The sequence below is a fragment of the Callithrix jacchus genome, chromosome X, assembly GCF_049354715.1.
Source record: "Callithrix jacchus isolate 240 chromosome X, calJac240_pri, whole genome shotgun sequence".
NCBI lineage: Eukaryota > Metazoa > Chordata > Mammalia > Primates > Cebidae > Callithrix > Callithrix jacchus.
In genome coordinates this window covers 132,627,201-132,749,096 of record NC_133524.1, presented here as the reverse complement: position 1 = coordinate 132,749,096, position 121,896 = coordinate 132,627,201, and the positions used below count along the sequence as shown (strand labels likewise).

At 42.2% G+C, this 121,896-nt stretch overlaps 5 protein-coding genes and 1 pseudogene across 10 annotated transcripts; 3 read left to right on the top strand and 3 right to left on the bottom strand.

Annotated features, from left to right (window-relative positions):
• Positions 1-12,567: 12,567 nt before the first annotated feature.
• LOC100391948 (cancer/testis antigen family 45 member A10-like) lies at positions 12,568-21,973 on the top strand. Of its 2 annotated transcripts, none has more exons than XM_054251345.2 (5): positions 12,568-12,758; positions 17,054-17,228; positions 19,441-19,686; positions 20,071-20,164; positions 21,366-21,973. In XM_054251345.2, the coding sequence occupies exons 1-5, from the start codon at positions 12,663-12,665 to the stop codon at positions 21,454-21,456; spliced, it is 702 nt and encodes a 233-aa protein (XP_054107320.2). In that variant the 5' UTR covers positions 12,568-12,662; the 3' UTR covers positions 21,457-21,973. The 2 variants fall into 2 exon arrangements, with proteins under 2 accessions (XP_054107320.2, XP_054107321.2); XM_054251346.2 differs by lacking the exon at positions 12,568-12,758 and adding an exon at positions 12,859-12,930 and having other exon boundaries at positions 21,366-21,927.
• A 6,371-nt stretch (positions 21,974-28,344) lies between these two features.
• On the bottom strand, positions 28,345-54,817 carry LOC100406238 (uncharacterized). The gene is made up of 33 exons (XM_078363055.1): positions 54,701-54,817; positions 52,378-52,464; positions 48,002-48,104; positions 45,220-45,312; positions 44,397-44,537; positions 43,312-43,371; positions 42,838-42,978; positions 42,465-42,605; positions 42,084-42,224; positions 41,715-41,855; positions 41,325-41,465; positions 40,934-41,074; positions 40,547-40,687; positions 40,159-40,299; positions 39,391-39,525; positions 38,995-39,135; positions 38,604-38,744; positions 38,217-38,357; positions 37,827-37,967; positions 37,058-37,192; positions 36,663-36,803; positions 36,272-36,412; positions 35,891-36,025; positions 33,994-34,086; positions 33,556-33,696; positions 33,165-33,305; positions 32,778-32,918; positions 31,611-31,751; positions 30,467-30,607; positions 30,081-30,221; positions 29,462-29,596; positions 29,008-29,101; positions 28,345-28,622 (listed from the first exon to the last, which is right to left on the bottom strand). The coding sequence occupies exons 2-33, from the start codon at positions 52,462-52,464 to the stop codon at positions 28,571-28,573; spliced, it is 4,083 nt and encodes a 1,360-aa protein (XP_078219181.1). The 5' UTR covers positions 54,701-54,817; the 3' UTR covers positions 28,345-28,570.
• Positions 54,818-54,933: 116 nt separating this feature from the next.
• On the top strand, positions 54,934-70,313 carry LOC144581118 (uncharacterized). Of its 3 annotated transcripts, none has more exons than XM_078363476.1 (17): positions 54,934-55,189; positions 60,430-60,532; positions 62,835-62,975; positions 63,222-63,314; positions 64,000-64,140; positions 65,512-65,664; positions 65,887-66,027; positions 66,270-66,410; positions 66,656-66,715; positions 67,045-67,155; positions 67,430-67,570; positions 67,822-67,962; positions 68,212-68,352; positions 68,987-69,121; positions 69,376-69,516; positions 69,767-69,907; positions 70,154-70,313. In XM_078363476.1, exons 2-17 carry the CDS (start codon positions 60,433-60,435, stop codon positions 70,309-70,311), a joined length of 2,079 nt encoding a protein of 692 aa, XP_078219602.1. In that variant the 5' UTR covers positions 54,934-55,189; positions 60,430-60,432; the 3' UTR covers positions 70,312-70,313. The 3 variants fall into 3 exon arrangements, with proteins under 3 accessions (XP_078219602.1, XP_078219601.1, XP_078219603.1); XM_078363475.1 differs by having other exon boundaries at positions 63,222-63,362; XM_078363477.1 differs by lacking the exon at positions 67,045-67,155 and having other exon boundaries at positions 63,222-63,362.
• Positions 70,314-70,556: 243 nt separating this feature from the next.
• On the top strand, positions 70,557-77,253 carry LOC144581120 (uncharacterized). The gene is made up of 14 exons (XM_078363479.1): positions 70,557-70,684; positions 70,935-71,075; positions 71,323-71,457; positions 72,132-72,266; positions 72,522-72,662; positions 72,913-73,053; positions 73,300-73,440; positions 73,694-73,834; positions 74,083-74,223; positions 74,467-74,607; positions 74,861-75,001; positions 75,250-75,390; positions 75,634-75,774; positions 76,795-77,253. Coding segments are annotated over exons 1-14 (1,788 nt in total). The 5' UTR covers positions 70,557-70,578; the 3' UTR covers positions 76,797-77,253.
• A 1,690-nt stretch (positions 77,254-78,943) lies between these two features.
• On the bottom strand, positions 78,944-86,446 carry LOC108590497 (cancer/testis antigen family 45 member A10-like). Of its 3 annotated transcripts, XM_078363486.1 has the most exons (4): positions 86,271-86,446; positions 83,199-83,373; positions 80,548-80,641; positions 78,944-79,362 (listed from the first exon to the last, which is right to left on the bottom strand). In XM_078363486.1, exons 1-4 carry the CDS (start codon positions 86,283-86,285, stop codon positions 79,263-79,265), a joined length of 384 nt encoding a protein of 127 aa, XP_078219612.1. In that variant the 5' UTR covers positions 86,286-86,446; the 3' UTR covers positions 78,944-79,262. The 3 variants fall into 3 exon arrangements, with proteins under 3 accessions (XP_078219612.1, XP_078219613.1, XP_078219611.1); XM_078363487.1 differs by lacking the exon at positions 86,271-86,446 and having other exon boundaries at positions 83,199-83,423; XM_078363485.1 differs by lacking the exons at positions 83,199-83,373; positions 86,271-86,446 and adding an exon at positions 81,029-82,708.
• Positions 86,447-112,037: 25,591 nt separating this feature from the next.
• Positions 112,038-115,091, bottom strand: LOC144581123 (putative SAGE1-like protein; annotated as a pseudogene).
• Positions 115,092-121,896: the final 6,805 nt, after the last annotated feature.

Here is a 121,896-nt window from a genome sequence, read left to right as displayed (position 1 = left end):
TATTCATTAAAAATAACAGCTTGCTAGGATTTTGGTTTTTAAATTTCCCTTATTATTAGTCCTGCTTTTGTAATTCCTTTAAACCACAGATTCACTAGAAGGAGGAGAATTCTGCTACAAGTTAGGCTTATTTTATTTTTATGATTTAAAAAGGGTACTGACCTTTTGCTCTGCCATAATTTATATGCCTTTCTTTTTGTAGTCAAATGTGTTAAATATACAGAGCATATATATAAGATGAAACTTAATAAAAGGGGAATGGATTAAGATACCATCAAATGTAAAAATGAGAGTATTATCAATACCATTGCAGTAACCTGTTATGTTTAGCAGTTTTTGTGCCCTCTTTATTATTTTTCTATTTTGAAATCTTAAGGAAATCTTCTATAATTTCTTCTAAAGTCTTAATTTTTTCCCACACAATACTTAATCCATTTGAAATTGCTTTAAAAAATATGGTGTAAGAAAGAAATCCAACGGCATTATTTTTCACATGGATCGCCAGTTGTCCCAGTGCTGTCCACTACTACACGATCTATTCTTTCCTCCAATAATCTTCAATGATACCTCTGAAATGTGTCAAATTTCCACATATGCATAGGATGCTTTCTGGGCTCTGCTCTTCTATTTCTTTGTTCAATCCATGTACCTCTGCATCCATATCATACTGTCATTATTATTAAAGTTTAATAATGTCTTAAAAACAGCAAGTCAGATCCCCCTAATTTGTTCTTCATGTTTATCTTGACTGGTCTTGAGAATCTACTTTTCCATATACATTTAATTAATTTATTTATCTGGACAGAGTTTTGCTTTGCCACCCAGGCTAGAGAGAAGTGGTGCAATCTCAGCTCCTGCACTGCAACCTCTGTCTCCCAGGTTCAAGCAATTCTCATGCCTCAGTCTCCTGAACAGCTGGGACTACAGGCAGCCTCCCTAGTAGCTGGGACTACAGCCATACCCTGCTAATTTTTGTATTTTTAGTAGAGACGGGGTTTCACCATGTTGGCCAGGCTGGTTTCAAATGCCTGGACCTCAGGTGATCCACCCATCTCGGCCTCCCAAAGTGCTGGGATTACAGGTGTGAGCCACCGCACCCAGCCCATATACATTTCAGAATCAGCTTGTCAAATTCCGTGAAAGAAACATGTTGGGATCTTCATTGTCATTTTATTGAATTTATACATTAAACTGAAGATGGACATTGAGTCCTCCTATCCACAGTGTAGCCCTTCTTTTACGTTTTCTCTGATGTCTTTCAGTAAAATTTTATAATTATCTGCATATTGGTTGGTATACCTGCTTATATTCATTATATATATATATATATTATATATATATATATATTATATATATATTATATATATATATACCTTCACATACTTCATATATGTTGTCCATATGTATTCCATATATGTGATATATATTTATACATATATATGTCTTTATATACTTATATAGTTTTGCTAATGTTATCTTAAAAGCTTACATTTCCTGAGTTTCTTGGTACTCTTATATAGAAGCACAGTTAATTTTTATATTCTGATTTTATAACTAGCCACCTTGTTCAACGCTTTGTCTATAGACTACTTTGAGATTTTAGTTTAGACAAATAATTTATCTCAGGATACGAGCTGGGAATTCTTATAATGCAGTGGTGAATAGAAGTGGCACTAATGAGCATCCTTGTCTTGGTTTTGATTTTACAAAGAATATTTAAAATTTTTAATCACTAGAAGTAATACACACTGTAGGTTTTTGGTAGATTCACTTCTTAACAATGCTTTTAATTTTGTCCCCATTAATAATTATTGCATTTCATTGCATGTTTTTTCTACATTTATTTTTCTCCAGCTTTATTAAGGTATAATTGACAAAACTTGTATATTTTTACTGTGTACATGAGGTTTTGATATATGTATACATTGTTAAATGACTAAATCAAGCAAATGAATGTGTCCATCATCTCATATATTTATTTTGTGTGGTAAGAACATTTAAAGTATACTCTCTTAGCAACTTTCAAGTATACAATCCAATGTTACTAACTGTAGTCAGCATATATAGAGCAGGTTTCCAGGTTTATTTGCTTTTGTTATCTGTGCTTGTGGGGTCCTATCCAAAAAAGTATTGCCTGGAACAATGGTAAGGAGCTTTTCCTTTATGTTTTCTTATAAGAGTTTTAAACTTTCTGGCCTTATGTATAAGTCTTTAATCCACATTGAGTTTATTTTTGTATATGTTGAGAGATCAGGGTCCAATTTCATTCTTCCAAACTCAAATTCAAATGCATACATGGCATCTTCACTTGCTTGTCCAAGAAACATTTAAAATTCAACCCATTCCATTCCACTCTTTTTTTCTTTTTGAGACAGAGTCTCGCTCTGTCACCCAGGCTGGAGTGCAATGGCACACTCTCGGCTCACCACAGCCTCCGCCTCCTGGGTTCAACCAATTCTCCTGCCTCAGCCCAAGTAGCTGGGATTACAGGTGTGTGCCACCACACCTGGCTAATTTTTATATTTTTAAGTAGAGACAGAGTTTCACCATGTTGGTCAAGCTGACCCTCCTCAGCCTCCCAAAGTGCTGGGATTACAGGCATGAGCCACTGTGGCCAGCTCATTCCATGTGTTTAAACTGAACTCCTGAACTGTCTCTCCCAACAAACCTTCTCTACCTACAGCACTTGCCAACTCAGTTAATGACATCATATAGTAATGTACTGGTAAAACTGTAACAATGCCCTGTCCACAGGTATGTGTAGGGTGGTAGGGTAGAGAAGCCCTGGTTTGCAGTCTTTGCAGATTACTATGTTGTGTAAATTAATCCTGACATGGCTGGCATTGAGCTCTCATGTGGTCACTGAACAGAGTCCAGAAGAGTTGGGCACACTCTGCTTTTGTAAGTTGTATGCTGGCTCCTAAACACTCCTGGCCCTACTATTTACCCAGTGGTTCAGGCCAAAAAAACACAAAAAACAAAAAAATGAAACCTTACAGTCACTGTGATTTCTCTTTTATTCTTCTCTTACATTCAATCTCTTAGCAACTCCAGGCAACTTTATGTCTAATATAATTCCCAAATATCACCATTTCTCTCCACGTCTCTAGTCAACTCTGCCATGATCAATCACTGAGTGACTAGGCTATCTCCATGTTTCCCATTCTTGTTCCCATCAACATATACTCTCTAACCTTGCAGCCAGGTCATCATGTTGGCATGTAAATCACATCACGCCATGCACCTCCTGAAAACCTATCCTCAACTCTCCTAAGTACTCAGAACAGATCCTGAACTCCTGGCTCTGGTTTGCATGTCCTGCCCTCTGTCACCATCTCCTAAAGTAGGTCTCATCCATCTTCTCCTGAATCTCTGCCTCTGTCCTTCACCTCGTAGTGCTCAGTTCATCCCCACTCCATCCCCTACCCTTGGCTTCACCGCAACCTGGAACTCTTCCTCTGCCTCTGCACAGGCAGCTCTGCTTTTTCTTCCAAGCCCTGCCCAAGGGCATCTCCTCAGCAGGCCCTGCCCAACCAGTGGCAGCTCCTGGGGCTCCCTCTGCTCCTGTCTCCCACAGGCCTGTGTACAGCTTCCCCAACACCAGCCTAAGGCTGTTAGTTTCATTTGCTCATTGTGCACACACTGTTTGACTGTCCCATGAAGATGTGAGCTCCACAAGGGCAGGAAACGTTGCTCTCTGGGCTGCTTGCTGCTGATTGCCAGCTCCCAGCATGCTGCCTGCCACAGATGATGAATAAATGAAAGAGGTGTCAGACCTGGAGTGAAAAAAAGTCACTTTTCTGAGACGGAAAAGAAGGATGAGGAAGATCATACACTAAAAGGGATTTTTGGTGATGGAGTGTGCATCGAACTTTCAGAACTAATGACCACCTCTGTTTTCTCAGAATATATTTGATGTAGAGAGGAGGCAGGTCAAGGTGTATCCAAGCTGTCTGTCTTCCACTTCAGAAAAGAAGCAAAATTATATGCAAATTTCAGAAATCGTGACATCACATGGACTTTCAGCTCATCAACTTGTAAAAGGCAAAAAGGCAACATTAAATGAGTATCTTGGCTGGGTGTGGTGATTCATGCCTGTAATCTCAGCACTTTGGAAGGTCAAGGTGGGAGGCTCACTTGAGCCCAGGAGTTTAAGACCAGCCTGAGCAACGTGGCAAAACCCCATCTCTACAAAAATAGAAAAATTAGCTGGGGGTGGTGGCACATGCCTGTAGTCCCAGCTACTAGGGAGGCTGAGGCAGGAGGATTGCTTGAGCACAGAAGGTTAAGGCTGCAGGGAGCCATGACTATGCTACTGCACTCCAGCCTCGGTGACAGAGCAAGACCCTGTCTCAAAAAAAACAAAACAAAACAAAAAAACAGTACTGGCCAGGCGGGGTGGCTCATGCCTGTAATCCCAGTAATTTGGGAGGCCAAGGCAGGTGGATCATGAGGTCAGGATTTCAAGACCAGCCTGGCCAACATGGTGAAACACTGTCTACTAAAAAAATACAAAAATTAGCCAGACGTGGTGGTGTGCGCCTGTAATCCCAGCTACCTGGGAGCCTGAGGCAGGAGAATTGCTTGAACCAGGGAGGCGGAGGTCAGAGTGAGCTGAGGTCACACCACTGCACTCCAGCCTGGGCAACAGAGCAAGACTCCATATCAGGGATTTGTGAATGCTTATTAGTTGTATAGTTTAACTTGATTTCTGTACGTATTGATAGTGCCAAGAAGTTAAAAGGGAGTTTTGTGTATTATCTTTTCTGAGCTCAGTTTTTCAGGTCTGAGATTTCCGTCTGGTTTATCATTTTACTTTATGAAATAGTAATTTTCTAGAAACTGCAGAGTATAGTGATATCCCTGTGGGGGTGATGAAATGCACCTGCCTTGCAGCTCTACCATTTAATTTGGTTTCCAGATGCTACTGTCATTTGCGATGTCCATGAAGAGAAGATGGAAGTGGTCAAACTACACCTGATGGCATCTTGTCAAAATCTGCTCCATCAGAGGTTATGAACATGGAAGGAGATGGTATTCTACCCAATTAATTGAATTATCTATTTAATGAGTTAACTAGTCTCAGCAAATATGGGCTGATTGCAAATTGAAAACTCTACCCATTAAAAAAACAAAAACAAAAACAAAAACAACAACAACAACAACAACAACAAAACATTTCCCCCTCCCCTAACCCCTAGCAACCACTGTTCTACTTTCTGTCTCTGGACAGAAATTTAGGCTGGGTGCAGTGGCTCATGCCTTTAAATCCCAGCACTTTGGGAGGCTGAAGTGGGCAGATTGCATGAGGTCAATAGTTCAAGACCAGCTTGACCAACATGGTAAAACCCTGTCTCTACCGAAAATGCAAAAAAAATTAACCAGCTGGTGGCGGGTGCCTGTGATCCCAGCTACTCAGGTGGCTGAGGTACAAGAATCGCTTGAACTCGGGAGGCAGAGGTTGCAATGAGCCAAGATTGCTCCACTGCACTCCAGCCTGGGCGACAGTGCGAGACTCTGTCTCACACACACAAAAAAGAATTTAACTAGTTTATATACCTCATTATATAAGTGGAATCATATAATATTCATCTTTTTGTGACTGACTCATTTCCCTTAGCAAAATGTCCTCAAAGTTCATCCATGTCATAGCTCGTGAAAGGATTTCCTTCCCTTTTAAGGATGAATAAGATTCTCTATGTGTATACTGCATTTTGTTTATCCATTTATCTCTTGATGGACCTTTTGGATGCTTCCACCTCTTGGCTGTTGTGAAGAATGCTGCTATGAACATGGGTATGCAAATATTTCTTTGAGATCCAGTTTCATTTCCTTTGGATATATATCTAAGTCGGATGTCTGGATCATATGGCAGTTTAGTTTCATTTCGTTTTTGAGGAGCTGTCATACTATTTTATATAGCCACTGCATCAATTCTATCCATGGTGCAGAACGGTTCTAATATTTCCACATTCTTACCAACACTTGTTGTAGCCATGCTAATGGGTGTGAGGTTTTCATTGTGGTTTTGCTTTGCATTTCTTTGATGATTATTCATGTTGAGTATCTTTTCATATACTCGTTAACCATTTATATATCATCTCTGGGGATATGCAGTTATGTTTATTCAAGTAATTTGTCCAATGTTTGTGCTACCCCAGAACATGCCAAAGTTTCCTCATTTTTAACTTATTTTATTTTATTATTATTGTTGAGTTGCAGTGGCGAGATCTTGGCTTGTTGCAACCTCTGCCTCCTGGGTTCAAGCGATTCTCCTGCCTGAGCCTCCTGAGTAGCTAGGATTACAGTTTTGCAACACTGCGCCTGGCTAAGGAGTTCTTTACATATTCAGGATATTAACCCCTTAACAGATAAACAATGTGCCAATATTTTTTCCCATTTCATAGGTTGTCTTTTCACTCTGTTGATTATGTTCTTTGATGCATAAAAGTTTTTTTATTACATTTTAGGTTTTGGGGTACATGTGAAGAACATGCAAGATAGTTGCATAGGTACACACGTGGCTGGATGCACAAAAGTTTATGTATTCCCATTTGTTTATTTTTGCTTTTGGTGTTATGTTCAAGAAATCATTGCCAAGTCCAATATCATGAAGTTATTTCTCTATGTTTCTTTTTTTTTTCTTTTTCCTTTTTTTAACTTGTACTTTAGGTTCTGGGGTACATGTGCAGATCATGCAGGATTGTTGCATAGGGACATACGTAGCAAGGTGGTTTACTGCCTTCATCCCCCCTATCACTTATATCTGGTATTTCTCCCCACGTTATCCCTTCCCACCCCTGCTGCTCCTCCCCTAGCCCCCCCCAACTGTCCACAGTGTGTGATGCTTCCTTCCCTGTGTCCACATTTTCTCATTGTTCAACACCCGTCTATGAGTGAGAACATGTGGTGTTTGGTTTTCTGTTCTTGTGTCCGTTTGCTGAGAATGATGGTTTCCAGATTCATCCATGTACCTATGAAGGACATGAACTCATAGCTTTTTATGGCTGCATAGTATTCCATGGTTTATATGTGCCACATTTTCTTTATCCAGTCTATCATTGACGGACATTTGGGTTGGTTCCAAGTCTTTGCTCTTGTAAGCAGTGCCGCAATGAGCATATGTGTGCATATGTCTTGATAATAGAACAATTTATAATTATTTAGGTATATACACAGCAATGGATTACTGGTCAAATAGTATTTCTATTTCTAGGTCCTTGAGGAATTGCCACACTGTCTTCCACAGTGGTTGCACTAATTTACACTTCCATCAACAGTGTAAAAATGTTCCTATTCTCTATGTTTTCTTCTGAAAGTTTTGTAGTTGTAGATCTTACAATTAGGTCTTTTATTTATTTTGAGTTGATTTTTGTATAATTTTTACATATGGTGTAAGGTCCAGCTTCATTCTTTCACATGTGAATATCCAGTTTCCCCAAGATAATTTGTTGAAGACAATGTCCTTTCCCCATTGAGTGGTCCTGGCACTCTTGTCAAAGATCATTTGACCACATATGCCGGTTTTTTTTTTTTCTGTGCTCTTATTCTGTTCCATTGGTCTATTTGTCTGTCTTTATGCTAGTGTCACAATGTTTTAATTACTACAGCTTTGTATTATATTTTGAAATAAGGAAATGTGAGTCTTCTAACTTTTTCTTTTTCTAAATTGTTTTGGCTGTATGGGTTGCTTAAGATTCCATATAAATTTTAGGATTTTTTTCCTATTTCTGAAAAAAAACTGACATTGGGATTTTGATATGCATTCCATTAAATCAGCAGATCTCTTTGGGTTGTATAATAGTATAATACCTTGACAATATTAAGTCTTTCAATCCATAAACAAACATGGAGGAGTCCTTCCATTTATGTGTGCCTTTTTACATTTCTTTCATTCATCAATGTTTTGTAATTTTCAGTGTACAAATCTCTCACCTTCTTGATTAGGTTTATTCCTAAGTATTTTATTCTTTTGTTGCTGTTATCAATGGAATCATGTTTTTAATTTGTCTTTTGGCTTGTTTAGTGCATAGAAACACAACTGATTTTTGTGTGTTGATTTTATATCCTGCAACTCTCCATGAGAATTTATTTCATAATCCCATGTACATAGTAAGCTTCTGTTTCTGACCCTTATAATGTCCTGCAGATCACATGTTCTCTAGGTATCTTTCTGTTAATAAAATGTCTCTTTATTTTCAAGTTTAAAAGAAGAGTCTTAATTTAGGACCTTTAGACAGTGTTAGAAGAAATAAATTTCCATTACCTTCACAACAAAGTTAACCAGGTCAAAACCATTTAATAATGTTTTCACAATTATCTGTGAGAAATGAGACAAGTTTGCTGGGCTGTAGAATGGATATGTATTTTGGTGAAGTTTCCTAGAATGGGGCAGTCAAGGGAATTGCCTTCCATAGGCCAAGAAAAAACAGTGAAATTTTTCATGTTATGATTCTCTATCAGTACAAGCTGAACGTTTGTCCTAAGAATTATCTTTGAAAATATAGCTTGTTTTCCCACTTGAGGAGGGGGTCTGTTATTAACTCATCAAGCTAAACACTATTACAGTCTGGCTTCTATAGCAGTCACATTGTCATAGCTGATATTTGTAACTGCCTTCTTCCATTGCCCTTGTCCTCAGGCAGCACTTCAACTGTTCCAGGTTCTTTGCCTGGGGTGGGAGGATGACTGAAATCTTCATTCCTGAATGAACTTTCCAGGATGTCTGCCTCAGTTGGATTATTGGAATTATCCATTAACTTGAATCACAAAACATGGGAGTACTAAGAAGCGCGCCACACATATCAGACATATTCCTCCTTAGCCCCTTTTGTGGTAGGCACTCAATTTGCCTTTGAGAGTCAAGTTCAATCACCCCAGCCAGTACAGTACAGCCATTATTTGCCTGCTGATTGAGAAGGATGGGGAGTCCAAAGCAGCTAGCTGGAAGTCTCAACTTCCCATTCAATGGAGTCATTGTTGTTTCCACTAATCAAAGCATTTCTCTTTTTGGAGCTAAGATTTCTAGTCCAGAAGAGCATAGCATTGTGGGGATGAGAAGCAACATTTTTCCTATTGTATCTCTAGGGATGAACAGTGAGGGGAGGCACTTTCGTTTCCACACCTTGATTGCAGGACCTGTGAATACAGTCTATGGGAGAAACAGCACCACATATCTATGCATATAAACACTTGGATAGAGTATTACCATCTCCTAACAGCTGTTGCCCCTCAAGTTATTGCCACCTAGCCAAAAACATAACTGAATCTTCCAAAGGTCATTATACTTCAGGATGAGAGGAAGCATAATAAGACCAGTGAATTCTGTGAGTATTGCTCCATCGCGACACTCATTTCCTGTGAGGTGAGTTCCTTGTTTAGAAGTGGTACTGTGTGGAATATCATGATGGTGGATAAGGCATTTTTCAAATCTGCAAATAATTGGTTTTCTCAAAAGCACTGCCAGTGGGAAGGCAAATCCACATCCAGACTAAATGTCTGTTCAGGTAAGAACAAAGCACTTCTCTTTTTATAATAGAAGTGATCAATTGTAATCCACCTACCACCTGGTGGCTGGCAGATCACTCTGGAATCTGGTGCCATATTGGGAGCTTAGTGTTGGTCTCCATTTCTGGAAGATTGTTCACTCAGCAATGACCATAGCCAGGTTTGCCATGGTGAGTGGAAGTCCATGCTACTGCGCGTAGCTCCATCCTTGCCAGTTTGACCACTTTGTTGGTTGAGCCTATAAGATTGTGACCAAAGTGTTAGGGAAAGAGGCTGATTAATAAATATCTAGCTAATAAGCACATTATCCGATTATTAAAATTCTGCTTTGCTGAGGATACCCTTTGCTGAGAACTCTCATGAGACCCAAATATCTTCACATTGCATGTCCGTTTGGACGGGTCTGTCCACATATTTTTTTCCTCAGACCTCCTTGTCACAAAGTTTTAATCATGAGTCCTCAAAGTCCCTAACAATTCAGCTAATAAATGAGACACAGCCTATGTGTGATACATACTTATACATCTGGGTATGTCTCCTCCAAGAAGGTGCACTGCTCAAAGTTATTCCCTTTGGGAGGATTTCCATTCACCACTGTCCTTCAGGCCTGTCCCGGTCAGGACTGTCGTAATGCAGCTGTCCACTTCTGGCTTGTGTGGTAGGCAGGATTCTAATTACGCCCCACCAAGATTCTAGTCACATGGTTATTCAATCCAGTACTCACATGAGTACTGCTGCGGTGGGATTTTTTTCTTTATTGTACTCTAGGTTCTGGCATACATGTGCAGATCATGCAGGATTGTTGCATAGGTACATACATAGCAATGTGATTTGTTGCCTCCATCCCCCCGTCACCTATATCTGGCATTTCTCCCCATGTTATCCCTTTCCAACTTCCCTACCCCCTGTTGTCCCTCCCCTGGTCCTCCCAACAGACCCCGGTGTATGATGCTCCCCTCCCTGTGTCCATGTGTTCTCATTGTTCAACACGTGATGGGATTTTTTTAATGCAAAAATGAGTATTTCATTTTGATAACACTAGAAGAAAAACAAACAAAACACCTGTGTTCCTACATTGAAGCAAAAACAATGTTTAAGCTTTCACGTCAATCAAATATATTCCACAAGAAAATGTGTTCTATGAAGATTCCAAACACAGGCAAATCTTAGCACGATAGCCTAGGAAGCTGTAATACTGAAAATGACTCTCTTCTGACAGGGTACTTAACAAACATACCTTTTAAATTGAAATGTATTTATTTTTTATTTTTTTAAATATATATTTTATTGCATTTTAGGTTTTGGGGTACATGTGAAGAACATGCAAGATTGTTCATACATGGCAGTGTGGTTTGCTGCTTTCCTCCCCATCACCTTTATCTGACAGTTCTCCCTATGTTATCCCTCCCCAACTTTGAGACAGAGTCTCCTTCTGTCGCCCAGTCTAGAGTACAGTGGTGCTATGTCAGCTCACTAAAGCTTGCTCCTCCCAGATCCAGGGGATTTTCCTGCCTCTGCCTCCGGAATAGCTGGGATTACAGGCACCCACCACTATGCCTGGCTATATATTTTTAATTTTAATTTTAATGTTTTTACAAACATAACTTTTGATTTACAAAACCAGTGAAATAATCCCTTCCAAATAATTGTGTCAAGAGTGAAGCTGCTTGTTCTATTAAAACTCTGAAAATTTTGCTGTAATAGTCTTTACCGCTATAAACATTTCAAGTAAGTTTTGCTGCACTTAAAATAAGTTTTGAAAGTGGAAAAATGAGCTGGGCGCGGTGGCTCACATCTGTAATCCCAGCACTTTGGGAAGCTGAGGCAGATCACTTGAGGTCAGGAGTTTGAGACCAGTCTGGCCAACATGGTGAAACCCTGTCTCTACTAAAAATACAAAAATTACCGGGGCGTGGTGGTGCACACCTGTAATCCCAGCTTCTCAGGAGGCTGAGGCAGGATAAACGCTTGAACCTGGGAGGCGGAGGTTGCAGTGAGCCGAGATCACACTGCTACACTCCAGCCTGGGCAACAGAGTGAGACTCTGTCTCAGAAAAACCCACAAAAAACTAAAGTGGAAAAATATACAAAGTTCCAGATAAAAACGGTTAATAGATGCAACATAATGAGGTTTCCCCTCCTTTCTTGTTCTTTTTGTTTTTAGACAGTCTCGGTCTGTCACCCAGGCTGAAGTGCAGTGGTTCGATCAAGGCTCAATGCAGCCTCAACCTCCTGGTCTCAAGCCTCCCAAGTAGCTGGGGCCACAGGTACACACTCAGCTAATTTTTGTATTTTGTGTAGAGACAGGGTTTCACCATGCTATCCAGGCTGCTCTTGAACTTCTGGGCTCAAGGAATCACCCACTTTGGCCTCCCAAAGTGCTGGGATTAGGGTTCTGAGCTAGCACTGAGCCCTCCTTTTTCTTATCAATTAACAATAACAATAACAACAATAATGTTAACAGATAGAGGTTGACCTTATTTATTTTTTAAATTAAAAAATTTTTTTTTAGACAAAGTCTAGCTTTTTCACCCAGGCTGGAGTGCAGTGGCACGATCTGGACTTATTGCAAACTCTGCCTCCCACGTTCAAGCGATTCTTCGGCCTCAGCCTCCTGAGTAGCTGAGATTACATGCCCGTTGCACCATGCCCGGCTTAATATTTGTGTCTCTCCCTCCCTCCCTTCTTTCCTCCCTCCCTTCCTTCCCTCCCTCCTCCCTCCCTTCCTTCCCTTCCTCCCTCCTTCCTTCCTCTTTCTTTCCCTCCCTCTCTCTCTTTTCTTTCTTTCTTTCTTTCTTTCTTTCTTTCTTTCTTTCTTTCTTTCTTTCTTTCTTTCTTTCTTTCGTCTCTCTCTCTCTCTCTCTCTCTCTCTCTCTCTCTCTCTCTCTCACTATTTCTTTCCTTTCTCTCTCCCTGTCTCTTTCTTTTCTTTTTTTTTCTTTTCTATTTCTTGGTTGCTTGGCTGCTATGGAGAGCCAGAGTCTCGCTGTGTCATCCGGGTGGTTTCATCTCTCTGTGTCAGAAGTTTCTGCGTTCCTCTGTTTATATTGCTGTGCACTTGTCACGGAAGGTCGCCTGGAGAGGGCGCCAGAGTCAGTGAGGCTAAGGCTGCGCTTCCTGGTTTGGTGGGCTGGCGCCCTTGGTCCTGCTTGTTTATGAGGCTTCTTCTCTGGACTCTGGCGACCCAACAGGTTCCCAGTGAGCTTCCCTTCCTTCCATCTCCCTTGGGCACTATGGGATCTGTGTTTCTGGTGAGATGCTTCCCATGCACATCACTCCCAGGTGCTCTAGGGGGCACATTTCCCACAATTCTCAGAAGGCGCTTTTCTAGAAAGTTCAACGGGGGGAGGCGCCACAACAGTTTCACTGCCATTTTGTGCTGTAACGCTTCTGCTTCTCCGGCAAGGTCAGGACTTCAGGACTGTGAGTGGAGCAGTTTTTCCCTGAATGCTTTCATTTCACCCCGGAAAGGCTCCTTTGTCCTAGGAAAGCCTCTTTTCTGGGGTGCTCTCCATCGGGTGTGTGGTACGGATCACTGGGCTATGTGTTGCCGCTCTAAGGACACCGCCGTGGGAGCCTGTGTTGGCCGTGGGGGAACATTTTCCTTGGGCACCCAGTCTCAGCTATGTTGTGGGACTGGGGGGTTTTCTCGGGGGCTCTCTCTAGGTGATACGAGGGACTTTTTCTGCTGAAATGACCTGAACCAGGACGTAGGGATCCTGCCTTGGTTGCCTGTGTCAGCCTCGGGTTTAGGGGTGTGTCTTCCCCGCTCAGTCGCAGCCCTGAGGGGAGACTCTGCCTTGTGGACTCTACCCGTGCTCATGGGCCAGGGTGGGGGTGTCTGTGCCCCAGATGCACTATCACCTCTCTGTGGGGTCACTGTCATGGGCTTTATCTCAGCCCGCGAGGGACTCTTTTCTTCGAGTGCTGATGTCCTCTGTGGGGCGCATTTGTCTTTGGATGTTGCTGATGCTCAGCTAAGATGTGTTGGCCTTTCTTGGGTTCTGCTTGTCCCGGATGGGGATGCTTACCAAATGCTTTCCCTTGGTGCTGGGTTTTTTTTTTTTTTTTTGAGACGGAGTCTTACTCTGTCACCAGGCTGGAGTGCAGTGGCGCAATCTCGGCTCACTGCAACCTCCGCCTGGGTTCAAGCAATTCTTCCGCCTCAGCCTCCCGAGTAGCTGGGACCACAGGCGCATGCCACCACGCCCGGCTAATTTTTGTATTTTTAGTAGAGACGGGGTTTCACCATGGCCAGGATGGTCTCGATCTCTTGACCTCATGAACCGCCCGCCTTGGCCTCCCAAAGTGCTGGGATTACAGGCGTTAGCCACTGCGCCCGGCCGGTGCTGGGTTTTTAAATTATCTGTGGGTGCTGTCTCCCGGTGCTGCAGGGGAGTGGGGTGCTGTTCCTTGGGTTCTCTAAGCCTACAGTGGGACACGGGGAGCTCTGTGTCGGCCATGAGGGAGGCCACCTGACCCTGGGAGCTCTGTCTCGCCCCAGATTGGGGTGCTTTTCCTCCATTGGTTGATCTCAGTTCTGAAGGAGCTCTTCCCCGGGGTACTATCTGACCTTTCAGCCACAGCCTGGGGTGTCTGTGTGGGAGTCGGTGTACAGAAATATTCGAAGATTCCAGCTGTGCCACATTCACACACTCGCTGTACAGTTAATCTTTCATTCCAGTTGCTCTGATGGGTGTGCAGTGATTTCTCCTTAATGTTTACACTTGCATTTCTCTGCTGATTAATGAAATTGAGCGCCTTCTTAAAAAAGTTTTTATTTATTAATTTTTGTTTGTTTTGAGATGCGGTATCTCCCTGTTCAGGCTGGAGTGCAGAGTCACCACGGCACCACGCCCAGCTATTTATTTATTTATTTTTGAGCACCTTTTTATGTGTTTATTGATCATTTAACTATGTCATTTATAAAGTTCCTTTTCAGGTCTTTTCCCCCAGCTTCTACTGAGATGTTTGCAATTTAAAAATGGATTTGTAGTTTACATATATTCTGGATTTCAGTTATGCACACATACACACAGGCATATATGTACATAGATAAAAATATATGTACAATTTTAGTATCTTCCATAAATCTGTTTTGTTTTTACACCATCTCAATAATGTGTTCTAGATGAACACAGCCTCCTAATTTTATTAATCCATGTATTATTTATGGCTAGTGCTTTTCATTCTTTTAAGAAACATCTTTGCCTCACCGAATGCCATGACAATAATGTTCTTTATTATGATTATTATACTTTAAGTTCTGGGATACATGTGTAGAACATGCAGGTTTGTTACATAGGTATACATGTGCCATGGTGGTTTGCTGCACCTATCAAACCATCATCTACCTTAGGTATTTCTTCTAATGCTATCCCTCCCCAAGTCCCCCCACCCCCCTACAGGCCCCAGTGTGTGATGTTCCCCTCCGTGTGTCCAAGTGTTCTCTTATTCAGCTCCTACTTATGAGTGGGAATGTGTGGTGTTTGGTTTTCTGTTCCTGTGTTAGCTTGCTGAGAATGATGGTTTACAGCTTCATCTATGTCCCTGCAAAGGGCATGAACTCATCCTTTATATATATCTGGCAACAAATGTATATATAAATATATATATATATACATAAATACATATGTATATGTATGTGTATAATTAATATATAATTTTATATATGACCTGTACTATATACTACATAATATATAATCTATAAACAAGCTTTGCTTTTTCACTCTCTTAGTAGTGTCTTTTGAGGAACAGAAATTTTCCATTTATGTCTAATTAAACAATTCATTCTTTTTAGTTAGGGCTTTCTTATCTTCATTAAAAACACCTTTTCCTATTCTGCAGTTGTTAAGACAATATCTTAAGTGTTTTCTAGATTGTCTATCCATCTTTAATAACGTTTTGTGGAGTGGGAAGAGGTAAGAATCAAGGTTTGTATTTTCCCTGCATTTATCAAGTGCATTTATTAGAAGCACTAGCCTTTCCACAATGATTTACGGCTCCTCTGTATTTTCCATTTCCAGATTCTTTCTGGCCTCTGTGTCCTCTTCCTTTGGTGTATTTGCCTGTCATTGCTCCAATACCTCACTGTTTTAATTACTCTACCCTTATAGTAAATCTCGTATTTAGTAGTACATATCTACCAACTTAGTTCTTTTTCTTAAAGGTTGTCATGGCTTTTCCAAATCTTTAATTTGCATATACTTAAAAATGTCAATTTTCAGAAAACATTTTGTTAACATGGTGGAGTTTAAAATATGATTCCTATGATCACTGTGAGAGAATTAACAATAATACCTCTTAATAATGTCTTCCAATGAATGGCAAGAATATTTTTCTCCATTTACTGCAGTCTTGAATTTCTCTCAGTGATGTTTTATAATTTTTGTATAGTACCCTAATGCATCTTGATTTGATTTATTCCTAAGTATTTGATGTTTTTGGTACTGTTTTTAGTGGGATTTGAAATCTCATATTCTGATTATTTGTTATTAATTATACAGAAATACCAGTGGTTTTTATTATATCTACTAACTTTACTAAGTTTGCTTATTAGTCACAATGATTTTATTCCTTTGCATTTTCTATGTACAGAACAATGTCATCCATGAATTATGACAGTTTTATTTCTTTCCAAATTTTAAACCTACTATAGTTTCCTGATGCTACTGCAATTGTTAGAACCTCCAGGAAATTGTTGAATGGATAGTGGACATCTTTGTCTTCTTTTCAAACTCAGGGAGAAAATCCTGACATTTCACTATGAAGTATGGCATTTACTATTTTTTCTGTACATATGCTGGCCAGAATAGGAAAGTAGCCCTTTTTCCTAAGTTGCTGATAGTTTCTAATCACGAATGGACTTTTAAACATTGACCCATGTATGAAAATGATCATGTAGTGTTTCCCTGGTTTTGTTGTTGTTGTTGTTGTTAATGTGGTGCATTACATTTGTTGATTTTCAAATATTAAATCAATGTTGCCTTTCTGCAGTATTCTCCACCATGGCTGATGTATGTCCTTTTTAAGTACTATGGCATTTTAGTTGCTCACCTTTAGTTTGGAATTTTTGTGTGTAAGTTCAGAGGTGATCTTGGCTTGTAGTTTGGCTTGATCTTGTAGTTTTTCTTTCTTCTAATGTCCTTGTCAGATTTTGTTATCAGGTTTGTATCAATCTCCTAAAATAAGGACAAAGAACAGGAACTATTTTTCCTAACAAGGGTTAATACAGATTGGTTTATACATCTTCAAATAGGTAATAATATTTTTATCTACTTTTGGTTGACAAGAGCTGCTTATTCCACAAGCATTCTAACTGATTTTGGTTGTACCATCTTTCTTTGTTTTTTACTTAGTGTACATTAATATAGATTCCTTTTTCCTGAGAACAGAGTGTTTATTGAAACTTGGTAAATCTTGGCTCATGATTAAAAGTGAAATCAATGATTCAAAGTCTTGGTTGTATACACATATGCAGAACTGTTTGCCATTTTTGATTGATAGATTTTTATTATTTTTGAGTATGTTCATTGATGTTTTTCAGGAAACAATGACCGATAAAACAGAGAGAGTGGCTGGTGATCCTGAAACCGTATTTAAACGTCCCAGGGAATGTGATAGTCCTTCTTATCAGAAAAGGCAGAAGATGGCCCTGTTGGCAAGGAAACAAGGAGCTGGAGATGGCCTTATTGGAGGCTCTGCCATGTCCAAAGAAAAGAGTAAGTCAGCCTGTCCTCACCTCCTCTTCATGCTGTGTCCAGTGCAGTTGGCCTCCTGCCTGTTCCCCTCCAGAGAAACTGCCCTTGTCAAGGTGAACAGTTTCACCTAACATGGCCATTAATTTCTCAGCAGCATTTCACAGTTGTTCACATGCTTCTTCATGGAAACTTTCTAGGATTTCCATTTTCTTCAATTTTTTTTTTTTTTTTTTTTGAGACAGAGTTTCGCTGTTGTTACCCAGACTGGAGTACAATGGCACAATCTCAGCTCAATGCAACCTCCGCCTCCTGGGTTCAAGCAATTCTCCTGCTTCAGCCTCCTGAGTAGCTGGGACTACAGGCATGCACCACCATGCCCAGCTAATTTTTGTAGTTTTAGTAGAGCCGGGGTTTCACCTTGTTGACCAGGATGGTCTTGATCTCTTGACCTCGTGATCCACCCACCTTGGCCTCTCAAAGTGCTGGGATTACAGGCTTGAGCCACCGCGCCCGGCCCCCAATCTTTTTTTTTTTTTTTTAATTTCTTGTCCTCATTGGTGAATCCCTATCATTTTTTTCTTTTGAGATGGAGTTTTGCTTGGCCAGGCTGGAGCGAAGTGGGGTGATCTCAGTTCACTGAAACCTCCGTCTCCTGGGTTCAAGTGATTCTCCTGCCTCAGCCTTTGAGTAGCTGGGATTACAGGTACCAGCCAGCATGCCCGGCTAATTTTTGTAATTTTAATAGGATGGGGTTTTGCCATATCAGCCAGGCTGGTCTTGAACTTCTCACGTCAGGTGATCCACTCACCTCAGCCTCCCAAAGTGCTTGGATTACAGGCATGAGCCACCGCGCCTGACTCCTATCATTCTTTTTTTCTAACTTTCTTTTTCTTCTCTTCTGTGAATACTTTAAAAAATTTCTGAACCCCAGCATGTCTCTCTCTCCTTCCATTCTAATCTGCCATGATGAATCACTGAGCCACTGTGATGTCTCCATGTCTCCCATTATTGCCCGTATCTAACACATACCCTCCAAACCTGCAGCCAGGTTTTCATGTTGACATGTAAATCACATCATGCCATATTGCTCTTGAAAATCATCCTTAATTCTCCTAATCACTCAGAACCGACCGTGAACTAGCTTTAGTCTGTGAGGTTTTGCGTGGCCTTACCTCTTTTGCCCTCTCCTAATACGGGGCCCATCCATCTCCTGGCTCTCTCTGCTTCTGTCCTTTACCCCATAGTGCCCAGTCCATCCCCACTCCAGCCCCTACCCGTGGCCTCACTGCAGCCTGGAAATCCCCTTCTGCCTCTGCACAGGCTGCCCCACTTCTTCCTCCAATCGCTGCCCAAGGGCACCTCCTCAGAAGGCCCTGCCCAACCAGTGGCAGCTCCTGGGGCTCCCTCTGCTCCTGACTCCCACAGGCCTGTGGACAGCTTCCCCAACACCAGCCCAAGGCTGTTTGTTTCATTTGCTCATTGTGCGCATACTGTCTGACTGTTCCATGAAGATGTGAGCTCCACAGGGGCAGGGAACATTGCTCTCTGGGCTGCTTGCTACTGATTCCCAGCTCCTGGATTGCTACTGTCACAATGAATAAATGAAAGAGATGCCAGACCCAGAGTGAAAAGAAAGTCACAGTTCTGACACAGAAAAGAAAGATGAGGAAGATCATACACTAACACAGATTTTTGGTGATGGAGTGCATATAGAACTTTCAGTACTAATGGTGGCTTCCATTTTCTCAGAATATATTTGATATAGAGAGGAGGCAGGTTGTCGTGTATCCAAGTTGTCTGGCTTCCAGCTGAGTAAAGCATGGCGGGTTGTATGTGAATTTGAGAAATCATGATATCAAGTGAGACTTGCTGCTTTCAACTTATAAAGTATAACAAGCTGACACTAACAGATGAGTACCAGGGACCTGTGAAGGTTTCCATATGTATTTATAGAGCCAGAAACTAAGAAATGGTTTTATTGTTTTATGTGTCCTGGCCTCAATTCGTCAGGTCTGGGATTTCCCCCTGGTATATCCTCCCATCTATGAAATAAATAATTCTCTAGAAACTGAGGAGCACATAGTTGTACCCAGAGGGGTGATGAAAGACACATTTCCCACAGCTCAACTTCTCAGTGTGGTTTTCAGATCTGTCATTCATGATGTCTATGTGGAGGGGAAAGAACATGGTGAAACTCCAACTGATGGCTTTTTGTCAAAATCTGTTTCACCAGAGCTTAAGGTAGGAGATGGTATTCCACTGAGCCAATGTTATTGGATTGATGAGTTCATCGGCTTCAGCAAAGATGGGCTGATGCAGAAACGTGATAGAAATGCAACTGTAGGAGGAATCATTACCAGCAATTTCTCTGCAGATGACCTAAAAGTCACAGAAATACTCCTCTTTCCAAAAAGCCAAGAAAAAATTAATTCTGATATAAAATGTCAGTTAATGAAGGAAATTCAACACTTTGGACAAAGTAAGTAGTGTAAGAATGTCTATTTTTAAAAAAAACTAAAGTTTCTCTTTCTATAATAAAAAAGCTATCCATGTTACCTGTTGAGGGTAATTCTTTGCCAGAGTTGAGTTTGCATGTAATTTACAGTGGTTCCTCTTTTCTTTGACTAAAATATAGGACACCTTTTCTTTTTCTTTTCTTACTTGGGTGTGGTTAAAAGAGTTTCATTTGTATGTTTGTACAGGTGCCTTTTTATTATTTAGATTTTGTATGTGCAGTTATCTTGATTTAAGCATTTAAAACATTTTAGCCTGTGAAGCATGATCAGTGAGGTATAGATTAACCGAGATTCACTCTGTTCTTTTTTATATTTGATAATACTGAAGTTTTTTTAAAAATCCTCAGTATATGAAAAAATCTTCAAGTTGCTTGATGGACTGCAAGGACCTATAGAAGTCAAGAAACAAGTTTTTGAATCCATCATCAAGGAAGCAGCAAGGTAGGTAGAGATAGGAACTGTCCAATTTCTTTAAGCACTTGGGCCCAACATATTACTGGCGGTGAGCGTGAGGGAATGGCCCCTGCCTTGAGTTTCTCACCCTGGCCCACACTCATAGTTATGGCTGTCTCCCCAGTTACTTAGGTTAATGTTATCTGAATCTAACTCATCCTTCCAGGCCTGTGGAGACTTCCATTCTCACTGTAGTCTGAGGACGACATTGTCCCTCAGTTGGCACTCTTCGTATTTGCTAGATTACCACTTTTAAAAAAATTTGTGTAGGTACATAGCAGATACATGTACTTCTGGGGTATATGAGACATTGTGATACAGACAACAATGTGTAATAAACACATCAAGGTAAATGGGGCATCTATCACCTCAAACATTTATCTTTTGTGTTACAGATAATCCAATTATACTCTTGTTGTTTTTAATGTACAATTATTACTGACTATAGTTACCCCATCATGCTTTCAAATACTATATCTTATGCCATTTTTGTACGTATTAATCATCTGCACTTCCCCTCACCCCCACTAACCTTCCCAGCCTCTGGTAACCGTCATTCTACTCTCTATCTCCGTTAGTTCAGTTGTTTAAAATTTTTGCTCCCACCAATAAGTGAGAACATGCGAAGTTTGTCTTTTTGTGCCTGGCTTATTCCACTTAACGTAATGACCTTCAGTTCCATCCATGTTGTTGCACAAGACTGAATCTCATTCTTTTCTATGGCTGAACAGCACTCCTTTGTGTATATGTACCGCGTTTTCCTTACCCATTCAGCTGTTGGTGGACACTTAGTTTGCTTCCAAAGTTTGGCTACTGTGGACGGTGCAGCAACCAACACGGGAGTGCAGATATCTCTGCGGTGTACTGACTTCCTTTCTCTTGGGACTATACCCAGCAGTGGGATTACTGGATCATATGATTGCTCCATTTTCAGGTTTTCGAGGAAACTCCAAACTGTTCTTCATAGTTGTCATAGTAAATTATATTCTCAACAAGAGTGTATGAAGCTTCCCTTTTCTTCACACCCTCGCCAGCATTTGTTATTGCCTGGCTAGACTACCCCTTACCATGCAGGTGCATTTCTGTCTCCATGCTGACTGTTACTTCATCCTTCTATCTCCCACAGTGCTTCCTACAGCATAGGTTCTTTGGCTCTCTTTTGGTTAATGACGCATCTCTTTCTTTTCAGGTATATAAGAGGAGACTTAATTGAGAACCTTGAGAAGAAACTGGAAGAAATGACTCTGGCTACTTGTCCAAGAAGGAACATCAGACCCTAAATGCATAATCTCTTTAATGATTGAGGAGAAAAGAGGATCAAATTGCTGTTTTCTACAATAGAGTAGGATATGGCTGAAGCCTCCTAGCATGTGTTAGTGAATAAAATGGCCTTCCAGAGGCTAAGAAATTTCTGTCAGTAAAAGTTGGTCTTTTTCCCTAAGCATTTCATTTGAAAGGATAACTTGTTTGCTGGTTGGTTAATTTTCCCACCTGTGCTGGCAGACATGATTAACCCATCAGGTAAATACTATTACAGTCGTGGTTTCTGCAGCAGCCCACATTGTTGTAGCTGGTATTTATAACTGCCTTCTTTCACTCCCCATTTCTGATTCCCTTTGCCTTGAGATGGCATGTCAGCTGCTCATGGTGCTTGGTCTGGCAGGATGACTCAAACCTTCATTACTGAACAGTCTGAACCATTAGATGTCCTGCCTAGATGGCGTTGCTGTAATTTTTCATTAACTCTGATCATAAAACACAGGAGTACTAAGAAGCTCTCTAGATATGTCAGGCATAGTGTTCCTTAGCCCCTGGTCTAGTAGGAACCCAATATCCGTGTTTTTTGTTTGTTTGTTTTTGTTTTTTACTTTCCATCAGCCGAGCCAGTAGTGGATCCCCTCAAGCCAGTTTCTTAGTTCAGATGAATGAAGAGTTCAAAGTGGTCAGCTTGTAGACACAACTTCCATTTGAATGGAATCATTTTTGGTTCCCCTGTTGAAAAAATTTCTCAATTCGTAACTAATACCTCTAGTCCAGCAGAGCCAAAAGTTTGCTTCTTGATATCAAAGTTTGGTTTTGGAGCACAAGAAGGAAAATTTTGCTACTAGATACCCAGGAGTAACAGTGAGAGAGGCCTGCGTATTGCATCCTTCATTCTTGAGGACATAGATGTAGCTATAGGAAAAATAGTTCCATCTGCTTGATGCTGCGATACAGCATTGCCACCTCCTAGACTGTCAGCCAAGCCCCCAAGGCACTGCCGGGAAGGCATTCCTACATCTCAGGTTTTAAAAGATCATTGCACTGTACTATTGAGCCAACCATTACAGCATGGGGAAGAACATCAGGAGACTCGTGTAATGCATTAGTATGATCTCATTGCCATATTCATTTCCTGTAAAGTGAGTTGCATGTTTTAAACTGGTGCAGTATGGGATACCACGATAGTTGATACAGCCTTTCGTTACAGCCTTTCCTAATACCACAGTGTTGGTTTTCTTGAAGCGCCGTGGGTAGGAATGAAAATCCTTATGCAGAAGAAGAGTCTATTTGAGGAAGATCAAAGTGATGCCCCTTTACCTGTGGAAGCAGACCAAAGTAATCAGCGTGCCACCTGGAAGCTGACTGACCAGTCTGGGACATGGTGCAATACTGGGGAATCAGCATTGGTCTCTGCAGCTAGCAGGTGGAATAGTCAGCAGTTACTGTAGTGACGTGGACCTGGTAAATGAAAGTTAGTGTTGCCAAGCCCATGAACAACCTCTGTCTCAGCCACCATAATCATGATGCACCATGACTGCTTAAAAGATAGCGGGGTGCACCTAAGGAGGTATGGATGTGGGTCAAGTAGCTTACTGTGGCCTCTGCGAAGACCACAAGTATATGGGTACCTCAGTTCTACAACTTTAAGAAGTTAGACCTGCCAGTAACCCAAATGAGCTTGAAAAGAGTTTCTCTCTGAGTCTTCAATTAGTCACCAGCCTGGTTGATACCTTAACTTTGATTTTGTGAGACCCTAAGCAGAGAATCATATCCAGACAGCCTGGATTTCTGATCTACAGAACTGCTTATATATTTGCATTGTTCTAAGCTGCTAAATGGGGGATGATTTCTTTTGCCGCAGTAACAAACTAATACATGTGGTGCCTGCATATTCGGAAGTAACAAATGAAAATCAGTTATGATGTTTTTTATTATCTAGTCTACTGGTCACAGGGAACTACACATGAGAACACCGGTGTAGGATGAGAGAATTTTCTCTTTTTTCTGGGCCCAATCCATGCTAACAGGGTTTCAGTCACTTGTCAATGGGTCACGGTACTGAACAACATTGAGGAATGTGCTAAAACAAGCACCTATTACAAAAAAAAACAAACCCAAAACTTAACCTTGTTGACTTTGCGTAACTACCAAAACTGGGGATATGCCAGACCTGGATCCTTAGAAGACTGGCCTGGCATCCCAGCACATCTCCAGGGGCAAACTCACTGGACCAAAGAATGGGGATGTCAGGCCCAACAGTCAATACCAAGGGATTTTGTTGCATCAAGTCATGGGTTCCTTAAGTTCCTCCTCTTAATTATCGACAGTAGTTCAAATGTCCCAAAAGGAAAAAGTGCTTTCCTACATACCTTTTATCCAGAGCAGTTCCCCTTCTGCCTTTACAGTAATCATGCCAGTGCTCCCACTTTCGTAGAACTCCAGGACAGACAGTGTAGCTGAAACTTTGTCACCAGGTCACCTATCTGAGTCAATGCATCTGCAGGAACTAAACTAATAAGTGGACACCTCACCCAGGAAACCAATTTTTTTGCTCTATGATGTCCCTGGAATGGCACCACCTCTATTTCCTGTCAACAAAGCTACAACCTCTAGGTTTTGCTGAGGCCATCCTTGCATGAAAAGCCCTTGTTCGCCCCATCTCAACGTATCCCCCAGGGACTGTCAACATAGCCTGTCTAAAGATAACTTTGCCTGTGGTCCAACCCTAAAAGGGGAAGTCCATTGAAAGATCTTACTAATACCGCCACTGAACTCTACCATTCATTAACGGGTCCAGTAACCACTGCCGACAGCGGCACAGAAACTTTCAATTATACGCCAGAAAACGGGAGACCCCTTTTATCGGCCCTCCACTGCTTTCACCACTTTAATGCAAAATACTTTTGCAGCAGAAATTTCAGCATCAAACAAATTTTGGGGGTTTGAGGATCTTCAGCATATCTACAATTACCCACTGTGGAAGGGGCGATGCTCTATCACTTACGTTTCCCTTATCTAACTTTCACATGGGCTAACACGTCTCTCCCTTTCCCCGTGTACCAGCGTAGCAAGATTCAGCTCCCAGCAAGACCCTGTATTCCCTTAAGTTTACTACTGCCCTCTCTATGGGGATTATCATGGTCAGCTACGGGAGGTAGAGCCTCGACATCCAGCATAACCGGTTTGAGGAGATGACGGTGGCCCTCCCACGAACGGCAGAGGGCCTCCCTACACTTCAACAGCAGCTGGACTCCCGAGCCATTATAGTCCGACAAAACCGAAAAGCCTTCAATCTTCTCACAGACGGTCAAAGACACACGTTGGTATGTGAGAGATGAATGCTCTTTTTACATCAATCAGTCTGGTTTAGCCCAAGAAAATATCAGAAATGTCATCACCCAGGCAAACGAAATGAATACTTTAGGAACTTCCATGGGAACTGGAAGCATTAGCTATTGTCTGCTCTGCTCCCTTTAACATTGCCAGTCGTTAACATACTTTTAGCTTTGACTTTTAGTCCCAGTGTGTTTAAAATGCTGATTTCTTACTCTCTTGCTTGCAGCTTCTCCAGGTCCATATGATGGTCTTGCAAGGCTTTCAACCTTGGGTTGCTAATGAGCTATCTCATGTCTTGCCCACCAGTCCAGTGAAACATGTGGTTCCCATCCCGTAGGATCAGGCAGGAAGAGACGTTAGGGCCCAGGCTAGGCAGGGAGAATGCCCCACTCAGCAGGAAACAGCATTAGAAGAACATTAAGCGGCCTAAAACAACACACGTGTATTATCCACAGTTCTGCAAGTCAAGACCAGGAAGGCTCAACCGGCCTCTCTGCTGAGTCTCTCCCAAGGCCAACTCTAAATGGGCCGGCTGGGTGCTAATGTGGAGACTGTGGAATAATCCACTTCCGAGCTTATTCAGGTTATTGCTCATTTGGATCTAGTTCCTTAAGGTAGTAGGAGTGTGGTTCCCATGTTTTGGTTGGCTGTCATCCAGGGACTGCTTTAAACGCTTAGAGCCACCCTATACTTTCTCGGGCGCACTGCTTTATCCTCAAAGAGGGCCTGCTGTGTCACATCCTTCTTGTGCTTTGACTCTCTTAGCTCTTCTTCTGCTCCTGTGTGATGAAAATGCTCTACTTTTCAAGGATTCCGCTGCCAGGTCTGGCCCAGCCACACCACACTCATGTCTCAAGGTTAACTGACTTGACACCTTAATTCTCCGGCAAAATCCCACCATAGCAGTATTAGGATTAGTGCTTGATTGAGTATCCGGGAGATGGGAATCTGGGGAATCAGACTACAGCTGTCTCAGTCAGCTCCAGCTGCTATCACAGAATACCACAGACTGGGTGGCTTCATCACCAGGCATTTCTTTCTCATCGTTCTGGAGGTTAGAAGTCCAAGATCAGGAATGCAGCGTGCTCAAATTCTGGTGGGGGTCCTCTTCCTGGCTTGTAGTCAGCCACTTTGCTATATCCTTACATTTTGAAGAGGCATGGAAGAACAAATTCTCTTTTCTCTAATTAGAAGGGCGTTAATCTCATCATAGGGACCCAACCATCATGACCACATCTAAACCTAATGACCTCCCAAACAGTCTACCTCCAAATATCATCCCATTGGGATTTAGGGTTTCATCGTATGAATTCTCAGAGGTCACACATATTCAGTCCGTTCATAATGCCTGCCAACCACGCAAGCCAGAAGTGGGCAGCAGCATTACGACAGGACCAACTGGGATAGCCCTGAAGGACAGTAGAGAAGGGAAATCCTCCCAGAGGAAAGAACTTTGAGCAGTGCTCCTGTGTGGAGGAGAGATGGCCAGACTTTTAAGTGTGTATCCTTGTACAGGCTGTGTCTCATTTATTGGCCGAATGATTAGGGACTTTGAGGACACATGATTGAAAATCTGTGACAAGGAGGTCTGGGGAAAAATATGTGGACAGACCTGTCCGAGTGGACATTCATTGTGAAGATATTTGAGTCTCATGAGAGTTCTCACCAAAGGGTAACCTCAGCAGAGCAGAAGTTTAATAATCTGAAGGATAAGGTACCTATTATCTAGATATTAATCAGCCTCTCTCCCCAACACTTGTGTCACAGCCTCATGAGCTCACAAAGTGGCCAAGGTGACAGGGATAGAGATTATGCTTCAGAGGCATGGACTTCCACTCACCAAGGCCAACCTGGCTACAGTCGATAGAGACATCAGACAGCCAAGGGTCCCTGGCTAAACTCCACTTTCAAGCCTAAAACGGCCTGAAGGTTGAAAAACCAGACTGCTGGTCCTGAATGAAACCCACAACCCAGAAAAAGGATTGTCACTGTTTGCTTGCCCTTTCCCAACTGAGTCTTTCTCATTAATGCTGCCGGGTACCCGGGGGAAGAGGGTAGAGCCATGGGAAAGTTGTGTCTCGTGCAGGAGTGGCAATGGGGAGCCTGGTCTCTTCGGTTTCTGTGTGATGGCACAGAAACAATCTGGGAGGTGGGGGCCTGTTAGCAGGATTCCCTCTCGCTTTGCTGAGAGTTCTTTCCTCCCTAATTTTCCTTTTCAACCGACACATTCCCCTCCTCACCCTGTAATGTGTGCGTGAACTTAATCTTTCCTGGTCATGTGACAAGAACTCAGTTTCAGCTGAACTAAGGAACAAAATTCTGTAACATAGTCATTGCTGAGTGTACAATCTGCCAGAAACAGAGAGCAACACTGAGTCTCTTATATGGCACCTGTCTCCAGGGTGATCAGCTAGCTACCAGATGGCAGGTGCTTACATTGGACCACTTTCAATATAGAAGGGACAGGGCTGTGTTCTTACTCAAATAGACACGTATACTGACTATGGATCTTCATTTCCACCCACAGTAATTTGAGAAAATCAACATTTGTGCAGTTAGAAAAAATGCCTTATTTACCACCAGGGTATTCCACACAAGGCACTCACAAATAATAAAGTGTAGCGATGGGCCCACCCTCATAGGAATTCACTGGTCTTAATATTTATATTCCCTTATCCTCCATCAGCCTTTTTTAAGGTGGTACTGTCTTACCCACATTGGCCTTGAACTCCAAATCAGGCTCCCGAGCTGTCCCACATTATCTTAAGATGACTGGATCAACAGAACTGTGCGATGGACTTGAGGAACTCAGTTATAGTGCAAGCTAGGTGGCAATGTCTTGCAGATCTGAGAAATCACTTAGGAAGCAGTGTTTGCTGTATATTTGCATCCAACACAGTTTGCTTTCTTTCCCATAGTCAGGATTCTTGGTCCTAGATTCAAGGGGTATAACTGGGGGTGTCTCTACTCATACTCTATACCCCAGTGACCCACTAGCAAAAACGTTTCCTATTCTCCTGATGTTAGGCTCTGCTGAACTAGAAGTCTTATTTCCAAAGGAAGAAATGCTTTCACCAAGGGACACAACAGTGATTCCATTGAAAAGACATTCATACTGCCAGCTGGCCATTTTGGTCTCTTCATCACTTTCCATCTAGAGGCAAAGGAGGGGGTCATCCACTGGCTTGGGATGATGAACCTGACGATCAAAGGGGGATTACTTGCACTACACCAGGAGCTAAAAAGGAGTATGTCTGCTGTGTCTAGAGAGCTTCTTAGTCCTCCCATGTTTTCTGATTACACTTAATGGAAAAGTACAGCAACCCAATCCAGGCAGGTATCTAATGGTCCTTCAGACTGTTCAGTGATGAAGGTTTGAGTCATCCTGCCAGGTCAAGCACCATGACCAGATGACATACTATCTCAGGGCAAAGGGAATGAAAAATGGGTAGTGAACGAAGGCAGTTATAAATACCGGCTACAACTATGCAGAAACCATGACCGTAATACTAAATACATTGGTGATTTCTCAACTCGTATCCCTCCTCAGGTGGAAGAATAAACCAACAAACAAACCACAAAAGTCTAGCTTTTACTAACAGAAATTTACTAAATTTCAAAAGCTCCATCTTTTCTTAGCTTCAGGAAGGGAATTTTCTTCACTTCAAAATTACAGGAAGCTTCAGCAATGACCTACTCCACTTTACAGCACATGTCCTTGTTTCTCCTTGGTATTTGCATTAACACAATTATTTTTTCTCATGTGCTTAACTTTGCTGAGATGGCAGTGGGAATCTACTTTTTTAGCACCTTCTCGAGTTTCTGAATTAAGGCAAAATTTTTAAGCCTGAAATGAAAGAGGTATTCCATTAACCAGAGGATACCCACGGCATCTGTGATATGTAAGAGGTAGTAGTGGATACAAAACAGACTTTACAATGTACATGCAGATAGAAAATGCATGCTCATGGAAAAATACAAACTAGAAAGAGACCAAGTGAGTCACCTGAGGGCCCACACCCACTCCCAGATTATGATAAATTTGGAAGGCTCCATGGCATTGGAAAAAGGGGTTAGAATAAGAAAATATCAACCTACATGCCTGTGGAAATAGCATGAACTATGACTGAGGGCCAGGGATTAGGAAGAAGAAGGCATGATTTCTTCCTGCTCCTGTCCCAAACTGGGCACAAGTGCTTAAAACAATAGAAGAGTTTCCTTTTGGCACCCACCTTGCTGCTTCCTTAATGGCAAATTTAATAAGTTGTTTCTTGACTTCCATAGATCCTTGTACTTCATCAAGCAAAATGAAAATTCTTTCATAATCTGAAGGTATAAAAAAATTAGTATTTCTAAAATTATGAAAATGAAATATACTTCAATCTCATTGCATCCACTACCGCAGTATACATTTTTTATGGGCTACAACGTTACACAGTGTTTGTGTTTTGAATGCTTAAATCACATCAGTATATTACTAAGGAAACTATTGTGAACACTAACAAAGAAAAACACCTAAGCAGATGTATTTGAAATTTTCAGTGAAATTAAATAGAAGCCCTGCTAAATTACAGACAGATCCAATTTAGCCAAACAATGAGCTCAAGGGGCAGCATAATTGAGTTCTAAATCATAGAATGGGAGGCTTCTCAGGCTTTCATTGATAGACATTCTTGCACTACTTACTTCGCCCACACCTTCGAACTTCTTTTATTAATTGATGTTTTATATCATCATTAATTTTCTTTGCCATAGCAGGAGATATTCGTGCTGTATTTGGCACAGTTTCCACCGGAGACCTTGCTGTGACTTGTGAATCACCTGCAGAGACACGGTAGTTTTGGGCTCCTACCACAAATTCGTTACTATCAGGTTTGTAAAGCAGCTTATCTTTGCTGAGACTAGTGCAGTTGTAAGACAAAGAATCTAATGTGTTGGGTTGCATACAATCTCCTGTCATATTTATAAGCTCTGGGGGAGCAGAATCTGACAGGAAGCCATCAGGTGGGGTCTGACCATTTTCTATCTCCTTCTGGATATCATGAATGACAGTAGCATCTGGAATCCAAATGGAAAAATTGAGCTGCGAGGTAAGTGCATTATGTCACTCCCACAGGTATATCCCTCAGAGGCTCAGTTTCGAGGAAGTTATGTCAGAAAGCAGGAGGATATACAAGGTGGCGATACCAGACCCCTCGGACTGAGCTCAAAAAAGACAATACAACAAAACCACCTGCTTCCCTGCTGGACACTATGCATGCATACAGAAATCAAGTAGGACAGTACAACCAATACACAAACATACACAGATCCCTGCTACTCCTGGATGAAGCACCAGCTCCTGACAGATTACTACACCCTGGTGGAACCGCTGATGAGGAGTTATCAGGTGCTTGTTGGCCATTATTCGTCTTCTTCTCATGGACATTGTGAGAGATGGTGGCATCTGGAAAAAACATGTAGAGGCCGAGCTGTGAGGTTAAGTGCATAATGAGAGCCCCACAGGTATATCCCGCTCATGCTCAGTTTCTAGAAAATTATCCCATAAAGCATGAGTATATACCAGGTGGCAACCAGAGAACCCTGAAATTGAGGCAAGAAAAGATAATACGACAAAACCACCTTCTTCCCTTGATGACACTATGCCCGCATATGGAAATCAAGTAGGACACAACTTATAAGGAAACATACACAGATCCCTGGTACTCATGGCTAGGATGCTAGCCCCTGTCATATTAGTAAGTCCTGATGGAAGAGTTGACAAGAAGTTTTGAGTTGCTGGTTGGCCGTTTTTTATCTTCTCTTCATGGACATTGTGAGTGATGGAAGCATCTGGAAATCAAGTGAGGAGGAGGAGGTGTGAGGTACGTGCATTATGTGAAGCCCCAGGTATATTCCACTGAGGCTAAGTTCCAAGGAAATTATGCCATAAAGCAGGAGATGATGTGCCAGGTGACGATCTGAAAACCCTCAAACTAAGCTAACAAAAGATAATACAACAAAACCACCTTCTTCTCTTTATGACACTATGCATTCATATGGAAACCAAGTAGGAAGTACAACTAGTAAACAGATCCCTCGTAGTCTTGGCTATGATACCAGCTCCTGCCAAATTATTAAGCCCTGGTGTAACAGTGGGCAGGAAGTTATCAGGTGCTAGTTGGCTGTTTTTTATCTTCTTTTCACCGACATTGTGAGTGATGGTAGCATGTGGAAACCAAATGAGTTGTGAGAAAAATACATGATGTCAACCCTACGGGTATATTCGCGATGCTCAGTTTCTAGGAAATCATTGCATAAAGCAGGAGGACAGGCCAGGTGGTGTTCTGAAAACCCTAAATTCAGGTCACAAAAGATAATACAACAAAATTGCCTCCTCCCTTTCATGACACCATGCATGCATGTGGAAACCAAGGAGGACAATCCAACTTATAAGCTAACATATACAGATCATTGTTACTCATGATTGGAATACCAGCTTTTGCCATGTTAATAAGCCCTGGTGGAACAGCTGACAAAATGTTATCAGGTGCTTGTTGGCCATTTTCCATCTTCTCTTCACGGACATTATGAGTGACAGTAGCAACTGGAAACCGAGAGAAGACGTCAAGCTGTGAGGTCAGTGCATTACAACAACCCTGCAGGTATATCCCTCTGATGCTCAGTTTTTAGAACATGATCTCATTAAGCAGAAGGATATACCAGGTGGCTATCTGAGACCTCCCAAAATGAGCTCACAAAAGATAATATAATAAAACGACCTTGTTTGATGTATGACCCTGCATGATTATGGAAACCAAGTAGGAAACCAAGCAGAAACAACCAGGAAACATACACTGAGCCCTGGTACTCATGGGTGGAGTACCAGCTACTGATACATTAATAAGCCCTGGTGTAATGGATGACAAGAAGTTCTCAGGTGCTCTTTGACCATTGTTCATCTTCTCTCCATGGACATTGTGAGTGACTGCAGCATCTGAAAACCAAATGAAGAGGTTGAGCTGTAAGGTAAGTGTATTATGGTAACCCTACAGGTATATCCTTCTGACACTCAGTTTCTAGGAAAATATTTCATGCAGCAGGAGAGGATATGCTGGGTGGCGATCTGAGAACACTCAAATTGAGCTCACGAAAGAAGGTACAACTGAACAACCTCCTTCCCTTGATGACACTATGCATACATATGAAAACCAAGTGAGACATTCCAACTTATAAACAAACATACACAGATCCTTGGTACTCATGGCTGGAATACCAGCTGCTGCCTTGTTAATACACCCTGGTGGAAAAGTTAACAAGATGTTACTGAATTGGAGTTGGGCATTTTCCATCCTCTCCTCACGGATGTTGTGAGGCGTGGTAGCATCTGGTAGCAAAATGACCAGGTCAAGCTGTGAAATAAATGCCTTATTTAAACACACAGGTATACTCTTATGATGCAGAGCTTCTAATAAATTATTGCATGGAGCAGGAGGACATGACGGCAGTGTTCTGAGACCCCTCAAATTGCACTTAAGGAAGAGAATACAACAAAACCACTTTCTCCCATTTATGACACTATGAGCAGATACGGAAATCAAATAGGAAAATCCAACTAATAAGAGAAGATACACAGTTGTATGGTACTCGTGGCCAGAAGAGCAGCTCCTGCCATACTAGTAAGCCCTGAAGGAACATTTGACTATATGTTATGCGGTTGTGGATTTGCCATTTTCCATCCTCTCCTCATGGACATTGAGATTGACTATAGCATCTGAAAATCAAATGAAGAGATTGAGCTGTGAGGTACGTGCATTATTTCAACCCCACAGGTACATCCCTCTGATGCTGACTTTCTAGGAAATTATCAAAGAGAGCAGGGGTGGATATGCCAAGTTGCCCTCTGATACCCTTCATATTGAGGCCAGGAAAGTATGTACAACAAAATTACCCTCTACCATCCATGAAATTATGCCTGCTTAGGGAAAGCGAGTAGGACAGCACAACTAAGAAGCAGACATACACAGATCTCTGGTCCTCCTGGATGAAATTCCAGCTGCTGCCATATTACCAAGACCTGTTGGAGCAGTTGACAAGATGTTATCAGTTGCCGGTTGGCCATTATTTATCTTCTCTTTACGGACATTGTGAGTGACTGCAGCATCTGGAAACCAAAGAAGGTGGTTTTGCTGTGAGGTAAGTGCATTATGTCAACTACATAGGTATACCACTCTGATGGGTAGTATCTAGGAAATTATCTCATACAGAAGAAAGATATACCAGCTAGTAATCTGAGAACCCTAAAATTGAGGCCAGGAAAGACAGGAAAACAACACTACATTCTTCCCTGCTTACACTATGCATGCATGTGGAAACCAAGTAGGACAGTACACCGAGTGAACAAACTTACACTGATCCCTGGTACTCATGGATGAAACACCAGCTGCTGCCATATTAATATGTGTAGGGGAAACAGTTGGAAAGACTTTATTGGGTGCTCCTTCAGCATTTTTAATCTTTCCCTCATGGACACTGTGAGTGACGGTAGCATCTGGAAACGAAATGAAAAGGTTTAGTTTTGAATTAAGTGCATTATGTCATCCCCACAGGTATATCCCCCTGATGCTCCGTTTCTAGAAAACTATTTCATAAAATAAGAGATGATATGCCAGAAGGCCATCTGAGAACACTCAAATGCAGCTCATGAAAGATAATACAACAAAATCACCTTCTCCCTTTCAGAGCACTAGGCATGCCTATGAAAACCAAGTAGGATAGTCCAAATGAATAAGCAAACATACACTGATCCCTGGTGCTCATGGCTGGGAGACCAGCTGTTGCCAAATAAGGAGGTCCTTGGAGAACAGTTGACAAGACGTTATTAGGTGTTAGTTGCTTGTTTTCCATGTTCTCTTTGTGGACATTTTGAGTGATGGTAGCATCTGAAAACCAAATGAAGAGGTTGAGCTGTGATGAAAGTGCATTATGTCAACCGCACAGGTATATCCCTCTGATCCTCAGTTTCTAGAAAACTATAAAAGAAATCAGGGTAGTATATGCCACGTGGCTATCTGATACCCCTCAAATTAATGCTAGGAAACTATATACAACAAAATTAACTTGTAGCATTCATCAAACTATGCCTCCTTAGGGAAATCAAGTAGGACAGTACAACTAAGAAGCAGATATACACAGACCTCCGGTCCTCCTGGATGAAATTCCAGCTGCTGCCCTATTACCAAGACCTGGTGGAGCAGCTGACAACACGTTGTCAGTTGCTAGTTGGATGTTATTTATCTTTACTTCACGGATATTGTGAGTGACTGCAGCATCTGGAAACCAACAGAAATGGCTGGGCTGTGAGGTAAGTGCATCCTGTGAACGTCACAGGCATATCCCTCTGATGCTCAGTATCTAGGACATTATCTCATAAAGAAGAAGGACATACCAAGTAGCAGTCTGAGAAGCTTAAGATTGAGGCCACGAGGCAAAACTATCCAGGACATAGGAGTAGGCAAGGACTTTATGAACAAAACACCAAAAGCATGGGCAACAAAAGCCAAAATAGACAAATGGGACCTAATGAAACTCCACAGCTTCTGCACGGCAAAAGAAACAGTCACTAGAGTGGATCGGCAACCAACAGAATGGGAAAAAATTTTTGCAGTTTACCCATCTGACAAAGGGCTGATATCCAGAATTTACAAAGAACTCAAACGGATTTACAGGAAAAAAACAAACAAGCCCATTCAAAAGTGGGCAAAGGATATGAACAGACACTTTACGAAAGAAGACATATATGAGGCCAACAACCATATGAAAAAATGCTCATCGTCACTGGTCATCAGAGAGATGCAAATCAAAACCACATTGAGATACCATCTCACGCCAGTTAGAATGGCGATCATTAAAAAATCTGGAGACAACAGATGCTGGAGAGGATGTGGAGAAAAAGGAACACTTTTACACTGTTGGTGGGAGTGTAAATTAGTTCAACCATTGTGGAAGACAGGGTGGCGATTCCTCAAGGCCTTAGAAATAGAAATTCTATTTGACCCAGCAATCCCATTACTGGGTATATATCCAAAAGACTATAAATCGTTCTACTATAAGGACACATGTACATGAATGTTCATTGCAGCACTGTTTACAATAGCAAAGACCTGGAATCAACCAAAATGCCCATTGATAATAGACTGGATTGGAAAAATGTGGCACATATACACCATGGAATATTATGCAGCAATCAGAAATGATGAGTTTGTATCGTTTGTAGGTACATGGATGAATCTGGGGAACGTCATCCTCAGCAAACTGACACAAGAACAGAAAATGAAACACCGCATATTCTCACTCATAGGCGGGTGATGAAAAATGAGAACACATGGACACAGAAAGGGGAGTACTAAACACTGGGGTCTATTGGGAGGAAAAGGGGAGGGCCAGTGGGAGGGGGAGATGGGGAGGGATAGCCTGGGGAGAAATGCCAAATGTGGGTGAAGGGGAGAAGGAAAGAAAAGCACACTGCCATGTGTGTTCCTATGCAACTGTCTTCCATGCTCTGCTCATGTACCCCAAAACCTAAAATCCAATAAAAAATTAAAAAAAAAAGAAAAGATAGTACAAAAAAACTACATTCTTCCCTCATGACACTATGCACGCACATGGAAACCTAGTAGAATTGTAAACCAATTGCACAAAGGTACACTGATCCCTGGTGCTCATGGATGACACAACAGCTGCTGCCATATTAATAAGTGCTGGGGGACTAGCTGGGAAGGTTTCATTGAGTGCTGCTTGGGCATTTTTAATCTTCCCTCACAAACATTGTGAGTGATCGCACCATATGGAAATGAAATGAAGGGGTTCAGTGTTGAGGTATGTGCATTATGTTAACCCCACAGGTATATCCTCCTGGTGTTCACGTTCTAGAAAACTATTTCATAAAGCCAGAGAGGATATGAAAACTATTTCATAAAGCCAGCAGGGGTTAATATGCTAAATGTGCATAAGATGCCCCTAAAATTGAGGCTTGGAAAGTATATACAACAAAATTAATTTGTAGTATTCATCAAACTATGCCTGTTTAGGGAAACCAAGTAGGACAGTAAAACTAAGAAACAGACATACACACACCTCTGGTCCTCGTGGATGAAATTCCAGCTGCTGCCCTATGACCAAGACCTGGTGGAGCAGTTGAAAAGATGTTGTAAAGTGCTCGTTGGCCGTTATATATCATCGCTTCACGGACGTTGTGAGTGACCGCAGCATCTGGAAACCAAATGGAGTGGTTGAGCTGTGCATTATGTGCATTAAGTCAACCACACAGGCATACCCCTCGGATGCTCAGAATCGAGGAAATTATCTCATAAAGAAGAAGGACATACGAAGTAGCAGCCTGAGAACCGTAAAGTTGAGGCCAGTAAAGATAGTACAACAACACTGTATTCTTCCCTCATGACACTACGCATGCATATAGAAATCAAGTAGGACAGTACGCCAAGTGAGCAAACTTACACTGATCCCTGGTACTCATGGATGAAACACCCGCTGCTGCCATATTAATATGTGCTGGTGGAATAGCTGAGAAAACATTCTTGGGTGCCGTTTGGGCATTTTTAATCTTCTCCTCATGGACATTGTGAGTGATGGTAGAATCTGGAAATGAAATCAGGAGGTTCAGTCTTGCGTTATGTGTACTATGTCAACTCTACAGGTATATCCTCCTGATACTCAGTTTCTAGAAAACGATTTCAAAAAGCTGAAGAGGATATGCCAGATGGCTATCTGAGAACACTCAAATGCAGCTCACAGAAGATAATACAATAAAATCACCTTCTCCCGTTCAGGACACTAGGCATGCCTATGAAAACCAAGTAGGATAGACCAAATGAATAAGCAAACATACACTGATCCCTGGTGCTCATGGCTGGGAGACCAGCTGTTGCCAAAGAAGGAAGTCCTTGGAGAACAGTTGACAAGACGTTATTAAGTGTTGGTTGGTTATTTTCCATCTTCTCTTTGCGGACATTTTGAGTGACGGTAGCATCTGAAAACCAAACGATGAGGTTGAGCTGTGAGGTAAGTACATTATGTCAACCACAGAGATATGTCCGTCTGATCCTCAGTTTCTAGGAAATTATCAAAACAGCAGGGTTGCATATGCCATGTGGCTATCTGATACCCCTCAAATTGACGCTAGGAACGTGTATATGACAAAATTAACCTGTAGCATACATCGATCTATGCCTCCTTAGGGAAATCAAGTCGGACAGTACAACTAAGAAGCAGATCTACACAGACCTGTGGTTCTCGTGGATGACATTCCAGCCGCTGCCACATTACCAAGACTTGGTGGAGCAGCTGACAAGACGTTGTCAGGTAGTAGTTGGCCGTTATTTATCTTCGCTTCACGGACATTGTGAGTGACTGCAGCATCTGAAAACCAACAGAAATGGCTGGGCTGTGAGGTAAGTGCATTATGTCAACCACAGCATACCCCTCTGATGCTCAGTATCCAGGAAACTATCTCATTAAGAAGAAGGACATACCAAGGAGCAGTCTGAGGACCTTAAGATTGAGGCAAGGAAAGATAGTACAACAAAATTACATTCTTCCCTCATGACACCATGCACGCATAAGGAAACCTAGTAGGATAGTAAACCAATTGCATACAGGTACACTGATCGTTGTTGCTCATGGATGACACAACAGCTGCTGGCATATTAATAAGTGCTGGGGGACTAGCTGGGAAGATTTTATCAGGTACTGCTTGGGCATTTTTAATCTTCTTCTCACAGACATTGTGAGTGATCGTAGCATTTGGAAATGAAAAGAAGGGGTTCAGTGTTGAGGTATGTGCATTATGTTAACCCCACAGGTATATCCTCCTAATGCTCACTTTCTAGAAAACTATTTCATACAGCCAGAGAGGATATGCCAGATGGCAATCTGAGAACACTCAAATGCAGCTCACGAAAGACAATACAACAAAATCACCTTCTCCCATTCAGGACACTAAGCATGCCTATGAAAACCAAGTAGGATAGTCCAAATGAATAAGCAAACATACACTGATCCCTGGTGCTCATGGCTGGGAGACCAGCCGTTGCCAAATAAGGAAGTCCTTGGAGAACAGATGACACGACTTTATTAAGTGTTGGTTGGTTATTTTCCATCTTCTCTTTGCGGACATTTTGAGTGATGGTAGCATCTGAAAACCAAATGAAGAGGTTGAGCTGTAAGGTAAGCACATTATGTCAACCCCAGAGTTATATCCCTCTGATCCTCAGTTTCTAGGAAATTATCAAAGAAACCAGGGTAGGATATGCCACGTGGCTCTCTGATAACCCTCAAATTGATGCTAGGAAACTATATCCAACAAAATTAACTTGTAGCATTCATCAAACAATGCCTCCTTAGGGAATCCAAGTAGGACGGTCCAACTAAGAAGCAGACATACATAGATCTCTGGTCTTCGTGGATGAAATTCCAGCTGCTGCCAAATTACCAAGCCCTGGTGGAGCAGTTGACAATATGCTATCAGGTGCTAGTTGGACATTATTTATCTTTGCTTCATAGACGTTGTGAGTGATCGCAGCATCTGGAAACCAAATGAAGTGGTTGAGCTGTGTGTTTCATGCATTATGTCAACCGCACAGGCATACCGCTCGGATGCTCAGTATCGAGGAAATTATCTCATAAAGAAGAAAGACATACCAAGTAGCAGTCTGAGAACCGTAAAGTTGAGGCCAGTAAAGATAGTACAACAACACTGTATTCTTCCCTCATGACACTACGCATGCATATAGAAACCAAGTAGGACAGTACGCCAAGTGAGCTAACTTACACTGATCCCTGGTACTCATCGAAGAAACACCCGCTGCTGCCATATTAATATGTGCTGGTGGAATTGCTGAGAAAACATTATTGGGTGCTGTTTGTGCATTTTTAATCTTCTCCTCATGGACATTGTGAGTGATGGTAGAATCTGGAAATGAAATCAGGAGTTTCAGTTTTGAGTTATGTGTACTAGGTCAACTCGACAGTCATATCCCCCTGATACTCAGTTTGTAGAAAACGATTTCATAAAGCTGAAGAGGATATGCCAGATGGCTATCTGAGAACATTCAAATGCAGCTCACAGAATATAATACAACAAAATCACCTTCTCCCGTTCAGGACACTAGGCATCCCTATGAAAACCAAGTAGGATAGTCCAAATGAATAAGCAAACATACACTGATCCCTGGTGCTCATGGCTGGGAGACCAGCTGTTGCCAAATAAGGAAGACCTTGGAGAACAGTTGACAAGACGTTATTAGGCGTTGGTTGGTTATTTTCCATCTTCTCTTTGCAGACATTTTGAGTGATGGTAGCATCTGAAAACCAAATGAAGAGGTTGAGCTGTAAGGTAAGTATATTATGTCAACCCCAGAGGTATATCCGTCTGATACTCAGTTTCTAGGAAATTATCAAAGACAGCAGGGTTGGATATGCCCTGTGACTATCTGATACCCCTCAAATTGATGCTAGGAACGTGTATACAATAAAATTAACTTGTAGCATTCATGGATCTATGTCTCCTTAGGGAAATCAAGTAGGATGGTAAGACAAAGCAGCAGACCTACACAGACCTGTGTTCCACGTGGATGAAATTCCAGCTGCTGCCATACTACCAAGACCTGGTGGAGCAGCTGACAAGACGTTGTCAGGTGGTAGTTGGCCGTTATTTATCTTTGCTTCACGGACATTGTGAGTGACTGCAGCATCTGGAAACCAACAAAAAAGGCTGGGCTGTGAGGTAAGTGCATTATGTCAACCACAGCATACCCCTCTGATGCTCAGTATCCAGGAAACTATCTCATAAAGAAGAAGGACATACCAAGTAGCACTCTGAGAAACTTAAGATTCAGGCCAGGAAAGATAGTACAACAAAACTACATTCTTCCCTCATGACACTATGCACGCATATGGAAACCTAGTAGGATAGTAAACCAATTGCACAAAGGTACACTGATCCCTGTTGCTCATGGATGACACAACAGCTCCTGCCATATTAATAAGTGATGGGGAACTAGCTGGGAAGCTTTTATCAGGTACTGCTTGGGCATTTTTAATCTTCTTCTCACAGACATTGTGAAAGATCATACAATCTGGAAATTAAATAAAGGGGTCAGTTTTGAGTTACATGCATTATGTTAACCCCACAGGTATATCCTCCTGATGCTCACTTTCTAGAAAACTATTTCAGGAAGCCAGAGAGGATATGCCAGGTGGCGATGTGAGAACACTCAAATGCAGCTCACGAAAGACAATACAACAAAATCACCTTCTCCCTTTCAGGACACTAGGCATGCCTATGAAAACCAGGTAGGATAGTCCAAATGAATAAGCACACATACACTGATCCCTGGCGCTCATGGCTGGGGGACCAGCTGTTGCCAAATAAGGAAGTCCTTGGAGAACAGTTGACAAGACCGTATTAGGTGTTGGTTGGTTATTTTCCATCTTCTCTTTGCAGACATTTTGAATGATGGTAGCATCTGAAAACCAAATACAGAGGCTGAGCTGTGACGGAAGTGCAGTGTGTTAACCCCAGAGGTATATCCCTCTGATCCTCACTTTCTAGGAAATTATCAAAGAATCCAGGGGATGATATGCCACATAGCTGTGATACCCCTCAAATTGATGCTAGGAAACTATATCCAAGAAAATTAACTTGTAGCATTCATCAAACAATGCCTCCTTAGGGAAACCAAGTAGGACAGTACAACTAAGAAGCAGACATACACAGATCTCTGGTCCTCGTAGATGAAAATCCAGCTGCTGCCATATTACCAAGACCTGGTGGAGCAGTTGACAAGAGGTTATCAGGTGCTGACTGGCCGTTATTTATCTTCTCTTCAAGGATTGCATGAGTGACTGCAGCATCTGGAAACCAAATGAAGTGGTTGAGCTGTGTGTTTCATGCTTTATGTCAACCGCACAGGCATACCGCTCGGATGCTCGGTATCGAGGAAATTATCTCATAAAGAAGAAAGACATACCAAGTAGCAGTCTGAGAACCGTAAAGTTGAGGCCAGTAAAGATAGTACAACAACACTGTATTCTTCCCTCATGACACTAAGCATGCATATAGAAATCAAGTAGGACAGTACGCCAAGTGAGCAAACTTACACTGATCCCTGGTACTCATGGAAGAAACACCAGCTGCTGCCATATTATTACGTGCTGGTGGAATACCTGAGAAGACATTATTGGCTGCCGTTTGGGCATTTTTAATCTTCTCCTCATGGACATTGTGAGTGATGGTAGAATCTGGAAATGAAATCAGGAGGTTCAGTTTTGAGTTATGTGTACTATGTCAACTCTACAGGCATATCCTCCTGATACTCAGTTTCTAGAAAACTATTTCATAAAGCTTAAGAGGATATGCTAGATGGTGATCTGAGAACATTCAAATGCAGCTCATGAATGTGAATACAACAAAACCACCTTCTCCCATTCAGGACACTAGGCATGCCTATGAAAACGAAGTAGGATAGTATAAATTAATGAGCAAACATACACTGACCCCTGGTGCTCATGGCTGGGAGACCAGCTGTTGCCAAATAAAGATGTTCTGGTAGAACAGTTGATAAGACGTTATTAGGTGTTGGTTGTGTATTTCTCATCTTCTCTTTGTGGACATTTTGAGTGACAGTAGCACCTGAAAACCAAATGAAGAGGTTGAGCTGTGAGGTATGTACATTATTCAACCCCAGAGGTATATCCCTCTGATCCTCACTTTCTAGGAAATTATCAAAGAATCCAGGGGTGAATATGCCAAGTGAAACATCTGATACCCCTCAAATTGAGGCTAGGAAAGTACATACAACAAAATTATCTTGTAGCATTCATCAAACTATGCCTCCTTAGGGAAACCAAGTAGGACAGTACAACTAAGAAGCAGACATACACAGACCTCTGGTCCTCGTGGATGAAATTCCAGCTGCCGCCATATTACCAAGACCTGCTGGAGCAGCTGACGAGACGTTGTGAGGTGCTAGTTGGCCATTATTTACCTTTGCTTCAGGGATATTGTGAGTGACTGCAGCATCTGGAAACCGAATGAAGTGGTTGAGCTGTGAGGTAAGTGCTTATGTCACTGCCACATGTATGTTTTTCTGACAATGAGATTTAAGTAATTGTTCCATCACACAAGAGGCTGTATCAGGTGGCGATTGAGGCCAAGAAAGACAATTCACAAAACAACCTTCTCCCCTTCATGGCACTATGCCTGCATATGGAAACCAAGGAGGACAGTACAAGTAAAAAATGAACATACACAGATCCCTGGTACTCATTGCTGGAATACCAGCTCCTGCCATATTATTAAACCATGCTAGAATATTTGGCCAGACGTTATCCTGTTGTGGTTGGTCATTTTCCATCCTCTGTTCATGGACATTGTGACTGACGGTGGCATCTGGAAAACAAATGAAGAGGTCAAGATAGGAGTAGGTGCATTATGCCGCCCCCACAGGTATATCCCTCTGATGTTCAGCTCCTGAGAAATTTTTGCACAAATCAAGATGACAAGAGCGGCATCTGGGACCCCTGAAACTGATCAAGAAAGATAATACAACAAGATCTCCATCTCCGATTCCTGACAATATACATGCATATGGAAACAAAGTAGGAAAATCCAACTAAAAAGTGAACATACACAGACCATCGGTACTCATGGCTGGAATAGCAGCTCCTGCCTCATTAGTAAGTCCTATTGGAGCAGTTGATGAGACGTTGCCATGTTGGCGTTCGCCCTTTTCCATCTTCTCCTTAAGGACATTATAAGTTTTGGTAGCATCTGGAAACCAAATGAAGAGATGTGAGTAAGTGTATTATGGTAACCCCACAGGTATCTGTGCTCAGTTTCTAGGAAATTATCTCATAAACCAGAGGATATACCAGGTTGCCATCTGAGACCCCTGAAATTGAGGCCTGGAAACATAGTATAACACAACCACCTCCTACCTTTTTTGACACTATACATGCATATGGAAACCAAGTAGGACAGTAATACTAACAAAAAAACTTACCCAGATCCCTGGTACTCATGGATGAAATACCAGCGCCTGCCATATTAATAAGTCCTGGCTGAAGTGTCAACAACACGTTGTCAGGTGCTGGTTGGACATATCCCATCTTCTGTTCATGGATGCTGTGAGTGATGGTAGCGTCTGGAAATCAAAGGAAGAGGTTGAGCTGTGAGGTAAGTGCATTAGGCAAACCATAAGTATATCCCTCTGATGCTCACTTTCCATGAAATTATTTCATAAAGCAGGAGGATATATAAGGTGGTGTATATATCTGGGACCACTCAGATTTAGTTCAGAAAACATAATACAAGAAAACAGCCTGCTTCCCTTCAGAAGGCACTATGCATGCATATGAAAAGCAAGTAGGACAGTACAACTTATAAGCGGACATATAGCGATCTCTGGGACTCATGGCCGGAATAGCAGTTGCTACCATATTACAAAGCCCTGTGGAATCAGTTGACAAGACGTTACCAGGTTGGGGCTGCCCATTTTTCATTCTCTCTTCATTGATATTGTGAGTGACGGTAGCATCTGGAAACCAAATGAAGAGTTCAAGCTCTGAGGAAAGTGCATTATGTCAACCCCACAGGTATATACCTCTGGTGGTCAGTTTCTATGAAATTAACCCATAAAGCAGGACATATCAGGTGGAAAATGAGACGCCAGAAATTCAGACCAGAAACAATAATAAAACAAAATCACCGTCTTCCCTGCAGGTCACTGCATGCATACGGAAACCCAGTAGGACAGTATAACTAGTAAACAAACATACGCTGATCCCCAGTACTCAGGGGTGGAATACCAGCCCCTGTGAAATTTATAAGCCCTTCTATAACGGTTGACAGGGATCTATGAGGTGCCATTTGTTCCTTTTTTATCTTCTCTTCATAGACATTCTGAGTAACAGTTGAATCTGGAAACCAAAGGAAAAGGTTGAGCTGTGATGTAAATGCATTATGTCAGTCCCACAGGTGTATCCCTCTGATGCTCAGTTTCTACGACATTATCTAAGAAACAGGGTACAATATGGCTGGGCACGGTGGCTCACGTCTGTAATCCCAGCACTTTGGAAGACTGAGGCGGGTGGATCTCGAGGTCAAGAGATCAAGACCATCCTGGCCGACACGGTGAAACCCTGTCTCTACCAAAAATGCAAATATTAGCTGGGCGTGGTGGTGCATGCCTGTTATCCCAGCTACTCAGGAGGCTGAGGCAGGAGAATCACTTGAACCCGGGAGGTGGAGATTGCAGCGACCGAGATAGCATCACTGCGCTCCAGCCTGGGCGAGAGAGTGAGAATCAGTTTTGAAAGAAAAAAGAAAAAAAAGAGAGAGAGAGAGAAAGAAAAAAAGAGAGATAAAGACAGGAAGGAAGGAAGGGAGGGATGGAGGGAGGCAGGGAGGGAGGAAGGACGGATGGAGGGATGATATGCGGCCATCTGAGACCCCTCAAATTGAGAGTAGGAAAGAAAATACAACAAAACCGACTTCTACCATTCATGAACATATGCATGTTAGGGAAACCAACTATTCAGTACTGCTAATTAAAAGACATACACAGATCCCTGATACTCATGGATGGAATACCAGCTGCAGTCATATGACCAAGGCATAGTGGAACAGTTGACAAGACTTTATCAGTTTGGGGTTGGCCATTTTCCATCTTCTGTTCATGGACACTTTGAGTGACAGTAGCATCTGAAAACCAAACAAAGAGGTTGAGCTGTGAGGTAAGTGCATTATGACAACCTCACTGGTATATCCCTCTGATCTTCACTTTCTAGGAAATTATCTGATAAAGCAGGAGCAGACATCATATAATGATTCGAGTTCCATCAAATTGAGGTCGGGAAAGATAATTCCCCAAAACCACCTTCTCTTCATGACATTACGCAGGCATATGGAATCCTAGTAGGATACTACATCTAATAAACAAACATGCACCCATCTCTGGTACTCATCACTAGAATACCAGCTCCTGGCATATAAATCAGCTGTGACCGAACATTTGACAAGACACTATCTGGTTGCAGTTGACCATTTTCCATCCTTTCTTCACGGATATTGTGATTGACGGTAGTATGTGGAAACCAAGTGAAGAGGTTGAGCTCTGAAGTAAGTGCTTTATGTCAACCCCACAGGAATATCCCTCTGATGCTCAGTTTCTAGAAAATTATCTAAAAAATCAGGAGAGAATATGCCAGGTGGCCATCTGATATTCCCCAAATGGAGGCTAGGAAAGAATATGAAACAAAACCACCTTCTACCGTTCATGAAAATATGCCTGCTTATGGAAATCAGGTAGGATAGCACAACTAAGAAGCAGACATACAGAGATCTCTCGTCCTTGTGGATGAAATTCTAGGGGCTGCCAAATTACCAAGACCTGGTGGAGCAGTTGAACAGACGGTATGAGGTGCTGGTTGGCCGTTATTCATCTTCTCTTCATGGATGTTGTGAGTCACCGCAGCATCTGGAAACCAAATGAAGTGGTTGAGCTGTGTGTTATGTGCATTATGTCAACCGCACAGGCATACCCCTCGGAAGCTCAGTATCTAGGAAATTATCTCATGAAGGAGGAGGACATACCAGTTAGCAATTTCAGAACCCTAAAATTGAGGCCAGAAAAGATAATACAACAAAATTACCATCATCTGTCATGACGCTATCTTTGCATACGGAAACCAAATAGGACAGTATAACAAGTGAACGAACTTACACTGATCGCCGAAACACAGGGATGAAATACCAGCTGCTGTAATATTAATAAGCGCTGATGGAACAGTTGGAAAGACATTATAGGGTGTTGGTTGGCCATTTTTAACCTTTTCTTCACAGACATTGTGAGTGACGCTAGCACCTGGAAACCAACTGAAGAGGCTCAGTTGCAAGATAGGTGTGTTTTGTCCCATCATCCCAGTGAGACAGCTATGTATGAATCAGTTTCTATGGAATTATTCATTTCACGAAACAGAAGGACTTACCACATGGAAACATATATCAGGTCAGATTACACAATAAATCTACGTATGTATCTCTTGGCATAACGATGGTATGTAGTAAGTACAACAGTAGAATAAACATTCACAGATTTCTCGCACTCATCATTTTGTATCATCTTGCTGCCCTTTACAATTCTCATTTGATTTCGCTTTTATAGTTCACCTATACATGCCATGCTGTGCGCAGCGGGAAAGCCAGACTAACTGAGGCCTTGTTAACTTGCCTTCTTTCTACGTCAAATATTCTGAGAAAATAGAGGTGGCTATTGGAGTTGAACACTCTTATCTCCACTCCATCGTCACACATCCCTGGTTTTTACGTGATTCTACAGATCCTCCCCTTTTGCCTGGAAAAGTAACATTTTTTTTACTCCAGGTCTGTCACCTCTTTCATTTATTCATTGTCTGAGGCAGGCGGCATGCCAGGAGCTGGGGATCAGCAGTAAAGAGGATGGAGAGCAACGGTCCCTGCCTTTGTGGGACTCATATCCCCATGGGGCAGTCAGACAGGACATACACAATGAGCAAATGAAACAAGCAGCATTGGGCTGGTGTTGGGGAAGTAGTCCACAGGCCTGAGGGAGACAGCAGCAGAGGGAGCCTCAGGGGCTCTGGCTCCTTGGGCAGAGCCATCTGAAGAAGTGCCATTGGACAGGGCTTAGAGGAAAAAGCAGAGCCTCCTGTACAGAGGCAGAGGGAGAGTTCCAGACTGCGGTGAGGCCAAGGGTAGGGGCTGGAGTGGGAATGGACCGGGCACTACAGGGTGTTAGACAGAGGCAAAGAGAGCCAGGAGGATATGGATGGGACCCTTGTTAGGAGAGGGAGAGTTGAGGATGGGGTTTTAGGAGGGAAATGGCATGCTGACATAATTTTCTAGCCACAGGGTTAGAGAGTATGCTACAGATGAGGGAAGATTAGAAAGACAGCCAAGAAGATGTTGTATTACCTTGGTCAGCGATCACGGCAGTGTGCACTGGAGTGATAGCGGGAAATGGTGGGATGCAGAGTTTATACTGGGCATTGACTGCTGAACTTGATAAGAGATTGGAAATGAGAGAATAATAAAAGAATCATAAGAGAAATCATAAGTGACTTTAAGTATTTTGGGGTGACCTACTAAGTAAAAGTATACCAGGCATGTGCAGGAGGGGTTAGGCAACCGACTACGGGAGCGGAATGCTGCCAACTCCTCCTGATTCTGGTTTAGTGACCTTATGTCGACAGCTTGAACTAGGCCATGGTGGGATTATTTGTACCGTGGACAGCTGAAAACTCTAAAACCAGGACTTCTGAATCCCCCATACCTGTGAACAGCTGCTTGTTACACCTTTGTGGATGTTTCACCTAATGGACAGTGTCTTTAACTGAAACAGTGAAGGCTGTGAGTAAAGTATTTTTGGAGAGAGGGAGGTCAGAAATTTGAACTTGCAGAGCTAGTTGAAATGTAGATGCCTATTAGACACCCTATAGAGATACAACACGTGTAGTTGTTTATGAGTTTGGATTTCAGGAGCAAGTCGTAGCCTAGAAGTTTAATGGTGACAGTTCTTGTAGTGTGAATCATTTAAAATTCTAAGACAGCATGACATCACCTATGGAGATAGGATATTGAAGAGAAGAGAGGCTAGGATCAAGTTTTGGTGCCCTGAAATATTTAGAGGTGGGAAGGAAGAGGAGAAAAACAAAAAAGGAGAAGGAAAATGAGCCCTTAGTAACAGAGTAAGAAATCCAGGTGTCTGGGGACCCAAGAAGTTTTCCGTGCAGGAGGGCGTAAACAACTGTGTCACATGCTGCTGAGGAATTGATGTCAAAGTGCAGCAAACATGGCGACCTCGATGGCACTATTTTCTTTGGAGTAGACTAAGAAGAAGCCATACTGCACTGGGTTAGAGAGGAGTATGTGGACAGGCGGAAAGTGAGCAGACCTGTCCTCTTGTTGTGCCCACCACCTCCTTCTGCCTCAGGAACCTGCTTTATTCATCTCACGCTTGCAGCAACTGCAAATTGTTGCACCTAATTAGAACCTTGCGCTTCCACTTGCAAATGTGCTCATATCTGTTCATCCTTCAAGGACAAGGCCACAAATGTCCTTTGACACGATTGAAGCCCAAAGATTGGATTCCCCCTCAGCTTCCTGTTGGTGTAACCACAGGGACGTACCCTGCCTTGTCGTAGAATAACAGCGTCTCTTGAATTTTCTGGAACGTCTCCTTTTCCTTTGATGCCTTCTTGCAGCCTGATTTACTTTGTCACTCCTCATTTGCTGAAAAACATCAGTGAACATATTCCATTAAAGACAAATACAACCATTGCAAAGTCACAGTCTTCATATGCATACACAGCCATGCATTTATATCATTAAGTTTTAGCCAAAGGTCCAAGATTCATCATCACACACGATGCTCGCAGAAAAGGCAAGCCAACTAAAATGTAGTTTCAGTGAAACAAGCGAAGGCAAAATACAAGGTGTTACGCAAAGTCAAACATGGTACAGTCATGATTAATCAGAGTGCTTGGGGAATGAGTGGCTTTCATCAACCAAGGCAAGAAACATGCTTATCTCTCTAATGTAGTACACATAATTGTCTCTCAGCCCTTGTTAGGGGACAAAAAAAAGCAAATACCGTTTTTATTTTTTAGTTGTTGAAAGTTACTTATTAACCAATACTGATTAACACTTTGTTAGATAATATATGTAGACAGTGAAAGGTAGCATCGATTGAAAAGGTAAATTTTCCCACCTCCAACCTTTTGGAGACTCATATATGTTCATTTTGGAGCCAGGCAGGGGCAGGAGGTGCTTTGAAATATTGGTGGTGAATAAAACATGAAATTGAAGGATATACTAGGTTAACTAAAAGGTCCTGCCATCAAAAGATAACCCGAGAATATGCTCCTGACTACTTAAAAAGTACTATTTGGCACTATTTCTACTGAAACTATATCAAAAAATTGAAAAGGAGGGACTCCTACTACGTTTTAGGAGACCAGCATCATCCGGATACCAAAATCTGGCAGCGATACAGCAACAACAAACACTTCAGGCTGGTGTTCCTGATGAGCAATGACACAAAAATCCTTAATAAAATACTGGCCAACTGAATCGAGCAGCACATCAAAAAACTTATCTACCATGATGAACTTGGCTTCATTGCCAGGACTCAAGGTCAGTTCAGAATAGGTAAATCAATCAATGTAATTCATCACATAAATAGAACTAAAGGCGAAAACCACATGATTATCTCAATGGATGCAGAAAAGTCCTTTGATAAAATTCAACATCCCATTATATTAAAAGCTCTCGGGCCGGGCACGGTGGCTCAAGCCTGTAATCCCAGCACTTTGGGAGGCCGAGGCGGTTGGATCACGAGGTTAAGGGATCGAGACCATCCTGGTCAACATGGTGAAACCCCGTCTCTACTAAAAATACAAAAAATTAGCTGGGCATGGTGGCGCGTGCCTGTAATCCCAGCTACTCGGGAGGCTGAGGCAGGAGAATTGCCTGAACCCAGGTGGCAAAGGTTGCGGTGAGCCGAGATTGTGCCATTGCACTCCAACCTGGGTAACAAGAGCGAAACTCCATCTCAAAAAAAAAAAAAAAAATAGCTCGCAAGAAACCAGGTATTGAATGAACACATCTCCAAACAGTAAGACGCATATATGACAAACTCACAGCCAATATCACATCGAATGGGAAACAGCTGGAAGCATTCCTCTTAAAACTTGCACAAGACAAGGATGCCCTCCTTCACCAGTCCTATCCAACATAGTAACAGAGGTTCTGGCCAGGGCAATCAGGCATGTCAAAGAAAGAAAGGTATTCAAATAGGGAAAGAGCACATGAAGTTATCTTTGTTTGCAGATGACATGGCCCCATATATAGAAAATACTATCATCTCCGTCCAAAAGTTTCTGAAGATGATAAGGAACTTCAGCAAACTCTCATGATATAAAATCCATGCGCAAAAATTGCTAGCATCCCTATATACCAAAAACAGGCAAGCAGAGAGCCAAATCATGAATGAACTCCCATTCACAATTGCTACAAAAAGAATAAAATACTTATGAATACAGCTAACAAGGGAAGTGAAGGACTTCCTCAGAGAGAACTTCAAACCACTGCTCAAAGAAATCGAAGAGGACACAAACAAATGGAAAAACACTCCATGCTCACGGATAGGAAGAATGAATATCGTGAAAATGGCCATACTGCCCAAAGTAATTGAGAGATTCAGTACTATTCCCATTAAACTACCATGGACATTCTCCACAGAAGTAGAAGAAACTCTTTTAAATTTCATATGGATCCCCCCCAAAAAAGCCACAATCGCCAAGACAATCCTAAGCAAAGGGGAGAAAGCTGGAGGCATCATGCTACCTAACTTCAAACTATACCATGGGGCAACAGTAACCAAGACGGCATGGTACTGGTAGAAAAACAGATACATGGACCAATGGACCAGAACAGAGAACTTGGAAGTAAGATCACACAATGATAAACATCTGATCTTGACAAACCTGACAAAAATAAGCAATGGAGACAGGATTCCCTATTTAATTAATGATACTGGGAGAATTGGCTAGCCATATACAAAAATTGAAACTGGGCCCCTTCCTTACAACTTATACAAAAATTAACGGAAGATGGATTAAATACTTAAATGTAACATCCAAAACTATAAAAACCCTATAAGAAAATCAAGGCAATATTATTCAGGACATAAGTTCGGCCAAAGATTTCATGACAGAAATGCCAAAAGCCATGGCAACAAAATAAAAATCTGACAAATGGGATCTAATGAAACTAAATCCTTCTACAGAGCAAAATGAACAATAATCAGAGTGAACAGACAACCTACAGAATGGGAGAAAACTTCTGCAATCTGTCTATCTGACAAAGGTCTAATATCCAGAGTCTACAAGAAACTTAAACACATTTACAAAAGAAAACTAAACAACCCCATTAAAAAGTAGGCAAAGGACGTGAACAGACACTTCTCAAAAGAAGATATTCATGCGGCCAACAAACATATGAAGAAAAGCTCAACATCACTGATCATTAGAGAAATGCAAATCAAAACCATAATAAGATACCATCGCACACTAGTCAGAATGGCGATTATTAAAACGTCAAAAAACTACAGATGCTGGCAAGGTTGCGGAGAAAAAGGAACACCTTTACACTGTTGGTGGGAATGTAAATTACTTCAACCATGTGGAAGACAGTGTGGTGATTCCCAAAACATCTAGAGGCAGAAATATAACTTGATTCACCAATCAAGTTATACTGGGTATACACCCAAGGAAATAGAAATCATTCCATTATAAAGATATATGCACACGTATATTCATTGCAGCACTATTTACAATAGCAAAGATGTGGAATCAACCCAAATGGCCATCAATGATAGACTGGATCAAGAAAATGTAGTACACATACACCAGGGAACACTATGCAGCCATAAAAAGGAATGAGATCATGTCCTTTGCGGAAACATTGACGGAGCTGGAAGCCATTATCCTCAACAAACTAATGCAGAGAAAGAAAACCAAACAGTGCGTGTTCTCACTTTTAAGTGGGAGCTGAATGATGAGAACACACAGACACATCAGGTAGGGCACCACACGCTGGGTCTTTCTGGGGGAGGGCTGGGGGGAGAGAGTACATCAGGAAGAATAGCTAATGGATGCTGGGCTTAATACCAAGGTGATTGATTGACAGGTGCAGCAAACCACCGTGCCACACATTTACCTATGTAAGAAACCTCCATATCCTGCACATGTACCCCAGAACTTAAAATAATAGGTGAAGTAATAACGAATATGCTCCCGCATTAAATAGGAAAGAGTATCAGCGTATATTTCAAGAAATACATATAATATATATATATACCATGTAATATATAGAACGTATATAATATATAATTTTGATTTTAAAATTTTCCAAAGCATTTTCCCATCCTATAAAAGAGGAGCTGAGAATGTGTGAAGACATTTTTACTGAACATTTACTACCCTCCAGGTACTGTTCTAAATGCTTTGCATGTATTAACTCAATCCTTGGCCAATCCCTATGAGTGAGGTGTGATTCTTATCTCTTTCCTTAAGAAAGCGAAGATAAAGGCACGGAAAATTAGGGAAGAGTCTAATTAATTGAGGAGTGGGAAAGAATATAGACTCTGGAGTCAGAAAGATATGTGTTCGAACCCTGGCTCTGTGTCCTACCATGTGTCATGTAGGGCAAGCCATTTGACCGCTGTCAGCCTTGATTTCTCATTAAAGGCGAGATAGTAATACACATCTGCAGAACAATTATGAGCATTAAATGTGATAATTAAAAACATCAGCTCCTAGTCCAATGAATCTACTCTTGGACCAAAAAGTTCCCATTTTATGTTCACATGAGAATTCCTGTGTCATATTCTTATCTTTTAAATCAAGAGAATTAACACATATAGTTTATATTCATCTTTCCACTGAGAAAATACTAATACTAAGAATGTCACAATTAGGGCAGAAATAGAAAGTTATCTTACCTGGCCATCATTTGTAAGCACAGAGCCAACAGTGTGACGTTTTCCAGGTGGAGTTGGCTGACTCGTTTGAAGTGGAGAAACCGGCATCTGCAGATATGTCTGATCATTATCTCTGTGTGTTACTAGAACACTTTCATTTATACCTGGAACATAACTGGCACATAAATTGGCACTATACAGCTGAAATATATGATCCTCCTGAGAGCACATGATCACAGACTGTTTTAGCAATGGGTGCCTTGGTAGCAAACAGAGTTTAGAATCTCATATCTAGAATCTATATCATGTTCTGTGATCTATAAATCTCACTTTATCTAAGTGATGACTCACGCTACCATCACGACTTCCTGTAGGTTCACACCACTAGGTTAAACAGATCCCTTATGCCTCCAGCTTAGTTTGAGAAAAGACTGACCTTCCTTATGCCACCATCCCGACTAAAAGATCTATAATTCTAAATATTAATAATTAAATATTTAGAATGCCAATTTTTGTAATTCCACAAGTTCATCTTTTCAGGCTTAAAGGAGAAGTATGTATTAATGAGCACATACACTTTCCTAGTTGTCCTACCTGCCCATCATTTGTAAAGCCATAGCCAACTGTATGAAGTTGTTCAGGTGGAGAAGGGTGTAGGCTACATGGCATTCTCTTACCTTCCAGGGAACGCTGAGTAGCGGGCCTAACCCTCTTTGGAAAATTTGATGAAATCTACAGATATTTTCCCCTGGAGAAGTACCCTTACACACAAACTTGGTGTGCAAATTCAGAAGTGTGACCAGCCTAAGATCCGATTAGATTAGTGGACAGGTGACCCCACACAAAATCACCAAATTAGGGGTAAAGAGGGTTTATAAACTGCTGCCAATTATCCTGGATATTATCAGTTTTGTGATTTCCATATAAACAAGGAATTCTCTGCCAAACTCACAGCAGTAAGCAGTGTGATATAGTATTTGTGTGTGCAATCTCTGGAATCTGACATACCTAGATTTTGTCACTTTTCCAACTGGTTAAACCTGAAAGAGCTACTTAAATGTGCACCCTAAGATTCTATTTCCGTAAAATGGGCATAAAACAGTACCTAACTCATGGTGCTCTTATAAGGATTATCAGAGATAAAGCACAAAGAGGATAGTGAATGTGCTGGTTGATACATACTTTGAAGCTTAAAAAAAATAAATTTGTGGGATTCAGTGAAAATGAGAAGTCTAAATATTAAAAAAACAAACTGCTCATGCAATAAACACCTTCTTACAAACTAGATTTATATTTTCAAAATTAATAAAACCTGGTACAAAAAACTTGTCTGGTTTCAGCATACCAAATTTCCTTCTGGTTAACTGGTCGAAAATGACTACTACTTGGCAATATCATAAGCATTTCTATATGTTTAAGGTTTCAAATCCTCCTTTATGAAACAAACCATTTGTTATTCCTGAAGTTTTAAACTGATGTATTTAATACTAGCAAGCAGAAAGAGGGGAATGATGAAAATTAAAGAAAATCAGTGAAATAAAAATCAATGAAATAAAAAAGTGGTTCACAGAATAGTTGAAAAAAAAAAAACTAACTTATCTTTCAGCTTGACTGACCAAGAATAAAAGAAAGGACTACACAGATTACCAAAATCAAGAATGAAAAGGGTGTTATGAATACTGACCTTACAGAAATTAAAAGGGGCCAGGCGCGGTGGCTCACTCCCGTAATCCCAGCACTTTGGGACGCCGAGACCAGCGGATCACCTGAGGTCAGGAGTTTGAGACCAGCCTGGCCAACATGGTGAAACCCCGACTCTACTAAAATACAAAAAATTAGTTGGGCGTGATGGTGCCACCTGTAACCCCAGCTACCCAGGAGACCGAGACAGAAGAAGTGCTTGAACCAGAAAGTCAGAAGAAGTAATGAGCCCAGATCGCGCCACCGCACTCCATCTTCAGCAAAAGATCGAGACACCGTCTCACGTGCACACACACGCAAAGAAAGCGAGAAATTTAAAGACATACATTATGAACACCTTTATGCCAACAAATTAAACAACGTAGGTGAAACAGAGAAATTCCTAGAGAACAAATTAGTGACTCAAAAGAAATAGAAATTTGCAATAGGACTATAGCATGGAAAGGTATTTAATTAGTAATTTAAAATCTCCCCACAAATGGAAGGCAAGCCGAGGTGGTTTCGCATGTAAATTCTATCAAACATTTAAGGAAGAAGTAATACCAATACTTAGCAAAGGATTTCAAACGAATAAAGGAGGAAGGAACACTACTTCATTCTATGAGGCCAATATTACCCTGATATCAAAGCCAGACAAACATACTATAAGATGTTTTTGCCCGTCAGCTCCAAATTCACCCTTTGATTCCGCTGTGTGAGGTTCCGCGTTCCTCTGCCTATGTCCGCCGTACTGCCGATACCGAAGGCTGCGCGTAAAGAGGGTTAGAGTTAGCGAAGGGCGGGGACGCCACGCTTCCCGGTTCTTCCGGTTGGCGCCGGCGGTCTCGCAGTGCACGAGGCTTCACTTCGGGACTCTGGCCCCCCCAACAGGCTCCCAGTGTTCGGCTGGGGCGGGGCCCGCGGTGGCCGGCAGCTTCCCTGCCTTCTGCCTCCCTTGAGCCTTACCAGATTGGTGCTTCTGGTGGGACGCCTCCCAATGAGCATCACTCACAGGCATCCGGGGCACACTTCCCATAACTCCCAGAGAGCAAGTTTCTAGAAAGTTCCAGCAGTGGGGAGGCGCCACAACTTCTCTGCCATTTTGGGAAGTGCGGCCGCAGCTCCTTCGGCAAGGTCAAGACTTCATGACTACGTAAGTGGGCAGTTTTTCCCTGGATGCTTTAATTTCTCCCCAGAAGGTGTCCTTTTTCCTAGGAAAGCTTCTTTTCTGGGGTGTTCTTTGTCCGGTGAGTGGTACGGCTTCGCTCTGTGGACACTACCATGGGCGCGTGTGTCAGCTGTCGGGGAGCCTTTTCCTTGGACACCCCGTCTCGGTTATGTTGTGGGGCTGGGGAGCTTTTCTTGGGGACTCCCTCTTAGTGATGCGACGAACTTTTCCTGCTGCAATGACTGAACCCAAGGGTGGGGACCCTACATTGGTCGCCTGTGTCACCTTCGGGTGCGGCGGTGTTTCTTCCCCGCTTGGCCACGACCCTGCGGGGAGACTCTGCCTTAGGGACTCTGTCTGTGTTCGGGGCTGGGGTGAGGGTGGCTGTCCTGCGGACACATGATCACTGCCCTGTGGGTTCACTCTCTGTCGCGGGGTTTATCTCAGCCCGCGAGATACTCTTCGCTGGGTGCTGATGTCAGCCGTGGGGCACATTTGGCCTTGGATGTTGCTCACTCTCAGCTAGGATGTGTTGGCTTTTCTTTGGATCTGTTTATCCCCGATTGGGACGCCTATCGGATGCTTTCTCTCGGTGCCGGGTTTTTAAATTATTATCTGTGGGTGCTGTCTCCCAGTGCTGCGAGGGAGTGGGGTGCTGTTTCTTGGATTCTCTAAGCCTATGGTGGGACTCTCAGAGCTCTGTGTCAGCCATGAGGGAGGCCACCTGACCTTGGGAGCTCTATCTGGACCCGGGTTGGGGTGCTTTTCCTCCGTTGGTTCTCAGTCGTGAAGGAGCTCTTTCCCCGGGAACTATCTCACCTTTCAGCCGTACCCATCGGGTGTCTGTGTAGGAAACATTTCTGTCCAGAAATGTTTGAAGGTTCCAGATGCACATCCTGGGTGTGCAATTAGTCTTTCATTTCAGCCACTCTGATGGGTGTGCAGTGATCTCTCCTTATGTCTGCATTTGCAGTTTTGGGCATGCCGCCAAGTCTGGCTAATCGTTGTATTTTTTGGTAGAGATGGCGTTTCGCCAAGTTGCCCAGGCTGGTCTCGAACCCTTGGGCTCAAGTGGCCTCTGCCTGCATCAGCCTCCCAAGGTGCTGGGATTACAGGTATGAGCCACTGTGCCCAGCTATTTATTATTTTTAGAGCACTTTTTAAATGTGTTTATTCGCCATTTAAATATGTCTTTTACGATGTCCCTTTTCAGCACTTTTCCTCCAAATTTTATTGAGATATTTGTATTTTAAAAATGGATTCGTGGTTTACATATAAGTTCTGGGTTTCAGTTAGACACATACACACAGGCATATATGTACATGTATTAAAATACACACACAATTTTAGTATCTTCTACAAATCTGTTTTGCTTTTACACTATCTCAATATTGTGTTTTAGATGAACAGATTCTCTTAATTTTATTAATCAGTTTCTTGTTTAGGGCTGGTGCTTCCTATTATTTTAAGAATAATCTTTGCCTCGCCCAATGCCATGATGATAATATTCTAAGCTGTCTTTTAGATCTCCCGTTCATCTCAAATAAATTTTCATGGATTGGAGTAAAGTCATAGTCTGGGTATATTTTATGTGATGATTAAAGTCATCTTTGAGTATGACTCTTATGAATGAGTACTCAGCTGTTTCCTGCACGTTTTATTGCAATGTTTATTTTTTAAAATTGATTTGTAGTTCTGGTTATATTCTGGATTCCACTCATTTTTTTGTCAGATATATACATATATATGATTAATGTATATTTTTATATATAACCTATACTATATATTATATAATATGTAATCTACAGATATGCTTTGCTTTTTCACTCCTAAGACTGTCTTTTGAGGAATACAAGTTTTACATTTAATTATGTCTAATTAAACAATGTATTCTTTATCGTTAGTGCCTTTTTATCCTAATCAAAAATACCTTGGCCTATTCTAAAGCTGTAACACTAATATCTTATGTTTTTACTGGATTTACTATCCATCTTTAGTAACTTTTTCTGGAGTGGGATGGGGTAAGAGTCCAAGTTTGTATTTTCCCTGCATTTATGAAGTGCATTTTTTAAAAACACTAGTCTTTCCACTCTTCTGTGGTAAATCTAGCTGTTTTCCATTTCTAGATCCTTTCTGGCCTCCATGTCCTCTACCTTTAGTGTATTTGTCTGTCATTGCTCCAATACCATACTGTTTCAATTACTCTACCGTTATGGTGAATCTCATGTTTAGTAGTGTATGTCTACAAACTTAGTTCTTTTTCTTAAATATTGTCTTAGCTTTTCCAAATATATATATGTTCCTTTTTCTCCGCAACCTTGCCAGCATCTGTAGTTTTTTGACGTTTTAATAATCGCCATTCTGACTAGTGTGCGATGGTATCTTATTATGGTTTTGATTTGCATTTCTCTAATGATCAGTGATGTTGAGCTTTTCTTCATATGTTTGTTGGCCGCATGAATATCTTCTTTTGAGAAGTGTCTGTTCACGTCCTTTGCCTACTTTTTAATGGGGTTGTTTAATTTTCTTTTGTAAATGTGTTTAAGTTTCTTGTAGACTCTGGATATTAGACCTTTGTCAGATAGACAGATTGCAGAAGTTTTCTCCCATTCTGTAGGTTGTCTGTTCACTCTGATTATTGTTCATTTTGCTCTGCAGAAGGCTTTTAGTTTCATTAGATACCATTTGTCAGATTTTTATTTTGTTGCCATGGCTTTTGGCATTTCTGTCATGAAATCTTTGGCCGAACTTATGCCCTGAATAATATTGCCTTGATTTTCTTATAGGGTTTTTATAGTTTTGGATGTTACATTTAAGTATTTAATCCATCTTCCGTTAATTTTTGTATAAGTTGTAAGGAAGGGGCCCAGTTTCAAATTTTGTATATGGCTAGCCAATTCTCCCAGTATCATTAATTAAATAGGGAATCCTGTCTCCATTGCTTATTTTTGTCAGGTTTGTCAAGATCAGATGTTTATCATTGTGTGATCTTACTTCCAAGTTCTCTGTTCTGGTCCATTGGTCCATGTATCTGTTTTTCTACCAGTACCATGCCGTCTTGGTTACTGTTGCCCCATGGTATAGTTTGAAGTTAGGTAGCATGATGCCTCCAGCTTTCTCCCTTTTGCTTAGGATTGTCTTGGCGATTGTGGCCTTTTTGGGGGGGATCCATATGAAAATTAAAAGGGTTTCTTCTACTTCTGTGAAGAATGTCCATGGTAGTTTAATGGGAATAGCATTGAATCTCTCAATTACTTTGGGCAGTATGGCCATTTTCACGATATTCATTCTTCCTATCCATGAGCACGGAGTGTTTTTCCATTTGTTTGTGTCCTCTTCGATTTCTTTGAGCAGTGGTTTGAAGTTCTCTCTGAGGAAGTCCTTCACTTCCCTTGTTAGCTGTATTCATAAGTATTTTATTCTTTTTGTAGCAATTGTGAATGGGAGTTCATTCATGATTTGGCTCTCTGCTTGCCTGTTTTTGGTATATAGGGATGCTAGCAATTTTTGCGCATGGATTTTATATCATGAGAGTTTGCTGAAGTTGCTTATCATCTTCAGAAACTTTTGGACTGAGATGATGGTATTTTCTATATATGGGGCCATGTCATCTGCAAAGAAAGATAACTTCATGTCCTCTTTCCCTATTTGAATACCCTTTCTTTCTTTGTCTTGCCTGATTGCCCTGGCCAGAATGTCTGATAGTATTTTGGATAGGACTGGTGAGGGAGGGCATCCTTGTCTTGTGCAAGTTTCAAGAGGAATGCTTCCAGCTTTTTCCCATTCGATATGATATTGGCTGTGAGTTTGTCATATATGACTCTTACTGTCTTGAGATGTATTCATTCAGTACCTGGTTTCTTTAGAGCTTTTTTTTTTTTTTTTTTTTTTTTTTTTTTTTTGAGACGGAGTTTCGCTCTTGTTACCCAGGTTGGAGTGCAATGGCGCAATCTCGGCTCACCGCAACCTCCGCCTCCTGGGTTCAGGCAATTCTCCTGCCTCAGCCTCCCGAGTAGCTGGGATTACAGGCATGCGCCACCATGCCCAGCTAATTTTTTGTATTTTTAGTAGAGACGGGGTTTCACCATGTTGAGCAGGATGGTCTCGATCTCTTAACCTCGTGATCCACCCACCTCGGCCTCCCAAAGCGCTGGGATTACAGGCTTGAGCCACCGCGCCCGGCCCAGGAGCTTTTAATATAATGGGATGTTGAATTTTATCAAAGGCCTTTTCTGCATCCATTGAGATAATCATGTGGTTTTTGCCTTTAGTTCTATTTATGTGATGAATTACATTTCTTGATTTACCTATTCTGAACTGACCTTGAGTCCTGGCAATGAAGCCAACTTGATCATGGTAGATAAGTTTTTTGATGTGCTGCTCGATTCAGTTGGCCAGTATTTTATTAAGGATTTTTGTGTCATTGCTCATCAGGAACACCAGCCTGAAGTGTTTGTTGTTGCTGTATCTCTGCCAGATTTTGGTATCCGGATGATGCTGGTCTCCTAAAATGTAGTAGGAGTCCCTCCTTTTCAATTTTTTGATATAGTTTCAGTAGAAATAGTGCCAAATTGTACTTTTTAAGTAGGCAGGAGCATATTCTCGGGTTATCTTTTGATGGCAGGACCTTTTAGTTAACCTAGTATATCCTTCAATTTCATGTTTTATTTACCACCAGTATTTCAAAGCACCTCCTGCCCCTGCCTGGCTCCAAAATGAACATATTTGAGTCTCCATAAGGTTGGAGGTGGGAAAATTTACCTTTTCAATCGATGCTACCTTTCACTGTCTACCTATATTATCTAATAATATATTAATCAGTATTAGTTAATAAGTAACTTTCAACAACTAAAAAATAAAAACGGTATTTGCTATTATTTGTCCCCTAACAAGGGCTGAGAGACAATTATGTGTACTACATTAGAGAGATAAGCATGTTTCTTGCCTTGGTTGATGAAAGCCACTCATTCCCCAAGCACTCCGATTAATCATGACTGTACCATGTTTGACTTTGGAAAACACCTTGTATTTTGCCTTCGCTTGTTTCATTGAAACTACATTATAGTTGGCTTGCCTTTTCTGGGAGCATCGTGTGTGATGATGAATCTTTGACCTTTGGCTAAAACTTAATGATATAAATGCATGGCTGTGTATGCATATGAAGACTGTGACTTTGCAATGGTTGTATTTGTCTTTAATGGAATATGTTCACTGATGTTTTTCAGCAAATGAGGAGTGACAAAGTAAATCAGGCTGCAAGAAGGCATCGAAGGAAAAGGAGACGTTCCAGAAAATCCAAGAGATGCTATTATTCTACGACAAGGCAGGGTACGTCCCTGTGGTTACACCAACAGGAAGCTGAGGGGGAATCCAATCTTTGGGCTTCAATCGTGTCAAAGGACATTTGTGGCCTTGTCCTTGAAGGATGAACAGATATGAGCACATTTGCAAGTGGAAGGGCAAGGTACTAATTAGGTGCAACAATTTGCAGTTGCTGCAAGCGTGAGATGAATAAAGCAGGTTCCTGAGGCAGAAGGAGGTGGTGGGCACAACAAGAGGACAGGTCTGCTCACTTTCCGCCTGTCCACACACTCCTCTCTAACCCAGTGCAGTATGGCTTCTTCTTAGTCTACTCCAATGAAAATAGTGCCATCGAGGTCGCCATGTTTGCTGCACTTTGACATCAATTCCTCAGCAGCATGTGACACAGTTGTTTACGCCCTCCTGCACGGAAAACTTCTTGGGTCCCCAGACACCTGGATTTCTTACTCTGTTACTAAGGGCTCATTTTCCTTCTCCTTTTTTGTTTTTCTCCTCTTCCTTCCCACTTCTAAATATTTCAGGGCACCAAAACTTGATCTTAACCTCTCTTCTCTTCAATATACTATCTCCATAGGTGATGTCATGCTGTCTTAGAATTTTAAATGATTGACACTACAAGAACTGTCACCATTAAACTTCTAGGCTACGACTTGCTCCTGAAATCCAAACTCATAAACAACTACACGTGTTGTATCTCTATAGGGTGTCTAATAGGCATCTACATTTCAACCAGCTCTGCAAGTTCAAATTTCTGACCTCCCTCTCTCCAAAAATACTTTACTCACAACCTTCACTGTTTCAGTTAAAGACACTGTCCATTAGGTGAAACATCCACAAAGGTGTAACAAGCAGCTGTTCACAGGTATGGGGGATTCAGAAGTCCTGGTTTTAGAGTTTTCAGCTCTCCACGGTACAAATAATCCCACCATGGCCTAGTTCAAGCTGTCGACATAAGGTCACTGAACCAGAATCAGGAAGAGTTGGCAGCATTCTGCTCCCGTAGTCGGTTGCCTAACCCCTCCTGCACATCCCTGGTATACTTTTACTTAGTAGGTCACCCCAAAATACTTAAAGTCACTTATGATTTCTCTTATGATTCTTTTATTATTCTCTCATTTCCAATCTCTTATCAAGTTCAGCAGTCAATGCCCAGTATAAACTCTGCATCCCACCATTTCCCGCTATCACTCCAGTGCACACTGCCGTGATCGCTGACCAAGGTAGTACAACATCTTCTTAGCTCTCTTTCTAATCTTCCCTCATCTGTAGCATACTCTCTAACCCTGTGGCTAGAAAATTAGGTCAGCATGCCATTTCCCTCCTAAAACCCAATCCTCAACTCTCCCTCTCCTAACAAGGGTCCCATCCATTTTCTCCTGGCTCTCTTTGCCTCTGTCTAACACCCTGTAGTGCCCAGTCCATTCCCACTCCAGCCCCTACCCTTGGCCTCACCGCAGTCTGGAACTCTCCCTCTGCCTCTGCACAGAAGGCTCTGCTTTTTCCTCCAAGCCCTGTCCAATGGCACTTCTTCAGATGGCTCTGCCCAAGGAGCCAGAGCCCCTGAGGCTCCCTCTGCTGCTGTCTCCCTCAGGAATGTGGACTACTTCCCCGACACCAGCCCAATGCTGCTTGTTTCATTTGCTCATTGTGTATGTCCTGTCTGACTGCCCCATGGGGATATGAGTCCCACAAAGGCAGGGACCGTTGCTCTCCGTCCTCTTTACTGCTGATCCCCAGCTCCTGGCATGCCGCCTGCCACAGACAGTGAATAAATGAAAGAGGTGACAGACCTGGAGTAAAAAGAATGTTACTTTTCCAGACAAAAGGGGAGGATCTGTAGAATCACGTAAAAACTAGGGATGTGTGACAATGGAGTGGAGATAAGAGTGTTCAACTCCAATAGCCACCTCTATTTTCTCAGATTATATGATGTAGAAAGGAGGCAAGTTAACAAGGCCTCACTTAGTCTGGCTTTCCTGCTGCGCACAGCATGGCATGTATAGGTGAACTATAAAAGCGATATCAAATGAGAATTGCAAAGGGCAGCAAGATGATGCAAAATGATGAGTGCAAGAAATCTGTGAATGTTTATTCTACTGTCGTACTTACTACATACCATCGTTATGCCAAGAGATACATACGTAGTTTTATTGTGTAATCTGACCTGATATATGTTTTAATGTGGTAATTCCTTCTGTTTCGTGAAATGAATAATTCCATAGAAACTGATTCATACATAGCTGTCTCACCGGGATGATGGGACAAAACACACTTATCTTGCAACTGAGCCTCTTCATTTGGTTTCCAGATGCTAGCGTCACTAACAATGTCTGTGAAGAAAAGGTTAAAAATGGCCAACCAACACCCGATAATGTCTTTCCAACTGTTCCATCAGCACTTGTTAATATGGTAGCAGCTGGTATTTCATCCCTGGGTTTCGGTGATCAGTGTAAGTTTGTTCACTTGTTGTACTGTCCTATTTGATTTCCGTATACATTCATGGCGTCATGATGGAAGATGGTAATTTTGTTGTATTATCTTTTCTGGCCTCAATTTTAGGGTTCTGAGATTGCTAACTGGTATGTCCTCCTCCTTTATGAGATAATTTCCTAGATATTGAGCATCCCAGGGGTATGCCTGTGCGGTAGACATAATGCACATTACACACAGCTCAACCACTTCATTTGGTTTCCAGATGCTGCAGTGACTCATAACGTCCATGAAGAGAAGATGAATAACGGCCAACCAGCACCTCATACCGTCTTTTCAACTGCTCCACCAGGTCTTGGTAATTTGGCAGCCCCTAGAATTTCATCCACGAGGACCAGAGATCTGTGTATGTCTGCTTCTTTATTGTACTATCCTACCTGATTTCCATAAGCAGGCATATTTTCATGAACGGTAGAAGGTGGTTTTGTTTCATATTCTTTCCTAGCCTCCATTTGGGGGATATCAGATGGCCACCTGGCATATTCTCTCCTGATTTTCTAGATAATTTTCTAGAAACTGAGCATCAGAGGGATATTCCTGTGGGGTTGACATAATGCACTTACTTCAGAGCTCAACCTCTTCACTTGGTTTCCACCTACTACCGTCAATCACAATATCCGTGAGGAAAGGATGGAAAATGGTCAACTGCAACCAGATAGTGTCTTGTCAAATGTTCGGTCACAGCTGATTTATATGACAGGATCTGGTATTCTAGTAATGAATACCAGAGATGTGTGTATGTTTGTTTATTAGATGTAGTATCCTACTAGGATTCCATATGCATGCGTAATGTCATGAAGAGGAGAAGGTCGTTTTGGTGACTTATCTTTCCCAACCTCAATTTGATGGAACTCGAATCATTATATGATGTCTGCTCCTGCTTTATCAGATAATTTCCTAGAAAGTGAAGATCAGAGGGATATACCAGTGAGGTTGTCATAATGCACTTACCTCACAGCTCAACCTCTTTGTTTGGTTTTCAGATGCTACTGTCACTCAAAATGTCCATGAACAGAAGATGGAAAATGGCCAACCCCAAACTGATAAAGTCTTGTCAACTGTTCCACTATGCCTTGGTCATATGACTGCAGCTGGTATTCCATCCATGAGTATCAGGGATCTGTGTATGTCTTTTAATTAGTAGTACTGAATAGTTGGTTTCCCTAACATGCATATGTGCATGAATGGTAGAAGTCAGTTTTCTTGTATTTTCTTTCCTACTCTCAATTTGAGGGGTCTCAGATGGCCACATATCATCCGTCCATCCGTCCGTCCTTCCGTCCTTCCTTCCTCTTTTATCTCTCTTTTTTTTCTTTTTTTCTTTCAAAACTGATTTTCACTCTCTCGCCCAGGCTGTAGCGCAGTGATGCTATCTCGGTCGCTGCAATCTCCACCTCCCGGGTTCAAGTGATTCTCCTGCCTCAGCCTCCTGAGTAGCTGGGATAACAGGCATGCACCACCACGCCCAGCTAATATTTGTATTTTTAGTAGAGACAGGGTTTCACCGTGTCGGCCAGGATGGTCTTGATCTCTTGACCTCGAGATCCACCCGCCTCAGCCTTCCAAAGTGCTGGGATTACAGACGTGAGCCACCGTGCCCAGCCAGATCCTACCCTGTCTCTTAGATAATTTCGTAGAAACTGAGCATCAGAGGGTTACACCTGTGGGACTGACATAATGCATTTACATCACAGCTCAACCTTTTCCTTTGGTTTCCAGATTCTACTGTTCCTCAGAATGTCTGTGAAGAGAAGATAGAAAATGAACAAATGGCACCTGATAGATTCTTGTCAAGTGTTATAGAAGGGTTTATAAATTTCGCAGGGGCTGGTATTCCACCCCTGAGTACTGGGGATCAGCGTATGTTTGTTTACTAGTTATACTGTCCTACTGGGATTCCGTATGCATGCAATGACATGCAGGGAAAACGGTGGTTTTGTTTTATTATTGTTTCTGGTCTGAATTTCTGGCGTCTCATTTTCCACCTGATATGTCCTGCTTTATGGGTTAACTTCATAGAAACTGACCACCAGAGGGATATACCTGTGGCGTTGACATAATGCACTTTCCTCAGAGCTTGAACTCTTCATTTGGTTTCCAGATGCTACCATCACTCACAATATCAATGAAGAGAGAATGAAAAATGGCCAGCCCCAACATGGTAACGTCTTGTCAACTGATTCCACAGGGCTTTGTAATATGGTAGCAACTGCTATTCCGGCCATGAGTCCCAGAGATCGCTATATGTCCGCTTATAAGTTGTACTGTCCTACTTGCTTTTCACAAGCATTGGTAGTACCTTCTGAAGGGAAGCAGGTGGTTTTCTTGTATTATATTTTCTGAACTAAATCTGAGTGGTCCCAGATATATACACCACCTTATATATCCTCCTGCTTTATGAAATAATTTCATGGAAAGTGAGCATCAGAGGGATATACGTATGGTTTGGCCTAATGCACTTACCTCACAGCTCAACTTCTTCCTTTGATTTCCAGACGCTACCATCACTCACAGCGTCCATGAACAGAAGATGGGATATGTCCAACCAGCACCTGACAACGTGTTGTTGACACGTCCACCACGACTTATTAATATGGCAGGCACTGGTATTTCATCCATGAGTACCAGGGATCTGGCTAAGTTTGTGTGTTAGTATTACTGTCCTACTTCGTTTCCATATGCATGTATAGTGTCAAAAAAGGTAGGAGGTGGTTGTGTTATACTATGTTTCCAGGCCTCAATTTCAGGGGTCTCAGATGGCAACCTGGTATATCCTCTGGTTTATGAGATAATTTCCTAGAAACTGAGCACAGATATATCTGTGGAGTTACCATAATACACTTACTCACATCTCTTCATTTTGTTTCCAGATGCTACCAAAACTTATAATGTCCTTAAGGAGAAGATGGAAAAGGGCGAACACCAACATGGCAACATCTCATCAACTGCTCCAATAGGACTTACTAATGTGGCAGGAGCTGCTATTCCAGCCATGAGTACCGATGGTCTGTGTATGTTCACTTTTTAGTTGGATTTTCCTACTTTGTCTCCATATGCATGTATATTGTCAGGAAGGGGAGATGGAGATCTTGTTGTATTATCTTTCTTGATATCAGTTTGAGGGGTCCCAGATGCCGCTCATGTCATCTTGATTTGTGCAAAAATTTCTCAGGAGCTGAGCATCACAGGGATATACCTGTGGGGGCGGCATAATGCACCTACTCCTATCTTGACCTCTTCATTTGTTTTCCAGATGCCACCGTCAGTCACAATGTCCATGAACAGAGGATGGAAAATGACCAACCACAACAGGATAACGTCTGGCCAAATATTCTAGCATGGTTTATTAATATGGCAGGAGCTGGTATTCCAGCAATGAGTACCAGGGATCTGTGTATGTTCATTTTTTACTTGTACTGTCCTCCTTGGTTTCCATATGCAGGCATAGTGCCATGAAGGGAAGAAGGTTGTTTTGTGAATTGTCTTCCTTGGCCTCATTTTGAGGAGCCACAGATCATTATTTGATGTGTTCTTTTGCTTTATGGTATTATTTCCTAGGAACTGATCATCAATGGGATATACTGGTGGCATTGACGTAATTCACTTACTTCAAGCTCAAAATCTTCCTTTGGTTTCCAGATGGTACCATCTCTCACAATGTACATGAAGAGAAGATGGAAAATGGCCCATCCCAAACTGGTAATCTCATGTCACCTGTTCCACCACTGCTTGGTCATATGGTAGCAGCTGCTCTTCCATGCATGAGTACCAGGGATCTGTGTATGTCTCTTAATTAGTTGTAGTGTCATCACTGGTTTCCATATGATTGCATATTTCATGAAAGGTACAAAGTGGTTTTATAGCATATACTTTGGTGGGATCAATTGGAGGGTTCTCACAGGGCCACCTGGCATATCCTCCCCTGCTTTATTAGATAATTTCCTAGAAACTGAGCGTCAGAGAGATAGACCTATAGGGCTGATATAATGCACTTAGCTCACAGCTGAAACTCTTCATGTGGTTTGCAGGTTTTACCATTGCTCAACATGTCTGTGAAGGAAAGATAAAAAGTGACAAAACAGCACCTCATGAATTCTTGTCAACTATTACAGCAGGGCTTAGGAATTTCACAGAAGCAGGTATTCAACCCCCGAGTACCAGGGATCTCTGCATGTTTATTTACTAACTACGTTGTGCTACTTGGTTTCCATAAACATGCAGTATCATGCAGGGAAAAAGGTGCTTTGGTTGTATTATCTTTTCCGACCTAAACTTGAAGGGTCTCAGATCGCCACCTGATACAGCCTCTTGTGTGATGGAACAATTTCTTAAAAACTCATTGTCAGAAGGACATACATGTGGCGTTGACATAAGCACTTACCTCACAGCTCAACCACTTCCTTTGGTTTCCAGATGCTGCGGTCACTCAGAATGTCCGTGAAGAGAAGATAAATAACCGCCAACCAGCACCTGATAACGTCTTACCAGGTGCTCCACCAGGGCTTGGTAATTTGGCAGCAGCTGGAATTTCATCCACGAGGACCAGAGATCTGTGTATGTCTGCTTCTTAATTGTACCGTCCTACTTGGTTTCCCTAAGGGGCATTGTTTGATGAATGCTACAAGTCAATTTTGTTCTATATACGTTCCTCACCTCAATTCGAGGGGTATCTGATGTGCACTTGGCATATTCACCCATGCTTTCTTTGATAATTTCCTTGAAACTGAGCATCAGAGGGATATCATACCAGTGGGGTTGACATAATACACTTACCTCACAGCTCAACCACTTCACTTGGTTTTCAGATGCTGCAGTCACTCATAAAATCCTCGAAGAGAAGATAAATAACGGCCAATCAGCACCTGATAACCTCTTGTCAACTGCTCCACCAGGTCTTGGTAATATGGCAGCAGCTGGACTTTCATCTAAGAGGACCAGAGATCTGTGTACGTCTGCTTCTTAGTTGTACTGTGCTATTTGGTTTCCCTAAGGAGGCATTGTTTGATGAATGCTACAAGTTAATTTTGTTGGATATAGTTTACTAGCATCAATTTGAGGGGTATCAGATGGCCACGTGGCATATCAACCCCTGGATTCTTTGATAATTTCCTAGAAAGTGAGGATCAGAGGGATATACCTCTGGGGTTGACACACTGCACTTCCATCAAAGCTCAACCTCTTCATTTGGTTTTCAGATGCTACCATCACTCAAAATGTCTGCAAAGAGAAGATGGAAAATGACCAACCAACACCTAATAAGGTCTTGTCAACTGTTCTCCAAGGACTTCCTTATTTGGCAACAGCTGGTCTCCCAGCCATGAGCACCAGGGATCAGTGTATGTTTGCTTATTCATTTAGACTATCCTACCTGGTTTTCATAGGCATGCTTAGTGTCCTGAATGGGAGAAGGTGATTTTGTTGTATTGTCTTTCGTGAGCTGCATTTGAGTGTTCTCAGATCGCCACCTGGCATATCCTCTCTGGGTTTCTGAAATAATTTTCTAAAAAGTGAGCATCAGGAGGATATACCAGTGGGTTTAACATAATGCACGTAACTCAAAACTGAACCCCTTCATTTCATTTCCAGATGGTATGATCTCTCACAATGTCTGTGAGAAGAAGATTAAAAATGCCCAAGCAGTACCCAATGAAACCTTCCCAGCTAGTCCCCCAGCACTTATTAATATGGCAGCAGCTGTTGTGTCATCCATGAGCACCAGGGATCAGTGTACCTTTGTGCAATTGGTTTACTATCCTACTAGGTTTCCATATGCGTGCATAGTGTCATGAGGGAAGAATGTAGTTTTGTTGTACTATCTTTCCTGGCCTTAATCTTAAGGTTCTCAGAGTGCTACTTGGTATGTCCTTCTTCTTTATGAGATAATTTCCTGGATACTGAGCATCAGAGGGGTATGCTGTGGTTGACATAATGCACTTCCCTCACAGCCCAGTCATTTCTCTTGGTTTCCAGATGCTGCCGTCACTCACAATGTCCGTGAAGCCAAGATAAATAACGGCCAACTAGCACCTGACAATGTCTTGTCAGCTGCTCCACCAGGTCTTGGTAATACGGCAACAGCTGGAATTTCATCCACAAGGAACACAGGTCTGTGTAGGTCTGCTTCTTTGTCATACCGTCCGACTTGATTTCTCTAAGGAAGCACAGATCAATGAAAGCTACAAGTTCATTTTGTTGTATACATGTTCCTAGCGTCAATTTGAGGGGTATCAGATAGCCACATGGCATATGCAACTTTGCTGTCTTTGATAATTTTCTAGAAACTGAGGATCAGACAGAAATACCTCTGGGGCTGACATAATGTACTAACTTCACAGCTCAACCTCTTCATTTGTTTTCAGATGCTACCATCACTCAAAATGTCCGCAAAGAGAAGATGGAAAATAACCAACCAACACCTAATAACGTCTTGTCAACTGTTCTGCAAGGACTTCCATATTTGGCAACAGCTGGTCTCCCAGCCATGAGCACCAGGGATCAGTGTATGTTTGCTTATTCATTTGGACTATCCTACTTGGTTTTAATAGGCATGCCTAGTGTCCTGAACGGGAGAAGGTGATTTTGTTGTATTATCTTCTGTGAGCTGCATTTGAGTGTTCTCAGATCGCCATCTGGCATATCCTCTTCAGCTTTATGAAATAGTTTTCTAGAAACTGAATATCAGGAGGATATACATGTAGAGTTGACATAGTACACATAACTCAAAACTGAACCTCCTGATTTCATTTCCAGATTATACCATCACTCACAATGTCCATGAGGAGAAGATTAAAAATGCCCAAACGGCACCCAATAATGTCTTCTCAGGTATTCCACCAGCACGTATTAATATGGCAGCAGCGGGTGTTTCATCCATGAGTACCAGGGATCAGTGTACGTTTGTTCACTTGGCGTGCTGTCCTACTTGGTTTCTATATGCATGCGTAGTGCCATGAGAAAAGAATACAGTGTTGTTGTACTATCTTTACTGGCCTCAACTTTACGGTTCTCAGACTGCTAGTTGGTATGTCCTTCTTCTTTATGAGATCATTTCCTCGATACTGAGCATACGAGCGGTACGCCTGTACGGTTGACATAATGCATGAAACACACAGCTCTACCACTTCATTTGGTTTCCAGATGCTGCGGTCACTCACAACGTCCGTGAAGCGAAGATAAATAATGGTCAACTAGCACCTGATAACGTCTTGTCAACTGCTCCACCAGGGCTTGGTAATTTGGCAGCAGCTGGAATTTCATCCACGAGGACCAGAGATCTATGCATGTCTGCTTTTTAGTTGGACCATCGTACTTGGATTCCCTAAGGAGGCATTGTTTGATGAATGCTACAAGTTAATTTTGTTGTATATAGTTTCCTAGCATCAATTTGAGGGGGATCAGATAGCCACGTGGCATATCCTAAACTGGTTTCTTTCATAATTTCCAGGAAACTGAGGATCAGACGGATGTACCTCTGGGGTTGACATAATGTACTTACCTCACAGCTCAACCTCTTCATTTGGGTTTCAGATGCTACCGTCACTCAAAATGTCTGCAAAGAGAAGATGGAAAATAATGAACCAACAATTAATAACGTCTTGTCAACTGTTCTCCAAGGACTTCCTTATTTGGCAACAGCTGGTCTCCCAGCCATGAGCACCAGGGATCAGTGTATGTTTGATTATTCATTCGGACTATCCTACTTGGTTTTCATAGGCATGCCTAGTGTCCTGAACGGGAGAAGGTGATTTTGTTGTATTGTGTTCTGTGAGCTGCATTTGAGTGTTCTCAGATCGCCATCTGGCATATCCTCTTCAGCTTTATGAAATAGTTTTCTAGAAACTGAGTATCAGGTGGATATGCCTGTAGAGTTGACATAGCACACATAACTCAAAACTGAACCTCCTGATTTCATTTCCAGATTCTGCCATCACTCACAATGTTTGTGAGGAGAAGATTAAAAATGCACAAACAGCACCCAATAATGTTTTCTCAGTTATTCCACCAGCACGTATTAATATGGCAGCAGCAGGTGTTTCATCCATGAGTACCAGGGATCAGTGTAAGTTTGCTCACTTGGCGTGCTGTCCTACTTGGTTTCTATATGCATGCGTAGTGTCATGAGGGAAGAATACAGTGTTGTTGTACTATCCTTACTAGCCTCAACTTTACGGTTCTCAGATTGCTACTTTGTATGTCCTTCTTTTTCTTTGAGATAATTTCCTCATTACTGAACATCAGAGGGGTATGCCTGTGCGGTTGCCATAATGCACATAACGCACAGCTCAACCACTTCATTTGGTTTCCAGATGCTGCGGTTACTCACAATGTCCATGAAGCGAAGATAAATAACGGCCAACGAGCACTTGACACCATCTTGTCAACTGCTCCACCAGGGCTTGGTAATATGGCAGCAGCTGGAACTTCATCCACGAGGACCAGAGGTGTGTGTTTGTCTACTTCTTAGTTGTACTGTCCTACTTGGTGTCCCTAACCAGGCATAGTTTGATGAATGCTACAAATTAATTTTGTTGTCTATAATTTCCAAGCCTCAATTTGAGGGGCATCATATGTACATTTAGCATATTCACCCCTGCTGGCTTTATGAAATAGTTTTCCTATCCTCTCTGGCTTTATGAAATAGTTTTCTAGAAAGTGACCACCAGGAGGATATACCTGTGGGGTTAACATAATGCCCATACCTGAACACTGAACCCCTTCATTTCATTTCCATATGCTGCGATCACTCACAATGTTTGTGAGGGAAGATTAAAAATGCCCAAGCAGCACTCAATGAAACCTTCCCAGCTAGTTCCCCAGCACTTATTAATATGGCAGCAGCTGTTGTGTCATCCATGAGCACCAGGTATCAGTGTACCTTTGTGCAATTGGTTTACAATCCTACTAGGTTTCCATATGCGTGCATAGTGTCATGAGGGGAGAATGTAGTTTTTGTACTATCTTTCCTGGCCTCAATCTTAAGCTTCTCAGACTGCTACTTGGTATGTCCTTCTTCGTTATGAGATAATTTCCTAGATACTGAGCATCAGAGGGATATGCCTGTGCCATTCACAAAATGCACTTACCTCACAGCCCAGCCATTTCTGTTGGTTTCCAGATGCTGCAGTCACTCACAATATCCGTGAAGCAAAGATAAATAACATCCAACTAGCACCTGACAACGTGTTGTCAGCTGCTCCACCAGGTCTTGGTAATATGGTAGCAGCCGGAATTTCATCCATGAAAACCACAGGTCTGTGTATGTCTGCTTCTTAGTTGTACTGTCCTACTTGGTTTCCCTAAGGAGGCATAGTTTTATGAATGCTACAAGTTAATTTTGTTGTATGTACTTTCCTAGCCTCACTTTGCGGGGTATGAGATAGCCACGTGGCATACCCTACCCTGGTTTCTTTGATAATTTCCTAGAAAGTGAGGATCATAGGGATATACCTCTGGGGTTGACATAATGTACTTAGCTCACAGCTCAACCTCTTCCTTTGGTTTTCAGGTGCAACCGTCACTCAAAATGTCTGCAAAGAAAAGACCGAAAATAAGCAACCAACACCTAGTAACGTCTTGTCAACTGTTCTCCAAGGACTTCCTTATTTGGCAACAGCTGGTCTCCCAGCCATGAGCGCCAGGGATCAGTGTATGTTTGCTTATTCATTTGGACTATCCTACTTGGTTTTCATAGGCATGCCTAGTGTCCTGAATGGGAGAAGGTGATTTTGTTGTATTATCTTTCATGAGCTGTATTTGAGTGTTCTCAGATGCCCATCTGGCATATCATTTCTGATTTTATGAAATAGTTTTCTAGAAACTGAGCATCAGGCTGATATACCTGTGGGGTTTAGATAATGCACTTAATTCAAATCTAAACCTTTTCATTTTGTTTCCAGATGCTACCATCACTCACACTGTCCATGAGGCAAGGATAAAAAATGCTGAAGGAGCACCCAATAAAGTCTTCCCAACTGTTTCCCCTACACATATTAATATGGCAGCAGCGGGTGTTTCATCCATGAAGACCAGGGATCAGTGTACGTTTGTTCACTCAGTGCACTGTCCTACTTGGTTTCCACATGCTTGCATAGTGTAAGCAGGAAAGAATGTAGTGTTGTTTTACTGTCTTTCCTGGCCTCAATTTTAGGGTTCTCAGATTACTAGCTGGTATATCTTTCTTCTGTATGACATAATTTCCTAGATACTACCCATGAGAGTGGTAAACCTATGTAGTTGACATAATGCACTTACCTAACAGCAAAACCACTTTGTTTGGTTTCCAGATGCTGCAGTCACTCACAATGTTCGTAAAGAGAAGATAAATAATGGCCAACCAGCAACTGATAACGTCTTGTCAACTGCTCCACCAGGGCTTGGTAATATGGCAGCAGCTGGAATTTCATCCAGGAGGACCAGAGATCTGTGTATGTCTGCTTCTTAGTTGTGCTGTCCTACTCGGTTTCCCTAAGCAGGCATAATTTCATGAATGGTAGAGGGTAACTCTGTTGTAAATACCTTAGTAGCCTCAATTTGAGGGTTATCAGATGTCCACTTGGCATATGCACCCCTGCTTTTTTTGATGATTACCTAGAAACTGATCATCAGAGGGATATACCTGTGCAGTTCACATGATGTATTTACTTCACAGCTCAACCTCTTCATTTGGTTTTCTTTCAGATGCTACCGTCACTCAAAATGTCCATGAAGAGGAGCTGGAAAATAAGCAACCAACATCTAATAACGACTTGTTGACTGTTCTACAAACACTTACATTTTTGGCCAAAGCTGTTCTGCCAGCCATGAGCACCAGGAATCAGTGTATGTTTGCTTATTCCTTTGTACTATCCTACCTTGTTTTCATAGGTATGACTAGTGTCCTGAATAGGAGAAAGTGATTTTGTTGTATTATATTTCGTGAGCACATTTGAGTGTTCTCAGATGCCCATCTGGCATATCCTCTCTGGCTTTTTGAAATAGTTTTCTAGAAACTGACCATCAGGGGGATATACCTGTGGGCTGACATAATGCCCTTAACTCAAAACTTAACGTCTTCATTGTCTTTCCAGATTCTACCATCACTCACAACGTCCACGAGGAGAAGATTAAAAATGCTGAAGCAGAACCCAATAATGTCTTCTCAACTATTCCCCCAGCACTTATTAATATGGGAGCAGCTGGTGTTTCATCCATGAGTACCAGGGATCAGTGTATGTTTGTTCACTCAATATACTGTCCTACTTGGTTTCTCTATGCATGCATAGTGTCATGAGGACAGAATCTAGTGTTGTTGTACTATCTTTCCTGGCCTCAATTTTAGGGTTCTCAGATTGCTACCTGGTATATTCTTCTCCAAGTGATAATTTCCTAGCTGCTGAGCATCTGAGGGCTATGCCTGTGTGGTTTACATAATGCAAGTAACTCACAGCTCAACCATTTCATTTGGTTTCCAGATGCTGCAGTCACGCACAGCGTCCGTGAAGAGAAGAGAAGTAACAGCCAACCGGTACCTGATAACGTCTTGTCAACTGCTCCACCAGGGCTTGGTAATATGGCAGCAGCTGGAATTTCATCCAGGAGGACCAGAGATCTGTGTATGTCTGCTTCTTAGTTGTGCTGTCCTACTCGGTTTCCCTAAGCAGGCATAATTTCATGAATGGTAGAGGGTAACTCTGTTGTAAATACCTTAGTAGCCTCAATTTGAGGGTTATCAGATGTCCACTTGGCATATGCACCCCTGCTTTTTTTGATGATTACCTAGAAACTGATCATCAGAGGGATATACCTGTGCAGTTCACATGATGTATTTACTTCACAGCTCAACCTCTTCATTTGGTTTTCTTTCAGATGCTACCGTCACTCAAAATGTCCGTGAAAAGGAGCTGGAAAATAAGCAACCAACATCTAATAACGATTTGTTGACTGTTCTACAAACACTTACATTTTTGGCCACAGCTGTTCTGCCAGCCATGAGCACCAGGGATCAGTGTATGTTTGCTTATTCATTTGTACTATCCTACCTGGTTTTCATAGGCATGACTAGTGTCCTGAATAGGAGAAAGTGATTTTGTTGTATTTTATTTCGTGAGCACATTTGAGTGTTCTCAGATGCCCATCTGGCATATCCTCTCTGGCTTTTTGAAATCGTTGTCTAGAAACTGATCATCAGGGGGATATACCTGTGGGCTGACATAATGCCCTTAACTCAAAACTTAACGTCTTCATTGTCTTTCCAGATTCTACCATCAGTCACAACGTCCACGAGGAGAAGATTAAAAATGCTGAAGCAGAACACAATAATGTCTTCTCAACTATTCCCCCAGCACTTATTAATATGGGAGCAGCTGGTGTTTCATCCATGAGTACCAGGGATCAGTGTATGTTTGTTCACTCGATATAATGTCCTACTTGTTTTTTATATGCATGCATAGCGTCATGAGGACAGAATCTAGTGTTGTTGTACTATCTTTCCTGGCCTCAATTTTAGGGTTCTCAGATTGCTACCTGGTATATTCTTCTCCAAGTGATAATTTCCTAGCTGCTGAGCATCTGAGGGCTATGCCTGTGTGGTTTACATAATGCAAATTACTCACAGCTCAACCATTTCATTTGGTTTCCAGATGCTGCAATCACGCACAGCATCCGTGAAGAGAAGAGAAGTAACAGCCAACCGGTACCTGATAACGTCTTGTCAACTGCTCCACCAGGGCTTGGTAATATGGCAGCAGCTGGAATTTCATCCAGGAGGACCAGAGATCTGTGTATGTCTGCTTCTTAGTTGTGCTGTCCTACTCGGTTTCCCTAAGCAGGCATAATTTCTTCGATGGTAGAGGGTAATTTTGTGGTATATACTTTCCTAGCCTCAATATGAAGGATATCAGAGGGCAACTTGGCATATCCACCCCTGTTCTCTTTGATAATTTCCTAGAAACTCAGCATCAGAGGGATGTACCTGTGTGGTTGAAATAACGCACGTACATCACAGCTCAACCTCTTCATTTGGTTTTCAGATGCTATAGTCCATCTCAATGTCCATGAGGAGAGGATGGAAAATGGCAAATCCGCAACCGCATCACATGTAGTCAAATGTTCCTTCAGGGCTTACTAATATGGCAGGAGCTGCTCTTCTCGCCACGAGTACCATATAACTGTGTATCTTCTCTTATTAGTTGGATTTTCCTACTTGTTTTCCATATCCGCTCATAGTGTCATAAAGGGGAGAAAGTGGTTTTGTTTTATTCTCTTCCTTAAGTGCAATTTGAGGGGTCTCAGAACACTGCCGTCATGTCCTCCTGCTCCATGCAATAATTTATTAGAAGCTCTGCATCAGAAGAGTATACCTGTGTGTTTAAATAAGGCATTTATTTCACAGCTTGACCTGGTCATTTTGCTTCCAGATGCTACCACGACTCACAACATCCGTGAGGAGAGGATAGAAAATGCCCAACTGCAATTTAGTAACATCTTGTTAACTTTTCCACCAGGGTGTATTAACATGGCAGCAGCTGGTATTCCAGCCATGAGTACCAAGGATCTGTGTATGTTTCTGTATAAGTTGGAAAGTCTCACTTGGTTTTCATATGTATGCATAGTGTCATCAAGGGAAGGAGGTTGTTCAGTTGTACCTTCTTTCGTGAGCTCAATTTGAGGGGTTTCAGATGGCCACCTGGCATATCCTCCACTTTCATGGGACGATTTCCTAGAAATTGAGCATCAGTGGGATATACAAGTGGGGTTGTCATAATGTACTTACCTCACAGCTTAAACATTTTCTTTGACAGAGGATGGAAACCCGCTAACCCCAAAATGATAACATCTTATCAACTGGTCCACCATGGCTTGGTGATATGGCAGCAGCTGGAATTTCATCCACGAGGACCAGGATCTGTGTATGTCTGCTTCTTAGTTGTTCCGTCCTACTTGGTTTCCAAATAAACAGGCATATTTTCATGAAGGGTAGAAGGTTGGTTTGTTGTATATTTTTTCCTAGCCTCAATTTGAGGGGTATCCAATGGCTGCCTGGCATATGCTCTCCTGCATTCTTAGATAATTTTACAGCAACTGGCCATCAGAAGGATATGCTTGTGGGGTTGACATAATGCACTTAACTCACAGTTCAACCTCCTCATTTGGTTTCCACAATCTATCATGAATCACAATGTCCGTGAAGAGCAGAGGAAGAATGGCCAAACACAAATGGAGAATGTCTCGTGAAATGTTCTATCAGGGCTTATGAGATGGCAGGAGCTGGCATCCCAGCGATGATTACCAGGCATCTGTGTGTGTTCTTTCATTAGTTGCGGTGTCCTCCTTGGTTTCCATATGCATGTGTAGTATCATGAAGGGTATAAGGTGGTTTTGTTGAATTATCTTTCCTGGTCCCAATTTGGGGGGATTTAGATCATTATATGGTGTATTCTCCTGCTTTATGGGATAATTTCCTAGAAACTGAGTATCAGTGAGATATACAAGTGGGGTTGACATAAAATGCACTTACCTCACAGCTCAACCTCTTCCTTTGGTTTCCAGATGCTATCATCAATCACCTCCAGACTTCCTTAGGTGCACCCTTCCATATTATAAAGAGTAACAGTGCATCATGATTATGGTGGTTGAGATAGAGGATATCCATGGTCTTGGTAATATCAACTTTCATTTACCAGGTCTATGTCAGTACAGCCACTGATCGCTATTCAATCTGCCAGCAGCAGAGACGAACACTGAGTCCCCAACATGAAACCATGTCCCAGAGTGGTCTGTCCGCTTCCAGATAGCACTGTGATTACTTGAATCTGCTTCCACAATTGAAGGGGCATCACTTTGATTTGCTCAAATGGACACTTATTCTGGATATGGATTTTCATTCTCACCTATGGTACTTCAAGAAAACAAACATTGTGGTATTAGGAAATGCTGTGTCCACCATCGTGGTATCCCACACTGTACTAGTTTTAAACAGGAATCTCACTTTACAGGAAATGAAGTATGGCAATAGGCCTATGGTAGCCAATTAGACTAGTCTTGTGATGTACTTCACCATCCTTAAGTGGCGGGCTCAATTGGACCGTGGAATGATCTTCTAAGCCTGACTTGTAGTTCCAGCTTTGTGGTAATGCCTTAAGGGTCTTGGCTAACAGTCTAGGAGGTGGCAATGCTGTATCCCAGCATCAAGTATATGGAGCTATTTTTCTATAGCCACATCTATGTCTTCAAGAATGAAAGAGGCAAGATGAGGGCCTCCTCTCACTATTACTTCTGGGTATCTAGTAGTAAAATTTTGCTTTTTGCAAACATTTGGCTCTGCTGGACTAGAGATCTTAGTTACAAATTGAGAGATTTTTTTTTTCAATAGCGGATCAAAAAATCATTCCATTGAAATGAAAGTTGTGTCTGCAAGCTGATCCCTTTGGAAAGTTCATTCTCAAACAAGAGACAAAGAAGGGGGTCCGCTACTGGCTGGGGTGACGGAAAATGACAATCAAAGGGAGATGGAGTTCCTACTACACCAGAGGCTAAGAAAGAGCATGTCTTATATGTCTAGAGAGCTTCTTAGTCCTCCTGTGTTTTGCGATTAGAGTTAATGGAAATTACAGCAAATGAAAGTTGTGTCTGCAAGCTGACCGCTTTGAACTCTTCATTCCTCTCAACCAAGAGACAAAGTAGGGGGCCTGCTACTGGCTCGGGTGATGGAAAGAAAAATGAATATTGGGTTCCTACTACACCATGGGCTAAGGAACAGTATGTCTGATATGTCTAGAGAGCTTCTTAGTACTCCCATGTTTTATGATTAGAGTTAATGAAAACTTACAGCAACCCCATCTAGGCAGGACATCTAATGGTTCAGACTGTTCAGTAATGAAGGTTGGAGTCATTCTGCCAGGCCAAGCACCACGAGCAGCTGACATGCTTTTGCTAGGGCAAAGGGAAAGAGAAATGGGTAGTGAAAGAAGGCAGTTATAAATAACAGTTACAGCAATGTGGGCTGCTGCAGAAACCACGACTGTAATAGTATTTACTTGATGGGTCAATAATGTCTGCCAGCACAGGTGGGAAAATCAACAAACCAACAAATAAGTTATCCTTTCAAATGAAATGCTTAGGGAAAAAGACCAACGTTTACTGACAGAAATTTCTTAGCCTCTGGGAGGCCATTTTATTCACTAACACATGCTAGGAGGTTTCAGCCATATCCTACTCTATTGTAAAAAACAGCAATTTGATCCTCTTTTCTCCTCAATCATTAAAGAGATTATGCATTTAGGGTCTGATGTTCCTTCTTGGACAAGTAGCCAGATGTCATTTCTTCCAGTTTCTTCTCAAGGTGCGGAATTAAGTCTCCTCGCACATACCTGAAAAGAAAGAGACGTGTCATTAACCAAAAGAGAGCCAAAGAACCTATGCTGTAGGAAGCACTGTGGGAGATAGAAGGATGAAGTAACAGTCAGCATGGAGACAGAAATGCACCTGCATGGTAAGGGGTAGTCTAGCCAGGCAATAACAAATGCTGGCGAGGGTGTGAAGAAAAGGGAAGCTTCATACACTCTTGTTGAGAATATAATTTACTATGACAACTATGAAGAACAGTTTGGAGGTTCCTCGAAAACCTGAAAATGGATCAATCATATGGTCCAGTAATCCCACTGCTGGGTATACTCCCAGGAGAAAGGAAGTCAATATACCGCAGAGATATCTGCACTCCCGTGTTGGTTGCAGCCCCGTCCACAGTAGCCAAGTTTTGGAAGCAACCTAAGTGTCCACCAACAGCTGAATGGGTAAGGAAAACGCGGTACATATACACAAAGGAGTGCTGTTCGGCCATAGAAAAGAATGAGATTCAGTCTTGTGCAACAACATGGATGGAACTGAAGGTCATTACGTTAAGTGGAATAAGCCAGGCACAAAAAGAGAAACTTCACATGTTCTCACTTATTTGTGGGAGCAAAAATTTTAAACTGAACTAATGGAGATAGAGAGTAGAATGGAGGACTGCCAGAGGCTGGGAAGGTTAGTGGGGTGGTCGGAACTACAGATGATTAATACGTACAAACTATCTGATAGCATGACAGGGTGACTACAGCCAGTACTAATTTAATTGTACATTAAAAATAACGAGTATAATTGGATTAACTGTAACACAAAAAATAAATGCTTGAGGTGATAGATGCCCCATTTACCTTGATGTGTTTATTACACATTGTTGTCTGTATCACAATGTCTCATATACCCCAGAAATATATGCATCTGCTATGTACCTACACACATTTCTTAAAAAGAGGTAATTAGCAAATACAAAGAGTGTCAATTGAGGGACAATGTCTACCTCAGACTATGGTGAGATTGAATTCTCCATAGGCTTAAAAGAATGAGTTAGTTTCAGACGACATTAACCTAAGTAACTGTGGAGACAGACGTAAGTATAAGTGAGGGCCAAGGTTTGAGAAATTCAAGGCACAGGCCGTTCCCCCATGCTCACCGCCAGTACTGTGTTGGACCAGAGTGCTTAAAGAAATTGGACAGTTCCTGTCTCTACCTACCTTGCTGCTTCCTTGATGTTGGATTCAAAAAATTGTTTTTTGATTTCTATAGGTCCTTGCACTCCTTCAAGCAATTTGAAGATTTTTTCATATTCTGAAGATGTTAAAAAAAAACTTCAGTATTATCAAATACAAAGAAGAATAGAAGTGAATCTTGCTTAACCTATACCTCACTAATCCTGCTTCATGGGCTAAAATGTTTTAAATGCTTAAATCAAGATACCTGCACATACAAAATCTAAAAAATAAAAAAAGACACCTGCACCTACCTATGAATGAAAGTCTTGTAAACCATAACCCGGTGAGAAAAGAGAAAGAAAATGTATACTGTGCTTTAGTCAAAAGACGAATTACCATAAATTATGGGTAAACTCAACTCTGGCAAGGAATTAGCCTCAACAGACAACATGCATATCTTCTGAATTAAAGAAAGGGAGACTTCCTCAATTTTTTTTAAAACAGACATTCTTATACTACTTACTTTGTCCAAAGCATTGAATTTCCTTCACTAACTGGTATTTTATATCAGCACTAATTTCTTCTCGGCTTTTTAGAAAAGGGAGTATTTCTCTGCATTTTAGGTCATCTGCAGAGAAATTGCTGGTAATGATTCTTTCTACAAGTGCATTTCTACCAGCTTTCTGCACCAGCCCATCTTTGCTGAAGCCAGTGAAGTCATCAATCCGAGAATCCAGTTGGCTGGCTGGAATACCAACTGCTACCTTAAGCTCTGGTGGAACAAATTTTGACAAAAAGCCATCAGTTGGAGTTTCACCATGTTCTTTCCCCTCCACATAGACATCACGAACGACAGATCTGGAAACCAAACCGAGAAGTTGAGCTGTGGGAAATGTGTCTTTTATCACCCCTCTGGGTATATCTATGTGCTCCTCAGTTTCTAGGGAATTATTTATTTCATAGATGGGAGGTATACCAGGGGGAAATCCCAGGCCTGATGAATTGAGGCCAGGACACATAAAACAATAAAACCATTTCTTAGTTTCTGGCTCTATAAATACATATGGAAACCAAGTAAGACAGTATAACTCTAACAAACATTCACAGGTCCCTGGTACTCATCTGTTAGTGTCAGCTTGTCATGCTTTATAAGTTGAAAGCAGCAAGTTTCACTTGATATCATGATTTTTCAGGTTCACATACAAACTGCCACGCTTTACTCAGCTGGAAGCCGGAAAACTTGGATACACCTCAACCTGTCTCCTCGCTATGTCAAATATATTCTGAGAAAATATAGGCAGCTGTTAATGCTGAAAGTTCTATACCCACTCATCACCTAAAATCCCGTTTAGCATATGATCTTCCTCTTTCTTTTTTCTGCCTCAGAAAAGTGACTTTCCTTTCACTCCAGGTCTGTCACCTCTTTCATTTCTTCATTGTCTGTGGCAGGCAGCATGCCAGGATCTAGGGATCAGTAGTAAACAGCCCAGAGAGCAAAGTTCTCTGCCCTTGTGGAGTTCACACCCTCAAGGGGCAGTCAGACAGTACATACGTAATGAGGAAAGGAAAGAAAGCAGCGTTAGGCTGGTGGTGGGGAAGACATCCACAGGCCTGTGGGAGACAGCAGCAGAGGGAGCCCCAGGAGCTGCCGCTGGTTGGGCAGGGCCTTCTCAGGAGGTGCCCTTGGGCAGGGATTGGAGGAAGAAGTGGGGCTACCTGTGCAGAGGCAGAGGGGGATTTCCAGGCTGCAATGAGTCTAAGGGTATGGGCTGTAGTGAGGATGGACCGGGCACTATGGAGTGAAGGAGATAAGCAGAGAGAGCCAGGAGATGAATAGGACCCGTGTTAGTAGAGGGTGAAGAAGGCCTCGCAGACCAAAGCTGGTTTACGGTCTGTTCTGAGTGCTTAGGAGAGTTGGGGATGGATTTTCAGGAGTGATGTGGCATGATGTCATTTACCTGCCAACACGATGACCTGGCTGCAGGGCTGGAGGGTGTGCGTTAGATGGGGGCAATAATGGGAGACATGGAGATAGCACAGTAGCTCAGTGACTCATCATGGCAAAGTGGAATAGAAGGAGAGAGAAATGCTGGGATTCAAGGAATATTTACAGTGTTTAGAGAAGAGAAGAAAAAGAAAGGTAGAAAAAACGAATGATAGGGGCCGGAAGTGGTGGCTCATGCCTGTAATCCCAGCACTTTGGGAGGCTGCGATCGGTGGATCATCTGAGGAGTCCGAGACAAGTTTGGCCAACATAGTGAGACCGCATATCTACCAAAAATACAAAAATTTCCTGAGAATGCTGGCAGGTGCCTGTAATCTCAGCTACTCGGGAGGCTGAGGCAGGAGAATTACTTGAACTGGGAGACAGAATTTGCAGTGAGCCAAGATTGAAATACTGCACTCCAGCCTTGCTGACAAGACTGAAACTCTGTCTCAAAAATAAAGAAAAGAAAAAAGAAAACAGGGGCTCACTAGTAAGGATAAGAAAAATTTAAAAGTACACATTGTGGAAAATGGAAATCCTAGAAGGTTTCCATGAAGGAGCAAGGGAACAACTGTCAAATGCTGTTGTAAAATTTATGGCAATGCAAGCCAAAACTGTTGACCTTGACAAGGACAGGAGGGTAAGAGGCAGGAGGCCAGCTGCACTGGATACAGCACGAAAAGGAGGCGAGGACAGGCTGACTTACCCTTTTCCGTAGACATGGCAGAGCGTCCAATACCACCGTCTCCTGCTCCTTCTGTCCGTGCCGACAGGGCCATCTTCTGCCTTTTCTGATATGAAGGACTGTCAGATTCCCTGGGACGTTCAAACACATTTTCAGGTTCTACAGCCACCTTCTCGCCTTGATGGGTCATGGTTTCCTGAAATATATCAATGAACGCCTCCCACTCATGACAAAAATCTAACAATCACCAAATGGCAAACAGTCTGCATATGTGTATCCAACCAAGAATGTGAATCATTAATTTGACGTTTAATCATGAGCCAAAATTTACCAAGCCCCAAGAAACACTCTGTTCTCATGAAAAGAAACCTATTTTTAATGCATGCTAAGTTAAAAAGAAGGAAGATAGTTTAATCAAAATCAATGAGAATGATTGCAGAAAAGGCAGCGACCATCAACCAAATGTAGATTAAACTATTATTAACTCTTTGAAGATTATGAATCAATTTGTATCAACCGTTGTTAGAAAAAGGGATTCCTTTTATTTGTCCTCATTTTAGGAGATTGATACAAACCAGGTAACAACATCTGACAAGGACCATAGAAAACAAGTAAATGATAAGATCAAGCCAAAACTACAAGCCAAGATCACCCTGAATTTAAACACAAGAATTCTAAACAAAAGTTTAGCGAACAAAATGCAATAGTACTTAGAAACAACGTTCATCAACCATTGTCAAACATATTGCAGAAAGGCGAGATTGATTTCACATTTGAAAATCAATAAATGTAATGCACCACATTAACAAAAAGTAAAAAAAAAAAAAAAAACAGGGAAACACCACAGGATTATTTTCATAGATGGGTCAATGTTTAACATTTATTCATGACAAAAACCATCAGTAACTTAGAAAAGAAAGCAACTTTCTAATGGTGGGAAGCATATGCACACACAAAAAATCATGGTAAATACCATACTTAATAGTGACATATCAGTATTTTCTCCCTGAGTTTGGAAACACGACAAAAAGATCAACTATCCATTCAGCAATTTACTGGAGAATCTAAGAAGTGCAGTGGCATCAGGAAGACATAATAGGTTTAAAAACTGGAAAGAAATGAAACTGTTATTATTCACATACAACACTGTTCTGTACATAGACAATGTAAAAGAATAAAATCATTAGGGTTAATAAACAAACTTAGTCAAGTTACTAGATATAATAAAAACCACTGGTATTTCTTTATAACTAATAGAAACAAATAGTTAGAATATGAAATTTCAAATGTCATTAAAAACAGCACCAGAAACATCAAATACTTAGGAATAAATCTAATGAAGATGTGCTGGAGCACTACACAATAATTATAAAACATCACTGAGAGAAATTCAAGGCTGCAGTAAATGGAAGAAATATTCTTTACATGGAATGGAAGACATTATTAAGAGATGTTACTGTTAATTCTCCCTGAATGATCATGCCAATCTTCCTTAAAATTCCACCATGAAAAATAAATTTTCCAAAAACTGACGAGCTGATAGTTTTTTAAAAAGTATATGGGAATTGCCAGCGCGGTGGCTCAAGCCTGAAATCCCAGCACTTTGGGAGGCTGAGGCAGGCTGATCACGACATCAAGAGACTGAGACCATACTGACCAACATAGTGAAACCCCATCTCTACTAAAAACAGAAAAATTAGTTGGGTGTGCTGGCTCATGCCTGTAGTCCCAGCTACTCGGGAGGCTGAGGCAGGAGAAGCACTTGAACTGAGGAGGCAGAGGTTGCAGTGAATCAGGATCGTGCCACTGCAGTCCAGCCTGTGTGACAGAGTGAGACTCTGTCTAAAAAAATAAAAAAGAAAAAGTATATGGGAATTAAAGATTTGGAAAAGCCAAGACAATCTATAAGAAGAAGAACTAATTTGGTAGATATACGCTACTAAATATGAGATTTACTGTAAGGGTAGAGTAATTAAAACAGTGTAGTATTGGAGCAATGACAGACAAATAAACCAAAGGAAGAGGACACAGAGTCTGGAAACACAAAAGAGCGAGATTTACCACAAAAGAGATTCTGTAAATCATTGTGGAAAGGGCTGTGCTTTTAATAAATGCACTTTATAAATGCAGGGAAAATATAAACCTTGACTCTTATCTCATCCGCTCCAAAAAACATTATTAAAGATGGAGAGACAATCTAGTAAAACACTTGAGATATTATCTTCACAACTATAGAACAGGCAAAGATGTTTCTAATGAGGATACAAAAGCACTAACCATAAAGAATGAATTGTTTAATTTGACATAATTAAATGGAAAATTTCTGTTCCTCCAAAGACACTACTAAGACAGTGAAAAAGCAAAGCGTATTTGTACATTACATATCACAGATTAGATTGTATAGGTTATATGTAAAAATATATATTAACCACACTCACACAAGCACACACACACATATATATATACATATGTATGTATGTATGTATGTATGACAAAAAACAAGTGGAATACACAACATATCCAGAACTACACTTCAATTTTTAAGAAACAAACATCCCAATAAAACTTGAGGGGGAGCTGAATACACACTTCATGACAGTCACACTTAAATATGACTCTAATAAACACGTAAAACACACCCAGACTCTGGCTTTACTCCATTCAACGAGAATTTATTTGAGATGAATTTGAAACCTAGAAGAAAACAGAATCTAATCGTCATGGCATTGGGCAAGGCAAAGATTTTTCTTAAAATAATAAAAAGCAGTAGCCATAAATAACACACTGAGTAATAAAATTAAGAGTCTGTTCATCAAAAACACTTTATCGAGACAGTGTAAAAGCAAAACAGATTTATCGAAGACATTAAAATTCCATGTGTTTTTTATCTATGTACATATATGCCTGTGTGTATGTGTGTATAACTGAAATATGGAATATATGTAAATCCATTTTTAAAGTACAAACATCTCAGTAAAATTTGGGGGTAGAGGCTTGAAAAGGAACCTACTAAAGGGCACAGTTAAATGACAATAAATACATAAAAACGTGCTCCAAACCCATTAATAAACAGCTGGGATTGGTGGCTCATACCTGTAATCCCAGCATCTTGGGAGGCTGAGGCAGGTGAATCGCTTAAGCCAGAAGTTCGAGACCAGCCAGGGCAACTTGGCAAAACCCCTCTCTGCGTAAAAAAATTACAAAAATTAGCCGGGCTTGCCGGTGCATGCTTGTAGTCCCAGCTACTCCAGAGGTTGAGGCACAAGAATTGCTCGAGCCCGGGAGGTGGAAGTGCTGCTGTATCCACCCTGGGAGGCAGAGGGAGACCCCATTTCAAAACAAAATCAAGTATCAATTAATAAATAAACAGTAAATAAATTAATTAATAAAAACAATTTTTTAAAAGATGTGCTCAATCTCAATCAGCAGAGAAATTCAAGTGCAGACATAAGGAGAGACCACTGCACACCCATCAGAGCAACTGGAATGAAAGATTAACTGTACAGCGAGTGTGTGAATGTGGCACAGCTGGAATCTTCGAATATTTCTGTACACCAACTCCCACACAGACACCCCAGGCTGTGGCTGAAAGGTCAGATAGTACCCCGGGGAAGAGCTCCTTCAGAACTGAGATCAACCAATGGAGGAAAAGCACCCCAATCCGGGGCGAGACAGAGCTCCCAGGGTCAGGTGGCCTCCCTCATGGCCGACACAGAGCTCCCCGTGTCCCACCGTAGGCTTAGAGAATCCAAGGAACAAGCACCCCACTCCCCCGCAGCACCGGGAGACAGCACCCACAGATAATTAAAAAAACCAGCACCAAGGGAAAGCATTTGGTAAGCATCCCCATCCGGGACGAGCAGAACCCAAGAAAGGCCAACACATCTTAGCTGAGCATGAGCAACATCCAAAGACAAATGCACCCCACGGAGGACATCAGCACTCGAAGAAAAGAGTCCCTCGCGGGCTGAGATAAAGCCCACGACAGTGACCCCACAGAGAGGTGATAGTGCGTCTGGGGCACAGACACCCCCACCCCGGCCCATGAGCACGGGCAGAGTCCACAAGGCAGAGTCTCCCCTCAGGGCTGCGACTGAGCAGGGAAGACACACCCCTAAACCCGAGGCTGACACAGGCAACCAAGGCAGGATCCCTATGTCCTGGTTCAGGTCATTTCAGCAGAAAAAGTCCCTCGCATCACCTAGAGAAAGCCCCCGAGAAAACCCCCCAGTCCCACAACATAGCTGAGACTGGGTGCCCAAGGAAAATGTTCCCCCACGGCCAACACAGGCTCCCACGGCGGTGTCCTCAGAGCGGGAACACATAGCCCAGTGATCCGTACCACACACCCGACGGAGAGCACCCCAGAAAAGAGGCTTTCCTAGGACAAAGGAGCCTTTCCGGGGTGAAATGAAAGCATTCAGGGAAAAACTGCTCCACTCACAGTCCTGAAGCCCTGACCTTGCCAGAGAAGCGGAAGCGTCACATCACAAAATGGCAGTGAAACTGTTGTGGCGCCTCCCCCCGGTTGAGCTTTCTAGAAAAGTGCCCTCTGAGAACTGTGGGAAATGTGCCCCCTAGGGCACCTGGGAGTGATGTGCATGGGTCGCGTCTCACCAGAAGCACAGATCCCGTAGTGACCAAGGGAGACGGAAGGAAGGGAAGCTGCCGGCCACTGGGAACCTGTTGGGGACACCAGAGTCCAGAGGAGAAGCCTGGAACCCAGCAGGACCCAGCGCGCCAGCCCAGACAGACCGAGGAAGAGGAGCGCTCCCCTTCGCTGACTCTGGCGCCCTCTAAAGGCGGCCTTCTGTATCAACTGCACCGCGCACATAGGCAGAGGAACGCAGAACCTTCTCACTCTGCGGGATAAAAGGGTGAATTTGGAGCTGACAGGCATATATATCTTGTGATATATTTGTCCGGCTTTGATAACGGAGTAATACTGGCCTTACAGAATGCGGTAGTGTTTCTTCCCGCGTTATTTTCTAGAAGACATCCCTAAGTGTTGGTATTATTTCTTCCTTAAATGTTTGGTAGAATTTGCAAGCGAAGCCACCTTGGCTTGGCTTGTATTTGTGGGGAGTTTTTAAATTACTAATTAAATCCCTTTTCATGCTATAGTCCTATTTCAGTAATTTGTCTTCAAGGAATTTTTCCATTTTGTCCAAGTTAATTTTTGGCAGAATGTTGTTCAGAATGTATTCCTTTTGATTTCTATAAGGTCAGTATTAATATACCCCCTTCTATTCTTGATTTTCAGAATCTGTATAGTTTTTTTGTTTTTTCTTGGTCAGTCAAGCTAAATGGTTGTTGTTGTTTTTTTTCACCTTTTCAGTGAACCAACTTTTGATTTCATTCTTTGTTTTTTGTTGTTGTTGTTGATTTTCTTCTACTTTAATTTTCATCATTCCCCTCCTTCTACTTGCGTGTAGTAAATATATCAATTTAAAACTTCAGGGATAACAAATGACTTGTTTCATAAAACAGGATTTGAAACCTTAGATATGTAGAAATGCTTATGCTATTGCAAGTAGTAATTGAGGCCAGGAAAGTTAATACAACACAACCACTTCCTACCCGTTTTGATAGTATGCATGCATATGAAAACCAAGTAGGACAGTAATACTAACAAACAAAATTACTTGGATCCCTGGTACTCATCGATGAAATACCAGTGGCTGCCATCTTAAGCCCTGATGGAAAAGTCAACAACACATTCTCAGGTGCTGGTTGGACATTTTCCATCTTCTGTTCATGGACATTGTGAAAGATGGCAGCATCTGGAAACCAAAGGAAGAGGTTGAGCGCTGAGGTAAGTGCATTATGCCAAACCACAAGTACATCCCTCTGATGCCCAGTTTCTATGAAATTATTTCATAAATCAGGAGGATCTATCAGGTGCTGATCTGAGAGCCCTCAGATTTAGGCCAGAAATGATCATACAACAAAACCACGTTACTCCCTTCATGGCACTGTGCATGCATATGAAAACCAAGTAAGAAAGTACAACTTATAAGCAAACATACAAAGATCCCTGGTACTCATGGCCGGAATACCAGCTGCTGCCATACAAATAAGCTGTGTCGGACCAGTAAACAAAACATGATCAGGTTGCGGTTCACCATTTTACTTTCTCTCTATACAGATATTGTGAGACACAATAGCATCTGGAAATTGAATGAGAAGTTTCAGCTGCGAGTGAAGTGCATTATGTCAATGCCACAGGTATGTCCCTCTGATGCTCAGCTTCTAGGAAATCATCCCATAAAGCAGGGGGCTATGTCAAGTGGCGGTCTGGGGCCCCTCAAATTTAGGACAGAAAATAAAATAAAACAAAACCACCTTCTTTCCTGCATGACACTGCATGCATACGGAAACCAAGTACGACAGTATAACTCGTAAACATTCACTGAACCCTGGTACTCATGGATGGAATACCAGCTGCTGCCATATGACCAAGCCTTGGTGGAATAGTTGACAAGAAATTATCAGTGTTGGATTGGCTATTTTGCATCCTCTCTTCACCAAGAGAGGATGTGATTGATGATTGATGATAGCATCTGGAACCCAAAGGAAGAGGTTGAGCTGTGAGGTAAGTGCATTTTATGTCAACCCCACTTGTATGTCCCACTGATACTCAGTCTCTAGGAAATTATCCCATAAAGCAGGAGAATACACCATATAATGATCTAAATCCCCCCAAATTGGGACCAGGAAAGATAATTCAACAAAACCACCTTATTCCCTTCATGATACTCCACATGCATATGGAAACCAAGGAGGACACGGCAACTAATAAACAAACACACACAGATGCCTGGTAATCGTCACTGGAATGCCAGGTCCTGCCGTACTCATAAGCCCTGATAGAACATTTCACGAGACGTTCTCCATTTGTGTTTGGCCATTCTTCATCTGCTCTTCACGGACATTGTGATTCATGATAGAATGTGGAAACCAAATGAAGAGGTTGAACTGTGAGTTAAGTGCATTATGTCAACCCCACAAGCATATCCTTCTGATGGTCAGTTTCTGTAAAATTATCTAAGAATGCAGGAGAGCATATGCCAGGCAGCCATTTGATACCCCTCAAATTGAGGCTAGGAAAAAATATACAACAAACCAACCTTCTAGCCTTCATGAAAATATGCCTGCTTATGGAAACCAAGTAGGACGGAACAACTAAGAAGCAGACATACACAGATCTCTGGTCCTCGTGGATGAAATTCCAGCTTCTGCCATATCACCAAGCCATGGTGGACCAGTTTATAAGACGTTATCATTTTGGGGTTAGCGGGTTTCCATCCTCTGTCAAAGGAAGAGGTTGAGCTGTGAGGTAAGTGCTTTATGACAACCTCACTGGTATATCCCACTGATGCTCAGTTTCTAGGAAATCGTCCCATGAAACTGGAGGATATGCCAGGGGGCCATCTGAAACCCCTCAAATTGAGCTCACAATAGAAAATAAAACAGAACACCATTTTCCCTTCATTACAGTATGCGTACATATGGAAACCAAGCAGGAGAGTGCAACTAATAGACTAACATACTCAGATATCTGGTACTCATGGATGAAACACCAGCTTCTGCCCAATTAATAAGTCCTAATGGAACAGTTGACAAGGTGTCATCAGGTTGTGACTGGCCGTTTTCCATCTTCTCTTCACGGACATTGTGAATGACACTAGCGTCTGGAAACTAAATGAAGTGATTGAGCTGCAACATAGATTTTTTTCCCCATACTTCCTCCAGAGGGACAGCTATACACAAATCAGTTACTAGGGAATTATTTGTATCATCAAACAGAAGCATATACCACGTGGAAATCCCAGATCTTGCCATCAGAGGTCAAGTGAGATCATACAATGAAACTACCTTTTTACCTCTTGGCACAATGAGTACATGCAGTAAACAAGTACGACAGTAGAACAAACATTCACAGGTTTCTTGTACTCATCATTTTGTATTATCTTGCTGCCTTTTACAATTCTAACTTGATATTATGTTTATAGTTTTCCTATCGATGCCACGCCATACACAGCAGGAAGCCAGATTAGGTGAGCCCTCCTTAACCTGGCTCCTTTCTAGCTCAAGCATTGAGAAAACAGAGGTGGCTATTAGAACTGAGCATTCTATCCCTACTCCATCATCAAACATACCGGGGTTTATACGATTCTATAGACCCTTCCCTTTTGTCTAGAAAGAGTGACTTTCTTTCCACTCCAGATCTGACATCTCTTTCATTTATTCATCATCTGTGGTAGCCTGCAGGCCAGGATCTGAGGATCAGCAGAACAGCCTATAGAGCAAAGTTCCCTGCCCTTGTGGAGCCCAGCCAGTGTCACTCATCTTTGCCCTCATCGTTAGCCCACAAATTTTCGGAGTGCCAACTATCCCCAGGCATAGTACAGATACTTGGAATGTCTCATCTCTTTTACTCCTGCTGAGGAATCCATGCAGTAGAATTTGCTCACCCCACTTTACTGGTGAGGAAGTTCAGGCCAAAGGAGATGGGGAGACTGAGACCAAGTCCCAGTGTCGGTAGATGGTCAAGTCCAATCTTGACGGTTGAGGACAATAAGACAGCAACACTGGAGCCAGCCGATGCTTTTAGGAGCCTTGGTGAGGGGGGATGACACTAACGCGTGGCCTAATCTCCCTTCCCCTGCTCCCATGCCAAATACAGCCTGATGATTCTCAAAAGAGCTTTTGCTTTAAAGTAGGTCTCCTCCGAAAGTGGAAAAGCATGGTTCCCACAAGGTTTTGCCCGCAGATGTGTAGCAGGTCCACGAATATTCCTGATGTTCTGCTTAAAGCTGACGTTCACAAGGGGGATGTCCAGTGTATGGAATGCATTCGTCTCAGAGCCAGAATGAAGACGTTTCTGAACAAGTTGTTACAGAATGTAAAATTATGTATGCAGAGATCTTTCCATGCGAGAAAGTTCCAAGTGCTCTGCAAGACTTGTGAGGGAGATTAGTAAACGTGATGCCCAAGAAATGTAAAAAGGGGTGTATAGATGTTTGCCTTTTCACAGTGTCTGTTATGCAGCCAGCAGTGGGCTCTGCAAACCTGTGTTTGAACCCAAAGTGGTAGTGCCTGCATCAGAAGTCAGAAAACCACTGTGGGTTTTTTTCTGAACTGGAAAGAAGGATTTAGGATGGGCCAGTGCCCAGGGGACACAGGAATCTGTCATCTACAAGGCCAGAGTTTGATGGCAGGTCCTAGGTCCTCAATATTGTGTTTCTTAAGCGGACAGCTGAGATCCCAACAAGCAAGCTTACTGGAAGAGTACAGTCCAGGTGGTTCTCCCTGGCCAATCTCTTTAAGAAACAGGTAAGAAAAAGGAGACACAATGAGCAGGTTTGGGCCTCCAGTGGAATAATATTTGCAAGGTTATAGAAATTCCAGAATTTAGAAAAATACATGAAAGGTTTGGTGGACCCCAGATTTTACAAGGTCCAGAGGCACTGGTCAAGGAAACTGAACAGAAGCGCAGTCCCAAACCCAGTCAAAAGAGAAGTGCTTTAGGGAATGCTGTGAGTGCGGGCTGAGGCCTCATCCCCTGTGCATCAGCTAGCAGGTTGGCAGAAAAACCAGTCCGAAGCTGAGGCTTCTGGAGGAACTGGAGGAATCATGGGCTTCTGCCTCGGCTGTCTCAAGTCCGTGATGGGCAGGATGGATATTGTGGATGGAGGCCAAAAAACAAAAACCCAAACCATAATCTTAGACCTTTCAGCCAAGAAGGAGTGATGAGGCAATCACAGAAAGTGCCGTTAAAAGAGCTTTGCATAGTGAGGCCTCTGCTGCATATTCCCAACCACACGTGGGGCCACCTACCTGTTCCTGTCCCATCCATCCCTGTGCTGAAGCCACTCTGACCTCTTTGCTGTTCCTCAAACATGACAGGGATGTGTCTTCTGCGTGGCCTTTGCAGTTGTTCTTTCCTCTGCCCAAATCAGTCTTTCTCATTTTGTCCATTTTTCTTTATTTTATTTAAACATTTTTTATAGAGATGTAGTCTTGCTGTTGCTTAGGCTGGTCTTGAACTCCTGGTTTCAAGCACTCCACCTGCCTTGGCCTTGCAAAGTGCTGGGATGACAGGCGTGAGCCACGATGCCTGGTCATCTTTTCTATTTCTCCTTAAATACCACTCCCTCGGAGCGACCATTTTGTCATCCAGTCTAAAGTAAGACCCTCAGTGAGTTCAGCCCCTTATTTTCATCACAGCACTACAACTGGCCGTCAGTCTATCCATTTCATGGTTCAGCATCTCATTCGTGGGCAGGCATTGCTACCTAACTGCACACTACCCATTCCACTTTCTTCCTCTCTATTGGAGCACTGATTTTGTTTTGGGCATACTTTTAAAAACCGTTTTCCATTTTAGACCCTTTGCAGTGTGGGTGGTCCTCTGACACAGCTGTTGACAGTGAGATGTCATCTGAGATGGTCTGGGAAAACCTCTGCTTTCAGAGCCACCCCTACCTTCTTCCATTTCTCTCCTTTTTATATTCCAGGAAGAGTCGCTCACCATGCCTGGATGTGGAGAGCCGTACTCCCCTGCCCCCACTTCGTGCTGTGCGGAGTCACACTGGAGCCCGAAGCACAGGGGAAATGTGCACCTTGATGAACATGTTTTCATAATTTTTTAAACAATTAGTGTTTCCAGGGCATTAAAGTTGTCGCAATAAAGAGATATTGAAATACCCTCTCTCTCTCTTTCTGTCTCTCTCTCTCTCTCTCCGTCTCTCTCTCTCATATATATATATATATATATATATATATATATATATACATACATTATATATATATGATGTATATATATATACATACATTATATATATATATGATGTATATATATATGTATGAATGTGTGTGTGTGTATATATATATATATATATATGTATATATGTATATATCGAGACAGGGTCTTGCTCTGTCACTCAGGCTGCAGTGTAGTGGCACAATATGGCTCACTGCAGCCTCAACCTCATGGGTTTCAGCAATCCTCCTACTTCAGCTTCCCAAGTAGCTGAGACTACAGGTGTACACCACCATGCGTGGCTACTTTTTGTATATTTTGTAGGGATGGTTTTGCCACATTGCCCAGGCTGGTCTTGAATTCCTGGACTCAAGGGATCCGCCTGTCTGGGCCTCTCATAGTGCTGAGATTATAGGCGTGAGACACTGGGCCCATCTGCAACATTATTTTAAATTGGAATTTTTATTTATGCTCCAAATAGAATTTATTAGCATCTTACTTTCTGGCTCTAATAGAAGCAAACTCATCATACTTTGAAAATTTACTACTTTGTTGATCTCGTTTTCAGTGAGAAGAATTGCCATGTGTGACAATTTCTCTTGACAAAATGATGATCTGAGGTGATTTTTTTTCAACCTCGGCTTACCGAAAGTCCTTTTGCAGGATCCCACTGTGAATGGTATTGTTTAATAAAAATTTTAGGGCTAAATTTGGATAAGACTGTGCAAAGGGAGATTAGTGACTCAGTTTTACAAGATCCAAACCTGATGTTGATGTGTTACAAAGTATTGATACTAGGTTCTGCTTCAAACTAATTATTGTAGGTGAAAATCTACAAGACCTATCAACCAAATATTTACAAGTTACATCAGTGGCTTCTTTTGTAGATCAGATGTATTCATAGGAAGTAATATTTCTCCATGTAAAGATTCCAAACACTGTTTACCTTGTCATATCTCCATTATTACTATGAAATTAGGACATCTGTAAACATCTTACTTTCTGTTTGAATTGTAGTTTTCCCAAAATAATCTGAAGTAAGATCTATATTCTTAGCTGGCGATTTGGACATTTCTAACTTCTCTACTTTTCTGTTCCCAATGTTTTCAAATCAAGGAAATGCATTCTTTTATCTTGTGAAACTTTCACCTCCATGAAACATACTTTCAAAGATTCTTTCTTCCACTTGCTATAAACAAATGTAGCTTTGCTTTCTTGTATGTGTGGTTATTGGGGTTGTTTTTTTTGAGACAGGGTCTTGATCTGTTGCCCAGGTTGGAGTGCCATGGCACAATCACAGCTCACTGTAACCTTGACCTCTTGGGCTTAAGTGATCCTCCCATCTCATGCACTCTATCAGCTGGGACTACATGTGTGCACCAGCACAGGTAGCTAATGTTTATATATTTTCTTAGATACAGCATCGTATCATGTCGTCCAGGCTGGTCTTGAACTCCTGGGTTCAAGCGATCCACCCACCTCAGCCTCCTAAAGTGCTTGGATTACAGGCTTGAGTCACTGCACCTGGCCTCCTTATGTTTTAAAAAAATTATAGAGCTCTATTAACTGCTTCTACTTGGCAGAAAACATTATTAAACAAAAAAGTTCCACGAAGTTTTGTAATAATATTTTATGTCATTTCATGTTTTGTGTTTTAATAGTTGATAACCATCGTTAGTTAGTTTCTAGTGTCTCGATTGCCTGTTATCTTGATGCCCAGTATATCTTCACATAAATATATATTTTCCAGAAATACTTTAATGCATTATTAGGAACAGACACAAGAATTTCCCTATACTCATTGAAATCATGCAAAAAATGAGCCCAGTGAGTCTCATATTTGGCATAATTACTTCTGCATAAATTCCGGCAGGTATGTACTCTTGATACACCTGCCGTAAGTGCTCTCTTATCATATCCCTAGCTCTGAGTACTTTTATGCCATTAGAATCTTCTAATTTGTTAATCATTTCATAAACTAGACTCTACCCAACTCTTTTCATTTCAATGAAGTTAAAAAAATTCTTCTATTGTTATAACATGGTTGTTAATGTAAATATGCTTAATCGTCTGAAACATTCATTCAGAATTGGTTACATCTGGTGTACAATCAAGAAGGGAGAATACACGGTTTGCTTGTTTGGTTCTCACGAGATTTAGCACGATTTCCCAGAAACATTAAATATTCGTTTTGAATTTTTACGACCAGTAAGACCCATGATGGCCTATGGTTAGCTGTAACAACATTATACACACCTGTAAGTTCGCCTAAATTTAGAAATTTAAAGCATGTGGACTTTCGATAATTTCTTGCGATCTTTCATGAGGTAAATTCTTTTATATACAAAGGTATGATAACCTAAACACAGTGAGGCAGGATAGGGAGTCAAGGAAGCGACCACGTCCTTGGGACATAGCAGTCGTGGTGAGCATATACAATCAACACCAATAAGGCTCAGCATCCCCACTGTAGTGAAGCACATTCAGGCAAGGCTATCTTCATTCGGGAATTTCCTCTGTGTTTCGATTTGACCTGTCCTCACATTGACCCTTTACTCATTATAATAGTCAAAAACACATCCCGGGTGTAGAGTTAAGATGCTAATGAGACCTGTGATGTATGAACGAGCACCGACAGCTACTGCAAACGTGCACCCAGAGGACCACCCTGAACATGCCTGCTAGCTACACCATTTCCCACCTCCTTATGAATATTCATACAAGACTCCCGTAAAGGGAATTTCCCCAGTATTAACCAGTACTGTCTCATGCTTTCAAGCAGGCCACCCTGAATTCTCTCTGTCTCAGGGTATATTCCCTTTTCTACACTCAAATTTGAAAATATTATTTTTCCATTGCAATAAATTGTTCTGTGCTGCATCTCCTCTGCCGTGTGTCGCTTGGTTAAATTCTTGCACTAAGAAAACAAGAACCGAGTTCTCACAGCGGCTGTCAGCATTTCTGGTGCCGCGACACAGGTAGAGTTTTGCCTGCTGCACTGACTTTCGTTTCCTTTCACCAGTCCCAGACTACCTCCTTGCGTATCACTGCTTTTTCCAGTGTTGTTTCAGTGAAGTTGTGGAGAAAAGTTGTTAAATCGCTTTGATTCTTTATGTGAATATAAGTAGCGCTCTCCTTTTGGCTGCTACTTCTGTACTATTCGTAATTATACGAACCATGTGGGTTGCCCTCAATATTCAGGCCACTCTGCTGCTTAGCGTCACATATTTCTGGCCGCATTTCAGACTCAGGACGTTTGTTGTTGCTCTGCAAATACCTGACTGCCACTTAATGGCTACGGTGATTTATTTTCTAATCTGGTTTTCTGTTTATAAAACGTTCTGTTTCTAGGGCCACGTTAAGAGTCCCTATCCCTCCAGGCTTTATGCATTTTCATACTCCTTCAGATTGTCCTTCAACAAACTTTCTATGCTGAAAAAGAGAGGTGCAGTCATGTAGATGCCTGGTTGCAGGGACTGCATCCAGGTATTCTATGTATTATAATCGGGCATCACAAATGGTAAACCAGTAAGGTAGGGAAATTCTTGTCCGTGAGACATCTGGGCCCCCAGCTGGCAGTGAGGGCCACCTCAGTTGAGCCTGGAGATGTCCAGTTCTGGGGAGACCTAGCATGATGCATGGCAAACACCTGTGACCTCCTAGGGCCTCAGTCACATGGGAATTCAAGCAAGTGCCCTGTACCACTTTGTGGTCTAGATTGGCTCATGGGGACACCCACAACCTCCTGGATTTTGGTATATGTGTCTGTCATTGAACGATTCTCTTGGTTCCCTGGGACCCATCTCCCCTACTTACACTAAAAATATCCCTGGGCTGTATGTTTTAAAAACCTGAATGCCATTTGGTTAGGTGAGCTAAAAAACAAAAAACAAACAAACAAAAAACTTACCTTGTTTTCTAACACTGTTTGGCCTGGATACAATTCAGCTAACAATGAAAAAGGGCCAGAGAATTGAAATGTGAACTTCAACATTGTCCTACAGCTTGATCTTTTCTGTGCAAATCAGGAAAGTGGTCTGATGTTCCCTACGTGCAAGTCTTCATGGCCTCAGAACAGAACCCAGCTCTATGCAGCACCCGTGGACTTAAACCCAGTAAGACAGAAAACCACGCAGATGCACTAGGAGATCATCTTTTATTAAGGGAAAGGGACCCCAGGGCCCACGGTCCAACACCAGCTCCACATAGGGGCCCTCAGGGGCCCACACCTCCTTCTGAGTCCCCAGCACACCCATCCTATCCGAGTCTTGTGTAGAATGTAATACCATTTCAACCCCCGTCATATGTTCCTCTTTATTCTCCTTTGCCTTGTACGGTAAGAACTAGCCCAGTTGGAATAACCTTCAGTGGGACTTCATACCATCCAGGGCCAGAGAAACTGCTCCCTTTACAGGAAGTCTAAATGAAGAAGGGACCATTAGAGTGCATGTTCCATTCTCAGTGAATGTTCTAATCCAGTGCAAGCAAAACCTCAGCCGGTTCTCGGAGAAACCCAGTGCATTGACCGTCACATTCAAGGCTCTCATTTTGGCCTCTGACTTAACGTGGAAGGGTATACAAGTTGTCCTTTCCCTTGCCACACTCCACAGAAACAGCAGAGAGTCTGATTAGCCAGTCGGAGATACATGAATAGCAGGGCAGGTGACCTGCCGGCTACCCATGAAGGGGCAGCTATTGCTGATCTCTCCCAGGACCCAGATTGGAATTACAACAGGTCTGGAGGAATAAAGAATAGGGACGGGCTCCATGGTCCAGTGCCTCATGGCAGGGTCAGACGATGTCTTACAAAACCTGTTAACAATGAGAAAGTCGAAGCACAGGGAAAAGGTGAAAACCCTGCCCTCTTTCAGGGGTGCGTAGAGGAGGCCTCCCGAAAGTATGCTAACCTAGACCCTGACTCTGCTCAAGGCCAAGTGTTACCAAGACCCAACTTGATTAGCCAGTCTACCCCAGATCTCAGGAGAAAACCACAGAAATTACAATTAGGGCCACAAACGCCTATGTCTCAATTGATAGAAGTGGCTTTTTGAGTATTTCATAATAGGAATCTGGCTGAGGAGGAAGGCAGAGTCCAGTGCAAGAACAGGTGAGGTGAGGCCCAGGCTAAAATGATAGCTCTTTCTGTCAGTAGTGACCTGCAACCTCCAAGTCATCCCCAGGAACCTCAAAGCTTGGAAACCGATCACCAACAGGGTAACAGCCATCAAGGAGCCTGCCTTCAATCCAAGCAATCAGAGCACCAGGACAGAAAGTGCACACAGCTGCCCCTGGGCCATGCCCAGTCTGTAAACAAGACAGCCACTGGGGAACGGATTTCCCTTCGTCCCGAAGGAAAAAGTGGGCATCCTCCCTCGAGATGGCACTAAGTCAAGACTGAGGGGGCCCAGGGATCCAGACAGACCCCACTGATGGGAGCATTCCAGTCCCCAATCTGGAACCCTGGCTGACCCTTGATGTGGATTTTTTAAACGATAATCCGGCTTCCTACTGTGTATTAACTTCTCATGCTGGGCCACTTACCTCCAAAGGTTGTACTATAACTGGGGTCAATAATCTACCCCGTTCTTACTATTTTAATGCCTTACTCACATGTCAGTATAGACATCAGTTTATGGCACACTCTTTCTTACTTATGCCTGAGTGTCCTGCCCTGCTCTTAGGCAGAGAATTATTAAATAACATAGAGGCCATCATACCACTCAAAGGCACCAGTCCCTCCCAAACAGTCCTCACTGTAGGGCCAACAGATCACCTCTCTATGTCTGTCAATCTCAGAACGAGTAAACCCTGCATCTGGAACGACAGGGTGCTCACAAGAGCCCTTTGGGCTCAACCTGTGGTCATTAAACTATAGGACCCCAATAGGTACCCCAACAAAAAGAAATATTCCCTAATGTTAGAAGCAAAGAAAGGATTGGAGCCCTAAATTTCTAGATTCTTACAGCATGGCTACAAGCGTCCTGACAATCTCCTTGTAATACTCCCATTCTACCAGTCACAAAACCAAATGGGGAGTATTAACCGGCACAAAACTTGAGAATCATAAACGAGGCAGGAACCCTCTTCATCCCTTAGCAGAGAATTCTTATACCTTGTGAACCAAATTCCGGGACATTGCCAGTGGTTTAGTGTACTAGACATTAAAGATGTCGTATTCTTTTTATCCCAGCGCACCTGTCCTTTCAGTTTCTATTTGCCTTTGAGTGGACAGATCCAAATACACGGAACACGCACAGTACACCGGGGCGTTATAGCTCCTGGGCTTTCAAGATAGCCCTCATCTGTTTGCACTAGCCCGAGGCAAAGATCTTTGAAAGTTACCACTTAGGGAAGGCACTGTCCTACACTATGCAGATACCATCTTAATGTGTAGCCCTGCTGAGGAAACATCTGACAAGAATACCATCACAGTCTTAAATTTTCTTGGAACAAGCAGATATAAAGTTTCAAATAACAGGGCACAATTAACCAAACAAAGAGTAACTTACTGAGGGTATATTATAATCCCTGGGATAAGGCGGCTCTCAGGAAAAAGCAAACAGGCCACACTAGAGTTGCCCAGCTCCCAAACCAAGAGACAACGCAGAACTTTGCTCGCAATGTATGGTCCTGTAGAATCCTGATTCCTGGATTTGGACTAACGGCTCATCCTCGCTCTGAGATCACTAAAGGGCCCGACACCGATCTTACAACGGGAAGAAGAACGAACGAGGGCATTTCAAGACATGACCAAAGGCCCTTATTGAGGTTCCTGCCCTGGAAATTCCCGACTTGGAACATCCAGGCACCTTATATGGGGCAGAGAAACAGGACCTCCTCACCAAAAACTGGGAGAACCACCTGATCCAGTTGGCTACGTTTCAAAGCACATGGACTTCATGGCCTGTGGATAGCCTGGTTGCCCTAGGACAATCGCAGCCACTGCCATTCTAGTGGAGGAAGCCCTAAAGCTGACTTTTAGACACACCTTAGAGGTCCTCATCCCCCATCAAGTGCAGCTAGTTTTAGAAACTCCTCGGTCACACTGGGCAATGGAAGGGCTGGCAGGGAAGTTAGGAGGTCAGCCACGGAAGCTGTAGCCCAGCTGGCCTTTTTCCTCTCTGCCCATTCCCTTTATTTCTTATTATTTTTTTTTTTTGAGATGGAGTCTTGCTCTATCGCTTAGGCTGGAGTACAGTGGCGCACTCTTAACTCACTGCACTCTGTACCTCTCTCACTCAAGCAATTCTCCTGCCTCAGCCTCCGGAGTAGCTGGTATTACAGGCTCATGCCACCACACCTGTCTAATTTTTGTATTTTCAGTAAAGACGGGGTTTCGCCACATCGGCCAGGCTGGTCTTGGGCTCCTGACCACAAGTGAGCGGCCGACCTTAGCCTCCCAAAGTGGTGAAATGTACAAATGCGAGTTACCAGGCTTGGCTCCATTCTTCTGATATAAATAGATCCTATACTATAGAAAACAAGCATGGGCTCAAGAAAATCAGAAGACCCTGAATCCTGAGGGTTGGAGGCTCATAGATTTGCAGCTCTTGCTAATGCCACCCATGAAAAATTGTTAGAAATGTACATAATTCCCTCCATGTGGGGCAGGACGCTATGACCACCTGGATGGACCATGTGCTTACAGGTAAAGGCCTGGCGACCACAATAAGAAGGTGACTCCGGCCTGTGAACTTTGCTCTCAAAATTGCCATGTGGGCAGACAAAACAGGTCCCCTCCTCTATTAACCTCAATAAAGGTCCCCTCCTCTATTAACCTCAGTCCAGTGGTGAGGAACCAATCCTGGTGAGGACTGGCAAATTCACTGCACCCAAAGGCCCTCCTTCCAGGTTTTAAAATACCTTTTAGTTTCTCTAGACGCCTTTACTGAATGGGTAGAAGCTTTACCCACCAGAACAGAGACAGCTACAGGAGTGGCCAAGGCACTGCCGAGAGTTCATAACAGGATTTGGCCTCCCCTGCTCCTTTCAGAGCGACGGAGGGCCCTGTTTTCTTGTAACTGTGACCCAAGAGACAGCACAAGCTTTGGAAATTAAACTTCATCTCCACTCCTCATGGAGGCCACACTCCTCACGCAAGGTTAATAGGACTAATCAAACTTTAAGGCAGACCCTGGCGAAACCGTGCCAGGGAACTTCTGGACCTTGGTACACTCTGTTGCCTATAGCCCTCATGAGAATACGAGTGGCACCCAAGGAAAAGAGAAAACTTGGTCCGTTTGAAAAGACTTCTGGGAGACCCTTCCTTACCTTAGACCTGTTAATCAAACCAGAAACCCAGTCTAATACACAATATATTCAAAATCTAAGCCAGGGCTCAGGCGCGGTGATTCACAGCTGCACTCTCGTCACTTTGGGAGACCGAGGTGGGCAGATCACTGGAGGTCAGTGGTTCCGGACCAGCCTGGCCAACATGGCGAAACCCCCAAAATACAAAAATGACCCAGGCATGGAGGCGTTGGCCTTTAATCCCAGCTACTTGGGTGGCTGAGCCAGGAGAGTTGCTTGAACCCGAGAGGCGAAGGTTGCAGTGAGCCGAGACTGGACCGCTGCACTCCCGCCTGGGCGACAGAATGACACTCTGCTGCCTAAAAACAAACAAACAACAAACAAACAAACAAACAAACAAACAAACAAACAAACAAACAAACAAAACTGCTGTCTTAGGAAAAAAATCTAAGCCCTATACAGTGGGCTATCCAGGAATATAGCGATGCGGTGCTGCCCTCATGTGGACAAGTGGAAGGCATCCCCACGATCATACCTGGAGACGGGGTTCTATTGAAAACTTGGAAGGAAGGCTCCCAGGCAGATCAACTTTTCTTTGTTTGTTTGTTTGTTTTTTACTTCTTTTAAAATGACAGGGGCCCTAGTAAGTACTACTAACCACCCCGATGTCAGTCAAGCTGCAAGGAATAGCCAATAGGGTTCACATGGCCAGAATTAAAGGTTGCAGTACACATTTACGGGAACCAGAGGAAGCTACTAATGACACCTGCCAGCCCATAGAGGCTCTAAAGCTTCTGTTCAAGAACACAATTCCAGATAAAGCCAATCTGGAAGACAAGCAACATCTCATCTTTGTTTTCTTCGCACTGCCTGCCATAGTCTAATGGCTTTTAGAGATAGTGGCCTGTCTGCTGGGGAAGTAATTAACCACAGTGTTCGTCTATTAAACAACTCACCCCTGGGCACAGCGGCTCGGCCCATAATCCCAGCACTTGGGGAGACTGAGGCAGGTGGATCACCGGAGGTCAGGAGTTTTGACACCAGCCTGACCAACATGGTGAAACGCCGTCTCGATTAAAAACACAAAATCAGCCAGGCGTGGTGGTGCATGCCTGTAATCCCAGCCACGTCAGAGGCTGAGGTACGAGAATCACTTGAACCCAGGAGGCAGAGGTTGCAGTGAGGCGAGTTTATACCACTGCACTCCAGCCTTGGCAACAAGAGCAAAATTGCATGTCAAAAATAAAATTTTGAAAAAATACACTTAACCTTGTTGACTTTGGTTCACTACCAAAAGTTGGGGATATGCCAGACCTGGGCCCTTAGAAGACTGGCCTGGTATCCCAGCACATCTCCAGGGACAAACTCACTGGGCCAAAGAATGGGGATGTCAGGCCCGACGGTCAATGCAAAGGGATTTTATTCAGTCAGGTCCTGAGTTCCTTATCAACAGCAGTTCAAATGTCCCAAACAGAAAAAAAAAATGCTTTCTTACATAACTTTTATTCACAGCAATTCCCTTTCTGCCTTTACAATAATTATGCCAGTGCTGTCACTTTCATGGAATTCCAAGAGAGACAGTGTAGCTGATACTTTGTCCCTGGGTCACCTATCTGCGTCAATACCTCTGCAGGAACTAAACTAATAAGTGGACACCTCACCCAGGAAACCAGTTCTTTGCTCTATTTCCTATCAATAAAGCTACAACCTCTAGATTTCGCTGAGGCCATCCTCTCACAGAAACCCCTTATTCACCTGATCTCAATATATGTCCCAGGGACTGTCAACATATCCTATCGAAAGATAACTATGCCTTGTGGTCAAACCCTAAAGGAGGAGCTTTAATTAAAGAACTTATTAATGCCACTGCCCAACTCCAGCATTCATTTTTGAACCCAGTAACCACTACCAACTTGGCTGCACATAACCTTTCACTTACAGGCCACAAAACAGGAGACCCCTTTTATAGACCCTCCACTGCTTTCACCAGAGTAATGCAAAATATTTTGCAGCAGAAATTTCACCACCACAAGGAATGCTTGTGGTTTGTGGTACATCTGGGGTATATGAGATATTGTGATACAGACAACAATGTGTAATAAACACATCAAGGTAAATGGGGCATCTATCACCTCAAGTATTTATCTTTTGTGTTACAGATAAACTAATTATACTCTTGCTATTTTTAATGTACAATTATATTATTACTGACTGTAGTCACCCTGTCATGCTATCAGATAGATTTGTACGTATTAATCATCTGCACTTCCCCCCACCCCCAATAACCTTCCCAGCCTCTGGCAGTCATCCGTTCCACTCTCTATCTCCAGTACTTCAGTTGTTTAAGATTTTTGCTCCCACCAATAAGTGAGAACATGCGAAGTTTGTCTTTTTGTGCCTGGCTTATTCCACTTAACGTAATGACCTTCAGTTCCATCCATGTTGTTGCACAAGACTGAATCTCATTCTTTTCTATGGCCGAAACGCACTCCTTTGTGTATATGGACCGCGTTTTCCTTACCCATTCAGCTGTTGGTGGACACTTAGTTTGCTTCCAAAGCTTGGCTACTGTGGACAGAGCTGCAACCAACACGGGAGTGCAGATATCTCTGCGGTGTACTGACTTCCTTTCTCCTGGGAGTATACCCAGCAGTGGGATTACTGGATCACATGATTGATCCATTTTCAGGTTTTCGAGGAACCTCCAAACTGTTCTTCATAGTTGTCATAGTAAATTATATTCTCAACAAGAGTGTATGAAGCTTCCCTTTTCTTCACACCCTCGCCAGCATTTGTTATTGCCTGGCTAGACTACCCCTTACCATGCAGGTGCATTTCTGTCTCCATGCTGACTGTTACTTCATCCTTCTATCTCCCACAGTGCTTCCTACAGCATAGGTTCTTTGACTCTCTTTTGGTTAATGACACGTCTCTTTCTTTTCAGGTATATGAGAGGAGACTTAATTCCGCACCTTTAAAAGAGACTGGAAGAAATGACATCTGGCTACTTGTCCAAGAAGGAACATCAGACCCTAAATGCATAATCTCTTTAATGATTGAGGAGAAAAGAGGATCAAATTGCTCTTTCCTACAATCGAGCAGGATATGGCTGAGGCCTCCTAGCATGTGTTAGTGAATAAAATGGCCTCCCAGAGGCTAAGAAATTTCTGTCAGTAAACGTTGGTCTTTTTCCCTAAGCATTTCATTTGAAAGGATAACTTATTTGTTGGTTGGTTGATTTTCCCACCTGTGCTGGCAGACATGATTAACCCATCAGGTAAATACTATTACAGTCGTGGTTTCTGCAGCAGCCCACATTGTTGTAGCTGGCATTTATAACTGCCTTCTTTCACTCCCCATTTCTCATTCCCTTTGCCTTGCGATGCCATGTCAGCTACTCATGGTGCTCAGTCTGGCAGGATGACTCAAACCTTCATTACGGAACAGTCTGAACCATTAGATGTCCTGCCTAGATGGGGTTGCTGTAATTTTTCATTGACTCTGATCATAAAACACAGGAGTACTAAGAAGCTCTCTAGATATGTCAGGCATAGTGTTCCTTAGCCCCTGGTGTAGTAGGAACCCAATATCCGTGTTTTTTGTTAGTTTGTTTTTGTTTTTTACTTTCCATCAGCCGAGCCAGTAGTGGATCCCCTCAAGCCAGCCTCTTAGTTCAGATGAATGAAGAGTTCAAAGTGGTCAGCTTGTAGACACAACTTCCATTTCAATGGAATCATTTTTGGTTCCCCTGTTGAAAAAATTTCTGAATTCGTAACTAAGACCTCTAGTGCAGCAGAGCCAAAAGTTTGCTTCTTGATATCAAAGTTTGGTTTTGCAGCACAAGAAGCAAAATTTTGCTGCTAGATACCCAGGAGTAACAGTGAGAGAGGCCTGCATATTGCCTCCTTCATTCTTGAGGACATAGATGTAGCTATAGGAAAAATAGTTCCATATACTTGATGCTGCGATACAGCATTGCCACCTCCTAGACTGTCAGCCAAGCCCCCAAGGCACTGCCGGGAAGGCATTCCTACATCTCAGGTTTTAAAAGATCATTGCACTGTACTATTGAGCCAACCATTTCAGCATGGGGAAGAACATCAGGAGACTCGGGTAATGAATTAGCATGATCTCATTGCCATATTCATTTCCTGTAAAGTGAGTTGCATGTTTAAAACTGGTGCAGTAGGGGATACCACGATAGTTGATACAGCCTTTCCTTACAGCCTTTCCTAATACCACAGTGTTGGTTTTCTTGAAGCGCCGTGGGTAGGAATGAAAATCCTTATGCAGAAGAAGAGTCTATTTGAGGAAGATCAAAGTGATGCCCCTTTACCTGTGGAAGCTGACCAAAGTAATCAGCGTGCCACCTGGAAGCTGACTGACCAGTCTGGGACATGGTGCAATACTGGGGAATCAGCATTGGTCTCTGCAGCTAGCAGGTGGAATAGTCAGCAGTTACTGTAGTGAGATGGACCTGGTAAATGAAAGTTCATGTTGCTAAGCCCATGAAAAACCTCTATCTCAGCCACCATAGTCATGATGCACCATAACTGCTTAAAAGATAGCGGGGTGCACCTAAGGATGTATGGATGTGGGTCAAGTAGCTTATTGTGGCCTTGGCGAAGACCACAAGTATATGGGTACCTCAGTTCTACAACTTTAAGAAGTTAGACCTGCCAGTAACCCAAATGAGCTTGAAAAGAGTTTCTCTCTGAGTCTTCAATTAGTCACCAGCCTGGTTGATACCTTAACTTTGATTTTGTGAGACCCTAAGCAGAGAATCATATCCAGAGTGCCTGGATTTCTGATCTACAGAACTGCTTATATATTTGCATTGTTCTAAGCCGCTAAATGGGGGATGATTTCTTTTGCCGCAGTAACAAACTAATACATGTGGTGCCTGCATATTCGGAAGTAACAAATGAAAATCAGTTATGATGTTTTTTATTATCTAGTCTACTGCTCACAGGGAAGTACACATGAGACCACCGGTGTAGGATGAGAGAATTTTCTCTTTTTTCTGGGCCCAATCCATGCTAGCAGGGTTTCAGTCACTTGTCAATGGGTCACGGTACTGAACAACATTGAGGAATGTACTAAAACAAGCATCTATTACAAAAAAACAAACCCCAAAGTTAACCTTGTTGACTTTGCGTAACTACCAAAACTGGGGATATGCCAGACGTGGATCCTTAGAAGACTGGCCTGGCATCCCAGCACATCTCCAGGGGCAAACTCACTGGACCGAAGAATGGGGATGTCAGGCCCAACAGTCAATACCAAGGGATTTTGTTGCATCAAGTCATGGGTTCCTTAAGTTCCTCCTCTTAATTATCGACAGTAGTTCAAATGTCCCAAAAGGAAAAAGTGCTTTCCTACATACCTTTTATCCAGAGCAGTTCCCCTTCTGCCTTTACAGTAATCATGCCAGTGCTGCCACTTTCGTAGAACTCCAGGACAGACAGTGTAGCTGAAACTTTGTCACCGGGTCACCTATCTGAGTCAATGCATCTGCAGGAACTAAACTAATAAGTGGACACCTCACCCAGGAAACCAATTTTTTTGCTCTATGATGTCCCTGGACTGGCACCACCTCTATTTCCTGTCAACAAAGCTACAACCTCTAGGTTTTGCTGAGGCCATCCTTGCATGAAAAGCCCTTGTTCGCCCCATCTCAACGTATCCCCCAGGGACTGTCAACATAGCCTGTCTAAAGATAACTCTGCCTGTGGTCCAACCCTAAAAGGGGAAGTCCACTGAAAGATCTTACTAATGCCGCCACTGAACTCTACCATTCATTAACGGGTCCAGTAACCACTGCCGACTTAGCGGCACAGAAACTTTCAATTATAGGCCAGAAAACGGGAGACCCCTTTTATCTGCCCTCCACTGCTTTCACCACTTTAATGCAAATACTTTTGCAGCAGAAATTCCAGCATCAAACAAATTTTGGGGGTTTGAGGATCTTCAGCATATCTACAATTACCCACTGTGGAAGGGGCGATGCTCTATCACTTACGTTTCCCTTATCTAACTTTCACATGGGCTAACACGTCTCTCCCTTTCCCCATGTACCAGCATAGCAAGATTCAGCTCCCAGCAAGACCCTGTATTCCCTTAAGTTTACTACTGCCCTCTCTATGGGGATTATCATGGTCAGCTACGGGAGGTAGAGCCTCAACATCCAGCATAACCCGTTTGAGGAGATGACGGTGGCCCTCCCACGAACGGCAGAGGGCCTCCCTACACTTCAACAGCAGCTGGACTCCCTAGCCATTATAGTCTGACAAAACCGAAAAGGCTTCAGTCTTCTCACAGCTGGTCAAAGACACACGTTTGCATGTGAAAGATGAATGCTCTTTTTACATCAGTCTGGTTTAGCCCAGGAAAGTATCAGAAATGCCATCAGCCAGGCAAACGAAATGAACACTTTAGGAACTTCCATGGGAACTGGAAGCATTAGCTATTGTCTGCTCTGCTCCCTTTAACACTGCCAGTCGTTAACATACTTTTAGCTTTGACTTTTGGTCCCAGTGTGTTTAAAACGCTGATTTCTTACTCTCTTGCTTACAGCTTCTCCAGGTCCATATGATGGTTTTGCAAGGCTTTCAACCTTGGGTTGCTAATGAGCTATCTCATGTCTTCCCCACCAGTCCAGTGAAACATGTGGTTCCCACCCCGTAGGATCAGGCAGGAAGAGACGTTAGGGCCCAGTCTAGGCACGGAGAATGCCCCACTCAGCAGGAAACAGCTTTAGAATAACATTAAACGGCCTAAAATAACACACGTGTATTATGCACAGATCTGCAAGTCAAGACCAGGAAGGCTCAACCGGCCTCTCTGCTGAGTCTCTCCCAAGGCCAACTCTAAATGGGCCGGCTGGGTGCTAATGTGGAGACTGTGGAATAATCCACTTCTGAGCTTATTCAGGTTATTGCTCATTTAGATCTAGTTCCTTAAGGTGGTAGGAGTGTGGTTCCCATGTTTTGGTTGGCTGTCATCCAGGGACTGCTTTAAACGCTTAGAGCCACCTATACCTTCTCGGGAGCACTGCTTTATCCTCAAAGAGGGCCTGCTGTGTCACATCCTTCTTGTGCTTTGACTCTCTTAGCTCTTCTTCTGCTCCTGCTTGAGGAAAATGCTCCGCTTTTCAAGGATTCCGCTGCCAGGTCTGGCCCAGCCACACCACACTCATGTCTCATTGTTAACTGACTTGACACCTTAATTCTCCAGCAAAATCCCACCATAGCAGTATTAGGATTAGTGCTTGATGGAGTATTCAGGAGATGGGAATCTGGGGAATCAGACTATAGCTGTCTCAGTCAGCTCCAGCTGCTATCACAGAATACCACAGACTGGGTGGCTTCATCACCAGGCATTTCTTTCTCATAGTTCTGGAGGTTAGAAGTCCAAGATCAGGATGCCAGCGTGCTCAAATTCTGGTGGGGGTCCTCTTACTGGCTTGTAGTCAGCCACTTTGCTATATCCTTACATTTTGAAGAGGCATGGAAGAACAAATTCTCTTTTCTCTAATCAGAAGGGCGTTAATCTCATCATAGGGACCCAGCCATCATGACCACATCTAAACCTAATGACCTCCCAAACAGTCTACCTCCAAATATCATCCCATTGGGATTTAGGGTTTCATCGTATGAATTCTCAGAGGTCACACATATTCAGTCCGTTCATAATGCCTGTCAACCACGCAAGCCAGAAGTGGGCAGCCGCATTACGACAGGACCAACTGGGATAGCCCTGAAGGACAGTGGAGAAGGGAAATCCTCCCAGAGGAAAGAACTTTGAGCGGTGCTCCTGTGTGGAGGAGAGATGGCCAGACTTTTAAGTGTGTATCCTTGTACAGGCTGTGTCTCATTTATTGGCCGAATGATTAGGGACTTTGAGGACACATGATTGAAAATCTGTGACAAGGAGGTCTGGGGAAAAATATGTGGACAGACCTGTCCGAGTGGACATTCAATGTGAAGATATTTGAGTCTCATGAGAGTTCTCACCAAAGGGTAACCTCAGCAGAGCAGAATTGCAATAATCTGATGGATAAGATACCTATCATCGAGATATTAATTAGCCTCTTTCTCTAACACTTGTGTCATAACCACACAGGCTCACAGAGTGGTCCAGGTGACAGGCATAGAGATTATGCTTCAGTAGCACCGACTTCCACTCACCAAGGCCAACCTGTCTACAGTTGATAGAGACATGAAACAGCCAAGGGTCCCTAGTGAAATCCCGCCATCAAGCCCAAAGTGGCCCGAAGGTTGAAAAATCGGACTGCCCGTCCCAAATGAAACCCGCGACTGAGAGGAAGAACTGGCACTGCTTGTTCACCCTTTCCCAACTGATTATTTCTTAAGAATGCCCACACTTCCACTGGGAGAACAGGGCGGAGCCACAGGAAGGTTGCGCCTTGTGCAGGGGTAGCGGTGGGAGCCTGGTCTCTTTGGTGACTATGTGGTGGCCCCGAATGAATCTGGGAGGTTGTAGCCTGTTAATAGGACTCCCTCTCACTTTGCTGAGAGTCGTTTTCCTTTTCCCCCAATAAATTCCGCTCACACCTTTCAATGTGTGCGCGAACCGAATCTTTCCTGGTCATGTGAAAAGAACTCAGTTTTAGCTGAACTAAGGAGCAAAATTATACAACACAGCCATTGTTGTATGACTGCTAGTGTACAACCTGCCAGAAACAGAGCAACACTGAGCCTCTTATATGGCACCTGTCTCCAGGGTGATCAGTCAGCTACCAGATGGCAGGTAGGACCTTCCTACATTGGACCATTTCCATTATGGAAGGGACAGGGCTGTGTTCTTACTCAAATAAGACAGTTATTCTGAATATGGATCTTCTTTCCTGCCAACAGTACTTTGAGAAAATCAACATTCGTGCACTTGGAAAAATACCTTATATACCATCAAGGTATTTGTCACAGAATCACCTCTAAACAAGGCAGTCACTTCACAGAAAATTTAGTGCAGCAATGGGCCCGTTTTCACAGGAAATCACTGGAATAACTGGTCTTATTTTTTATATTCTCCTCTCCCCCCATGATCTTTTTTTCTTTTTTGAGATGATACTGTGCTTCCCCCGCTGGTCTTGAACACCAACTCAGCCTCCCAAAGTCTCCGCCATTATCTGAAAGCGACCGGATCAACAGGACAGTGGAATGGACTTGTGGAACTGTTACAGTGCTAGCCAGTTGGCAGTACCTTGCAGGTCTGACAAATTACTTTTAGGAAGCAATGTCTGCTGTATGTATGCATCCAACATACTTTGCTTTCTCTCCCATAGTCAGGATTCATGGGTCCTAGAATCAAGGGGTATAACTGGGAGTGTCTCTACTCTCTATTCACCCCTGTGACCCACTAGCAAAAATGCTTCCTATTTAGGCACTGCTGACCTAGAAGTCTTATTTCCAAAGGAAGAATTGCTTGTGCCAAGGGACACAACAGTGATTCCATTGAAAAGAGATTCATACTGCCAGCTGGCCATCTTGGTCTCTTCATCACTTTCCATCTAGAGGCAAAGGAGGGGGTCATCTACTGGCTTGGGATGATGAACCTGACGATCAAAGGGGGACTAATTTAACTACACCAGGAGCTAAAAAAGGGTGTGTCTGTTGTGTCTAGAGAGCTTCTAAGTCCTCCCATGTTTTTTGATTACACTTAATGGAAAATTACAGCAACCCAATCCAGGCAGGGTATCTAATGGTCCAGACTGTTCAGTAATGAAGGTTTAAGTCATCCTGCCAGGCCAAGCACCATGACCAGCTGACATGCTATCTCAGGGCAAAGGGAATGGGAAATGAGCAGTGAAAAAGAGACAGTTATAAATACCGGCTACAACAATGTGAGCTGCTGAAGAAACCAGGACTATAATACTTCATACCTTGGTGAGTTATTAACTCATCCCCCTCCTCAGGTGGAAGAACAAACAAACAACAAAAGTACAGCTTTTACTATCAGAGATTTATGAAACTTTAAAAGCTCCCACTTATTTTTCTTAGCTTCTGGAAGGGAATTCTCTTCACTTCAAACTACAGGGAGCTTCAGCAATAACTTGTTCCACCCTACAGCATACCTCCTTGTTTCTCCTTGGTCTTTGCACTAATGCAATTATTTTTTCCTCATGTGCTTAACTTTTCTGAGATGGCAGTGGGAATCTATTTCTTTAAGCGCCTTCTTGAGTGGCTGAATTCACACAACTTTTTTAAACCTGAAATTAAAGAGGTATTCCGTTAACCAGAGGATACCTACAGCATCTATGATATGTAAGAAGTAGTAGTGGATAGAAAATAGAGTTTACAATCTACATGCAAATAGAAAATGCATCCTCATGGAAAAATACAAACTAGAAAAATACGAAGTGAGTCACCTGAGGGCCCATGCCCACTCCCAGATTATGATAAATTTGGAAGGCTCCATGGCATTAGAAGGAAGTGTTAGAATAAGACAATATCAACCTACATGCCTGTGGAAATAGCATGAACTATGACTGAGGGCCAGGGATTAGGAAGAACAAGACATGATTTGTTCCTGCTCCAGTCCCAACTTGGGCACAAGTGCTTGAAACAATAGAAGAGTTTCCTTTTGCACCTACCTTGCTGCTTCCTTGAGGGTAAATTCAACAAATTGTCTCTTGACTTTCAGAGATCCTTGTACTTCTTCTTCAAGCAAAATGAAAATTCTTTCATAATCTGAAGATATTTTAAAAATTATTATTTCTACAATTATAAAAATGAAATAGACCTCAACCTTAGTGCATCCACTAACACAGTATACATTTTTAAATGGGCTACAATGTTACATAGTGTTTGTGTTTTGCATGTTTAAATCACAGCATCTGTTTATTACTAAGGAAACTATCATGAACACTAACAAAAAGCACTTAAGCAGATGTATTAGAAATTTTCAGTGAAATTAAGGAGAAGCCATGCTAAATTATATACAGATCCAATTCAGCCAAACAATGAGCTCAAGAGGCAGCGTAATTGTGTTCTAAATCATAGAATGAGAGACTTCTCAGGCTTTCATTGATAGACATTCTTGCACTACTTACTTCGCCCACACCTTCGAACTTCTTTCATTAATTGATATTTTACATCATCATTAAATTTCTTTGCCATAGCAGGAGATATTTGTGGCGTATTTGGCAGTTTCCATTGAAGACATTGCTGTGACTGGTGAGTCACCTGCAGAGACATTGTTGTTTTGGGTTCCTACCACAAACTCATTGCATTAATTTTGTAAAGCAGCTCATCTTTGCTGAGACTAATGAAGTTATAAGAGAAAGAATCTAATGGTTTGGGTGGCATATGCTCTCCTGTCATATTTATACTCTCTAGTGGAGCAGAATCTGACAGGAAGCCATCAGGAGGGGTTTGGCCATCCAACTCCTCCTCCTTGATATCGTTAATGACAGTAGCATTTGGAAACCAAATGTAAAAGCTGAGCTGCGAGGTAAGTGCATTATGTCACCCCCACAGGTATATCCCTCTGCTGCTCAGTTTCTAGGAAGTTACCTCATAAAGCAGGCGAATAAAACCAGGTGGCTATCCGAGACCCCTCAAACTGAGCTCAAGAAAGGCAATACAACAAAACCACCTACTTCCCTGCAGGACACTATGCATGCATACGGAAACCAGGTAGGACAGTACAACCAATACACAAACATACACAGATCCCTGGTACTCCTGGATGAAGTACCAGCTCCTGACATATTACTACACCCTGTGGAACCACTGACAAGGAGTTATCAGGTGCTTCTGGGCGGTTTTTCATCTTCTCCTCATGGAGATTACGATTGTTGGTGGCGTCTGGAAACAAAATGAAGAGGTCGAGCTATGAGGCTAAGTGCATAATGACAACCCCACAGGTATACCCCACTGATGCTCAGTTTCTAGAAAATTATCCCGTAAAGCAGGACGATATGCCAGGTGGCAATCAGAGAACCCTGAAATTCAGGCAAGAAAAGATAATACCACAAAACCACCTTCTTCCCTTGATGACACTATGCATGAATATGGAAATCAACTAGGACAGTACAACTTATAAGAAAACATGTACAGATCCCTGATACTCATGGTTGGAAAATACCAGCTCCTGCCATATTAATACACCCTGGTGCAACAGTGGACAAGAAGTTATGAGGTGCTGGTTGGACTTTTTGTATCTTCTCTTCACAGACATTGTGAGTGATGGTAGCATCTGGAAACCAAATGAACAGGTTGAGCTGTGAGGTAAGTGCATTATGTCAACCCGGCAGGTATACCTCTCTGATGTTATGTTTCTAGGAAATTATTTCATAAAGCAGGAGAGGATATGCCAGGTGACGATCTGAGATACCTCAAATTGAGCTCATGAAAGACAATATAACAAAACCACCTTCTTCCCCTTATGACAGTATGCATTCATATGGAAACCAAGTAGGACAGTAAAACTAGTAAACAGATGTACACAGATCCCTGGGACTCATGGCCGGAATACCAGCTCCTGCCAAATTAATACGCCCTGGCAGAATAGCTGACAAGATGTTATTAGGTGCTGGTTGGCCATCTTCCATCTTCCCAGCATGGCAGCTCAGCAAGGCCTCTCTGCAGGCAGACTGTCAAGCAGATTCCCTTCTTGCTGGGCAGGGCGTCTCAGAAAAAAACAAAAGAGGGCAGATTGTCAGGGGCTTACAAAGCTCCCAGCTTCCTGGGATAGAGCACCTGGGAAAAGGGACGGTTGTGGGTTCAAATTCAGCAGACTTAAACATCCCTGCCCAGCAGCTCTGAAGGGAGCAACGGATCCCTCAGCACAGTGCTTGAGCTCTGTTAAGGGACAGGCTGCCTCCTCTAGTGGCTCCCTGACCCCCCGTGTATCCTGTGAGTCACGTCATACGAGAGAGCTCTGGCTGACATCAGGCAGGTACCCTTTTGGGACAAAGCTACCAGAGGACAGAACAGACAGCAATCTTTGCTGTTCTGCAGACCCCACTGGTGACTCCCAGGCAAGCAGGGTCTGGAGTGGACCTCCAGCAAACTCCAGCAGACCTGTAGCAGAGGAGCCTGACTGTTAGAAGGAAAACTAACAAACAGAAAGAAATAGCTTCAACATAAACAGAAAGGGCGTCCACTCAGAAGCTCCAGCCAAAAGTCACCAACTTCAAAGACCAAAGGTAGATAAATCCACAAAGATAGGAAGGATCCAGCACAAAAAGGCTGAAATCACCAAAAGCCAGAATGCCTCTTCTCCTCCAAGGGATCGCCACCCCTCACCAGCAAGGGAACTAAACTGGATAAAGAATGAGTGTGATGAACTGACAGAAGCAGGCTTCAGAAGGTGGGTAATAACAAACTTCTCTGAGCTAAAGGAGGATGTTCTCACCCAATGTAAGGAAACTAAGGATCTTGACAAAACGTTAGATGAAATGCTAACGAGAATAACCAGCATTGAAAAGAACATAAACGACATGACAGAGCTGAAAAACACAGCACGAGAACTTCATGAAGCATATACAAGTTTCAATAGCCGAATCGATCAAGCAGAAGAAAGAATACCAGAGATTGAAGATCAACTCAATGAAATAAAGTGAGAAGGCAAGATTAGAGAAAAACAGTGAAAAGAAATGAACAAAGCCTGCAAGAAATATGGGATTCTGTGAAAAGACCAAATCTATGTTTGATCAGTGTGTCTGAAAGTGATGGGGAGAACAATACCAAGCTGGAAAACACTCTTCAGGATATTATCCAGGACAACTTCCCCAGCCTAGCAAGGCAGGCCAACATTCAAATACAGGAAATACAGAGAACACCACAAAGGTATTACTCGAGAAGAGCAACTCCAAGGCACATGATCGTCAGATTCACCAGGGTTGAAATGAAGGAAAAAATGCTAAGGGCAGCCAGAGAGGAAAGGTCAGGTTACCCACAAAGGGAAGCCCATCACACTCACAGCAGATCTCTCAGCAGAAACCCTATAGGCCAGAAGACAGTGGGGGCCAATATTCAGCATTCTAAAAGAAAAGCATTTTCAACCCAGAATTTCATATCCAGCCAAACTAAGCTTCATAAGCGAAGGAGAAATAAAATCCTTTACGGACAAGCAGATGCTGAAAGATTTCATCACCAACAGGCCTGCTCTACAAGAGCTCCTGAAGGAAGCACTAAACGTGGAAAGGAACAACCAGTACCAGCCATTGCAAAAGCATACCAAACTGTAAAGACCATTGATGCTGTGAAGAAACTGCGTCAACTACTGGGCAAAACAACCAGCTAGCATCAAAATGGCAGGATCAAATTCACACACAACATTATTAACCTTAAATGTAAATGGAATAACTGCCCCAATCAAAAGACACAGACTGGAAAATTGGATAAAATGTGGGTTTGTTATAAATAGCTCTTATTTATAAATAGCACACCCATCAGTGTGCTGTATTCAGAAAACCCATCTCTTGTGCAAAGACACACATAGGCTCAAAATAAAGAGATGGAGGAAGATTTACCAAGCATTGGAGAGCAAAAAAAAAAAAAAAAAAAACAAAAAAACAAAACAAAACAAAACCAAACCAGGGGTTGCAATCCTAGTCTCTGATAAAACAGACTTTAAACTGACAAAGATCAAAGGAGACAAAGAAGGGCATTACATAATGGCAAAGGGATTAATGCAACAAGAAGAGCTAACTATCCTAAATATATATGCACCCAATACAGGAGCACCCAGATACATAAAGAAAGTTTTGATGGTCTACAAAGAGACTTAGACTCCCACACAATAAGAGTGGGAGACCTTAACACACCACTGTCAATACTAGATGGATCGGTGAGATGGAAAATTAACAAGGATATCCAGGACTTAAACTCAGATCTGGACTAAGCGGACCTAATAGACATCTACAGAACTCTCCACCCCAAAACCACAGAATATACTTTCTTCTCAGCACATCATCGCACTTATTCTAAAATTGACCATATAATCGGAAGTAAAACACTCCTCAGTAAATGCAAAAGAATGGAAATCATAACAAACAGTCTGTCAGACCACAGTGCAATCAAATTAGAACTCAGGATTAAGAAACTCACTCAAAACCGCACAACTACATGGAAACTAAACAACCTGCTCCTGAATGACTACTGGATAAATAATGAAATGAAGGAAGAAATAAAGATGTTCTTCAAAGCCAATGAGAAAGAAGACAGAACATTCCAGAATCTCTGGAACACATTTAAAGCAGTGTCTAGAGGGCAATTTATAGCACTAAATGCCCGCCAGAGAAGTGAGGGAAGTTATAAAATCAACACCCTAACGTCACGATTAAAAGAACTAGAGGAGCAAGATCAAACAAATTCAAAAGCTAGCAGAAGGCAAGAAACAACTAAGATCAAAGCAGAACTGAAGGAGAGAGACACAAACAATCTTTCAAAAAATGAATGACTCCAGGAGCTGGTTTTTTGAAAAGATCAACAAAATAGACAGTTGGCTAGCCAGACTAATAAAAAAGAAAAGAGATAAGATTCAAATAGATTCAATAAAAAATGATAAAGGGGATATCACCACTTATCCCACAGAAATACAAACTACCATCATAGGTTACTACAAACACCTCTATGCACATAAACCATTAAATCTAAAAGAAATGGTTAGATTCCTGGACACTTACACCCTCCCAACACTAAACTAGGAAGAAGTTGAATTCCTGAATAGACCAATAACAAGGTCTGAAGTTGAGGTTGCAATTAATAGCCTACCAACTAAACTATGTCCATGCCAGATGGGTTCACAGCCGAATTCTACCAGAGGTACAAAGAGGAGCTGGTATCATTCCTTCTGAAACTATTCCAAACAATATAAAAAGAGGGAATCCGCCCTAACTAATTTTTTGAGACCATCATCATGATATTAATACCTGGCAGTGATACAACTAAAAAAAGAAAATTTCAGGCCAATATCCATGAGGAATATCGATGCAAAAATCTTCAATAAAATACTGGCAAACCAAGTCCAACAGCACATCAAAAAGCTTATCCATCATGATCAAGTTGGCTTCATCCCAGGGATGCAAGGCTGGTTCAACACCTGCAAATCTAACCCATCACATAAACAGAACCAAAGACAAAAACCACATACTTATCTCAATAGATGCAGAGAAGGCCTTCAACAAAATCAACAGCCCTTTATGCTAAACATTCTCAATAAACTAGACATCGATGTATCATATCTCAAAATAATAAGAGCTATTTATGACAAACCCACAGCCAATATCATACTGAATGGGCAACAACTGGAAGCATTCCCTTTGAAAACTGGCACAAGACAAGAATGCCCTCTCTCACCATTCCTATTCAATGTAGTATTGGACGTTCTGGCTAGGGCCGTCAGTCAAGAGAAAGAAATAAAGGGTATTTAAATAGGAAGAGAGGACGTCAAATTGTCCCTGTTTGCAGATGACATGATTGTATATTTAGAAAACCCATTGTCTCAGCCCCAAATCTTCTTAAGCTGATAAGCAACTTCAGCAGTCTCAGTATACAAAATAAATGTGCAAAATTCGCAAGCATTCCTACACACCAATAATAGACAAACAGAGAGCCAAATCATGAGTGAACTCCCATTCACAATTGCTACAGAGAATAAAATACCTAGGAATACAACTAACAAGGGATGTGATGGACCTCTTCAAGAAGAACTACAAACCACTGCTCAAGGAAATAAGAGAGGACACAAACAGATGGAGAAACATTCCATGATCATGGTTAGGAAGAATCATACTGCCCAAAGTAATGTATAGATTCACTGTGATCCCCATCAAGCTACCAATGACTTTCTTTACAGAATTGGAAAAAACCACCTTAAACTTCATATGGAACCAAAAAAGAGCCCACATAGCTAAGTCAATCCTAAGCAAAAACAAAAGCAAAAAACAAAAAACTGGAGGCATCATGCTACCTGACTTCAAACTATATTACAAGGCTACTGTACTTAAAACAGTATGGTACTGGTACCAAAACAGAGATATACACCAATGGAACAGAACAGAGGTCAGAAACAATGCTACACAACTACAACCATCTGATCTTTGACAAACCAGACAGAAACAAGCAATGGGGAAACGTTTCCCTATTTAATGAATGGTGTTAGGAAAACTGGCTAGCCATATGCAGAAAGTTGAAACTGGATCCCTTCCTTACACCTTATACAAAAATTAACTCTAGATAGATTAAAGATTTAAACATGAGGCCTAACACCATAAAAACTCTAGAAAAAAACCTAGGCAATACCATTCAGGACATAGGCATGGACAAGGACTTCATGATTAAAACACCAAAAGCAATGGCAACAAAAGCCAAATTAGACAAATGGGATCTAATTAAACATAAGAGCTTCTGCACAGCAAAAGAAACTATCAATAGACTGAACCAGCAACCAATAGAATGGGAAGAAAATTTTGCAATCTACCCATCTGACAAAGGGCTAATATCCAGAACCTAAAGAGAACTTAAATTTACAAGAAAAAACCCAAACAACCCCATCAAAAAGTGGGCAAAGGTTATGAACAGACACTTTTCAAAAGAAGACTTATATGCAGCCAACGAACATATGAAAAAAACCTCATCATACCGGTCATTAGAGACACCACATTGAGATACCATCTCACGCCAGTTAGAATGGCGATCATTAAAAAATCAGGAGACAACAGATGCTGGAGAGGATGTGGAGAAATAGGAATGCTTTTACACTGTTGGTGAGAGTGTAAATTAACTCCACCATTGTGGGAGACAGTGTGACAATTCCTTAAGCATCTAGAAATAGAAATACCATTTGACCCAGCAATCCCATTACTGTGTATATACCCAAAAGATTTAAATCACTATTATAAAGACACATGCACACATATGTTTATTCTGGCACTGTTCACAATAGCAAAGAATTGGAACCAACTCAAATGCCTATCAATGATAGATTGGGTAAAAAAAATGTGGCACATACACACTATGGAATACAATGCAGCCATAAAAAAGGATGAGTTCATGTCCTTTTCAGGAACATGGATGAAACTGGAGATCATCATTCTCAGCAAAGTGACACAAAAACAGAAAACCAAAGACCACATGTTCTCACTCATAAGTGGGTGTTGAACAATGAGAACACATGGACATAAGGAGGGGAACATCACATACTGGGGCCTGAGGGTGTGGGGGGCTAGGGGAAGAATAGCAGGGTGGGGGGGATTGGCGAGGGATAGCATTATGAGAAATATCTAATGTAGATGACGTGGCAATGGATGCAACAAATACCACCATGGCATGTGTATACCTATGCAACAAACCTGCACGATCTGTACATGTACCCCAGAACTTAAAGTATAATAAATAAATAAATAAATAAGAAAATGTAAAACAATAAAATCATTACAGTGAATGAGAAAATTTAGTCAAATTACTAGATATTATAAAAATGACTGGTATTTCTTTATAATTAATAGCAACAAATAATTAGAATATAAAATTTCAAATGTCATTAAAAACAGTACCCAAAACGTCAAATGCATATGATTAAATCTAATCAGAGGTTGCAGTGAGCCGAGATCACACCATTGCACTCCAGCTTGGGCAACAAGAGCAAAACTCCAAAAAAAAAAAAAAGAAATAGAATGATGCTGGTAGATATACCCTATTAAATATGAGATTTCTCATAGAGTAACTAAAACAGTGTGATATTGGAGAAATGACTGGCAAATACACCAAGGGAAGAGGACACAGAAGCCAGACACAATCTGGAAATACAAAACAGCCAGATTTACCACAGAAGAGCTCCTGTAAAACACTGTGGATATGACAGTGCTTTATAATAAATGCACTTCATAAATGCAGGGAAAATACAAATCTTGAATCTTACCTCATCCCACTCCAAAACATTATGGAAGATGGATAGACAATCTAGTAAACACTTAAGATATTATCTTCACAAGTATAGAATAGGCGAGGATGTTTTTAATGAGGGTAGAAAAACACTAGCCGTAAAGAATGAATTGTTTAATTAAACATAATTAAATGGAAAACTTCTATTCCTCAAAAGACACTATTAAGACAATGAGAAAACGAAGTATATTTGTAGGTTACATATTGTATAGTATATAGTATAGGTTGTACATATAAATTTATATTAATTACACACACCCTCACACACACACCATATATGTGCATACACACACATATACGTATATGTGTGTGTATATGTGTATACACGCATATACGTATATGTGTGTGTATATGTGTATACACACATATATTGGACAACAACTGAGTGGGATCCAGAACATATCCAGAACCATAAATCAATTTTAAAAAACCAACATCCCGATAAAATTTGGGGGGGAAAGCTCAATATGCACTTCATAAGGGTCATACTCTAATATGACTTTAATAATCACATCAAATACACCCGAACTCTGACTTTACTCCATTCCATGAATATTTATTTGATATGAATGGCAGATCTTAGAATATTATCATCATGGCATTGAGTGATGCAAAGATGTTCTTAAAATAAAAGAAAAGGACTAGCCCTAAATAATGTGCTGATTAATAAATTTAAGACAATCTGTTCATCCAAAACACATTTTTGAGATAGTCCGAAAGCAAAATAGATTTGTAGAAGATACTAAAATTGTATATGTATTTGTATATATATATATATATATAT

Coding starts and splice junctions, on each gene's coding strand:
- LOC144581120 (XM_078363479.1), top strand. CDS start 70,579: ATGGAAAATAATGAACCAACAATTAATAACGTCTTGTCAACTGTTCTC. Junction 72,663..72,912: donor CATGAGCGCCAGGGATCAGT/GTATGTTTGCTT, acceptor TTTTGTTTCCAG/ATGCTACCATCACTCACACT. Junction 74,224..74,466: donor CATGAGTACCAGGGATCAGT/GTATGTTTGTTC, acceptor TTTGGTTTCCAG/ATGCTGCAGTCACGCACAGC.
- LOC108590497 (XM_078363485.1), bottom strand. CDS start 81,524: ATGTGTCCTGGCCTCAATTCATCAGGCCTGGGATTTCCCCCTGGTATA. Junction 80,642..81,028: donor AATTCAATGCTTTGGACAAA/GTAAGTAGTATA, acceptor TAACATCTTCAG/AATATGAAAAAATCTTCAAA. Junction 79,363..80,547: donor AACATCAAGGAAGCAGCAAG/GTAGGTAGAGAC, acceptor CTTTCTTTTCAG/GTATGTGCGAGGAGACTTAA.
- LOC144581118 (XM_078363475.1), top strand. CDS start 60,433: ATGAGGAGTGACAAAGTAAATCAGGCTGCAAGAAGGCATCGAAGGAAA. Junction 66,716..67,044: donor AAATGGCCCATCCCAAACTG/GTAATCTCATGT, acceptor TGTGGTTTGCAG/GTTTTACCATTGCTCAACAT. Junction 67,571..67,821: donor CACGAGGACCAGAGATCTGT/GTATGTCTGCTT, acceptor CTTGGTTTTCAG/ATGCTGCAGTCACTCATAAA.
- LOC100391948 (XM_054251345.2), top strand. CDS start 12,663: ATGAGGCTTCTTCTCTGGACTCTGGCGACCCAACAGGTTCCCAGTGAG. Junction 17,229..19,440: donor TGCCATGTCCAAAGAAAAGA/GTAAGTCAGCCT, acceptor CTGTTTCACCAG/AGCTTAAGGTAGGAGATGGT. Junction 19,687..20,070: donor AATTCAACACTTTGGACAAA/GTAAGTAGTGTA, acceptor AAAAATCCTCAG/TATATGAAAAAATCTTCAAG.
- LOC100406238 (XM_078363055.1), bottom strand. CDS start 52,464: ATGCCGGTTTCTCCACTTCAAACGAGTCAGCCAACTCCACCTGGAAAA. Junction 44,538..45,219: donor AACTGCTCCACCAGGTCTTG/GTAATTTGGCAG, acceptor TTTGGTTTTCAG/ATGCTACTGTCACTCAAAGT. Junction 37,193..37,826: donor CATGAGCACCAGGGATCAGT/GTATGTTTGCTT, acceptor GTTGGTTTTCAG/ATGCTGCAGTCACTCACAAT.